This window comes from Oncorhynchus clarkii, chromosome 31, assembly GCF_045791955.1.
Source record: "Oncorhynchus clarkii lewisi isolate Uvic-CL-2024 chromosome 31, UVic_Ocla_1.0, whole genome shotgun sequence".
Lineage (NCBI taxonomy): Eukaryota > Metazoa > Chordata > Actinopteri > Salmoniformes > Salmonidae > Oncorhynchus > Oncorhynchus clarkii.
In genome coordinates, this window is record NC_092177.1 from 9,482,170 (window position 1) to 9,604,977 (window position 122,808).

The 122,808-nt window shown below is 44.5% G+C and overlaps 1 protein-coding gene and 1 pseudogene across 2 annotated transcripts; both read left to right on the plus strand.

Annotated features, from left to right (window-relative positions):
• The first annotated feature begins 10,166 nt into the window (after nucleotides 1–10,166).
• Nucleotides 10,167–49,613, plus strand: LOC139390493 (E3 ubiquitin-protein ligase SH3RF1-like; annotated as a pseudogene).
• A 102-nt stretch (nucleotides 49,614–49,715) lies between these two features.
• LOC139390771 (kinesin-like protein KIF3A) lies at nucleotides 49,716–76,407 on the plus strand. Of its 2 annotated transcripts, none has more exons than XM_071138134.1 (17): nucleotides 49,716–50,005; nucleotides 50,672–50,954; nucleotides 51,330–51,474; nucleotides 51,764–51,848; nucleotides 52,422–52,527; nucleotides 54,005–54,144; nucleotides 55,576–55,773; nucleotides 60,305–60,479; nucleotides 61,379–61,469; nucleotides 69,622–69,780; nucleotides 70,021–70,201; nucleotides 72,765–72,875; nucleotides 73,686–73,811; nucleotides 74,127–74,180; nucleotides 74,329–74,397; nucleotides 74,536–74,657; nucleotides 76,078–76,407. In XM_071138134.1, the coding sequence occupies exons 1-17, from the start codon at nucleotides 50,000–50,002 to the stop codon at nucleotides 76,124–76,126; spliced, it is 2,100 nt and encodes a 699-aa protein (XP_070994235.1). In that variant the 5' UTR covers nucleotides 49,716–49,999; the 3' UTR covers nucleotides 76,127–76,407. The 2 variants fall into 2 exon arrangements, with proteins under 2 accessions (XP_070994235.1, XP_070994233.1); XM_071138132.1 differs by having other exon boundaries at nucleotides 61,379–61,468; nucleotides 69,618–69,780.
• Nucleotides 76,408–122,808: the final 46,401 nt, after the last annotated feature.

The window sequence follows — 122,808 nt, forward strand, 5'->3', positions numbered from 1 at the left end:
CCTTTAGATTTGTTAGATTTGAGTATGCCATTTTAGGCGAATGTGAAAATTGAATATAATCAGAAGCCACTGCCAGATTTCTGTATTGTACTGCGCTCAAAGTATCGTGCCTTGGCTAATTGCGCTGTTAAGACACTGATGCTCTTTGCAACCACGTACCTACTGTATGTGAGAGTGGATTCTCAGCCCTCACTAGCATGAAAACTAAATACAGGCACAGACTGTGTGGAAAATGATTTAAGACTGAGACTCTCTCCAATACAACAGAACATTGCAGAGTTATGTGCATCCTTTCAAGCACACCCTTCTCATTAACCTGTGGTGAGTTAGTCACAATTTCCGATGAACAAATAAGGTTTTATATGTAAGATGGTTAAATAAAGAGCAAAACGATTGATTATTATTATATTATTATTTGTGCCCTGGTCCTATAAGAGCTCTTTGTCACTTCCCATGAGCCGAGTTGTGACAAAAACTCATACTCATTCTTATGTTTAATAAATGTATTGTATAGTGTGTGTGGCAGGCTTACAATGATGGCCAAAAACAACATTTGAGAGTGCGCTGACCCTGGTGCTAGAGGGAGTACTCAGCTGGAGGTTGAATGTTTGAAGGGGTACGGGACTATAAAACGTTTGGGAACCACTGGACTAGAGTATTTCCTGGTAAGATCACATGACCAGGAAAAAATCAGGGCCCTAGTTATACAGAGTCCTGTCATTGTAGAGAAATTATTATCCAGAAGAAATTATGGACAGTCAAAATGCTCTGTATACAGGAAATAGTATGTATGTATCATGGTACCTACACCGTTCCCCTCAACAGCCATTGGCTGCTCTAATCTTTGGGCTGTGGTCCAAACACTTAAAAGACACACCCTTATCCACTTACCCAAGCCTTATGCCCTTGCGGGAATCCCCGTCACCATCTTGGAGGGTAGTCTAAATGATTAGCCAAGCAAGGGAAGTAATCCCCTCAGCCCTCGTTTTAGTCAGCTTTGTGAGTGGTACAATTATGTTCATTCCGGGCCTGAAATTAATTCAATTTGCGACGATTGTACATCCGCTACGAAAAGTCTGTGAAAACTTAAAAACAACATCAATGGAGAAGTCAACATACAAGTGTAATTAAAAACAAATGCAAATAAGTTAGACATTTTGCTACTACATAAAAAGTAAATATGTTTGTTTGGTTATCTTTTGGAAATTGTAGAAATAAAACATTTTCCTTCTTCAGAAGTTCCAGCTAGGCAGGCTAACGTTAGATAGCTAATTAATTTGCTAGCTATCATACTGTAGGCATATATGAATAATTATATATTTAATATAAGTAGACATACACTCATAATTGACTGTAGCGCATATAAAGCACCCACAAGTTACTGGTGGCTGAAAAGACAATCATAGCGGGATGAACGAGTGACGTATTTCCGGCCAACGGTGGTCCATTTGAAAATCATTCCTTCCTCCCTCGCCCCTTGTCCTTAAAGTGTATACTCGTCAGATGTCATGATACGTCATCCGAAGAGTCCACTTCATTTGAGGGCTGAGGGGAGAGGGTGTGTCTTTTAGGTGTTTGGACCGCAGCCTGTGCCCTCCGTCAACATATAAATAAATAATGACAAGTATCTCCCCCTCTTGGTCTCTCCCTCTCTCTCCACCTCACCCCCACTCTCTCTCTCTCCCCTCATCTCTGTCACTCTCCCTCTCTCTCCACCTCTCCCCCACTCTCTCTCTCTCTCCCCCCCATCTCTGTCACTCTCCCTCTCTCTCCACCTCTCCCCCACTCTCTCTCTCTCTCCCCCCCATCTCTGTCACTCTCCCTCTATCTCCACCTCTCACCCACTCTCTCTCTCTCTCCCCCATCTCTGTCACTCTCCCTCTCTCTCCACCTCTCCCCCACTCCCTCTCTCTCCACCTCTCCCCCACTCTCTCTCTCTCTCTCCCCCCCATCTCTGTCACTCTCCCTCTCTCTCCACCTCTCCCCCACTCTCTCTCTCTCCACCCATCTCTGTCACTCTCCCTCTCTCTCCACCTCTCCCCCACTCTCTCTCTCTCTCCCCCCCATCTCTGTCACTCTCCCTCTCCATCCCTCACCCTTCTCTTTTTAAAAGCTATATTTTAAGAATTCATCATGTTCTGGTGTTCTGCTGACGTGTAAAATAGATCAAATATGAATGTGTGTTTAAAACATTTAGATGGAATCCCGAACTTTCAGTACATGGCCAGTAGCTACAGTAGGTTTCCATCAAATTGGTGACAGATTTTCATGTGAATATTCTAAAAAACGACATAAAAACAATATGCACATTTTCCCACCAGAGATTTGTTTCCATCAAATTGACTCTGTTGCAGATAGACGGCTGTGTGTGTAGTGCACATAAAAATAATTTTTGCGATTAATTTCTCATGTACCGAACATAAAATATAAGATAAATGTGCTTCCATTACATTTAAAACTCTACTGATGGTTTTGTCTGAACATTTTTTTTCATGATGTTGGCACAACTCCTGCTCCCCTGCCATGATCTGGCAACATACAGTGCTGGTAGGCTACGGACATAATGTAGCAGGCATAAAAACCTGAAACTATATAGATCCCCTACATACTGGGCTTGACGACACAGCCTTCTCTTATACACTAGACCTAACATAGTAAATGTAAATCAGCGAGACTCAAATTAGTATGATATGTAAATAGTTGGTATGCTTATATAAACACAGAAGGTTACTTATTTATTTATTTTTGCTACGACTCCCTAACGGGCTCGGGACAGGCGAAGGTCGAGTCATGCGTCCTCCAAAACATGACCCGCCAAACCGTGCTTCTTAACACCCGCCCGCTTAACCTGGAAGCCAGTTGTGTCGGAGGAAACTCTGTTCAAATGACGACTGAAGTCAGCCTGCAGGCACCCGGCCCGACCACAAGGAGTCGCTAGATCGCAATGAGCCCCCCAAAAAAATTGTCAAGGGAGGTTCTCTTCTGCACTGTTCAACCAATCCAGTAATTGTGGAGGAGTTAAAATGGAGTTTCGCCCATAGAGATGGAAAGAGTCCTCTTCCTTGTGTCTGTGCCATTATGACGTCTGTGACAGCCTTTGAGGCCATCTCCATTTTGAAATTGTCCATTTTCTTCTTCATGATTGTCTGATCCCTCCTGATGACCCGGTTGCACATGACTCAGCCAATGAAGTAGGAAGTCCCACACGGGTGACTACATAAAAAAATGGTTGAACCCTCGATGGTGTTGCCCATGCGAAAACGGCCTTTAGGGCACTGGAGGCCTCTATCATTCTCTATGGTTTAGGCCAAGTCCAAAAGCGGAAGTTGTGTCACAGGCTGTCTTTCAATTTCCACTGAAAAGTGAAACATCTGGTTGTTACCCGTACGATACCTACATGATGAGATACATTTACTTTAAAAAATAAAACAAAACAAATGGATTGTTATTATAAGAGCAAGATTATTTTGTATTCGTCAAACGGCAGCCAAGCATCGATCTTCATGTCACCAGAATAAGACCCTCAATATTTATTGGAAAGGAGCATGAATGTCACAGATCCGTATGGTACTGATGCTCATTGATACTGATACTCATTCTGTTCACCAGTTCTGGAGGCCTGCGTCACCGTCTTTCCAGGCTTCACTGAACAGGATTCATTATCATCAACCCCGGACTGTCTGATTACACACACCTGGTTCCAATTTCCCCTGATTTAATATGTTGTATATGTGCCCTCTGTTCCCTCTGTCTTTGTCAGTTATTGTTCCCATGTCCGTTGGTGGTGTGAGTACCTATGTGTTGGTGGTGTGAGTACCTATGTGATGGTGGTGTGAGTACCTATGTGTTGGTGGTGTGAGTACCTATGTGTTGGTGGTGTGAGTACCTATGTGTTGGTGGTGTGAGTACCTATGTGTTGGTGGTGTGAGTACCTATGTGATGGTGGTGTGAGTACCTATGTGTTGGTGGTGTGAGTACCTATGTGTTGGTGGTGTGAGTAACTATGTGTTGGTGGTGTGAGTACCTGTGTTGGTGGTGTGAGTACCTATGTGTTGGTGGTGTGAGTGCCTATGTGTTGGTGGTGTGAGTACCTATGAGTTGTTGCAGCTGTTATGCTGTGTGCTATATATATATATATCTATATATAATGTGTATTACGGGTATTGTCCCGTGGCGTTCAACAAGGTTTAGATATTTAGATAGGTGTTTTTGTTTACATGTTTGTGTTGGGTGTATTAAAAAGCCCTATTGTGTATTCCTGCGCCTGTCTCCAAAATCCTTTATAGCAGCGTGACTATCAAGATCACCATCCACTTTCACCACCCTGTGAAGTTCATTGTAATCTATAGCGTAATCAACTGCATGCTTTCCCATGTCGTAGTGTGAGGACCACACGACATATCATCGCGTGACTCAAAGTTAACTTCAATATAATGGTTATAATATCAATATTTGGACAGAAAGGTGTTTCCACTGTCATTTATACAGAAAGATCCCGCCTTGTATTTTGTTTTATCGACATTTGGGACGTTTCCCTACAAAGGTGCCCTGTGCCATCAGGCCATCCTGTGCCATCAGGCCATCCTGTGCCATCAGGCCATCCTGTGCCATCAGGCCATCCTGTGCCATCAGGCCATCCTGTGCCATCAGGCCATCCTGTGCCATCAGGCCTTTCGTAAAATGTACTTTACTCAATGAAAAGGTTGTATGGAAACCTGGTTTATATGGGTAAATTATTTATCAGTGGGATCTAATAAAGTGCGTTTGCGGTTTGGACTTCAGTGTGTGACTGAAATTCAAGACATTAAAAGGTCCAGTTGAATTCATCATCATCATTATAGTCCTCATCCTCTTGTCCCCTCTCCCCTCATCATTATACTCCTCATCCTCTTACCCCCTCTCCCCTCATCATCATACTCCTCATCCTCTTGTCCCCTCTCCCCTCATCATCATACTCCTCATCCTCTTACCCCCTTTCCCCTCATCATTATACTCCTCATCCTCTTACCCCCTCTCCCCTCATCATCATACTCCTCATCCTCTTGTCCCCTCTCCCCTCATCATCATACTCCTCATCCTCTTACCCCCTCTGCCCTCATCATCATATTCCTCATCCTCTTACCCCCTCTGCCCTCATCATCATACTCCTCATCCTCTTGCCCCCTCTCCCCTCATCATCATACTCCTCATCCTCTTGCCCCCTCTCCCCTCATCATCATACTCCTCATCCTCTTACCCCCTCTGCCCTCATCATCATACTCCTCATCCTCTTACCCCCTCTGCCCTCATCATCATACTCCTCATCCTCTTGTCCCCTCTCCCCTCATCATTATAGTCCTCATCCTCTTGTCCCCTCTCCCCTCATCATTATAGTCCTCATCCTCTTGTCCCCTCTCCCCTCATCATTATAGTCCTCATCCTCTTGTCCCCTCTCCCGTCATCATTATAGTCCTCATCCTCTTATCCCCTCTCCCCTCATCATTATAGTCCTCATCCTCTTGTTGCCTCTCCCCTCATCATTATAGTCCTCATCCTCTTATCCCCTCTCCCCTCATCATTATAGTCCTCATCCTCTTGTCCCCTCTCCCCTCATCATTATAGTCCTCATCCTCTTGTCCCCTCTCCCCTCATCATTATAGTCCTCATCCTCTTGTCCCCTCTCCCCTCATCATTATAGTCCTCATCCTCTTGTCCCCTCTCCCCTCATCATTATAGTCCTCATCCTCTTGTCCCCTCTCCCGTCATCATTATAGTCCTCATCCTCTTATCTCCTCTCCCCTCATCATTATAGTCCTCATCCTCTTGTCCCCTCTCCCCTCATCATTATAGTCCTCATCCTCTTGTCCCCTCTCCCCTCATCATTATAGTCCTCATCCTCTTGTCCCCTCTCCCCTCATCATTACAGTCCTCATCCTCTTATCCCCTCTCCCCTCATCATTATAGTCCTCATCCTCTTGTCCCCTCTCCCCTCATCATTATAGTCCTCATCCTCTTGTCCCCTCTCCCCTCATCATTATAGTCCTCATCCTCTTGTCCCCTCTCCCCTCATCATTATAGTCCTCATCCTTTTGTCCCCTCTCCCCTCATCATTATAGTCCTCATCCTTTTGTCCCCTCTCCCCTCATCATTATAGTCCTCATCCTCTTGTCCCCTCTCCCCTCATCATTATAGTCCTCATCCTTTTGTCCCCTCTCCCCTCATCATTATAGTCCTCATCCTCTTGTCCCCTCTCCCCTCATCATCATAGTCCTCATCCTCTTGTCCCCTCTCCCCTCATCATTATAGTCCTCATCCTCTTGTCCCCTCTCCCCTCATCATTATAGTCCTCATCCTTTTGTCCCCTCTCCCCTCATCATTATAGTCCTCATCCTCTTGTCCCCTCTCCCCTCATCATTATAGTCCTCATCCTCTTGTCCCCTCTCCCCTCATCATCATAGTCCTCATCCTCTTGTCCCCTCTCCCCTCATCATTATAGTCCTCATCCTCTTGTCCCCTCTCCCCTCATCATTATAGTCCTCATCTTCTTGTCCCCTCTCCCCTCATCATTATAGTCCTCATCCTTTTGTCCTCTCTCCCCTCATCATTATAGTCCTCATCCTCTTATCCCCTCTCCCCTCATCATTATAGTCCTCATCCTCTTCTCCCCTCTCCCCTCATCATTATAGTCCTCATCCTCTTGTCCCCTCTCCCCTCATCATCATACTCTACATCCTCTTATCCCCTCTCCCCTCATCATTATAGTCCTCATCCTCTTATCCCCTCTCCCCTCATCATTACAGTCCTCATCCTCTTATCCCCTCTCCCCTCATCATTATAGTCCTCATCCTCTTGTCCCCTCTCCCCTCATCATTATAGTCCTCATCCTCTTGTCCCCTCTCCCCTCATCATTATAGTCCTCATCCTCTTGTCCCCTCTCCCCTCATCATTATAGTCCTCATCCTTTTGTCCCCTCTCCCCTCATCATTATAGTCCTCATCCTTTTGTCCCCTCTCCCCTCATCATTATAGTCCTCATCCTCTTGTCCCCTCTCCCCTCATCATTATAGTCCTCATCCTTTTGTCCCCTCTCCCCTCATCATTATAGTCCTCATCCTCTTGTCCCCTCTCCCCTCATCATCATAGTCCTCATCCTCTTGTCCCCTCTCCCCTCATCATTATAGTCCTCATCCTCTTGTCCCCTCTCCCCTCATCATTATAGTCCTCATCCTTTTGTCCCCTCTCCCCTCATCATTATAGTCCTCATCCTCTTGTCCCCTCTCCCCTCATCATTATAGTCCTCATCCTCTTGTCCCCTCTCCCCTCATCATCATAGTCCTCATCCTCTTGTCCCCTCTCCCCTCATCATTATAGTCCTCATCCTCTTGTCCCCTCTCCCCTCATCATTATAGTCCTCATCCTCTTGTCCCCTCTCCCGTCATCATTATAGTCCTCATCCTCTTATCTCCTCTCCCCTCATCATTATAGTCCTCATCCTCTTGTCCCCTCTCCCCTCATCATTATAGTCCTCATCCTCTTGTCCCCTCTCCCCTCATCATTATAGTCCTCATCCTCTTGTCCCCTCTCCCCTCATCATTACAGTCCTCATCCTCTTATCCCCTCTCCCCTCATCATTATAGTCCTCATCCTCTTGTCCCCTCTCCCCTCATCATTATAGTCCTCATCCTCTTGTCCCCTCTCCCCTCATCATTATAGTCCTCATCCTCTTGTCCCCTCTCCCCTCATCATTATAGTCCTCATCCTTTTGTCCCCTCTCCCCTCATCATTATAGTCCTCATCCTTTTGTCCCCTCTCCCCTCATCATTATAGTCCTCATCCTCTTGTCCCCTCTCCCCTCATCATTATAGTCCTCATCCTTTTGTCCCCTCTCCCCTCATCATTATAGTCCTCATCCTCTTGTCCCCTCTCCCCTCATCATCATAGTCCTCATCCTCTTGTCCCCTCTCCCCTCATCATTATAGTCCTCATCCTCTTGTCCCCTCTCCCCTCATCATTATAGTCCTCATCCTTTTGTCCCCTCTCCCCTCATCATTATAGTCCTCATCCTCTTGTCCCCTCTCCCCTCATCATTATAGTCCTCATCCTCTTGTCCCCTCTCCCCTCATCATCATAGTCCTCATCCTCTTGTCCCCTCTCCCCTCATCATTATAGTCCTCATCCTCTTGTCCCCTCTCCCCTCATCATTATAGTCCTCATCTTCTTGTCCCCTCTCCCCTCATCATTATAGTCCTCATCCTTTTGTCCTCTCTCCCCTCATCATTATAGTCCTCATCCTCTTATCCCCTCTCCCCTCATCATTATAGTCCTCATCCTCTTATCCCCTCTCCCCTCATCATTATAGTCCTCATCCTCTTGTCCCCTCTCCCCTCATCATCATACTCTACATCCTCTTATCCCCTCTCCCCTCATCATTATAGTCCTCATCCTCTTATCCCCTCTCCCCTCATCATTATAGTCTTCATCCTTTTGTCCCCTCTCCCCTCATCATTATAGTCCTCATCTTCTTGTCCCCTCTCCCCTCATCATTATAGTCCTCATCCTTTTGTCCTCTCTCCCCTCATCATTATAGTCCTCATCCTCTTATCCCCTCTCCCCTCATCATTATAGTCCTCATCCTCTTATCCCCTCTCCCCTCATCATTATAGTCCTCATCCTCTTGTCCCCTCTCCCCTCATCATCATACTCTACATCCTCTTATCCCCTCTCCCCTCATCATTGTAATTTAATGGACATAAGTTCTCAAGAGTTCCCCAGATAATTCTTGAATATTGTAATATTTCAAGTTCCTCAATACTCTGTTATAATACGTATAGTTATAATATCATATATCACAGGCCTCTTTGTCTCCAGTACGAGTGTGTGATATGTCAATGTCACCACCAGGGGGAGTACATGATACATGATAGACAGCCCTGGCTCGGACTGTATTGAGGAGATATCATGATACTTCAATCCGTTAGCCTGCTGATTGGCCTACTGCTTTCTGTCAGGATCTACATCTATTATACAGATACAGTCTACATTATAGCAGTCTACATTATAGTTGTCTACAATATAGTTGTCTACATTATAACAGTCTACATTATAGCTGTCTACATTATAGTTGTCTACATTATAACAGTCTACATTATAGCTGTCTACATTATAGTTGTCTACATTATAGCAGTCTACATTATAGCTGTCTACATTATAGCAGTCTACATTATAGTTGTCTACATTATAGCAGTCTACATTATATCAGTCTACATTATATCAGTCTACATTATAGCTTAACAATAGTACACGTTTTATATTCAGTTAAATCCTCACCAATCGTATTGTCACACACAGTACTCTTTATATGTGAAGGTATAAAAATATGACATGAGATAAATGACTATGACCCTTTTGTTAGCCTAAAGAAAGATGTTGGGTGTGACTTGCTACTGTATGTATTGTACAGTGTGGAGAATGAGGATACTGTGTGGCGATGGTTTGGTCATGGGCTGACTACGTATCTTTTCAGTTTTGTTTGTGTACAACCGAAGATAATGATGTCATTCAAGTGGTGACATCGTTGGTCACCTACAGGTCAAAGGTTAAAGGAAGGACCCGCGTGCAAACCGATACGCTTGACTGGCAAGTGCAGTTACAACATTTGGTCAGTTTGGACGTGGGAAACGTTTGTTCGCCTATTTTCCCCTAGAAGAGTGTTTCTGCCAGAAGATGTAGGCTATGTATTGATTTAGTGGACTAATATGTGGGTTGCATTTAAATGCATGTCTGTAAAGCGAGAAGGATATTTGTCAAGCGTGTGTCCTTTTACTGTGTCAGCCGAAGAGCCCAAGATAGTTTCAGCATGTGAACTATTTTGGCAATTTCTTTCCAGACGTTTATGAAAATCTACCATCTCCTGTTTGTAATTTTAACAAACTAGATAAGTAATTAATGACAGCGATTGTATGGGGATTTGTTTTTAGATTGCGTGCCCAGGTATGTAGCTTGGTATTGCACTTCCGGGTTACCTGAACACACAGAGCCACGCCGAAGCAGAGCCCTGTACCTATTCTAAAATGGATTAGCTGGCTGTGTTTGGAGCATCTGGACGTTTCAGCCAAGGTTCTGCCCTGCCAACACACCTTCTGGAGGCCCTGGTTTCAGCACCAGGAGACCTTCAGGCCCGGGGCCAAGATGGAGTTCTGCTGCTCAGAGTTTCGTACCCCGGGCCAGGCCAGGTCAGTGGACGAGCTGCCCCCTAAGCACCTCCTGGTGGGACGGGACAGGCTGTCTTCCCGATATATGGTACCCTCTGCCAGGGAGAATGGTCTACTCAGGTGCAGGGAGGCCCAGCAGCAACATCAGAAACCACCACGACGACAACAACAGCAGAGCCCACAGTCTGATCAGCAGCACAGAGAGAGGCAGCCTGGACAGGAGGAGGTAAGTAGCCTATAGCGCTGGGTGTTATTATGGATCCCCTCTCCTTTTGAAGTTATGATGTGAACCTCATCATTCTCTATGAGTAGTGCAGCATGACAGCACCAACCAGCGTTCTGTTACAAAACTTCTCATCTCCATTGTACTTTAAGTAAATGTGTTTCTGTAATATGTTCTATGGAAATGTTAAGTTGTCCTTGTGCATAGAGTTGTATGGTTTAACTTTGCAATCATTGTTTTTTGTTTGACTTATGTTATAAAGTGAAAAATAGTGCTGGTATAGTGATCCTACAGTGATTTGGTCCGTGCTGGTATTGTACTCCTACAAGAGATGTGTTTTCTGGCAATATTCCTGGTAAAATAATGGTTAATTAACATTATAAAATAAAATCATCTTTTTTACTTTCCAGAATTGTATTTTCTTTGTTTTCATTTTTCCTGGTATGTTTTGTCTCTTCAGTTTTTAACTGTCAATACTACAATTATTCCTAGAAAAACAACTAAAATTGATGTTTTGAGTCCATGTCAACGCTTAAAACCTCTTAGATGTAAATGTACCATATTTGATGTGTTTTATTCAGTCTGAGAACGGTAGCCTCTATCTGCAAAGGCAGGGTGTCTGCCGAAAACAAAGTGTCTTTTAATCTGTGCCTTAAAATCTTGGGTGTCTTATAAGGGCAGGCTGAGCCAATGACCTAATTTCAGGATTCCTGCAATTTACATTCTGGTTAGAGTTGTAAGGCATGAACGAAATAAACACGGAATATGTTGATGCACAGCGAAAGCCGGGACTCCACAGATCATGAGGATGTCTTATTTGTTTGCCTGTGACCCACCGTTATTGATCACCAGCCCCGAGAGTCAGAATGTTCATTTTATACAACGTTTTTCACCAAACATCTTACAAGGTAAGCTTCGATTTGGTCTGAGTTACATGGAGTTACATGGAGGCTTATGAAATGAATCCTTAGGTTGGTAGGGAACAAATCTAGTCTATTGCCAATGTTATCTGATGTATGACTTACTGGCAACATCAAATGTCCCCCGGGTGACTGTATCTGATGAAAACACTATCCCCTGGCTGTCCCCTGGCTGTCCCCTGACTGTCCCCTGACTGTCCCCTGGATGTCCCCTGGATGTCCCCTGGATGTCCCCTGACTGTCCCCTGGATGTCCCCTGGCTGTCCCCTGGATGTCCTCTGGAGGTCCCCTGGCTGTCCCCTGGCTGTCCCCTGACTGTCCCCTGGATGTCCCCTGGCTGTCCCCTGGATGTCCCCTGACACCACTGCAATGTTTTAGAGAGATTGGTGTTGTAGAAATGTAGTTTTTGACAGTGAACAATAACTTTTAGACACACCCAGTGTACAAAAACAGTGCAATTACCACATTCAGACACTTTGGAGAGGTTGAAAGGACACTCGAATGTACCCTGGATACCCCACAACACCACCATAATGTTTTAGTGAGGTTGATACGGTATAAATTGTGTTTTTATACTGAACAAATAGCATTTAGGGATTTCAAATATGTAATAGCACTGGAATGATCTAATTTATATGCCACTTTGGAGAGGTTTAGGGACACTTGGAAACATCCCGTGACCACACCTGACACCACTTACTAAAACATCTGCACATTTCCATTTTTTTCTGATATTGTTCACATGTTGTGGAAGCCATCTGATGTGTTTACAGCTCTAGGCATCAATAATTCACTTATAACTTGTCAATGAAAGATGACTTTCAATTTGTTTTTTTTATATAAAAAACAGTTGTTTTGTGTGTGTTTGATCTTGTGTATTCTGAACTACGTAACTCCTATCTATCTTCTGATTATTTCCTCATCATCTCCCAGACGTCTTCTTTGTAAATATACCACGTTTCTGCGTGTCAGAATCAAGTAATTACACATGAATAGTAGTTACCTTTTGGGTATGTTTATTTAGGAGGAAATCAAAATGTTGCCATTATATCTAAGAGGTTAATTAAATCATTTGTGTAATTTATCTTTAAATGGGCATTTAGGAAGAGAGGAATTTGTCAGTCTAGAGAGGTTTATTGTATGTTAGGCTTACTGCTGCAGCACATGTGAAACAATGGCAGCCTAAATTGATACAAATAGTCACATTTTTCTGTCAGGTAAGCCTACTTTGTAATTAGCATTTCATTGAGAAGGTTTTTGGGGAACGTCTATGTCTACCCACAAGATGGTTATCATTAGTCTACGAGCATCGCTGACTGGCTACGTACGGAGTGATGGACCAATGGGCGCACCAAACACAGACAAGGGCAATATTGAAATGAATGGGCTGATATTGTGTTACGTTTTGGCTTTTTAAACCAATAGCGGCTAGCCAGGGGTGGGATGTCAATGTGGCTTTGGTTGGATAGTAGCTGGGAGCTTTATGTTTGTGACAGTTCACAGTCTACCTGTTGGGGACCTTTGTTCTAGAGGTTTCTCTGGTCTCCACAGAGTCTGGGAAGATTGCTTTTAGTTATTGTGCCCGTAGCGCATGGAATGACCTTTGGTCTGGAATGTGTTGAAGGAGAACTGCACTGGTTTTGATTGATGTGTAATTCTGTCTGCCACGTTTGACTGTGATTTGTTGTAATTGTACATTTATAGTGTTGTATTGAGACTGATCATGTTGTTCCCAGGGCCCCCTTGTAAATGAGACCCTGGTCTCAATGGGTGGTAAAAAAATAAATACATAGGACTAGGCCTGATTTTTTAAAATTGAACAAATCATCCAGCCCTTGATTAATTTAATCAGATGTGTTTAGTACTGGGCTAGAAGAAAAGCCTGCACACCCTGTGGGTCGCCACATTGAGAGGCCTGTCCTGACAGATTAGTCTCTAGCATGTGAATACATGACCTTCTTTCTCAGAGATTGTGTTCTTCTTATTTCAATTAGGTGGGGGGGGATTTATTTTATTTGATCAATTGACTATTAGTTAACAGATCATTGTCTATAAACCCACCTTACTTTTGGGTTCCCTAGTGGCACAGCGGTCTACAGCACAGGATCTCAGCGCTAGAGGCGTCACTACAAACTCTGGTTCGGTTCCAGGCTGTATCACAACAGGCCGTGATTGGGAGTCCCATAGGGCGGCGCACAATTGGCCCAGCGTCGTCCGGATTAGGATTTGGCCGGCGTAGGCCGTCATTGTAAATAAGAATTTGCTCTGACTTGCCTAGTTAAAGGTTAAATATTAAAAAATGCCCAGGTCTTTTGTAGCATCAATCATAAGCCTGGTATTAGTATATTTATTAAATAATATACAGTATATGAAAACTTCTTCAAATGACTTATTTCATGGTTTTCTTTTTGCACTTCTTTTAAAGGCTCTGAGAGAAACAACAGAAACTTGTAAACTCGAAGGCTCTCTCTCTCTCTCTCTCTCTCTGTCTCTCTCTCTCTCTGTCTCTCTCTCTCTCTCTCTCTGTCTCTCTCTCTCTGTCTCTCTCTCTCCTCTCTCTCTGTCTCTCTCTCTGTCTCTCTCTGTCTCTCACTCTCTCCTCTCTCTCTTTCTGGCACACAGAGACCTCTGATGCAGTGATTCTTACCATGAAGGAGGGAGGATTTGTGAGGCAGGACTTATATAAGGGTCTTAGTACTCTCTCCCACACATTCTGCATTAAGGAACACATTCGTGTGTTCGAGAGAGAGAGAGGCTGGCTGGCGAGACAGAGCGAGAGAGAGACTGTACGTAGAGAGGGATGCGAGAGAGAGAGAGGGACGCGAGAAAGAGGGACTAGAGAGAGGGGGAGAAAGAGGGATGAGAGAGAGAGAGAGAGAGAGAGAGGGAGGAGAGAGAGAGAGAGAGGGACAAGAGAGAGAGAGAGAGAGAAAGGGAGGAGAGAGAGAGAGACGAGAGAGAGGGTGACGAGAGAGGGACAAAAGAGAGAGGGACAGAGAGAGGGACGAGAGAGAGAGGGAAAAATAGGCAAAAAACACACACATTTCTTCCCACAGGGCCGTGGGGTGAGAAAGGGATGCAGCTTAAGCCCCACCCTCTTCAACATGCAGTTGAAGTCGGAAGTTTACTTACACCTAAGCCAAATACATTTAAACTCAGGTTTTCAAAATCCATGACATTTATTCAGAGTAAAACTTCACTGTCTTAGGTCAGTTAGGATCACCACTATACTTTAAGAATGTGAAATGTCAGAATTATAGCTGAGAGAATGATTTTTTAAACTTGTATTTCTTTCATCACATTCCCAGTGGGTCAGAAGTTTGAATACACTCAATTAGTATTTGGTAGCATTGCCTTTAAATTGTTTGACTTGGGTCGAACGTTTTGGGTAGCCTTCCACAAGCTTCCCACAATAAGTTGGGTGAATTTTGGCCCATTCCTCCTGACAGAGCTGGTGTAGCTGAGTCAGGTTTGTAGGCCTCTTTGCTCGCACACACTTTTTCAGTTCTGCTCACAAATGTTCTATAGGATTGAGGTCAGGGCTTTGTGATGGCCACTCCAATACCTTGACTTTCTTGTCCTTAAGCCATTTTGCCACAACTTTGGAAGTATGATTGGGGTCATCTGGAAGACCCATTTTGCAACCAAGCTTTAAGTTTCTGACTGATGTCTTGAAATGTTGCTTCAGTATATCCACATAATTTTCCCCGCCTCATGATGCCATCTATTTTGTGAAGTGCAACAGTCCCTCCTGCAGCAAAGCACCCCCACAACATGATGCTGCCACCCCCATGCTTTCACAGTTGGGATGGTGTTCTTCGGCTTGCAAGTATCCCCCTTTTTCCTCCAAACATAACAATGATCATTATGGCCAAACAGTTCTATTTTTGTTTCATCAGACCAGAGGATATTTCTCCAAAAAGTACGATCTTTGTCCCCATGTGCAGTTGTAAACCGTAGTCTGGCTTTTGTTATGGAGGTTTTGGAGCAGTGGCTTCTTCCTTGCTGAGCGGCCTTTCAGGTTATGTCGATATAGGACTCGTTTTACTGTGGATATAGATACTTTGTACCTGTTTCCTCCAGCATCTTCACAAGGTCCTTTGCTGATGTTCTGGGATTGATTTTCACTTTTTGCACCAAAGTACGTTCATCTCTAGGAGACAGAACTTGTCTCCTTCCTGAGAGATATGATGGCTGCGTGGTCCCATGGTGTTTATACTTGCATACTATAGTTTGTACAGATTAATGTGGTACCTTCAGGCATTTGGAAATCACTCCCAAGGATGAACCAGACTTGTGGAGGTCTACTTGGCTGATTTCTTTTGATTTTCCCATGATGTCAAGCAAAGAGGCACTGAAATTGAAGGTAGGCCTTGAAATACATCCACAGGTACACCTCCAATTGACTCAAATTATGTCAATTAGCCTATCAGAAGCTTCTAAAGCCATGACATCATTTTCGGGAATTGTTCAAGCTGTTTAAAGGCACAGTCAACTTACTGTATGTAAACTTCTGACCCACTGGAATTGTGATACAGTGAATTATATTTCACAGCGCTGACATTTTCCCTAATTTTTGGAACCAATGACTGATCACCCCAATCCACAAAGTGTGGAGACAAATTTGACCCCAATGACTACTGTGGAATATGGGTCAACAACAACCTTGGCAAAAGTCCTCTGCATTGTCACTACTAGCAGACTCATATATTTCCTCAGTGAAAACAATGTACTGAGCAAATGTCAAATTGACTTTTTACCAAATTACCTTATGACAGACCACTTATTCATCCTGCACACTCTAATAGAGAAACCTACCAAATCAAAGGCAAATTCGTCTCATGCTTTGTTGATTTAAAAAAAATCAACTCAATGTGGCATGAGGGTCTGCTATAAAAATTGATGGAAATGGTGTTGGGGGAAAAACACATGACATTATGAAATCCATGTACACAAACAACAAGTGTGCAGTTAAAGTTGTAAAAAAACACACATTCTTTCCGTAGGGCCGGAGGTTGAGACAGAGATGCATCTTAAGCCCCACCCTCTTCAACATATATATCAACGAATTGGAAAGGACACTAGAAAAGTCTGCAGCACCCTACCTCACCCTACTAGAATCTAAAGTCAAATGTCTACTGTTTGCTGATGATCTGGTGCTTCTGTGCCCAACCAAGGAGGGCCTACAGCAGCACCTAGATCTTCTGCACAGATTCTGCCAGACCTGGGCCCTGACAGTAAATCTCAGTAAGACCAAAATAATGGTGTTCCAAAAAAGGTCCAGTCACCAGGACCACAAATACAAATTCCATCTAGACACTGTTGCCCTAGAGCACACAAAAAACTATACATACCTTGGCCTAAACATCAGCGACACAGGTAACTTCCACAAAGCTGGGAACGATCCGAGAGACAAGGTTTAGAAGAGCCTTCTATGCCATCAAAAGTAACTTAAAATTCAACATACCAATTAGGATCTGGCTAAAATACTTGAATCAGTTTTAGGACCCATTGCCCTTTATGGTTGTGAGGTCTGGGGTCCGCTCACCAACCAATAATTCACAAAATGGGACAAACACCAAATTGAGAGACCGCATGCAGAATTCTGCAAAAATATCCCCCGTGTACAACGTAAAACATCAAATAATGCATGCAGAATAGAATTAGGCCGATACCCGCTAATTATCAAAATCCAGAAATTGAGACGTTAAATTCTACAACCACCTAAAAGGAAGTCATTCCCCAACCTTCCATAACAAAGCCATCACCTACAGAGAGATGAACCTGGAGAAGAGTCTCTACCTTAGTATTCTTTGTTTTCTTTATTATTTTGGTTAGGTCAGGGTGTGACGAGGGTGGTATGTGTGTTTTTGTCTTGTCTATGGTTTTTTGTATATCTATGGGGTTTTGGTATTGTCTAGGTAAATGTAGGTCTATGATGGCCTGAATTGGTTCCCAATCAGAGACAGCTGTTTATCGTTGTCTCTGATTGGGGATCCTATTTAGGTTGCCATTTTCCATTTTGGTTTTGTGGGTTATTGTCTATGTGTAGTTGCATTTCAGCACTAGTTGTTTATAGCTTTACTTTACTTTGTTTAAGCGTTCTTCGTTTTAATAAAAGAAGAATGTATTCCAATCACGCTGTGCCTTGGTCTCCTCGTTATGACGAACGTGACAGAATAACCCACCAAACCAGGACCAAGCAGCGTGAAAAGAAGGAACAGCGCTTAATGGGGAGATATTAGATGGAGCAGGACCCTGGACACAGCCGGGGGAGTATCGCCATCCTAAGGAGGAGTTAGAGGCAGCGAAAGCGGAACGGCGAAACTACGAGGATAAATATCGGAGAACAGAGGAACAGCGACGATATGAAGGTACACGGCTAGCACGGAAGTCCGAGAGGCAGCCCCAATCGATTTTTTTGGGAGGGGGGCACACGAGGAGATTGGCTGAGTCAGGTAGGAGACCGGAGACAACTCCTCGTGCTTACCGTGGGGAGCGTGTAACTGGTCAGGCACCGTGTTATGCAGAGATGCGCATGGTGTCTCCAGTGCTCTATTCTAGCCCGGTGTGATCTATTCCAGCTCCTTGCATTTGCCGGGCTAGAATGGGCATCCAGCCAGTACATATTGCGCCAGCTCTATGTTCTGGATCTCCAATGCGTCTCCACAGTCCAGTGTATCCTGTTCCTCTTCCCCGCACTCGCCCTGAGGTGCGTGTCACCAGCCCGGTACCACCAGTGCCGGCACCACGCACCAGGCCTACAGTGCGCCTCGGCAGTCCAGAGCGTCCGGCGATAGTACTCAGTCCAGAGCGTCCGGCGACAGTATCCAGTCCAGAGCGTCCGGCGACAGTACCCAGTCCAGAGCGTCCGGCCACAGTACCCAGTCCAGAGCGTCTGGTGACAGTACCCAGTCCAGAGCGTCCGGCGACAGTACCCAGTCCAGAGCGTGCGGCGACAGTACCCAGTCCAGAGTGTCTGGTGACAGTACCTAGTCCAGAGCGTCCGGCCACAGTACCCAGTCCAGAGCATCCGGCGACAGTACCCAGTCCAGAGCATCCGGCCACAGTACCCAGTCCAGAGCGTTCGGCGACAGTTCACAGACCAGAACCTCCAACGACCCGCCACAGACCAGATCTTCCAATGCTGGGCCACAGTCCGGAACCTCCAATGCTGGGCCACAGTCCGGAACCTCCAGCGACGGTCCCCAATCCGGGGTCTCCAGTAACGGTCCCCAGTCCAGAACATCCGGCGATGATCCACGCAGCGAGGGTCCCCAGTCCGGGGCCTACGGTGATGATCCACGGGTCTGTACTACAAGAGCGGACTCAGTGTAAAGAAGGGGGCCGGCATCCAGAACCAAAGCCGCCACCGAGGTTAGATGCCAACCCAGACCCTCCCATATAGGTTTAGGTTTGCGGCCGAGAGTCTGCACCTTTGGGGGGGTGGAGGGTGTACTGTCATGCCCTGACCTTAGTTATCCTATGTGTAGTTGCATTTCAGCACTAGTTGTTTATAGCTTTACTTTAGTTTGTTTAAGCGTTCTTCGTTTAATAAAAGAAGAATGTATTCCAATCACGCTGTGCCTTGGTCTCCTCGTTATGACGAAGGTGACAGTCCCCTAAGCAAGCTGGTCCTGGGGCTCTGTTCACAAACAGACCCCACAGAGCCCCAGGACAGCAACACAATTAGACGCAACTAAATCATGAGAAAAACAAAAAAATAATTCCTTGACACATTGGAAAGATTTAACAAAAAAATAAAGCACCTAAGAATGTTGCTTGGCCCTAAACAGAGAGTGGCAGAATATCTGACCACTGTGACTGACCCTAAACAGAGAGTACACAGTGGCAGAATACCTGACCACTGTGGCTGACCCTAAACAGAGAGTACACAGTGGCAGAATACCTGACCACTGTGACTGACCCTAAACAGAGAGTACACAGTGGCAGAATACCTGACCACTGTGACTGACCCTCAACAGAGAGTACACAGTGGCAGAATACCTGACCACTGTGACTGACCCAAACATGAGGAAAGATTTGACTATGTACAGACTCAGTGAGCATAGCCTTGCTATTGAGAAAGGCCGCCGTAGGCAGACATGGCTCTCAAGAGAAGACAGGCTATGTGCTCACTGCCCACAAAATGAGGTGGAAACTGAGCTGCACTTCCTAACCTCTTGTGCAATGTATGACCATATTAGAGACACATATTTCCCTCAGATTACATAGATCCACAAAGAATTCAAAAACAAACCCGATTTTGATAAACTCCCATATCTACTGGGTGAAATACCACAGTGACATCACAGCAGCAAGATTTGTGACCTGTTGCCACAAGAAAAGGGCAACCAGTGAAGAACAAACATTGTTGTAAATACAACCCATATTTATGTTGATTTTTTCCCCCTTTTGTACTTTAACCATTTGCACATCGTTACTAGACTGTATATAGACATAATATGACATTTGACCTGTTTTTAGTCTTTGGGAACTTCTGTGAGTGTAATGTTTACTGTTCATTTTTATTGTTTATTTCACTTCTGTATATTATCTAGTTCACTTGCTTCAGCAATGTTAAAATATATTTCCCATGCCAATAAAAGCCCCTAGAGAGAGAGAGAGAGAGAGATAGAGAGAGAGAGCCTACAGACAGAGTGGATGCCAGAATGTGCTGAAGGGAGGGAGGTAGGGGGAAGAGGGTGGGAGTGGGGAGCTCCTCTGAGTGGTTCCTTCTGCATGCATAGCACTCTCTCTGTTCTGTTCTAAACACGTGGTGCTTCTTACTCACTCTGACTCTCTCTCCTTCTTACTTACTCTCTCTCGTTCTCCTTCTCTCTCTCTCCTTCTCTCTATCGCTCTCTCTGTTTCTTCACTCTTGTCCTGAATTCCAGGGAGACGTCCTCACGGTCATCAGAGGAGCGAATGGAAACTGGATTGAAGGAAAGCTGGGAGACAAAGTTGTCATTTTCCCATTCCAGTTCACTGAGGTTAGTCCTTTCTGTTCCTATCTGTCTATGTCGTGTATAGTGAGAGTACCGTGCGGATAGATATGATCAACGTTGTGATACCTACCCTCTCAGGACCCTCCCTATACATTGGTATTATGTAATAAAGTCTTTAATGTGGTTAATACTGGCTCAGTGCTGGGGCAGTACTTTGATTCCTCTCAAATCTCTCCTCCTTGATTAATACTTAAATGTCAGGCCTTCTGCACTGCAGTGTAGTGAGGCGAATAGAGCAAATCCTGCTCTCCCTTCTGAGTCTGGCTCAAATTGCTCCCTGATCCCTATAAAGTGCACTACTTCTACCATGGGCCCTCTTCTCTTTCCTCCTTTCCTATATGCCACTCTTCTGTTCTATATTTAACCTTCCTTTCTTCTATCTAACACTCTCTTTCCTCCTACCTCATCCTCTTTCCTCTCCTCCTTCTCTTTCCTCTCCTCCTTCTCTTTCCTCTCCTCCTTCTCTTTCCTCTCCTCCTTCATTTTCCTCTCCTCTTTCTTCTCCTCTTTCCTCTCCTCTTTCCTGATGTTTCCTCTCATATCTCCTCTCCTCTTTCCTCTCCTCTTTCCTCTCCTCTTTCCTCTCCTCTTTCCTCTCCTCTTTCCTCTCCTCTTTCCTCTCCTCATAGCTCCTCTCCTCTTTCCTCTCCTCTTTCTTCTCCTCTTTCCTCTCCTCTTTCCTCTCCTTTTTCCTCTCCTCTTTCCTCTACTCTTTCCTCTCCTCTTTCCTCTCCTCATATCTCCTCTCCTCTTTCCTCTCCTCTTTCCTCTACTCTTTCCTCTCCTCATATCTCCTCTCCTCTTTCCTCTCCTCTTTCCTCTCCTCTTTTCTCTCCTCTTTCCTCTACTCTTTCCTCTCCTCTTTCCTCTCCTCTTTCCTCTCCTCTTTCCTCTCCTCTTTCCTCTCCTCTTTCCTCTACTCTTTCCTCTCCTCTTTCCTCTACTCTTTCCTCTCCTCCTATCTCCTCTACTCTTTCATCTCCTCTTTCCTCTCCTCTTTCCTCTACTCTTTCCTCTCCTCATATCTCCTCTCCTCTTTCATCTCCTCTTTCCTCTCCTCTTTCCTCTACTCTTTCCTCTCCTCATATCTCCTCTACTCTTTCATCTCCTCTTTCCTCTCCTCTTTCCTCTACTCTTTCCTCTCCTCATATCTCCTCTCCTCTTTCCCCTCCTCTTTCCTCTACTCTTTCCTCTACTCTTTCCTCTCCTCATATCTCCTCTACTCTTTCCTCTCCTCTCCTCATATCTCCTCTCCTCTTTCCTCTCAACTTTCCACTACTCTTTTCTCTCCTCATATCTCCTTTCCTCTCCTCTTTCCTCTCCTCTCTTTCCTCATGTTTCCTCTCATATCTCCTCTCCTCTTTCCTCTCCTCTCTTTCCTCATGTTTCCTCTCATATCTCCTCTCCTCTTTCCTCTCCTCATCTTTCCTCTCATATCTCCTCTCCTTCCCTCTCCTCTTTCCTCTCCTCTCTTTCCTCATGTTTCCTCTCATATCTCCTCTTCTCTTTCTTCTCCTCATCTTTCCTCATGTTTCCTCTCATATCTCCTCTCCTCTTTCCTCTCCTCCTCTTTCCTCATGTTTCCTCTCATATCTCCTCTCCTCTTTCCTCTCCTCTCTTTCCTCATGTTTCCTCTCATATCTCCTCTCCTCTTTCCTCTCCTCTGCTTCCCTGCTCACCTGCTCTGCCTGTGTAGCAGCATCACTCTGCTCCACTCTGCCTCCTGCTTGTCTCAACATCCGTCACGACTGACTGCCTGTCTCAACGGGGGCTTTTCTGCCTGCCTGCCTGCCTAACTGCCTAGAGAGCCTAGAGAGCCAAGAGAGCCAACAAGTGCAGCATGACAGCTAAGGAGTGAGAGAATACAGGCTTCTTTAAAACAGCTGCGTCACAGATCAGAGATGACCACAGTGGGGATCTAAGGGATGGCAGGTAAAGTTGCTGAGAGAGGGTGAAGGAGGAGGGAGGAGGGAGAAGGGAGAGGGAGGAGGGAGAGGAGGAGGGAGAAGGAGGAGGGAGAGGAGAGGAGGGAGAAGGATGAGGGAGGAGGGAGAAGGAGGAGGGAGAGGAGGGAGAAGGAGGAGGGAGGAGGGAGGAGGGAGGAGGGAGGAGGGAGGAGGGAGAGGGAGGAGGGAGCGGGAGGAGGGAGAGGAGGAGGGAGCGGGAGGAGGGAGAGGAGAGGAAGAGGGAGGAGGGAGAGGGAGAGGGAGAGGAGGAGGGAGGAGGGAGAGGGAGAGGAGGAGGGAGCGGGAGGAGGGAGCGGGAGGAGGGAGAAGGTTGAGGCAGGAAGGAAGGAGGATTTCCTCTGTTTGTGATCAACAGTTTCATATTCACAGGGAGATTAGGAGTGAATGGGTTCTCAATGTATGTTCTCTCACTTTCTTTCTCTCTCGGCCTCTCCCTGTCACTAGGTCTCTCACTCTCTCGGTCTCTACCTGTCACTAGGTCTCTCACTCTCTCGGTCTCTCACTCTCTCGGTCTCTCACTCTCTAGGCCTCTCCCTGTCACTAGGTCTCTCACTCTCTCGGTCTCTCACTCTCTCGGTCTCTCCCTGTCACTCGGTCTCTCCCTGTCACTCGGTCTCTCCCTGTCTCTCCCTGTCACTCGGTCTCTCACTCTCTCGGTCTCTCCCTGTCACTCGGTCTCTCACTCACTCTCTCGGTCTCACACTCTCTCGGTCTCTCCCTGTCACTCGGTCTCTCACTCTCTCGGTCTCTCCCTGTCACTCGGTCTCTCACTCACTCTCTCGGTCTCACACTCTCTCGGTCTCTCCCTGTCACTCGGTCTCTCACTCTCTCGGTCTCTACCTGTCACTCAGTCTCTCGGTCTCTCCCTGTCACTCGGTCTCTCCCTGTCACACGGTCTCTCACTCTCTCGGTCTCTCCCTGTCACTCGGTCTCTCACTCTCTCAGTCTCTCATTGTCACTCGGTCTCTCCGTGTCATTCAGTCTCTCCCTGTCATTCGGTCTCTCTCAGTCTCTCGGTCTCTCGGTCTCTCTCTGTCACTCGGTCTCTCAGTCTCTCTCTGTCACTCGGTCTCTCAGTCTCTCCCTGTCACTCGGTCTCTCTCAGTCTCTCGGTCTCTCCCTGTCACTAGGTCTCTCACTCTCTCGGTCTCTCACTCTCTCGGTCTCTCACTCTCTAGGCCTCTCCCTGTCACTAGGTCTCTCACTCTCTCGGTCTCTCACTCTCTCGGTCTCTCCCTGTCACTCGGTCTCTCCCTGTCACTCGGTCTCTCCCTGTCTCTCCCTGTCACTCGGTCTCTCACTCTCTCGGTCTCTCCCTGTCACTCGGTCTCTCACTCACTCTCTCGGTCTCTCACTCTCTCGGTCTCTCCCTGTCACTCGGTCTCTCACTCTCTCGGCCTCTCCCTGTCACTCAGTCTCTCACTCTCTCGGTCTCTCCCTGTCACTCGGTCTCTCACTCTTTCGGTCTCTCCCTGTCACTCAGTCTCTCCCTTTTCACTCGGTCTCTCACTCTCTCGGTCTCTCCTTGTCACTCGGTCTCTCCCTGTCACTCGGTCTCTCACTCTCTCGGTCTCTCCTTGTCACTCAGTCTCTCCCTGTCACTCGGTCTTTCACTCTCTCGGTCTCTACCTGTCACTCGGTCTCTCACTCTCTCGGTCTATCCCTGTCACTCAGTCTCACCCTCTCTCGGTCTCCACCTGTCACTCGGTCTCTCACTCTCTTGGTCTCTCCCTGTCATTCGGTCTCTCCCTGTCACTCGGTCTTTCACTCTCTCGGTCTCCACCTGTCACTCGGTCTCTCACTCTCTCGGTCTCTCCCTGTCACTCGGTCTCTCACTCTCTCAGTCTCTCCCTGTCACTCGGTCACTCACTCTCTCGGTCTCTCCCTGTCACTCGGTCTCTCACTCTCTCGGTCTCTCCCTGTCACTCGGTCTCTCACTCTCTCGGTCACTCCTTGTCACTCGGTCTCTCAGTCGCTCGGTCTCTCCCTGCCACTCGGTCTCTCAGTCTCTCCCTGTCACTCCATCTCTCTCTGTCACTCGGTCTCTCCCTGTCACTAGGTCTCTCTCTGTCACTCGGTTTCTCAGTCTCTCCCTGTCACTCGGTCTCTCAGTCTCTCCCTGTCACTCGGTCTCTCACTCTCTCGGTCTCTCCCTGTCACTCGGTCTCTCACTCTCTCGGTCACTCCTTGTCACTCGGTCTCTCAGTCGCTCGGTCTCTCCCTGCCACTCGGTCTCTCAGTCTCTCCCTGTCACTCCATCTCTCTCTGTCACTCGGTCTCTCCCTGTCACTAGGTCTCTCTCTGTCACTCGGTTTCTCAGTCTCTCCCTGTCACTCGGTCTCTCAGTCTCTCCCTGTCACTTGGTATCTCTGTCTCTCGGTCTCTCTCTGTCACTCGGTCTATCAGTCCCTCGTCTCTCCCTGTCTCTCGGTCTCTCGGTCTCTCTCTGTCACTCGGTCTCTCAGTCTCTCTCTGTCACTCGGTCTCTCAGTCTCTCCCTGTCACTCGGTCTCTCTCAGTCTCTCGGTCTCTCCCTGTCACTCGGTCTCTCGGTCTCTCCCTGTCACTCGGTCTAAACTCTCTCGGTCTCTCCCTGTCACTCGGTCTCTCGGTCTCTCCCTGTCACTCGGTCTAAACTCTCTCGGTCTCTCCCTGTCACTCGGTCTCTCACTCTCTCAGTCTCTCCCTGTCACTCGGTCCCTCGTCTCTCCCTGTCACTCAGTCTCTACCTGTCACTCGGTCTCTCCCTGTCACTCGGTCTCTCACTCTCTTGGTCTCTCACTCTCTTGGCCTCTCCCTGTCACTAGGTCACTCAGTCTCTCGGTCTCTCCCTGTCACTCGGTCTCTCACTCTCTCGGTCTCTACCTGTCACTCAGTCTCTCGGTCTCTCCATGTTACTCAGTCTCTCCCTGTCACTCGGTCTCTCACTCTCTCGGTCTCTCCCTGTCACTCGGTCTCTCAGTCTCAGTCTCTCCGTGTCGGTCTCTCCGTGTCATTCAGTCTCTCCCTGTCATTCGGTCTCTCCCTGTCACTCGGTCTCTCAGTCCCTCATCTCTCCCTGTCACTCGGTCTCACAGTCTCTCCCTGTCACTCGGTCTCACAGTCTCTCCCTGTCACTCGGTCTCTCAGTCTCAGTCTCTCATTGTCACTCGGTCTCTCCTTGTCATTCAGTCTCTCCCAACATTCAGTCTCTCCCTGTCATTCTGTCTCTCATCTCTCCCTGTCACTCGGTCTCTCCCTGTCATTCAGTCTCTCCCTGTCATTCGGTCTCTCCCTGTCATTCGGTCTCTCATCTCTCCCTGTCACTCGGTCTCTCCCTGTCATTCAGTCTCTCCCTGTCATTTGGTCTCTCCCTGTCACTCGGTCTCTCAGTCTCAGTTTCTCATTGTCACTCGGTCTCTCCCTGTCATTCAGTCTCTCCCTGTCATTCGGTCTCTCCCTGTCACTCAGTCTCTCAGTCTCAGTCTCTCATTGTCACTCGGTCTCTCCCTGTCATTCAGTCTCTCCCTGTCATTCGGTCTCTCCCTGTCACTCGGTCTCTCAGTCTCAGTCTCTCATTGTCACTCGGTCTCTCCCTGTCATTCAGTCTCTCCCTGTCATTTGGCCTCTCCCTGTCACTCGGTCTCTCCCTGTCACTCGGTCTCTCCCTGTCATTCAGTCTCTCCCTGTCATTCGGTCTCTCCCTGTCACTCGGTCTCACAGTCACTCCCTGTCACACGGTCTCTCCATGTCACTCGGTCTCTCCCTGTCACTCGGTCTCTTCCTGTCACTCGGTCTCTCACTCTCTCAGTCTCTCATTGTCACTCGGTCTCTCAGTCTCTCGGTCTCTCCCTGTCACTCGGTCTCTCCCTGTCACTCGGTCTCTCACTCTCTCAGTCTCTCATTGTCACTCGGTCTCTCAGTCACTCGGTCTCTCCCTGTCATTCAGTCTCTCCCTGTCATTCGGTCTCTCCCTGTCACTCGGTCTCTCGGTCTCTCCCTGTCACTAGGTCTCTCTCTGTCATTCAGTCTCTCCCTGTCACTCAGTCTCTCTCAGTCTCTCGGTCTCTCCCTGTCACTCGGTCTCTCACTCTCTAATTGTCACTCGGTCTCTCAGTCTCTCGGTCTCCCTATCACTCGGTCTCTCACTCTCAGTCTCTCATTGTCACTCGGTCTCTCCATGTCATTCAGTCTCTCCCTGTCATTCGGTCTCTCTCTGTCACTCGGTCTCTCAGTCCCTCATCTCTCCCTGTCACTCGGTCTCTCATTCTCTCCCTGTCACTCGGTCTCTCCCTGTCACTCGGTCTCTCCTTGTCACTCGGTCTCTCCTTGTCACTCGGTCACTCCCTGTCACTCGGTCTCTCAGTCCCTCATCTCTCCCTGTCATTCGGTCTCTCCTTGTCACTCGGTCTCTCCTTGTCACTCGGTCACTCCCTGTCACTCGGTCTCTCAGTCCCTCATCTCTCCCTGTCACTCGGTCTCTCAGTCTCTCCCTGTCACTCGGTCACTCACTCTCTCGGTCTCTCTCTGTCACTCGGTCTCTCTCTGTCACTCGGTCACTCACTCACTCCCTCGGTCTCTCACTCTCTCGGTCTCTCCCTGCCACTCTGTCTCTCTCTGTCACTCACTCACTCACTCACTCACTCACTCCCTCTGTCTCTCAGTCTCTCGGTCTCTCCCTGTCACTCGGTCTCACCCTCTCTCGGTCTCCACCTGTCACTCGGTCTCTCACTCTCTCGGTCTCTCACTCTCTCGGTCTCTCACTCTCTAGGCCTCTCCCTGTCACTAGGTGTCTCACTCTCTCGGTCTCTCACTCTCTCGGTCTCTCCCTGTCACTCGGTCTCTCCCTGTCACTCGGTCTCTCCCTGTCTCTCCCTGTCACTCGGTCTCTCACTCTCTCGGTCTCTCCCTGTCACTCGGTCTCTCACTCACTCTCTCGGTCTCTCACTCTCTCGGTCTCTCCCTGTCACTCGGTCTCTCACTCTCTCGGCCTCTCCCTGTCACTCAGTCTCTCACTCTCTCGGTCTCTCCCTGTCACTCGGTCTCTCCCTGTCTCTCAGTCTCTCCCTGTCACTCGGTCTCTCACTCTCTCGGTCTCTACTTGTCACTCGGTCTCTCCCTGTCACTCGGTCTCTCACTCTTTCGGTCTCTCCATGTCACTCAGTCTCTCCCTTTTCACTCGGTCTCTCACTCTCTCGGTCTCTCCTTGTCACTCGGTCTCTCCCTGTCACTCGGTCTCTCACTCTCTCGGTCTCTCCTTGTCACTCGGTCTCTCCCTGTCACTCGGTCACTCACTCTCTCGGTCTCTCTCTGTCACTCGGTCTCTCTCTGTCACTCGGTCACTCACTCACTCCCTCGGTCTCTCACTCTCTCGGTCTCTCCCTGCCACTCTGTCTCTCTCTGTCACTCACTCACTCACTCACTCACTCACTCACTCACTCACTCCCTCTGTCTCTCAGTCTCTCGGTCTCTCCCTGTCACTCGGTCTCTCCCTGTCACTCGGCCTCTCACTCTCTAGGTTTCTCCCTCTCTCGGTCTCTCACTCTCTCTGTGTCTCTCTCTCTCAGATCCTGTAATGTGTTTCATTTTCACAGAGAGAATAGGAGTGAATGGGTTCTCTATGTATGTTCTCTCACTTTCTCTCTCACTCGGTCTCTCTCTCACACTTGGTCTCTCTATCACTCTCTCTCTCGGTCTCTCCCTGTCACTCGGTCTCTCCCTGTCACTCGGTCTCCCACTCTCTCGGTCTCTCACTCTCTCGGTCTCTCACTCTCTTGGTCTCTTCCTTTCTCTGTCTCTCTCTCTGTCTCTCTCTCTCGACCGAGAGAGACCAAGAGGACACATAGAGAGAGACAGTCTCTCTCTATGTGTCCTCTTGGTCTCTCTCGGTCTCTCTCTGTGTGTCTCTCTCTCTCTCTCGCTCTGTCTCTCTCTGTGTCCTCTCGGTCACTCTCGGTCTCTCTCCATCTCTCTCTCTCTCGGATCCTGTAATATGTTTCTTCTCTCCTAGCCAATCACAGCGGCAGCAGCCAAGCTTCTGGAGGGAAAGCCTTGGAAGGGGAGTGACATCTCGGCTGGATCTTGCCCACGGATCAGGAGTGAGAGTGGGTTTAGCAACAGCGGGACCGGTGACTCAACAAACCCCAACTGGACAACCTGCTTCAGGGCGCCCGCGCCCCAGAGCCCCACAAAGACCCCCAATATTTCTGCTCTCAACCCCCCCACCACCACCCAGGAAAAAAAACCTAACAAGCTGCTAATATCAACAGTGTGTACCAGCCGACCCAGGGGCAGGCTCAGCCACCCAGCGTTAGTGCCCTCAACAGCTTGGACCAGCCTTAAACCCCCCCCCCGCCCCCTCTGCCAATCACAGCTCCTCTAACCGCTCAGACTCAGGTGTGACCTCCCAGCGCGTGAAGCGAAGCACTGGCGGACATCTGTCACAAAAGGTGAGTCCTGTGTGTGTGTGTGTGTGTGTGTGTGTGTGTGTGTGTGTGCAGGGGAGCGTAGAGGATTTGGATAAAGCTTCAAGCCATTTACTCTGTTGCTTAGTGTCTTGGTGTTGACTTTGTGCTTCTTACATAGTAAGATCTGGTTTGCTTTTGGTTATATTCTTCCTCCTTGGAATTCCCCTATAAACTGTCTCTCTATTGCTGTTGTCTCAAGATCTCTGTGGAATGCCAGGGTTTTCATCGACTAGAGAGAGAACACTTCCCCACCCCTCTCCTTCCTTGCCTTATCTCCTCCTCTCCTCTCCTCCTCTCCTCATCTCCTCCTCTTCTCCTGTCCTCCACCCTCTTCTTTCTGTCAGTTTTCCTTTCATATCCATATCTACACTGTTTTCAGACTAACTAGTCTTGTAACACAGGCTGTTTTCAGACTAACTAGTCCTGTAACACAGGCTGTTTTCAGACTAACTAGTCCTGTAACACAGGCTGTTTTCAGACTAACTAGTCCTGTAACACAGGCTGTTTTCAGACTAACTAGTCTTGTAACACAGGCTGTTTTCAGACTAACTAGTCCTGTAACACAGGCTGTTTTCAGACTAACTAGTCCTGTAACACAGGCTGTTTTCAGACTAACTAGTCCTGTAACACAGGCTGTTTACAGGATAACTAGTCTTGTAACACAGGCTGTTTTCAGACTAACTAGTCTTGTAACACAGGCTGTTTTCAGACTAACTAGTCTTGTAACACAGGCTGTTTTCAGACTAACTAGTCATTTAAGACAGGTTGTTTTCAGACTAACTAGTCCTTTAACACAGGCTGTTTTCAGACTAACTAATCCTTTAACTCAGGCTGTTTTCAGACTAACTAGTCCTTTAACACATGCTGTTTTCAGACTAACTAATCCTTTAACACAGGCTGTTTTCAGACTAACTAGTCCTTTAACTCAGGCTGTTTACAGGATAACTAGTCCTTTAACACAGGCTGTTTTCAGACTAACTAGTCCTGTAACACAGGCTGTTTTCAGTTTCAGTATAACTAGTCCTGTAACACAGGCTGTTTTCAGACTAACTAGCCCTTTAACACAGGCTGTTTACATGATAACTAGTCCTGTAACACAGGCTGTTTACAGGATAACTAGTCCTGTAACACAGGCTGTTTACAGGATAACTAGTCCTTTAGCACAAGCTGTTTACAGGATAACTAGTACTTCAGACAGGCTGTTTTCAGACTAACTAGTCCTGTAACACAGGCTGTTTACAAGATAACTAGTCCTTTAACACAGGCTGTTAACAGGATAACTAGTCCTTTAACACAGGCTGTTTACAGGATAACTAGTACTTTAAGACAGGCTGTTTACAGGATAACTAGTCCTGTAACACAGGCTGTTTTCAGACTAACTAGTCCTTTAAGACAGGCTGTTTACAGGATAACTAGTCCTTAAAAGGATCATTGAGTCAGGGGAGAGTCTGCATCCCAAATGGCATAGGGAGGGAGTGAATGATAGATGGAGTGAATGATAGATAGATGGATGGAGTGAATGATAGATAGATGGAGGGAGTGAATAATAGATAGATGGAGGGAGTGAATGATAGATAGATGGAGTGAATGATAGATAGATGGAGTGAATGATAGATAGATGGAGTGAATGATAGATAGATGGAGTGAGTGAATGATAGATAGATGGAGGAAGTGAATGATAGATAGATGGAGGGAGTGAATGATAGATAGATGGAGGAAGTGAATGATAGATAGATGGAGTGAATGATAGATAAATGGAGGGAGTGAATAATAGATAGATGGAGGGAGTGAATGATAGATAGATGGAGTGAATGATAGATAGATGGAGTGAGTGAATGATAGATAGATGGAGTGAGTGAATGATAGATAGATGGAGGGAGTGAATGATAGATGGATGGAGGAAGTGAATGATAGATAGATGGAGGGAGTGAATGATAGATAGATGGAGGGAGTGAATGATAGATAGATGGAGGGAGTGAATGATAGATAGATGGAGTGAATGATAGATAAATGGAGGGAGTGAATAATAGATAGATGGAGGGAGTGAATGATAGATAGATGGAGTGAATGATAGATAGATGGAGTGAATGATAGATAGATGGAGTGAATGATAGATAGATGGAGTGAATGATAGATAGATGGAGTGAATGATAGATAGATGGATGGAGTGAATAATAGATAGATGGAGGGAGTGAATGATAGATAGATGGAGGGAGTGAATGATAGATAGATGGAGGAAGTGAATGATAGATAGATGGAGGGAGTGAATGATAGATAGATGGAGGGAGTGAATGATAGATAGATGGAGGAAGTGAATGATAGATAGATGGAGTGAATGATAGATAAATGGAGGGAGTGAATAATAGATAGATGGAGGGAGTGAATGATAGATAGATGGAGTGAATGATAGATAGATGGAGTGAATGATAGATAGATGGAGTGAATGATAGATAGATGGAGGGAGTGAATGATAGATGGATGGAGTGAATGATAGATAGATGGAGTGAATGATAGATAGATGGAGGGAGTGAATAATAGATAGATGGAGTGAATGATAGATAGATGGAGTGAATGATAGATAGATGGAGGGAGTGAATGATAGATAGATGGAGTGAATGGTAGATAGATGGAGGGAGTGAATGATAGATAAATGAGGGAGTGAATGATAGATAGATGGAGTGAATGATAGATAGATGGAGTGAATGATAGATATATGGAGGGAGTGAATGATATATAGATTGAGGTATTGGAAGATGGAGCATAGTGTATAGGAAACAGCAGGGAAGCTGTTCAGGAAACAGCAGGGAAGCTGCATAGGAAACAGCAGGGAAGCCCAGATTCCAATCAGAGTTTTTAGTAGGAGGCCAGGCTTTCCTAAAGCTGATGAGCAGCAGTCTGAAAGTACATTGCATGGTCCTGCTGTGGTCTGGCCTGGGAGATGGAATACACTTGTGTCCAAAATGGGACCCTATACCCCTATATAGACCAGGGCTCTGGTCAAACGTAGTGCACTATGTAGGGTGCAATTTGGTTTGGAGACACGGACAGGAAGGGTGCTCAACGATGCTTCCCAGGTGCTCATTTAGCAGAGGTGCATCTGAGAAGAGATGGAGGGCACAACAACCTTGACCTTACTTGGTGTACCATAAACATCATCTGGACTGCTGGTGCAGCGTTAGCTACGCAGCTACGCTAACTCAGGTGCGGTACCTACCGTGTGTTAAGTTGTACCTGGTCCCAGATAAAGAAATGAATCCTCTACCTTTTAACCCAAAGTGAAACTGTACAACTACACTATGCTGTGTAGCCTTGGTCATTTCAAAGCAGGTTATTCTGACGCTAGTGCTATGCCATCCTTACCAACACAAAAACACACCTGCAGAGATTTAATTTCAAACCTCAGGGCTCTGCGCTGACCTTTTAAAAAAAATACTGAACAAAAATATAAATGCAACATGTAAAGTGTTGGTCCTATGTTTCATGAGCTGATATAAAAGATCCCATATTTTTTTTCCATACACACACAAATCTTATTTCTCTCAAATGTTATTAACAAATGTGTTTACATCTGTGTTAGAGAACATTTCTCCTTTGCCAAGAAAATCCATCCGCCTGACAGGTGTGGCACATCAAGAAGATGATTAAACAGCATGATCATTACACAGGTGCACCTTGTGCCGGGGACAATAAAAGGTCTCTTTAAAATATGCAGTTTTGTCACACAACATAATGCTACAGATGTCTCATTCTGATTGGCTGGACCTGGCTCCCAAGTGGGAGGGCCTATGCCCTACCAGGCCCATACATGGCTGCTCCCCAGCCCAGTTATGTGAAATCTATAGATTAGGGCCTCATTTATTTCAATTGATTTCATTATATGAATTGTAACTCATTAAAAGGAATTTAGGAACACATTTTTTTGGAGGTTGGAGACTTTTTTAAAACTTTTTTTTAGGTACACTGATACTCCAGGTTGCACGGCGAAATATTTAGCCGTATATGTGAGTAAAATGGTCACACTGCAGAGTCCTGCATCCTCCTTCTCATTGATTGTTGCCAGCTGACCTACCCTTTAAGATAATGACTTTGATTAAATAGAAACATCACTGCTCTGCCCTGCAGTTATACATGTCAGGGAGGGAGAGAATCATGTGCAGATGTAGACTCATGCTCTCAGGCAGGGATGAAGAGGAGGTGGAGGAGGAGGAGGGTCCAGTGCACCCCTCTGTCTCTCTGTTGATCCCTCATAGGAGGAGTAGAAAGAGGAGGAGGGGGAGGGTCCAGAGCACCCCTCTGTCTCTCTGTTGATCCCTCATAGGAGGAGTAGAAAGAGGAGGAGGGGGAGGGTCCAGAGCACCCCTCTGTCTCTCTGTTGATCCCTCATAGGAGGAGTAGAAAGAGGAGGAGGAGGGGGAGGGTCCAGAGCACCCCTCTGTCTCTCTGTTGATCCCTCATAGGAGGAGTACAAAGAGGAGGAGGAGGGGGAGGGTCCAGAGCACCCTCTGTCTCTCTGTTGATCCCTCATAGGAGGAGTAGAAAGAGGAGGAGGAGGGGGAGGGTCCAGAGCACCCCTCTGTCTCTCTGTTGATCCCTCATAGGAGGAGTAGAAAGAGGAGGAGGAGGGGGAGGGTCCAGAGCACCCCTCTGTCTCTCTGTTGATCCCTCATAGGAGGACTAGAAAGAGGAGGGGGAGGGTCCAGAGCACCCCTCTGTCTCTCTGTTGATCCCTCATAGGAGGAGTAGAAAGAGGAGGAGGGGGAGGGTCCAGAGCACCCCTCTGTCTCTCTGTTGATCCCTCATAGGAGGAATAGAAAGAGGAGGAGGGGGAGGGTCCAGAGCACCCCTCTGTCTCTCTGTTAATCCCTCATAGGAGGACTAGAAAGAGGAGGAGGAGGGTCCAGAGCACCCCTCTGTCTCTCTGTTGATCCCTCATAGGAGGAGTAGAAAGAGGAGGAGGGGGAGGGTCCAGAGCACCCCTCTGTCTCTCTGTTGATCCCTCATAGGAGGAATAGAAAGAGGAGAAGGGGGAGGGTCCAGAGCACCCCTCTGTCTCTCTGTTGATCCCTCATAGGAGGAATAGAAAGAGGAGGAGGGGGAGGGTCCAGAGCACCCCTCTGTCTCTCTGTTGATCCCTCATAGGAGGAGTAGAAAGAGGAGGGGGAGGGTCCAGAGCACCCCTCTGTCTCTCTGTTGATCCCTCATAGGAGGAATAGAAAGAGGAGGAGGAGGGGGAGGGTCCAGAGCACCCCTCTGTCTCTCTGTTGATCCCTCATAGGAGGAATAGAAAGAGGAGGAGGAGGGGGAGGGTCCAGAGCACCCCTCTGTCTCTCTGTTGATCCCTCATAGGAGGAGTAGAAAGAGGAGGGGGAGGGTCCAGAGCACCCCTCTGTCTCTCTGTTGATCCCTCATAGGAGGAATAGAAAGAGGAGGAGGAGGGGGAGGGTCCAGAGCACCCCTCTGTGTTGATCCCTCACATGATGACGATGGTGAGTCACTGTAGTCAGTTATATAACAAAACCTCTCCTCTCTCCCTCTCTTTCTCTCTCATTCCTGATCTCCCTCTCTCTCTCATCTCTCTCCTCTCTCCCTCTCTTTCTCTCTTTCTCTCTCATTCCTGATCTCCCTCTCTCTCTCATCTCTCTCATCTCTCTCCTCTCTCCCTCTCTTTCTCTCTCATTCCTGATCTCCCTCTCTCTCTCATCTCTCTCATCTCTCTCCTCTCTCCCTCTCTTTCTCTCTCATTCCTGATCTCCCTCTCTCTCTTTATTTCCCTCTTTCTCTCTCTTCTGCTCTCATCTCTCTCCTCTCTCCTTCTCTTTCTCTCTCGTTCCTGATCTCCCTCTCTCTCTTTATTTCCCTCTTTCTCTCCCTCCCGCTCTCATCTCTCTCTCACTCCCTCTCTCTCTCCCTCCCTCTCTGATCTGCCTGAGAGCTCCTTCCTCTTCACTGAGCAGGTAATACTCCTTCACATTGCTGTGCCAATAATAGCAGACAAGCCTAGTCCTGCATGCCCTTCCTTCCTTCCTTCCCTCCCACCCAGCTAAACAGAAGGAGGTTGTTGATGTTGCGTGTTTTCTTCCCACATCAGCACTATTGTTGTGATGTCATGATGTTGATGGTGGCATTATAGGAAGTAAAACAATCTTTAACATTGCTGTTTATTTAACGTTAATGTTATACAGTACGGGCTTCATAATCAGAGAACCAACATTACCAACATGTCAACAACGGCTATAAAATGCTATGAGGCTGTCTGTGGAGAACAGTATATTCATTGACCTGTTTCTTTGCCAGATCTGATTTGTGTGAGTGCCAGTCATGTTTGGGATGACAACCAAAGGAAGAGGTGTTGGCGTATGAAGCACAAACAAACAGATCTGTGCTAACAGTCACTAACAGTTTAACAGTTGCTAAGAAGTTACCTGCGGCTAACAGTTGACTTGTTATGTTGCTGGAGATGGTATGAGATTATACCAAGTGGAGAGACAGTAGGAACACCCTGCTAGGCTGTGTTTCTAGAGGTGTGATGCTAATAGCCTGGGTCTGGAACACCACTATGTAGTGTTTCTAGAGGTGTGATGCTAATTTGCTGGGTCTGGAACACTCTGCCAGGCTGTGTTTCTAGAGGTGTGATGCTAATAGCCTGGGTCTGGAACACCACTATGTAGTGTTTACAGAATGACTACACAATACTATACAAACCATTACAACAGGAGGAGGAGGAGGTGGAGGAGGTGGAGGAGGAGAAGATAAGAGAGAGAGAGGACAAGGAGGAAGAGGAGAAGAGAGGTAGGAGGAGGAGTGGAGAGAAGAGAGAGAGAGGACAGGGAGGAGGAGGAGAGGAGAGGAGAGGAAGGAAGAGGAGAGGGAGGAGGAGGAGGGGAGAGGGAGAGAAGAGAAAGGACAGGGAGGAGGGGAGGGGAGAGAAGAGAGGGAGAGGGAGGGGGAGGGTAGAGGGAGGAGGAGGAGGGGAGAGGGAGAGAAGAGAGAAGACAGGGAGGAGGAGGAGGAGAGGGAGAGAAGAGAGAGAGGACAGGGAGGAGGAGAGGACAAGGAGGAGGAGGAGGAGAGGGAGAGAAGTGAGAGAGGACAGGGAGGAGGAGGAGAGCAACAAGAGAGGAGAGGGAGAGAAGTGAGAGAGGACAGGGAGGAGGAGGAGAGGACAAGGAGGAGGAGAGCAACAGGAGAGGAGAGGGAGGAGGAGGAGGGGAGGGGAGATGAGAGGGAGGGGGGGGGAGGAGGAGGGTAGAGGGAGGAGGAGTAATAGGGCATTGTGAGTAGGGCTGGGCGAAATGGCCTAAAAGTAGTATCTACATTTTTTTTTCAGAGGTTTGGACGATTCACAATATACATCTAGATTTCTTGTTTTCTCTGTACAAATTTAAAAAGGCTTAATTCTTAATAGATTTTTCTTTATTAAAAAAAATATGCAGGCCTATTTGTGCAAAACAAATGAACACACCTGACCACTACCTGTTGTCATTTGTCATTAATATAATCGTTTTGATTGAAAATGTGTTAATTAGTTTTTATGATTAAAACAGCCTGTGGTTATTTGATATTGGATTGGCAGAATGACACAACTACTAACACATTAGCCTACAGTTGGCCTGAACATAACTTTCTGGAATACACTTTAATTATCCAATGTCACACTGACCGATGGCGAGGTGAAGCCCAAAGCACTGCAGCATTCACATTTGTTGACCCTATTGTACGTCATCTAAGGTTTTTGGGCCCGCAATCGGTTGAGACACAACATGCTCTTGAATTTCTTTAAATATTATTTTTTATTTCACCTTTATTTAACCAGGTAGGACAGTTGAGAACAAGTTCTCATTTACAACTGTGACCTGGTCAAGATAGAACAAAGCAGTGCGACACAAACAACAACACAGAGTTACACAAAAAAACGTACAGTCAATAACAGAATAGAAAAAATCTATATACCGTGTGTGCAAATGTAGTAAGATTAGGGAGGTAAAGCAATAAATAGGCCATAGTGGCGAAATAATGACAATTTAGCAATTAAACACTGGAAAGATAGATGTGCAGAAGATGAATGTGCAAGTAGATACTCGGGAGAAAAAAAAAATAACAATATGGGAATGAGGTAGTTGGGTAGGCTATTTACAGATGGGCTATGTACAGGTGCAATGATCGGTAAACAGCTCTGACAGCTGATGCTTAAAGTTAGTGAGGGAGATATGCATCTCCAGCTTCAGTGATTTTTGCAATTTATTCCAGTCATTGGCAGCAGAGAACTGGAAGGAAAGGCGGCCAAAGGAGGAGTGGACTTTGGAGGATTACACGTAGGTATTTGTAGTTGTCCACATATTATATCTCACTGGTCATCCCCAAAGCCAACACTTCCTTTGGCCGCTTTCCTTCCAGTTCTCTGCTGCCAATAACTGGAACGAATTGCAAAAATCACTGAAGCTGGAGTCTTTATTCTCCCTCTCTAACTTTAAGCATCAGCTGTCAAAGTAGCTTACCGATCACTGTACCTGTACACAGCCAATCTGTAAATCGCCCACCCAACTACCTCATCCCCATATAGTTACTTATCCTCTTGATCTTTTGCACCCCAGTATCTCTACTTGCACATCATCATCTGCACATCTATCACTCTAGCGTTAATTATAAATTGTAATTATTTCACCTCTGTGGCATATTTATTGCCTTACCTCCCTAATCTTCTACATTTGCACACACTGTACATAGATTTTTCTATTGTGTTAATGACTGTACGTTTCTTTATGTGTAACTCTGTGTTGTTGTTGTCTTTGTCGCACTGCTTTGCTTTATCTTGGCCAGGTCACAGTTGTAAATGAGAACTTGTTCTCAACTGGCCTACCTGGTTAAATAAAGGTGAAATAAATAAATGTAAGTAAATAAAAAATGGTGGGGTATGCTTCACCTTTATCTCCTGAATGTTCTGGCAAACATGCATGTCATTGTTTGTGTAAATCAAAAGGGATGCTGTCAAAGAGTGACTAAATTCAATGACTTGCATTCCTATCCTTCTTTTAAAATCATACAGGTTTATGTCTGTCCATCTTCCTGTTTCCTGTTTCCTGTCTCTCCCAGGTTCTCTTTCTAGTAGTCCTGCTTTAAAGTCTGCTTTATTTCTCCTTTATACCTCATAAATGCCCTTTTCCACATTTAATATGAGGGCATCTTAGTCGTCCTCTGTCAGTTTACATGATATCTTCTCCGACTTTACTGTTTGAATTCTTCCTCTTTTTCTCTATATAGAGTGAGAGGAAGAACACTATGGCAGTATACATATTTACATCCTGGTCTTCCTCCTCTGTTTCTATAGGGCGAGAGGAAGATGAGTAGTGGTGAAGCTCCTCCCACCATCACCATGGCTCTGATCAACCCCCAGACCCCCTCCACCTCGGCCGACACCAAACAGTCTTCCACTCAGCAGCTCTCCATCAGTGTGTGAGTAAAACTGGAGAAACATTAGAGTAACGCAGTAGTAACATAGTAGTAACTATGGAGTAACGCAGTAGTAACATAGTAGTAACTATGGAGTAATACAGTAGTAAAATGGTAGTAACTATGGAGTAATACAGTAGTAACATAGTAGTAACTATGGAGTAATACAGTAGTAAAATGGTAGTAACTATGGAGTAATACAGTAGTAACATAGTAGTAACTATGGAGTAATACAGTAGTAACATAGTAGTAACTATGGAGTAATACAGTAGTAACATAGTAGTAACTATGGAGTAATACAGTAGTAAAATGGTAGTAACTATGGAGTAATACAGTAGTAACATAGTAGTAACTATGGAGTAATACAGTAGTAACATAGTAGTAACTATGGAGTAATACAGTAGTAAAATGGTAGTAACTATGGAGTAATACAGTAGTAACATAGTAGTAACTATGGAGTAATACAGTAGTAAAATGGTAGTAACTATGGAGTAATACAGTAGTAACATAGTAGTAACTATGGAGTAATACAGTAGTAACATAGTAGTAACAACCTCCGCTGATACCAAGCAGTTCGCCGCCTAGCAACTCCATCAGCTTTTGAACACTGGACTAACACTGGACTAACACTGGACAAACACTGGACTGACACTGGACAGACACTGGACTAACACTGGACAAACACTGGACTAACACTGGACAAACACTGGACTAACACTGGACTAACACTGGACAAACACTGGACTGACACTGGACTGACACTGGACAGACACTGGACTAACACTGGACTAACACTGGACAGACACTGGACTAACACTGGACTAACACTGGACTAACACTGGACAAACACTGGACTGACACTGGACTGACACTGGACTAACACTGGACTAACACTGGACAAACACTGGACTAACACTGGACAAACACTGGACTAACACTGGACAAACACTGGACTAACACTGGACAAACACTGGACAAACACTGGACAAACACTGGACAAAACTGGACAAAAACTGGACAAAAACTGGACTGACACTGGACTGACACTGGACAAAGACTGGACAAAGACTGGACAAAGACTGGACAAAGACTGGACTAACACTGGACTAACACTGGACTAACACTGGACTAACACTGGACTAGTAACAGCTGTAGCCTTGGAGCAACACTGGACAGACACTGGACTAACACTGGACTAGTAACAGCTGTAGCCTTGGAGCAACACTGCAGGAACACAGTAGTAATAACCAGAGTAGTAACACCAGAATGGAGTAGCGTGACAGTGGTTCAACACTAGAAATCATACATGACCTGGAAAGGTCATTTAAAACATTAGATATGGAATTTGTCATCTATACAGTGACTTCCTTATAGTGTGTCTGTGTCTACAGTGACTTCCTTACAGTGTGTCTGTATCTACAGTGACTTCCTTAGTGTGTCTGTATCTACAGTGACTTCCTTACAGTGTGTCTGTATCTACAGTGACTTCCTTACAGTGTGTCTGTGTCTACAGTGACTTCCTTACAGTGTGTCTGTATCTACAGTGACTTCCTTACAGTGTGTCTGAATCTACAGTGACTTCCTTACAATGTGTCTGTATCTACAGTGACTTCCTTACAGTGTGTCTGTATCTACAGTGACTTCCTTACAGTGTGTCTGTGTCTACAGTGACTTCCTTAGTGTGTCTATCTACAGTGACTTTCTTAGTGTGTCTGTGTCTACAGTGACTTCCTTACAGTGTGTCTGAATCTACAGTGACTTCCTTACTGTGTCTGTATCTACAGTGACTTCCTTACAGTGTGTCTGTGTCTACAGTGACTTCCTTAGTGTGTCTATCTACAGTGACTTTCTTAGTGTGTCTGTATCTACAGTGACTTCCTTAGTGTGTCTGTATCTACAGTGACTTCCTTAGTGTGTCTGTATCTACAGTGACTTCCTTAGTGTGTCTGTATCTACAGTGACTTCCTTACAGTGTGTCTGAATCTACAGTGACTTCCTTACAGTGTGTCTGTATCTACAGTGACTTCCTTAGTGTGTCTGTATCTACAGTGACTTCCTTAGTGTGTCTGTATCTACAGTGACTTCCTTACAGTGTGTCTGTATCTACAGTGACTTCCTTACAGTGTGTCTGTATCTACAGTGACTTCCTTACAGTGTGTCTGTATCTACAGTGACTTCCTTGGTGTGTCTGTATCTACAGTGACTTCCTTACAGTGTGTCTGTATCTACAGTGACTTCCTTACAGTGTGTCTGTATCTACAGTGACTTCCTTACAGTGTGTCTGAATCTACAGTGACTTCCTTACAGTGTGTCTGAATCTACAGTGACTTCCTTACAGTGTGTCTGAATCTACAGTGACTTCCTTATAGTGTGTCTGTATCTACAGTGACTTCCTTACAGTGTGTCTGTATCTACAGTGACTTCCTTATAGTGTGTCTGTATCTACAGTGACTTCGGAAAGTATTCAGACCCCTTGACTTTTTCCACATTTTGTTACGTTACAGCCTTATTCTAAAATTGATTACATTTTTTTTTGCTTATCAATCTACACACAATACCCCATAATGACATCTCAATACCCCATAGTGACATCACAATACCCCTTAACGACATCACAATACCCCATAACGACATCACAATACCCCACAATGACATCACAATACCCCATAACGACATCACAATACCCCACAATGACATCACAATACCCCATAATGACATCACAATATCCCATAATGACATCTCAATACCCCATAATGACATCACAATATCCCATAATGACATCACAATACCCCATAATGACATCACAATATCCCATAATGACATCTCAATACCCCATAATGACATCACAATATCCCATAATGACATCACAATAACCCATAATGACATCACAATAACCCATAATGACATCTCAATACCCCATAATGACATCACAATACCCCATAACGACATCACAATACCCCATAATGACATCACAATACCCCATAATGACATCACAATATCCCATAATGACATCTCAATACCCCATAATGACATCACAATATCCCATAATGACATCTCAATACCCCATAATGACATCACAATACCCCATAACGACATCACAATACCCCATAATGACATCACAATACCCCATAATGACATCTCAATACCCCATAATGACATCACAATATCCCATAATGACATCTCAATACCCCATAATGACATCACAATACCCCATAACGACATCACAATACCCCATAATGACATCACAATATCCCATAATGACATCTCAATACCCCATAATGACATCACAATATCCCATAATGACATCTCAATACCCCATAATGACATCTCAATACCCCATAATGACATCACAATATCCCATAATGACATCTCAATACCCCACAATGACATCACAATATCCCATAATGACATCTCAATACCCCATAATGACATCACAATATCCCATAATGACATCTCAATACCCCATAATGACATCACAATATCCCATAATGACATCTCAATACCCCATAATGACATCTCAATACCCCATAATGACATCACAATATCCCATAATGACATCTCAATACCCCACAATGACATCTCAATACCCCACAATGACATCACAATATCCCATAATGACATCTCAATACCCCATAATGACATCACAATACCCCATAATGACATCACAATATCCCATAATGACATCTCAATACCCCATAATGACATCACAATATCCCATAATGACATCTCAATATCCCATAATGACATCTCAATATCCCATAATGACATCACAATACCCCATAATGACATCACAATACCCCATAATGACATCACAATACCCCATAATGACATCTCAATACCCCACAATGACATCACAATATCCCATAATGACATCTCAATACCCCATAATGACATCACAATACCCCATAATGACATCACAATATCCCATAATGACATCTCAATACCCCATAATGACATCACAATATCCCATAATGACATCTCAATATCCCATAATGACATCTCAATATCCCATAATGACATCACAATACCCCATAATGACATCACAATACCCCATAATGACATCACAATACCCCATAATGACATCTCAATACCCCACAATGACATCACAATATCCCATAATGACATCTCAATACCCCATAATGACATCACAATACCCCATAATGACATCACAATATCCCATAATGACATCTCAATACCCCATAATGACATCACAATATCCCATAATGACATCTCAATATCCCATAATGACATCTCAATATCCCATAATGACATCACAATACCCCATAATGACATCACAATACCCCATAATGACATCACAATACCCCATAATGACATCTCAATATCCCATAATGACATCTCAATACCCCACAATGACATCACAATACCCCATAATGACATCTCAATACCCCATAATGACATCACAATATCCCATAATGACATCTCAATATCCCATAATGACATCTCAATATCCCATAATGACATCACAATACCCCATAATGACATCACAATACCCCATAATGACATCACAATACCCCATAATGACATCTCAATACCCCACAATGACATCACAATATCCCATAATGACATCTCAATACCCCATAATGACATCACAATACCCCATAATGACATCACAATATCCCATAATGACATCTCAATACCCCATAATGACATCACAATATCCCATAATGACATCTCAATATCCCATAATGACATCTCAATATCCCATAATGACATCACAATACCCCATAATGACATCACAATACCCCATAATGACATCACAATATCCCATAATGACATCTCAATACCCCATAATGACATCACAATATCCCATAATGACATCACAATATCCCATAATGACAAAGCAAAAATAGTTGTTTATGCATTTTTGCTACCAGCTTGGCACACCTGTGTTTGGAGAGTTTCTCCCATTCTTCTCTGCAGATCCTCTCAAGCTCTGTCAGTTTGGACGGGGAGATTTATTGCACAGTTATTTGCAGGTCTCTCCAGAGATGATAGATCGGGTTCAAGTCCGGACTCTGGCTGGGCCACTCAAGGACATGTCCCAAAGCCACTCCTGCGTTGTCTTGGCTGTGTGCTTAGCTTGGCTGTGTCCTGTTGGCTGTGTGCTTAGCTTGGCTGTGTCCTGTTGGAAGTTGAACCTTTGTGAGCGCTCTGGAGCAGGTTTTCATCAAGGAACTCTCTGTACTTTGCTCTGTTCATCTTTCCCTCAATCCCGACTAATCTCCCAGTCCCTGCTGCTGAAAAACATCCTGTCTCTGAGCTCTACGGACAATTCCTTCGACCTCATGGCTTGGTTTTTGCTCTGACATGCACTGTCAACTGTGGGACATTGTATAGACAGGCGTGTGCCTTTCCAAAGCATGTCCAATCAATTGAATTCACCACAGGTGGACTCCAATCAAGTTGTAGAAACATCTCAAGGTTGATCAATGGAAACAGTTACCCCTGAGCTCAATTTGGAGTCTCATAGCAAAGAGTCTGAATAGTTATGTAAATAAGGTAATTCTGTTTTTCATTTTTAATAAATGTGCATAAAATGTGTCATTATAGGGTATTGTGTTTAGATTGGTGAGGGGAGAAAATAATTGAATCCATTTTAGAATAAGGTTGTAACGTAACAACATTTTGAAAAGTGAAGGGGTCTGAATACTTTCCGAATGCTCTGTATGTGAGATTGTTGTAACCTAACATGTCATCCGTTCTTCAGGTGTGCTGCTCTGTATTCCTACAAGCCCTGTCGTTCTGAGGAACTGGAGCTGAGGAAGGGGGAGATGGTGGGGGTGTATGGGAAGTTTAAGGAGGGCTGGCTCCGAGGCCTCTCTCTACGGACGGGCAAAGTGGGCATCCTCCCCGGCAACTACGTCACACCTGTCCTCAGGTAAGTGGGCATCCTGCCCGGCAACTACGTCACACCTGTCCTCAGGTAAGTGGGCATTCTGCCCGGCAACTACGTCACACCTGTCCTCAGGTAAGTGGGCATTCTGCCCGGCAACTACATCACACCTGTCCTCAGGTAAGTGGGCATCCTCCCTGGCAACTATGTCACACCTGTCCTCAGGTAAGTGGGCATTCTGCCCTGCAACTACGTCACACCTGTCCTCAGGTAAGTGGGCATTCTGCCCGGCAACTACGTCACACCTGTCCTCAGGTAAGTGCGCATCCTGCCAGGCAACTACGTTAGACCTGTCCTCAGGTAAGTGGGCATCCTGCCCGGCAACTACGTTACACCTGTCCTCAGGTAAGTGGGCATTCTGCCCGGCAACTACGTCACACCTGTCCTCAGGTAAGCAGGAGAGCTATTTCTACCAGTTTCATTACGCAGACCATGAGAAACGAGTGGCAACTGATATTTGGATTGTAATGCTGTGGTTAAAGTTATCAGAGGGATCAGCCTTTCTGTTAGCTGATGTGGGGGTCATCAGCGGGTCCATCTTTTTTGACTTTCATTTGTCTCATGGACACCTAATTAATTGATTTTGACACCAATATCTATTTATTCCCTGCCTGCCACAGAACCTCTGCCAGGCTCTTGGATTCCAAGGCAGTGACAGCAGGCCCTGGTACAGTCTCTGGAAGAAGAACCTCCTCCTCCTCCAAAACGCCAGCGGTGGTTCTAGCTCTCCACAGGGTCAACTCAGATGGCACTAGTTACTCTACTGGACAACGGGTTCCGCAGCAGTCTGTTTCCATGGCCACGCAGCCTATGATATCATCAGGCGGCGCCACCAGACAATCCCTGCATGGGGTGAGCTCGGAGGGATGGGACACAGTGAGGAGGGTCTTCCATCGTTCACACAGAGGTAAGAGTGAAGGAAGTTTGTAACTCTACAAAGTTAAATTTTCAGGTGTTGGGTGGTTCCACAGTTCCTTAGTGCTGTATTCTTAGTCTCAACAATGTTGGTTGGTTATTATCCTAACATTATGCAGTATTGACCAGTCAGAGATATTAAACCTGGAAAGAAGGCTTCTCTATTCAGTATTGACCAGTCAGAGATAGTAAACCTGGAAAGAAGGCTTCTCTATTCAGTATTGACCAGTCAGAGATATTAAACCTGGAAAGAAGGCTTCTCTATTCAGTATTGACCAGTCAGAGATATTAAACCTGGAAAGAAGGCTTCTCTATTCAGTATTGACCAGTCAGAGATATTAAACCTGGAAAGAAGGCTTCTCTATTCAGTATTGACCAGTCAGAGATAGCAAACCTGTAAAGAAGGCTTCTCTATTCAGTATTGACCAGTCAGAGATAGTAAACCTGTCTATTCTAGTTGATATGTCAGATTGTACAATGTGGAACCCAGAACAGGGCAGTGGAAATTACATTGCGTTGATTTGACAAGGATCCATTTTGAGTGACTTCAAAGTATGTTTCATGTCCTCTCAGGCTCATCTCAGCGGGGAAAACACTACCCCCACACCACCATCTCATCCAGCTCAGCCCTTCAATCCCAGACCCACAGTCAGAGCTCGTCCCAGAGCTCGTCCCAGTGCAGTAACCACTACCCCCACACTACCACCGCCACCTTAGGTCTTCAGCCCCATTCTCAGTCCCAATCTCACAGCCAGAACTTTAGCCACATCCAGGGCCCTGGCTTCTCCCCTGCTCTGCTCAGGAAGAAACAACACATGAGCATCCTGCCCAATCACTACAGATCTCTGGCCTGGATGTCTGAAGGTCAAGCGCCTCCTAGTGGTAGATCTGTGAAGGACAGGGACACGGCTGCCAGAGAGGTGTTTGATAGGCAGGCGTTGGAGACAAGGCAAGCTGCATCGAATGGTCAGCAATCCATACACTCTATCCTAGTGAGACCAGACGCCCTCAAGAACAACACAGAGAAGGTAACACGCACACCTGCCTTCTAGATCTTATTAAGTAGCTTAGAGGGATAGTTGACTGGTTTCATGTCTACTTTGACTTCTATTTTGTTTTTATTTATTTTGAAATTCTCTCTAGCCATGATCTCATTCACGTAGTACATGTTGACTACCACTGTCTGCTATATCCAGCATCAATCATCTTTATTCCTATTCCACTACTGTATCATAATGGCAACATTGTTTGTGTGTTTTTATCTCTCAGCCCACCAAGTCAGTGCGGTTCCTGACCCGGCCTGATTCCCCTACACCATGGCCCAGGACCACCTCCCTGCCCTCGGGTAGCCAGCCCCCCGCCAGTACCCGGCCTGGTCCACCTCCCCTGGAGGTCTGGGCTCCATCACTCACACTGGGGCGAGATGGGCCTGGGATCATCCTGAAAGAAGGCAAGGCTCCTGTTCTTAGGAAAGGTCTGGAGACAAACCCCTCTGATGTTCTGACTTCCAATCAGAAACCTACCTCTTCATTATCATCATCAGCACCATCTGCGTCAATGCAGTCCAGCAGCCCTAGCAGGTAGGAGAGGAACCAGCACCTCCTTTTTCACAAACTGGCCTGCTTAGTGTCTGGCTTCAGGAAGTAGGATTTCTGTATTCTGTATGTGATGGTGGTCCTCTGTGGCTCACTTGCATCACAAGGGTAGTGAATTCAATTCCCGCTGGGGCCACTCCATACGTAAAATATATGCTTGACTATAAGTCTTTTTGAATAAAAGCGTCTGCTAAATGGCAAACAATCTCATAAAAAAAAAGAAACGTCCTCTTACTGTCAACTAAAGTGGGAGGACAGTTCTTTTTTTGGGGCAGCAGTGGGCCTAGTGGTTAGAGCGTTGGTTTTGTAACCGAAAGGTTGCAAGATCAAATCCCTGAGCTGACAAGGTTAAAAAATGTTTATTTTAATTTGAAATCTGTTGTTCTGCCCCTGAACAAGGCAGTTAACCCACTGTTCCTAGGCTGTCATTGTAAGTAAGAATATGTTATTAACTGACTTGCCTAGTTAAATAAAGGTAAAAAAAACTGTGTTTATTTTCATCAAACGTGTAAATATTTGTATGAACATAACAAGATTCAACAACTGATACATAAACTGAACTGAGTTCCACAGACATGTGACTAACAGAAATTTAATAATGTGTCCCTGAACAAAGGGGGGTCAACATCAAAGTAACAGTCAGTATCTGGTGTGGCCACCAGCTGCATTAAGTACTGCAGTGCATCTCCTCTTCATGGACTGCACCAGATTTGCCGGTTCTTGCTGTGAGATGTTACCCCACTCTTCCACAAAGGCACCTGCAAGTTCCCGGACATTTCTGGGGGAAATGGCCCTAGCCCTCACCCTCCGATCCAACAGGTCCCAGATGTGCTCAATGGGATTGAGATCCGGGCTCTTCGCTGGCCATGACAGAACACTGACATTCCTGTCTTGCAGGAAATCACGCAAAGAATGAGCAGTATGGCTGGTGGCATTGTCATACTGGAGGGTCGTGTCAAGATGAGCCTGCAGGAAGGATACCACATGAGGGAGGAGGATGTCTTCCCTGTAACGTACAGCGTTGAGATTGCCTGCAATGACAATGAGCTCAGTTCGATGACGCTGTGACACACCGACCCAGACCATTACGGACCCTCCACCTCCAAATCAATCCCGCTCCAGAGTACAGGCCTCGGTGTAACGCTCATTCCTTTGACAATAAACTCGAATCCGACCATCACCCCTGGTGAGACAAAACCGCGTCTCGTCAGTGAAGAGTTCTGTCTGGTCCAGCGATGGTGGGTTTGTGCCCATAGGCAACGTTGTTGCCAGTGATGTTTGGTGAGGAACTGCCTTACAACAGGCCTACAAGCCCTCAGTCCAGTCTCTGTCAGCCTATTGTGGACAGTCTGAGCACTGATGGAGGGATTGTGCGTTCCTGGTGTAACTCAGGCAGTTGTTGTTGCCATCCTGTACCTGTCCTGCAGGTGTGATGTTCGGATGTACCGATCCTGTGCAGGTGTTGTTTCACGTGGTTTGCCACTGCGAGGACGATCAGCTGTCCATCCTGTCTCAATGTAGAGCTGTCTTAGGCGTCTCACAGTTTATTGCAATTTATTGCCCTGGCCACATCTGCAGTCCTCATGCCTCCTTGCATCATGCCTAAGGCACGTTCACGCAGATGAGCAGGGACCGTGGGCATCTTTCTTTTGGTGTATTTAAGAGTCAGAAGAAAGGCCTCTTTAGTGTCCTAAGTTTTCATAACTGTGACCTTAATTGTCTACCTTCTGTAAGCTGTTAGTGTCTTAAGGACCGTTCCACAGGTGCATGTTCATTAATTGTTTATGTTTCATTGAACAAGCATGGGAAACAGTTTATACCCTTTACAATGAATATCTGTGAAGTTATTTAGATTTTTATGAATTATCTTTGAAAGACAGGGTGCTGAGTTTATGTTATGTGTTAGATAGACAATTTCTTTCTCTATTCCACTCATTCCCCTTTCTCTATCCCCCCTCAGACACAGAGTAGCGACGTCCTACCAGGCCCAGACAGAGTCAGAAATGAGCCTGATGCAGGGTGAGCCTGTCCTGCTTCATAGACATCGGCCTGACGGACGGGTTCTGCTCACCCAGGAGAGCAGTGGCCACACGGGCCTCTTCCATAGCAGTGTTCTACAGTTCCTAGACCGGTTCAGTTGACGGCCTGTAGTGTTTAGTTATTATAGGTGTGTTTTTCACATAGAAATATAATGACTAGAATGGGGGAAGCTCCTTAGAACGTGACAATTTGATATGCAACTCATACACTCATGGGTACACTCAATATGGCCGCCGGCCCACCCCATCACGTGACGTTGACTTGAAAAGGAATGTCCATTCTAGAAATTCTATTTCTATGGATCTCCACCTGTTGACACTGCCAAACGAGATGCCAAATCTGTGGAAGAGTGTGCGTGTGTATTTTTATGTGTGTTGAAAATAATATATTATATTACTGCCATATGGTGACCAAAATGTGAAGGGAAACAAGTTTCCCCCTTGAGATTCCTTGGACCTGTTTTAAACTGTAGACAGATAATTATAAGGTTCTGAGATATATTTGTGTATATGTTGATGTGCAGAAGCATGAGTTGCACATAGATCTACTGTATACAGTTATTTTTACCAATCCGTTGCACAAAACCACCTCAGACCAATGTTTTGAATAAAGATTGAGTGTTTTTTTTATTCAAGAGCTAAAGGACACACTGGCCAGTGCCTTTGCAAAGCCCACAGAGTCTAGATTTGAAAAACAAATGCTGTGCAACAGTGCTTTTACCAGAGGCTAAATGTATATTAAGTGATGATCATATAGTGGTAATAAACAATGCTTTCGTCAACTATAGCATGCGTTTGTTACATTCTCAACATGATTTTGCTGAATAACTGCACACCCATGTTATGTATCAGACTTTTCTGATAAGAGACACACATGTCATCTAAGGGATTCTCCTTCTCTGCTCTTTGAGTGCTGAAAATAAATAATTTATGACACATTATAGCAAAAAGACTCGTTTTTTTGGCTGTTGCATGGATCGTGTTCTCCTGTTCTGTTTTTCATCTTACTCTTTCTTACTCACATTTTAGGTGAATACAAAACTGTGACGTTGTTCACTAAGACAAACATAGTGAGCCAGGCCTTTTGCCTCCACTTATAACTATGCCATCTCTACTGTCCTTTACTGTACACTACCAAGCTATTGCCCCCATCATTTTACTGCGCAGCCGCAGATTCAATGTGTCCAGACGTGACAACAAACGTTATCAGCATTGGAGAAAATGGGCACAGCATTGGCATCTAAATCATTTTGATAAGATAAAAACTTCCATCAAACCATCAAAACGCGTTTGCTTTTGTCTCATATGATTTTATAATCAAAACTGAAGTCTTAAAATGCCGGTAAGTGGACTCTTTTGTATTTCTCTGTATTTGTGTTTTTCAGAGGGGTCCTCCCTTCTTTTTTTTGATGTGATGCTAACTACCTTACCTTGCTATAGTTAGCTTCGTTTTGGGTTTTGGATGAGTTAGCTTTAGCTATTTTCAATCTGTTTTTAGACCAGTGTCATTATATTTGATATAGATGTAGCCACGTTAAAACTAGGATGCAACAAGCTCTTCCAGCCAAGTTGTTGTGTTAACTACGTTTTATTCGTTGTGCATAGCGATGCTGCAGCTGGTTAGTTAACATGCTAACATTAGCTTCCTTGCATGCAATACATTGCAGTATAGCGAGCCAGCTAACTAACTAGCTACGTGCCAGCACGTATTGATTGGTCATCCATTGAACTAGCGACTAGATGTTTCAACTATCTTGACAGTTAATTTGCTACCTAACTAACTGTCTTTGCTAACGTTAGCTGTACTGTAATGTTAGCTTGCTAACTGAATTCATTGAGACAAGTTAGCCAGCCAGTTTGATTTCTCCCTTTGCTGTGGTGAGGTTAATAACGTTCGCTATGAGCAGTGTTTTCATATTGCATTACATGACATCATGCTGAGCCATCGGCCCTGACATCACGTAGCTACTAGGTGGCTGGCATCATGCATAGTTATTCCCCTTTGCAGAGCAACAAGATGGACAAATCTGACAAGCCGGAGGTCATGGACAGCGTCAAAGTGGTTGTGCGATGTCGCCCGCTGAACCAGAAGGAGAGGAGTATGGGCCACAAGCAGGCCGTCAGTGTGGATGAGAACCGAGGGACCATAACCGTCAACAAATTAGAGACCACCCACGAACCCCCCAAGACCTTCACATTTGACACGGTGTTCGGACCGGACAGCAAACAGCTGGACGTTTACAATCTGACAGCCCGCCCCATCATAGACTCAGTATTGGAGGGTTACAATGGTAAATGGAGAGAGGATTTGAAATGATCTGAATGATGGAAACGCTTTTTCCTATTTGCTGATGCTGACACGCCATGTAAAACGACACAACTGCATGTGTTGACTGACTGACAATGACAGGCCTATTACCAGATGGCTTTTGTGAATACCTTTTCAGCATAGCCCCCCCCCCATTGTTTATAAGTGATAGCTTCCATTCAGTTGTAGTGATGTGTGCTGTCAGTGTGTATTCAGATTAGGAGTGTTTCTGTTTCATCCACCACAGATTAAGCCTAGTAGATATTCTCCATGGATGCTTTTTAGTCCAGGACTAGGCTCAATCTGGCTGAGGAACCACCTCCTTAGTGTTTTAATACTGACCCTGTGTTTTCTCCAGGGACCATCTTTGCATACGGACAGACAGGGACAGGAAAGACGTTCACCATGGAGGGAGTGAGGGCAGTGCCAGAGCTCCGAGGAATAATCCCCAACTCCTTTGCTCATGTGTTCGGCCACATCGCCAAAGCAGAGGGCGACACCCGGTAAGGGCGTTTAACACAACCAGGCAAAAACAATGAAACAATACTAGTTTATTGGCAATTGTTTGATGCAACATGATAAGACTGACTTGACTTATTCCTTTCAGCCCCTAGGAGAGCAAAATCCCTCAATCACGCAACTCTGGTTAAGACACTGGTTGGAGTCAATGTAAACAGAACATTCTTAGGCATATACGAAAAAAAAGACCGGCACTGTTTTTGACATGCTTGTTGCTCACTGTCTCTCAGTTGAAGGTTGATCTGAAATAAGTAGCTTTCCTGTCAACCGCAGGTTCTTAGTTCGCGTCTCTTATCTGGAGATTTACAATGAAGAAGTGAGGGACCTGCTGGGGAAGGACCAGATGCAGAGGCTAGAGGTAAAGAGGATATGACATGCTTCTCAGAATTCATTTAGCAAGAAGTAGCCGTATGACAATGCTGTAGAAATGAAGAACATGACCCATAATTCTGATCATTCATTAGATTAACCATACAAGAATACAAGGCACTAAACCCTGGCGCTAGGTAGTAGTTTATTGGTTGGATTTGAAGACCACAGTGACCAAATGATAAAGTGGAGTATGATAACGTTGTTTGTTCCGTGAAGGACAGAACAGGACATTACATCACACTAAAGGGCCCAGAAAGGGAACTGAAGATGATTTCCTTATCATAGCTAATCTCCATTGGTTTGTCAATAATACATCAATGTCGTTTGTTCCTGAAAGGAGACAACAGGACATGGCACATGACTGTGGGATGTTCTCTGTGAAGGGAACTATAGACGATTTTAACCTCTCATAATCCACTTCTTAGTTTCTAATACAGATGAGCATGATAACGTTGTTGGTTCCCAAGGGGGGAACTTAAGATATGAATGTAAAATAGGAATTAGAGAGTATTGCCTGCTCCTAACTCATGTCATTGCTGTGTGTTGGTGTGACCGCCAGGTGAAGGAGAGGCCAGATGTGGGTGTTTACATCAAGGACCTGTCTGGTTATGTGGTGAACAACGCTGATGACATGGACCGGATTATGACAATGGGGCACAAGAACCGTAAAGTTTCACATGAAACATTTTATAAGTGTTCTAAGCATTCAAATTCATGAGCATTTATACCATTTGCAAGGCCCCCCCTCACAAAAGAGGTTTATGGGGCGGCAGGGTGGCCTAGTGGTTAGAGTGTAGAGGCGGCAGGTAGCCTAGTGGTTAGAGTGTAGGGGCGGCAGGGTAGCCTAGTGGTTAGAGTGTAGAGGCGGCAGGTAGCCTAGTGGTTAGAGTGTAGAGGCGGCAGGGTAGCCTAGTGGTTAGAGTGTAGAGGCGGCAGGTAGCCTAGTGGTTAGAGTGTAGAGGCGGCAGGTAGCCTAGTGGTTAGAGTGTAGAGGCGGCAGGTAGCCTAGTGGTTAGAGTGTAGAGGCGGTAGGTAGCCTAGTGGTTAGAGTGTAGAGGCGGCAGGTAGCCTAGTGGTTAGAGTGTAGAGGCGCAGGTAGCCTAGTGGTTAGAGTGTAGAGGCGGCAGGTAGCCTAGTGGTTAGAGTGTAGAGGCGGCAGGTAGCCTAGTGGTTAGAGGGTAGAGGCGGCAGGTAGCCTAGTGGTTAGAGTGTAGAGGCGGCAGGTAGCCTAGTGGTTAGAGTGTAGAAGCGGTAGGTAGCCTAGTGGTTAGAGTGTAGAGGCGGCAGGTAGCCTAGTGGTTAGAGTGTAGAAGCGGTAGGTAGCCTAGTGGTTAGAGTGTAGAGGCGGCAGGTAGCCTAGTGGTTAGAGTGTAGAGGCGGCAGGTAGCCTAGTGGTTAGAGTGTAGAGGCGGCAGGTAGCCTAGTGGTTAGAGTGTAGAGGCGGCAGGTAGCCTAGTGGTTAGAGTGTAGAGGCGCAGGTAGCCTAGTGGTTAGAGTGTAGAGGCGGCAGGTAGCCTAGTGGTTAGAGTGTAGAGGCGGCAGGTAGCCTAGTGGTTAGAGTGTAGAGGCGGCAGGTAGCCTAGTGGTTAGAGTGTAGAGGCGGCAGGTAGCCTAGTGGTTAGAGTGTAGAAGCGGTAGGTAGCCTAGTGATTAGAGTGTAGAAGCGGTAGGTAGCCTAGTGGTTAGAGTGTAGAGGCGGCAGGTAGCCTAGTGGTTAGAGTGTAGAGGCGGCAGGTAGCCTAGTGGTTAGAGTGTAGAGGCGGCAGGTAGCCTAGTGGTTAGTGTAGAGGCGGCAGGTAGCCTAGTGGTTAGAGTGTAGAGGCGGCAGGGTAGCCTAGTGGTTAGAGCGTTGGACTAGTAACCGGAAGGTTGCAAGTTCAAAGCCCCGAGCTGACGAGGTTCTGCTCCTGAACAAGGCAGTTAACCCACTGTTCCTAGGCCGTCATTGTAAATAAGAATTTGTTCTTAACTGACTTGCCTAGTTAAATAAAGGTAAAATAAAAAAATAAAAATAACCTCAAGGGTCTTTTCCTGCTTGAATAAAGGTTGCACCACACTCATGGACGTTACCATGGAAGTGTAACCAAGAAAATGCAATCTGCTGAGTTTTATGTTTCTGAAAGTGTTCTTTATCCCACCCAGGCTCGGTTGGCTCCACTAACATGAATGAACACAGCTCTCGCTCTCATGCCATCTTCACCATCACCATCGAGTGCAGCGAGAAGGGTGTGGATGGGGACCAGCACGTACGCATGGGAAAACTCCACTTAGTGGATCTGGCGGTAAGGAAGTCACATGAACAATTAAAAATATCATTTTTTCTCAACAGATGGAATCTCCCATAGAGGAAACTTGATGTTTTTTCAGGAGTAAGAAAATGATTGGTAACTGTTTTTTGAGATATAAGAACATCATCTGTGTAGATTACTTTTATACATTTCTCTGCCTTGGGTCTTCTTAGTCTCTGCAATGGGAATTAGAATTTGAATTTCAATACAGGACTTTTATGAACATTTTGACTCCAATGATGAGTTTTTAAAGGCCGCTAGGGGAAGTCAGTAAGGCATGTTGAGCGTGTTCTTATTACATTCAACATTTATTGTGGAATAGAAATGCACCTGTGGCTTTATAAGGTGCGGCCCCTCTGTCTGTCTCTGTCTCTCTCTGTCTGTCTCAGTCTCTGTCTGTCTCTGTCTGTCTCTGTCTTTCTCTGTCTCTGTCTGTGTCTGTCTCTGTCTTTCTCTGTCTCTGTCTCTGTCTCTGTCTGTCTCTCTGACTCTCTGTCTGTCTCTGTCTGTCTGTCTCTCTGTCTGTCTCTCTGTCTGTCTGTCTCTCTGTCTGTCTCTGTCTCTCTCTCTGTCTGTCTCTGTCTGTCTGTCTCTGTCTGTCTCTGTCTGTCTGTCTCTGTCTGTCTCTCTGACTCTGTCTGTCTCTGTCTGTCTCTCTGTCTGTCTCTGTCTGTCTCTGTCTCTCTCTCTGTCTGTCTCTGTCTGTCTCTGACTGTCTCTGTCCGTCTCTGTCTGTCTCTCTGTCTGTCTCTCTGACTCTCTCTCTGTCTCTGTCTGTCTGTCTCTGCCTGCCTCTGTCTCTCTCCGTCTGTCTCTCTCTCTGTCTCTCTCTCTCTGTCTGTCTGTCTCTGCCTGTCTTTGTCTCTCTCTGTCTGTCTTTCTGTCTCTTTCTGTCTGTCTGTCTCTGTCTGTCTCTGTCTCTGTCTGTCTCTGACTGTCTCTGTCTGTCTCTGTCTGTCTGCATCTGTCTCTCTCTGTCTGTCTTTCTGTCTCTGTCTCTGTCTTTCTGTCTCTCTCTCTGACTCTCTGTCTGTCTCTGCCTGCATCTGTCTCTCTCTGTCTGTCTTTCTGTCTCTGTCTCTGTATGTCTGTCTCTGTCTGTCTCTCTGACTCTCTGGCTGTCTCTGTCTGTCTCTCTCTCTGACTGTCTGTCTGTCTCTGCCTGCCTCTGTCTCTCTCTGTCTGTCTTTCTGTCTCTGTCTCTGTCTGTCTCTCTGACTCTCTGTCGGTCTCTGTCTGTCTCTCTCTCTGTCTGTCTGTCTCTGTCTCTATCTGTCTGTCTCTCTGTCTTTCTGTCTCTGTCTGTCTTTCTGTCTCTTTCTGCCTGTCTCTGTCTGTCTCTCTGTCTCACCCCCCCACATAGCAAACGGAAGAAAACATAAAAACACCAGTTAACCCACCACACTGTACCCTGTCCCCTCCCAGGGTTCTGAGCGTCAGGGGAAGACTGGAGCGACGGGCCAGCGGCTGAAAGAGGCCACTAAGATCAACCTGTCTCTGTCCACGCTGGGTAACGTCATCTCAGCTCTGGTGGACGGGAAGAGCACCCACGTCCCCTACAGGAACTCCAAACTCACCCGCCTGCTGCAGGACTCACTGGGGGGAAACTCCAAGACCATGATGGTAACTAACAACACTTCCTGCTTTTACTTCCTGTTGCTTTAATGCTATGGGTACACCCCATTAGTGTCAATGGTTGCAATGACTCGTTAGTTTCAAGTTAATGTCACATGCACAAGTATAGTGAAATGCCTTTCTTGCCAACTCAGAACCCAACAATGTAAATCTAGAAAAAACACTTCAGAGAAATATGAAGAACACAATAAGTAAGTAAGTATACTATATACAGGGTCAGGTCAATACCATACTATATACAGGGTCAGTCAATACCATACTATATACAGGGTCAGGTAATACCATAATATATACAGGGTCAGGTAATACCATAATATATACAGGGTCAGGTCAATACCATACTATATACAGGGTCAGGTCAATACCATACTATATACAGGGTTAGGTCAATACCATACTATATACAGGGTCAGTCAATTCCATACTATATACAGGGTCAGGTAATACCATAATATATACAGGGTCAGGTAATACCATACTATATACAGGGTCAGTCAATACCATACTATATACAGGGTCAGGTAATACCATACTATATACAGGGTCAGGTAATACCATAATATATACAGGGTCAGGTAATACCATAATATATACAGGGTCTGTTCAATACCATACTATATACAGGGTAATTTCAGTACTATAGTATAAACAGACTCAGTTCAATACCATACTACACTGCTCAAAAAAATAAAGGGAACACTTAAACAACACAATGTAACTCCAAGTCAATCACACTTCTGTGAAATCAAACTGTCCACTTAGGAAGCAACACTGATTGACAATAAATTTCACATGCTGTTGTGCAAATGGAATAGACAACAGGTGGAAATTATAGGCAATTAGCAAGACACCCCCAATAAAGGAGTGGTTCTGCAGGTGGGGACCACAGACCACTTCTCAGTTCCTATGCTTCCTGGCTGATGTTTTGGTCACTTGAATGCTGGCGGTGCTTTCACTCTAGTGGTAGCATGAGACGGAGTCTACAACCCACACAAGTGGCTCAGGTAGTGCAGCTCATCCAGGATGGCACATCAATGCGAGCTGTGGTAAGAAGGTTTGCTGTGTCTGTCAGCATAGTGTCCAGAGCATGGAGGCGCTACCAGGAGACAGGCCAGTACATCAGGAGATGTGGAGGAGGCCATAGGAGGGCAACAACCCAGCAGCAGGACCGCTACCTCCGCCTTTGTGCAAGGAGGAGCAGGAGGAGCACTGCCAGAGCCCTGCAAAATGACCTCCAGCAGGCCACAAATGTGCATGTGTCTGCTCAAACGGTCAGAAACCGACTCCATGAGGGTGGTATGAGGGCCCGACGTCCACAGGTGGGGCTTGTGCTTACAGCCCAACACCGTGCAGGACGTTTGGCATTTGCCAGAGAACACCAAGATTGGCAAATTCGCCACTGGCGCCCTGTGGTCTTCACAGATGAAAGCAGGTTCACACTGAGCACGTGACAGACGTGACAGAGTCTGGAGACGCCGTGGAGAACGTTCTGCTGCCTGCAACATCCTCCAGCATGACCGGTTTGGCGGTGGGTCAGTCATGGTGTGGGGTGGCATTTCTTTGGTGGGCCGCACAGCCCTCCATGTGCTCGCCAGAGGTAGCCTGACTGCCATTAGGTACCGAGATGAGGTCCTCATGAGACCATATGCTGGTGCAGTTGGCCCTGGGTTTCTCCTGATGCAAGACAATGCTAGACCTCATGTGGCTGGAGTGTGTCAGCAGTTCCTGCAAGAGGAAGGCATTGATGCTATGGACTGGCCCGCCCGTTCCCCAGACCTGAAACCAATTGAGCACATCTGGGACATCATGTCTCGCTCCATCCACCAACGCCACGTTGCACCACAGACTGTCCAGGAGTTGGCGGATGCTTTAGTCCAGGTCTGGGAAGAGATCCCTCAGGAGACCATCCGCCACCTCATCAGGAGCATGCCCAGGCGTTGTAGGGAGGTCATACAGGCACGTGGAGGCCACACACACTACTGAGCCTCATTTTGACTTGTTTTAAGGACATTACATTAAAGTTGGATCAGCCAGTATCCCTGTCCCCTTACCCCAGTGTGGTTTTCCACTTTAATTTTGAGTGTGACTCCAAATCCAGACCTCCATGGGTTGATACATTTGATTTCCATTGATAATTTATGTGTGATTTTGTTGTCAGCACATTCAACTATGTAAAGAAAAAAGTATTTAATAAGAACATTTCATTCATTCAGATCTAGGATGTGTTATTTTAGTGTTCCCTTTATTTTTTTGAGCGGTATATATTCAGGGTCAGTTAATACCATACTATATACAGGGTCAATTCAATACCATACTATATACAGGGTCAGGTAATACCATACTATATACAGGGTCTGTTCAATACCATACTATATACAGGGTCAGGTAATACCATACTATATACAGGGTCAGTTAATAGCATACTATATACCATACTATATACAGAGTCAGGTCAATACCATACTATATACATGGTCTATTAATACCATACTATATACAGAGTCAATTAATACCATACTATATACAGGGTCTATTAATACCATACTATATACAGGGTCAATTAATACCATACTATATACAGGGTCTATTAATACCATACTATATACAGGGACAGTTCAATACCATATTTACAATGTGCAGGGATACTGGAGTGATGGAGGTAGATATGTATAGGGGTAAGGGAACAGGGAGGTAGATATGAATAGGGGTAAGGGGACAGGGAGGTAGATATGTATAGGGGTAAGGGGACAGGGATACTGGAGTGATGGAGGTAGATATGTATAGGGGTAAGGGGACAGGGAGGTAGATATGTATAGGGGTAAGGGGACAGGGAGGTAGATATGTATAGGGGTTAGGGGACAGGGAGGTAGATATGTATAGGGGTAAGGGGACAGGGATACTGGAGAAATGGAGGTAGATATGTATAGGGGTAAGGGAACTAGGCAACAGGATATAAGTGTGAGTGATAAGATGATGGAGTGAGTGTGTGTAGGTCCCTTTGTGTGTGTAGGGCCCTTTGTGTGTGTGTAGGGCCCTTAGTGTGTGTGTGTGTGTGTGTGTGGGGGGGGGGGGGGGGGGGCTGTGAGTGTGTGTGTGTGTGGGGGGGGCTGTGAGTGAGTGTGTGTGTGTGGGGGGGGGGGGCTGTGAGTGTGTGTGTGTGGGGCCCTGTGAGTGTGTGTGTGGGGCCCTGTGAGTGTGTGTGTGTGTGGGGCCCTGTGAGTGTGTGTGTGTGTGTGGGGCCCTGTGAGTGTGTGTGTGCGTGTGTAGGGCCCTTAGTGTGTGTGTAGGGCCCTTAGTGTGTGTGTGTGTGTAGGGCCCTTAGTGTGTGTGTGTGTGTAGGGCCCTGTGTGTGTGTGTGTGTGTGTGTGTAGGGCCCTGTGAGTGTGTGTGTGCGTGTAGGGCCATGTGAGTTTTTGTGTGCGTGTAGGGCCCTGTGAGTGTGTGTGTGAGTGTGTGTGTGTAGGGCCCTGTGAGTGTGCGTGTACGACCCTGTGAGTGTGCGTGTACGACCCTGTGAGTGTGTGTGTGTAGGGCCCTGTGGGTGCGTGTGTGTAGGGCCCTGTGGGTGCGTGTGTGTAGGGCCCTGTGGGTGCGTGTGTGTAGGGCCCTGTGGGTGCGTGTGTGTAGGGCCCTGTGAGTGTGTGTGTAGGGCCCTGTGAGTGTGTGTGTAGGGCCCTGTGAGTGTGTGTGTAGGGCCCTGTGAGTGTGTGTGTAGGGCCCTGTGAGTGTGTGTGTAGGGCCCTGTGAGTGTGTGTGTACGGCCCTGTGAGTGAGTGTGTGTGCTTGTAGGGCTCTGTGAGTGTGTGTGTGTAGGGCTCTGTGAGTGTGTGTGTGTAGGGCTCTGTGAGTGTGTGTGTGTATAGGGCTCTGTGAGTGTGCGTGTACGACCCTGTGAGTGTGTGTGTGTGTGTAGGACCCTGTGAGTGTGTGTGTCTGGCCCTGTGAGTGTGTGTGTGTGTGTGTGTGTGTGTGTGTGTGTGTGTGTGTGTGTGTGTGTGTGTGTGTGTGTGTGTGTAGGGCTCTGTGAGTGTGTGTGTGTAGGGCTCTGTGAGTGTGTGTGTAGGGCTCTGTGAGTGTGTGTGTGTAGGGCTCTGTGAGTGTGTGTGTGTAGGGCTCTGTGAGTGTGTGTGTAGGGCCCTGTGAGTGTGTGTGTACGGCCCTGTGAGTGTGCGTGTAGGTCTCTGTGAGTGTGCGCGTACGACCCTGTGTGTGTGTGTGTAGGGCCCTGTGAGTGTGTTTAGAGACAGGGCAGTAATAAAAGGTCAATAAAGATACAAGCTTAACTCAGTCTGTGTATCTATTTTGTTAGCTATTTATCAGTCTTATTACCTGGAGATATATTAGATTAAATAGCAACTTACATCCAACTGGAATCAAATTAGAACACTATTATAAATAAATACACAAATATGACATTTATTTGGGTTAAGTCTACCGAGCTCTCGTTCCTTGCTGTTCTCTCATAGAAAGGTTTTGCTCTGTCATCATATGTATTGTCATAAACCTTCTCCACGGTCAGTGTGCGAACATCGGCCCAGCGGACTACAACTACGACGAGACCATCAGCACGCTGCGTTACGCCAACCGGGCCAAGAACATCAAGAACAAAGCCCGGATCAATGAAGACCCCAAGGATGCCCTGCTACGGCAGTTCCAGAAGGAGATTGAAGAGCTTAGGAAGAAACTCCAAGAAGGTCAGTTAGTGGTCCTCTCTATTGATGCTGTCTTCATTTGGGACAGGAGTTGTAATATGACAAACACACTTCTGTGTTCAAGTTAGGATTGGATCCAAGGACTTTAAGGGCCAATTTCCTGTTTCCTAGTCTTAGACTGAAAGGCATGCTTAATGGAGAAACGTTCTAGTTAGCCCACACTAAGGGTTTAAGGAGAGTTAGCCTGCACTAAGGGCTTAAGGAGAGTTAGCCTGCACTAAGGGCTTAAGGAGAGTTAGCCTGCACTAAGGGCTTAAGGAGAGTTAGCCTGCACTAAGGGTTTAAGGAGAGTTAGCCTGCTCTAAGGGTTTAAGGAGAGTTAGCCTGCACTAAGGGTTTGAGGAGAGTTAGCCTGCTCTAAGGGTTTGAGGAGAGTTAGCCTGCTCTAAGGGTTTGAGGAGAGTTAGCCTGCACTAAGGGTTTGAGGAGAGTTAGCCTGCTCTAAGGGTTTGAGGAGAGTTAGCCTGCACTAAGGGTTTAAGGAGAGTTAGCCTGCACTAAGGGTTTGAGGAGAGTTAGCCTGCACTAAGGGTTTGAGGAGAGTTAGCCTGCTCTAAGGGTTTAAGGAGAGTTAGCCTGCTCTAAGGGTTTAAGGAGAGTTAGCCTGCTCTAAGGGTTTAAGGAGAGTTAGCCTGCTCTAAGGGTTTAAGGAGAGTTAGCCTGCTCTAAGGGTTTAAGGAGAGTTAGCCTGCTCTAAGGGTTTAAGGAGAGTTAGCCTGCACTAAGGGTTTAAGGAGAGTTAGCCTGCACTAAGGGTTTAAGGAGAGTTAGCCTGCACTAAGGGTTTGAGGAGAGTTAGCCTGCACTAAGGGTTTAAGGAGAGTTAGCCTGCACTAAGGGTTTAAGGAGAGTTAGAACTGAATTCTGTTCTGCTGTTCCAGGGGAAGAGATCTCCGGGTCAGAGGGCAGTGGATCAGAAGAGATGGATGAAGGAGATGACGAGGGAAGAGAGGGACGAATGAAGCGGAGAGGTAAGGGCCCCCGTTCTCCCTCTCTCTCAACAGGAGTGTGCTAATAGTACTTTGGCTCCTTATGAAGTTCACTAGGCTACTTTGAAGGGTACTAGTTCTCTGTGAAGGGCCCTTGGCTTCTGAACTGTACTGGGCTTTGGTTAGAAGGAGTCCACTTTATAGGGAGCAGGATGCTATTTGGGATGCAGCAGAGGACTGTTCCCCAGTCCCCTGATGCTATTTGGGATGCAGCAGAGGACTGTTCCCCATGTCCCCTGATGCTATTTGGGATGCAGCAGAGGACTGTTCCCCATGTCCCCTGATGCTATTTGGGATGCAGCAGAGGACTGTTCCCCAGTCCCCTGATGCTATTTGGGATGCAGCAGAGGACTGTTCCCCAGTCCCCTGATGCTATTTGGGATGCAGCAGAGGACTGTTCCCCAGTCCCCTGATGCTATTTGGGATGCAGCAGAAGACTGTTCCCCAGTCCCCTGATGCTATTTGGGATGCAGCAGAAGACTGTTCCCCAGTCCCCTGATGCTATTTGGGATGCAGCAGAGGACCGTTCCCCTGTCCCCTGATGCTATTTGGGATGCAGCAGAAGACTGTTCCCCAGTCCCCTGATGCTATTTGGGATGCAGCAGAGGACTGTTCCCCAGTCCCCTGATGCTATTTGGGATGCAGCAGAGGACTGTTCCCCATGTCCCCTGATGCTATTTGGGATGCAGCAGAGGACTGTTCCCCAGTCCCCTGATGCTATTTGGAATGCAGCAGAGGACTGTTCCCCATGTCCCCTGATGCTATTTGGGATGCAGCAGAGGACTTTTCCCCAGTCTCCTGATGCTATTTGGGATGCAGCAGAGGACTGTTCCCCATGTCCCCTGATGCTATTTGGGATGCAGCAGAGGACTGTTCCCCAGTCCCCTGATGCTATTTGGGATGCAGCAGAGGACTGTTCCCCATGTCCCCTGATGCTATTTGGGATGCAGCAGAGGACTGTTCCCCAGTCCCCTGATGCTATTTGGGATGCAGCAGAGGACTGTTCCCCAGTCCCCAATGTCCCCTGATGCTTTTTAAAAACGGAATATATGAATAAAATATGTTTCAGAGAAGTTGGGGTTTGTTTATGGAAACTTGCTTCCAGCACTACAGCAGAAAGATGCAATCTGGGGGGGGGGTGAAAGCTGATGCATGAATGCTTCTACATACGCTCATCTTAACCATTTGTGGTTGATGCTATCATCAAAGGGTTATCCCTCCCACATGTAAAACATATTGGCCCTAAAAGTTGTCAGCGAGATGTTTGTCTTGATTATTTAATGTGGGCTTATTTCCCGATGACTAAAATGAGTCAGCGTCTCCTTTTCTAAATAATCGCACTAAAAGTACCTAGAAGACGTGTAGAGAGAGAGAGAGAGAGAGAGAGAGAGAGCAAACCATGGCATCGGCCCTTTATGTTAGACAAAAGGTGGAAAATATGACTCTGTACACACTTACAGTGCCTTCAATGTATTTACTCCCTTTTATTTATTCCACATTTTGTTACAGCCTGAATTCAAAATGGATTAAATATGTTTTTCTCTCACCCATATATGACAGTGAAAACATGTTTTTTGAAATGTTTTCACATTTATTGAAAATATATCTCATTTACATAAGTATTCACACCCCTGAGTCTATATTTTGAAGATGCAACTTTGGCCATGATTACAGCTGTGAGTCTTTCTGGGTAAGTCTCTAAGAGTGATTACAGCTGTGAGTCTTTCTGGGTAAGTCTCTAAGAGTGATTACAGCTGTGAGTCTTTCTGGGTAAGTCTCTAAGAGTGATTACAGCTGTGAGTCTTTCTGGGTAAGTCTCTAAGAGCTTTGCACACCTGGATTGTACAATATTTGCCCGTTATTCTTTTCAAAATTCTTCAAGCTCTGTCAAATATGAAGTCGATCGTTACTAGACAACCATTTTCAAGTCTTGCCATAGATATTCAAGCTGATTTAAGAATGAAAAAAATGAAACTTGGTCCTCCAGGAACATTCACTGACTTCTTGGTAACAACTTCAGTGTAGATTTGGCCTTGTGTTTTAGGTTCTTGTCCTTCTGAAAGGTGACTTCATCTCCCAGTGTCTGGTGGAAAGCAGACTGAACCAGGTTTCCTCTAGGATTTTGCCTGTGTTTAGCTCCATTCCATTTCCAGTCTCCGGTCCTCAAGGGTTACAAGCATAACAATTACCTACAGTATAACATGATACAGCCACCACTATGCGTGAACATATGGAGAGAGCTACTCACTCATGTGTTGTATTGGATTTGCCCCCAAACATAACACTTTGTATTCAGGACAAAAAAAGAGAATTGCTTTGCCACATTTTTTTGCAGTGTTACTTTATGCAAAGTGTAATTAATAACTTCACCATTCTCAAATGGATAATCAATGTCTGCTTTTTACATTTTTTTACCCATCTACCAATAGGTGCCCTTCTTTGCGAGGCATTGGAAAACCTCCCTGGTCTTTGTGGTTGAATTTGTGTTTGAAATTCACTGCTTGACTGAGGGACCTTACAGATAATTGTATGTGTGGTGTACAGAGATGAGGTAGTCATTGAAAAATCATGTTAAACACTATTATACAGAGTGAGTTCATACAACTGATTATGTGACTTGTTAAGCACATGTTTACTCCTGAACTTATTTAGGCCATAACAAAGGGGTTGAATATGTATTGACTCAAGACATGTCAGCTCTTCAAACATAATTCCACTTGGACATTATGGGGTATTATGTGTAGGCCAGTGACAACAAATCTCAATTGAATCCATTTTAAATTCAGACTATAACAACAACAAAATGTGGAAAAAGTCAAGGGGTGTGAATACTGTCTGAAGGCACTGTACACGTCCGAATGATCGTTCAGTCATCATTCTCAAAGTATTACTATATTTATTGGGACCTCCTGATACTCTTTCTATCGGAGTATAGCTCGTGCCTTGACAGTTGTTCTTGGTCATGTGACCTGATCAGTAAACTGTCTGGATGTAGCCTTTTGTACTCTCAGTTTTAAATTAGATGCTATGGTCCTGCACTGTACATTATTTAGTGTATTAGGGCTGGGTGATATGACCTAAAAATATATATATTTTATTTATTTACTTATGGACGATTCACAATATACACAGAGGACACCTGCTCTTTTAATGAAATAGACTGACCAGGTGAATCCAGGTGAAAGATACGACCCCTTTTTGATGTCTCCTGTTAAATCCACTTCAATCAGGTTCCATCAGGTTCCATCAGGTTCCGTCAGGTTCCGTCAGGTTCCGTCAGGTTCAATCAGGTTCCATCAGGTTCAATCAGGTTCCATCAGGTTCAATCAGGCTCAATCCACTTCAATCAGGTTCAATCAGGTTCCATCAGGTTCCATCAGGTTCCGTCAGGTTCCGTCAGGTTCAATCAGGTTCCATCAGGTTCAATCAGGTTCAATCAGGCTCAATCCACTTCAGTCAGGTTCAATCAGGTTCAGTCAGATTCAATCAGGGTCAATCAGGCTCAATCCACTTCAATCAGGTTCAATCAGGTTCAATCCACTTCAATCAGGTTCAATCCACTTCAATCAGGTTCAATCAGATTCAATTAGGTTCAATCTGATTCAATCAGATTTTCAAGCATTGAGACAATTGAGACATGGATTGTGTACGTGAGCCATTGAGGCTGAATGGACAAGACAAAATATTTAAGTGCCTTTGAACAAGGTATGGTAGTAGGTGCCAGGCTTGTGTCAAGATGTGCAACGCTGCTGGGTTTTTCACGCTCAACAGTTTCCCGTGTGGATCAATAATGGTTCACCATCCAAAGGACATCCAGTCAACTTAATACAACCGTGGGAAGCATTGGCATCAACATGGGCCAGCATCTCTGTGGAATGCTTTCGACACCTTGTAGACTCCATGCCATGACAAATTGAGGCTGTTCTGAGGGGGATGCTCTGAATGTTTAATGTTTAGTACACTGTATATCTAGATTTGTTTGAATGTTTTCTCAAAATTAACTTTGTTGTACAATTTAAGTCAAATAGCCCGCATTTCAAACAGTCCGCAATAATCTGATGAATTCACGATTTATAAGCCTTCCAGAACCATCAGACCCACTAATAATTTCATTATTTTTATCAAAACAGTTGAATCTGCGTTTTTGCAATAGTCACTGATCTGTCTATGAAAATGCCCTTTTGTTTACAAATCTGCCTGCAATTTGAGGAGTTGAAATGTTAACTTCCCTATTGGTGTGTTTTTAACATCGATTCTTGTTATTCAGGCGTGTGGAACATGGAACTAAAATATAAATTCAAATGAGAGTAATATCGCCCAGCCCTAGTGTGTGTGCATCCACTCTCCATGCCTTGCTAAATGTCGCTGGCTGTATAAAGCATTTAGGATTGGCCTCTAGGCTGATTGGCTACAGGTTTGTTGCTCTTTTTACAGGATCCCATCCCCCGATCTTCCTCGCTTTCTCCTCTCTCTTTCTCTCTCTCCCCATCCTTCCATCACCCCCCCTCTCTCCATCTCTCTCTGTGTTTGACGTACTCCCTGTTGAGTGTCTACTCTACTCTGTGTTGCAGGCAGTGGCAGCAGCATCAGTAGCTCAGACTCCTCTATAGAGGCACAGACCACTGAGGAGAAACCCAAGGCTCAGACTAGTGAGTGGGAGCAGCTTGCTGTCTGCACTACCAACCCTACCACCAACTGCTAGTTAATATGTTCCAGGGACTGTATTCACAAAGCATCTCCGAGTTGAGAGTGCTGATCTAGGATCTGTCTTGGCTTTTAGGCCTATATCATAATGTTTTATGGACAAGGGGACCTGCTCCTAGATCAACGTCTACTCTGAGGAGCCTGTATACATCAGGAACAGGCTAACCAACTACCCCTTCTTAATGTTAAACTCCCCTGCCTGCCCGCCCTGCCAGTCCTAATGTTAACCTCCCCTGCTTGCATGCCTCCCCCTGCCAGTCCTATAGATAGAAGGTACCCAGCCTGCCAGTCCTATAGATAGAAGGTACCCAGCCTGCCAGTCCTATAGATAGAAGGTACCCAGCCTGCCAGTCCTATAGATAGAAGGTACCCAGCCTGCCAGTCCTATAGATAGAAGGTACCCAGCCTGCCCCTATAGCCAGCCTGCCCTGCCAGTCCTATAGATAGAAGGTACCCAGCCTGCCAGTCCTATAGATAGAAGGTACCCAGCATGCCAGTCCTATAGATAGAAGGTACCCAGCCTGCCCTGCCAGTCCTATAGATAGAAGGTACCCAGCCTGCCAGTCCTATAGATAGAAGGTACCCAGCATGCCAGTCCTATAGATAGAAGGTACCCAGCCTGCCCTGCCAGTCCTATAGATAGAAGGTACCCAGCCCAAATGCCTCTACAAACAGCAATACAAACTGCTTTCTACAACCTTCATTGTATTGCTGGCTGTAAGTCATATTGTACATGGAAGATGGTTTCACAGAAGTCGGTTGGTGCTAGACTGACTGGGGGGGATAGAGTTGAACCTAAGAAGGATGATGTCTCAGCTGACACTACTGCTACATGTCTATCTAACCACTATATCAACACTACTGCTACATGTCTATCTAACCACTATATCAACACTACTACTGGGTTTCTGTGTCTCTCAATTTGTCTGTCTCTCCCTCTGTCTGTCTGCTTCTCTCCCTCTGTCTGTCTGCCTCTCTCCCTCTGTCTGTCTGCCTCGCTCTCTCTGTCGGTTTATCTCTCCCTTTATCTCATTTTTCCTCCCTGTCTGTCTCTCGTTCTGTTTGGGTGTGTCTGTGCCTCCTCTCTGTAGAATCTATAAGACTGTTCCAGCTCACTGTGTAATCTCTTCTTTCTCCTGGTGCAAAATGCTTCCTGTTTGACTCTGACTCGCTATTCTCCTCTTAATACAAGAAGACAGAGGTTGGTGCCAAAACATCCTCTATAGATAAATAACTCCCAACTGACCACAATCAATGGCTGTGTTCCAAACTGTACCCTATTCTCCACATTTTTGGCCCGGGTCATCCCTTTATCTCATTTTTCCTCCCTGTCTGTCTCTCGTTCTGTTTGGGTGTGTCTGTGCCTCCTCTCTGTAGAATCTATAAGACTGTTCCAGCTCACTGTGTAATCTCTTCTTTCTCCTGGTGCAAAATGCTTCCTGTTTGACTCTGACTCGCTATTCTCCTCTTAATACAAGAAGACAGAGGTTGGTGCCAAAACATCCTCTATAGATAAATAACTCCCAACTGACCACAATCAATGGCTGTGTTCCAAACTGTACCCTATTCTCCACATTTTTGGCCCGGGTCAAAAGTAGTGCACAAAATAGTTAAGGAGCCGTTTGGGATACAGCCAATGTCTCTGGTCTGGTCTTGGATCTGAATGTGCCCAGGCAACTTCTTTACTCTGGTTGTCAGACAGATCTGGGACCAGGTTATATTTGCAATGTCTTTCAGTGAACTATAGAATGTTTTTAAATGATCAAACTAATATAATTGAATTGACTAACCAGCTTTTAAAGCGAAAAATAAATAAATAAATTGTCAACGGAATGAAATCTATGGCTGAGTCGGTCAGTCAATATGAAGGAAGGTTCTCTCTACTGTACTGCCACTCTGTCTGTCAAGGTCTTTCCCATCACGTCTTCATGTCCATGTCTCTGAGAGAGAGACGTGCTTGACGTATGAATATCTGAAGAGGAAACAACTGCCCTGAGCTTAAGTTAGAAGGCCTGAGGCCTGCACTTTGTCTAGCAACCGGTTCTCAGATGGCACCCTGTTCCCTTTATAGTGCACTACTTTTGACCAGGGTTCATAGGGTGGTGCACTACTTTTGACCAGGGTTCATAGGGTAGTGCACTACTTTTGACCAGGGTTCATAGGGTAGTGCACTACTTTTGACCAGGGTTCATAGGGTAGTGCACTACTTTTGACCAGGGTTCATAGGGTAGTGCACTACTTTTGACCAGGGTTCATAGGGTAGTGCACTACTTTTGACCAGGGTTCATAGGGTAGTGCACTACTTTTGACCAGGGTTCATAGGGTAGTGCACTACTTTTGACCAGGGTTCATAGGGCTCTGTGCAAATGTAGTGCACTATAAAGGGCACAAGGTGTCAGTTGGGACATACACAGAGGTTCTTTTAAAATCACCCTTCAACTTCCTGCTCTTAATCTGATGAATATCTTCTCCAGAAAGTACTGACAGCTGTCTCATCAAGGAGCTAATTCATGTCCACACTGTTTTTACTGCTCTGTAGAAGAGCAGCTACTATCTAACACGTTGAGAGTGTATTACATCTAATATTTGACTAATTGGCCGTTGTAATATGATGTGTTGTCTTAGCCTGGTCCCAGGTCTGTTTCTGCACAGTGTGACAACGACCATAGGAGTTGGCAAGATAAGCACAAACAGATCTGGAATCAGACTAGTGCTGTCTAAGCAAAACTACGAATCAGACTGGGTTGGGTGTAGGGTGATGTTCTCCCTGAGAGGCAGATCTTAGATCAGCATTCTGTACCTAGGGGAAACTTCCACCCTTAGTGGGTGGGTTGAGGTGGTGGGAACTGAACCATGACACGGCATTAAGAAACATCCATTCATAGATGTTATCATCTACGTGTACCTACATGTACTGTCAATTACCTCGACTAACCGGTGCCCCCGCACATTGACTCGTGTACCGGTTTCCCGCTGTAAAAAATGTAACTGCATTGTTGGTTAGGGGCTCATAAGTAAGCATTTCACTGTAAGGTCTACTACACCTGTCGTATTCAGCATTTCACTGTAAGGTCTACTACACCTGTTGCATTTAGCATTTCACTGTAAGGTCTACTACACCTGTTGCATTTAGCATTTCACTGTAAGGTCTACTACACCTGTTGCATTCAGCATTTCACTGTAAGGTCTACTACACCTGTTGTATTCAGCATTTCACTGTAAGGTCTACTACACCTGTTGTATTCAGTATTTCACTGTAAGGTCTACTACCCCTGTTGTATTCAGCATTTCACTGTAAGGTCTACTACGCCTGTTGCATTTGACGCATGTGACTAATAAAATTTGATTTGATGATGGCTGTGGACTTGGGGGATGGTTCTATAAGTAAAATAAATGATGATCACTATTATTATTATTATTATTAAAGGGAAGAAGAAGAAGAAGGTTTCTCCTGACAAGATGGTGGAGATGCAGGCGAAGATCGAGGAGGAGAGGAAGGAGCTAGAAGCCACACTGGACATGGAGGAGGAGGAGAGGAACAAGGCCAGGGCAGAACTGGAGAAGAGAGAGAAGGATCTCCTCAAAGCGCAGTGAGTCTGGGGTTACAAACATTCCCTAAGTTCCCAAGTTTTCCAGAAATCACGGTTGAAGAATAATCTACTGCTTTGAAATATTATCTAACGTTAGCCCCACCCCTAGATACTTTTGGATGCCCTCTTGTCGATCAGAGACCTCTAGAAGGGTATAAGGAATATGTCAGAAACTCCATCTAGCCTACTAAAGCTATTTTCAGATCTACTGAGCCCTGACCTCTAACCTCCTTCCCCCAGGCAGGAGCATCACCTGCTGCTGGAGAAGCTGTCAGCCCTGGAGAAGAAGGTGATCGTAGGAGGAGTGGATCTCCTGGCCAAGGCTGAGGAGCAGGAGAAACTACTGCAGGAGTCTAACAATGAGTTAGAGGAGAGACGCAGGAGGGCTGAGCAGCTCCGCAGAGAGCTAGAGGAGAAGGAGGTATACCATCTAACACACTGTGTCACAGTGGCTTTCAGAAAGTATTCAGACCCTTTTAACGTTTTCCACGTTTAGTTGTTACAGCCTGGATTTGAAATAGATCACATTTAGATTGTTGTGTCACTGGCCTACACACAATACCCCATAATGTCAAAGTGGAATTATGTTTTGTTTTTTTTCAAAATTCACGCTGTAACACAAGAACATTTGGAAAAAGACAAGGGTTGTGAATACTTCCTGAAGGCACTGTACATCATACCATCAAGTCAAAGCAGCGCTGCAGAGAACTGGAGGAGAAGCAGTTCTATCACAGAATATGATATCATCTACAGTACATGGTAGAGGGTAGCCAGGGTCATTGTTCAGACAACTGAAGAGTTGTAAATACATATATGGCTTAGTGGTTAACTCCCCTTGCTCATCTGACATGTCTCATTTCTGCATCAAAGTACTCACCACTACACTTCCTCTGACTGTTTGAGCGGGGTTGATTCTCAGTGATAAGTGGCGCTGATGAGAGGTGATATTTTGGTGACATGGCACATGCCCAGCATATTGGGAAACGAAATGAGTCATAACGTATAAACAACTGTCCCATGTCCAACTGGCACCCTATTCCCTACATAGTGCACTACTTTTGACTAGAGCCCTATGTCGGGGGAGGGACAAAAAATTGAGACTACAGATCATTTTATGGGACAATATATTTATGTTGTTGTGGAGAAAGATGAGTAAATGTATTTATTGGTTCTTGTAATTTAACTTTTTCATTTTATTTTATTTTTTAAATATATTTTTAAGGATGTCATTCATTTAAAAAAATATATATTATTATAATTTTTTAAGGTAGTCATTATATTTTGGGTGGGGTGGGGTTGCCAGAATTTCTGGTGAAAAAAATGGAGTCCATGCTGAAAAAGTTTGCATACCACTGCCTTCAAAGTCTACTAAGTCACACCAGTCAGCACCTTGCTAGTTCAGCTAAGGTGCCTGCTTTGCTTTCCCTGAAAATGGTAATGGCATCTGTCGATGAGCAGAGGAATTTAACATAATAAAAGCTACAAACTGACTCTGGTCAGAAGCAGTAAACTTACATAGGAAATAGAGTATATTTTAAAAATGTACGTAGTTCTGTCCTTGAGCTGTTCTTGTCTAATGATGTTCTGTATTTAGTTCTGTGTGTAGTTCTGTCCTTGAACTGTTCTTGTCTAATGATGTTCTATATGTAGTTCTATATGTAGTTCTGTCCTTGAACTGTTCTTGTCTAATCATGTTCTGTATTTAGTTCTGTGTGTAGTTCTGTCCTTGAACTGTTCTTGTCTACTGATGTTCTATATGTAGTTCTGTGTGTAGTTCTGTCCTTGAACTGTTCTTGTCTAATCATGTTCTGTATTTAGTTCTGTGTGTAGTTCTGTCCTTGAACTGTTCTTGTCTACTGATGTTCTATATGTAGTTCTGTGTGTAGTTCTGTCCTTGAACTGTTCTTGTCTACTGATGTTCTATATGTAGTTCTGTGTGTAGTTCTGTCCTTGAACTGTTCTTGTCTACTGATGTTCTATATGTAGTTCTGTGTGTAGTTCTGTCCTTGAACTGTTCTTGTCTAATGATGTTCTATATGTAGTTCTGTCCTTGAACTGTTCTTGTCTACTGATGTTCTATATGTAGTTCTGTGTGTAGTTCTGTATGTAGTTCTGTCCTTGAACTGTTCTTGTCTAATGATGTTCTATATGTAGTTCTGTGTGTAGTTCTGTGTGTAGTTCTGTCATTGAACTGTTCTTGTCTAATGATGTTCTATATGTAGTTCTGTGTGTAGTTCTGTCCTTGAACTGTTCTTGTCTAATGATGTTCTATATGTAGTTCTGTCCTTGAACTGTTCTTGTCTAATGATGTTCTATATGTAGTTCTGTCCTTGAGCTGTTCTTGTCTACTGATGTTCTATATGTAGTTCTGTCCTTGAGCTGTTCTTGTCTAATGATGTTCTATATGTAGTTCTGTGTGTAGTTCTGTCCTTGAACTGTTCTTGTCTAATGATGTTCTATATGTAGTTCTGTGTGTAGTTCTGTCCTTGAGCTGTTCTTGTCTAATGATGTTCTATATGTAGTTCTGTGTGTAGTTCTGTCCTTGAGCTGTTCTTGTCTAATGATGTTCTATATGTAGTTCTGTGTGTAGTTCTGTCCTTGAACTGTTCTTGTCTAATGATGTTCTGTTTCATGTCATTCTGTATTATGTGTCATGTTCTGTGTTGGACCCCAGGAAGAGTAGCTGCTGTTTCTGCAACAGCTAATGGGGATCCTAATAAAATACCCAAATACTCCTTGTTTCCATCAGGGGGAAAAGCCTTCAGGCGTTTCTGCATGTTCAGTTGTCTCCGGCGGAGCAGTCTTCTATGTTCAAGGGAGACTTTACACATTTTTAACGTCAGATTCAGTATCTCCAGCACCATACCAGTATCTACATGGAGATAATTAAATCAGGTTCAAAAGTGGTGAGGTTTCCCGTTTTAATGATTAAATAAATGAAATGAAATCCAAAACTCCCTGTCTTGTTTGTGGCGTCCATGCAGGCGGAGCGTCTGGACATGGAAGAGAAGTACTCCAGTCTGCAGGAGGAGGCTCAGGGGAAGACCAAGAAGCTGAAGAAAGTCTGGACCATGCTGATGGCTGCCAAGTCAGAGGTAAGAATGTCCAAGTCCCACAGGACTCTGGTGAAAACTAGTGCACTATATAGTGAATAGGATGCATCCCAAGTGGGTTCAAACACAGGACTGGGGCCTTGTTGTGTTGTGGATGACCTGCAGCAGGAGCAGAACAGTAACACACAGCATTGGTTCATTACTTCATTAACACACATCATTGGTTCATTACTTCATTAACACACATCATTGGTTCATTACTTCATTAACAGACAGCATTGGTTCATTACTTCATTAACACACAGCATTGGTTCATTACTTCATTAACACACATCATTGGTTCATTACTTCATTAACACACATCATTGGTTCATTACTTCATTAACAGACAGCATTGGTTCATTACTTCATTAACACACATCATTGGTTCATTACTTCATTAACACACATCATTGGTTCATTACTTCATTAACACACAGCATTGGTTCATTACTTCATTAACACACATCATTGGTTCATTACTTCATTAACAGACAGCATTGGTTCATTACTTCATCAACACACAGCATTGGTTCATTACTTCATTAACAGACAGCATTGGTTCATTACTTCATTAACACACAGCATTGGTTCATTACTTCATTAACACACATCATTGGTTCATTACTTCATTAACACACATCATTGGTTCATTACTTCATTAACAGACAGCATTGGTTCATTACTTCATCAACACACAGCATTGGCTCATTTCTTCATCAACACACGGCATTGGCTCATTTCTTCATCAACACATGGCATTGGTTCAGTTGTTGTCTTGTGGTTGTTGAGAGGTTGTTGTTGTGTTGTCAGATGGCCGACCTGCAGCAGGAGCATCACCGGGAGATCGAGGGCCTGCTGGAGAATATCCGCCACCTCAGCAGAGAGCTACGACTGCAGATGCTCATCATAGACAGCTTCATCCCACAGGAATACCAGGTGTGTGTGTGTGACAACTACCTGTCTGTCTACATGTCGTAGACCTGTGTGTGTGTGTGTGACAACTACCTGTCTGTCTACATGTCGTAGACCTGTGTGTGTGTGTGTGTGTGACAACTACCTGTCTGTCTACATGTCGTAGACCTGTGTGTGTGTGACAACTACCTGTCTGTCTACATGTCGTAGACCTGTGTGTGTGTGTGCGACATGTCGTAGACGTGTGGATATGTGTGTCTGTCCATTTATGTTTGTGTGAGAGCGTATTTAGTTAGCACTGATGCTAATATGGTTCCTGCTCCTTCCTGTCTGGTGCAGGAGATGATTGAGAACTATGTACAGTGGAATGAGGACATTGGGGAATGGCAGCTGGTGAGTTCTGCATACAGCCACAGTGAAATATTTAACCTGAGAATAGTTAGGCTAAGGGGAGGGAGTTTCTCCATTAACATAGACAGTACAGAGCCACGTTGGTGTGATTGCCTCATGCTGATGACATTGTTTACTTTTTGGTCCTCAGAAGTGTGTAGCGTACACTGGTAACAACATGAGAAAACAGACCCCCGTGCCGGACAAGAAAGAAAAAGATGTGAGTTCTTAGTTCACACCGACATAAGAAGACAGGCAAGCATAGTGCATCTGGATAATATTATTTGACCCTCTCTTTATGTTCCTCCTCCACCCTCTCTCTATCCCCCTCTGCTTCCTCTCTCCCTCTCTCCACCAGCCGTTTGAGGTGGACCTGTCTCATGTGTATTTGGCCTACACAGAGGAGAGTATGAGACAGTCACTGATGAAGCTGGAGAGGCCCAGGACCTCCAAGAGTAGTAGGCCCAAGACTGGACGAAGGTAAACCACCACCACCGCATGTCTCCCAGCTGCTGCCGGTACATCGTTATCCACCATGAACAATAGTGGTAGTACCAACCAGGATAACAGTACTAATATACCAACCAGGATAACAGTACTAATATACCAACCAGGATAACAGTACTAATACACCAACCAGGATAACAGTACTAATATACCAACCAGGATAACAGTACTAATATACCAACCAGGATAACAGTACTAATATACCAACCACGATAACAGTAGTAATATACCAACCACGATAACAGTAGTAATATACCAACCATGATAACAGTACTAATACACCAACCAGGATAACAGTACTAATATACCAACCAGGATAACAGTACTAATATACCAACCAGGATAACAGTACTAATATACCAACCAGGATAACAGTACTAATATACCAACCAGGATAATAGTACTAATATACCAACCAGGATAACAGTACTAATATACCAACCACGATAACAGTAGTAATATACCAACCAGGATAACAGTACTAATATACCAACCAGGATAACAGTACTAATATACCAACCAGGATAACAGTACTAATATACCAACCAGGATAATAGTACTAATATACCAACCAGGATAACAGTACTAATATACCAACCACGATAACAGTAGTAATATACCAACCACGATAACAGTAGTAATATACCAACCAGGATAACAGTACTAATATACCAACCAGAATTATAGTACTAATATACCAACCAGGATAACAGTACTAATACACTGAGTGGACAAATAATTAGGAACACCTTCCTAGTATTGAACACCCTTTTTACCCTCAGAACAGACTCAATTCATCAGGGCATGTACAAGGGGTCGAAAGCGTTCCACGGTTGGTCCATATGGGTGCCAATGCTTCCTATATTTGTCAAATTGGCCCGATATCTTTTGGGTGGTGAACCATTCTTGATACACACGGGAAACTGTTCAGCGTCAACAACCCAACAGCATTGTAGTTCTTCACACAAACCGGTGCGCCTGGCACCTACTACCATACCCTGTTCAACGGCACTTCAATCTTTTGTCTTGTCCATTCACCCTCTGAATGACACACATACACAATCCATGTCTCAATTATCTCAAGGATTAAAAATCCTTCTTTAACCTGTCTCTTCTTCTTCATCTACACTGATTGAAGTGGACTTAACAAGTGACATCAATAACAGATTCACCTGTTCAGTCTGTCATGGAAAGAGCAGGTGTTCTTTTGTTTACTCTGTGTATATTAACCCCATGATCATCTCATTTGTTTACTCTGTGTATATTAACCCCATGATCATCTCTTTTGCATCTCAAATGGCACCCTATTCCCTATGGGCCTAGGTCAAAAGTAGTGCACTATATAGGGAAAGGGTGCCATTTGTGATGCAACCCTCCTCTTATCTCCTGACAGGAAAAGATCAGCGAATCCCGAGGCTGTGATGGAATCCCTGCTGCAGTGAGAGAGCCAATCAGGGCTGGAGCCCCATGTACTGCAATGAATCTACACTGCTTTACCTTAGAATGAACAACAGTCAGTCAATGAATCTACACTGCTTTACCTTAGAATGAACAACAGTCAGTCAATGAATCTACACTACTTTACCTTAGAATGAACAACAGTCAGTCAATGAATCTACACTACTTTACCTTAGAATGAACAACAGTCAGTCAATGAATCTACACTACATTACCTTGGAATGAACAACAGCAGTCAGTCAATGAATCTACACTACTTTACCTTAGAATGAACAACAGCAGTCAGTCAATGAATCTACACTACTTTACCTTAGAATGAACAACAGCAGTCAGTCAATGAATCTACACTACTTTACCTTAGAATGAACAACAGCAGTCAGTCAATGAATCTACACTACTTTACTTTAGAATGAACAACAGCAGTCAGTCAATGAATCTACACTACTTTACCAACAGCAGTTAGAATGAACAACAGCAGTCAGTCAATGAATCTACACTACTTTACTTTAGAATGAACAACAGCAGTCAGTCAATGAATCTACACTACTTTACTTTAGAATGAACAACAGCAGTCAGTCAATGAATCTACACTACTTTACTTTAGAATGAACAACAGCAGTCAGTCAATGAATCTACACTACTTTACCTTAGAATGAACAACAGCAGTCAGTCAATGAATCTACACTACTTTACCTTAGAATGAACAACAGCAGTCAGTCAATGAATCTACACTACTTTACTTTAGAATGAACAACAGCAGTCAGTCAATGAATCTACACTACTTTACCTTAGAATGAACAACAGCAGTCAGTCAATAGTCGAACATGAAGATCTTTATTGTCGTTATTTAAACAGATGTTGTTAATACACTGTTTAGCCAAGTAAGGTTTTAAATGTGAAGGGAGGAGAGGAAACTGTTGGTCGGTCGGTCAGGGAGGGAGGGAGGGGAAGGAGGGAGGGAGGGAGGGAGCAGGCAGCAGAAACTACTGTAGGATTTAGTCAGCGTCCCAAATGGCGCACCCTATTTAGTGCACTACTTTTGACCAGAGCCCTATGGGATACCCTATGAGCCCTGGTCAAAAGTAGTGCACTAAATAGGGAATAGGGTGCCATTTGGGACGTAGGAGATTCGTCTATGATGAGCACAAGCCATGGTTATTGAACAGGTCTTCAACGACGAAAGCGACGACAACAACAAACACTGTTTTGAGATGACGATGTCGCCACTCCTACTGGCAGGACGTAATGGATACATCTGATGGCCTTTCACAAAAAAACTATTCCAGAAATGATTCATATGTGCACCACAGGTCATAATGCCCTTATTTCAAGCATCACACTTATGGGAGTCTGAAGTGTGCTTTTAAGCTTAGTTTCCTTCTTTATGTCTGAAGGGTAGGACATGCATGCCATGCTGCTTCCATAGACGAGTGCGCCACAATGGGACAAACTACACTATATTTAGTCTCCAAATGTTTAGTGAAAACGAATACATTTGCACAATGAGCGCTTATCTCTAAAATGCATCCTTACAAGTTGTTGGTTAGCGAGGGTATTTTCACCATATTAGCATGGACGTGACATCAGTCGAAACACCCCAAAATAAAATGTGATATTAATAACGAGATACTACAAGCTGAAACCAGCCTCTTACGATTCCCCATGTTGCAGCTTTCTGTCATTGTTGTTCGCTATCTGAATGTTCAGAATCGTAACGCCACACGGACTTCTGTCTTGTCGAGACGCACATCATTTCCTGATGTCAGCTAACCCGTCTATATAGTAATGCCATTCGCTCATTAAACACTAACTAGGACATTAATTTGTCACGCTTTGATTTCTTCCTTTACAGCTCATCGTTCATGGTGTATTGTAGTGGAAGCAAAGTGTCTTTATTTAGGAATTTACTGTATTTCAAATGTTTACATTACTGTATTTTGTTAATTTATTAAATTATTGCACATGTCTAATCTCACTCTCTTTCTTTGTCTCTTTAGATTTGATTTGTCTGGTTGCCGTGTGATTTGTCTGGTTGCCGTGTGATTTGTCTGGTTGCCGTATGTAGCATGTTTTAAGATTGGAATCATGCTAGGTTTCTCCTAGGTTTCTCCTTCTAGGTTTCTCCTTCTAGGTTTCTCCTTCTAGGTTTCTCCTTCTAGGTTTCTTCCTGCCTTCTTGGGAGTTTTTTCTAGCCACTGTGCTTCTTCATTGCTTGCTCTCTGGGGATTTAGGCTACGTGTCTCTAAAGCCCTTTGTGAGAACTGCTGATGTAAAAAGGGCTTTATAAAATAAATGTGAATGATTGATTGATGCTTTAACGACATGGTCACTGCCATCGAATTTGCCTTGTTGCACGATTTGCCTGGTTGTCCACACACATGAAATAGTTTAATGTTAAAGATTGTGTTTTACTGGTGCTTTAGTGTGGAGACTGCCAGACATTTCAGTGATTCCACATTATGAAATGTAGTTTGAGGCTAGAGTCAGGAATGGGTCAAGTCTAGAAAATCTATGGTGCAGTAGTATCAACACACTTAATAAACCACATTTACAACAATACAATTTTGACACTTTTACAAGTTAATTTATTCATAAATAGTACAAAAATAACTGTCATAATACATTTAAATAATACAATAAATAACAATACGAGGTACTGGACTATGCAGAGTTGACAGAGTTTCCATCAGTCCTCTCAGCAAAGCTCTAGGGTTGTTTGTGAAGACCGGCAGGGAGGGGGACGAGAGTAGATGACCTTGGCACAGTTGACAAGGTTTGTCAGGAGATCGTGGAGCTGTTCCTCATCACCGTTCTCCTTCACATTGCAGTTGGTTGGATGAAACTTGGGAGAGAACAGAGAACATTCCACTGAGAACCATAGACTGCCCAAGGAACCCAGATCACTACCTTTAGAACCCTCAGGGTGTTTGCCTACAACATGCATGGTGCTCAGTACACCTTGTGTAAAGAAACAAGATTTTGCAGATGAATCAAATAGTATTGCATTATGGGATCATTTTCCTGGACTAGGATGAAGCCAGTTTAATGGACTCAGATTAAGATCATTTACAATGAAAGTTTTATTTTTAGTCCAGGCCTAGACTTCATCCATGTCTGAAACACCGCCCTCTGTGTTTTGAGTTACTTTTTCTACACTGATAATTGTTATGGCTAATAGTCAGAGTAGTAGTTACTGTTTGATTGACAAGAGCAGGGCTCTGTTCAAGTGTGTGCAACATTACAAGATATAAATACATTGTGTTGAACAGACAATCTCTACTCATGAATGTATATCTGCAAAATTCTGGATATTTCACTGAATACACCTAAGCTAGCCCGGGTACCAGTCTGTTTGTGCCATCATGCCACTCCTTTGGCATGACAAGAATTTGCAGCCCAGGCTAGAGTAGACCCCAACAACCAAGTTTAGATTTGTCTGAATGATTCCTTACCTTATTGTACTGCTTCAGCACTCTACTGATTTTAGATATGTTGTTAAATGGAATCCTGTGCCTCGTATGGCTTATGGCAGACAGAATAGTCTCAGCTATGCAGAAATCTTTAGGCTGTAATTTTGAGAAAGTCATGATTATTGATGAATCTGCTGCTGTAATGGCTACAATAGCCTGTAGAAATGTATCACCTTTCTGGTCAGCACTAATAAGTGTCTGATTGCATCAACAAGTGTTGACATGGGTAAGTTAACAGTAGTTATGACCGATGGACATGAGGGTCCCGTTATCCAGACACAAGTGAAGGCTAGTCTTTGGACTAAGGAGCACTTTCAATGGTGAATATCCATTGAACATGGTTTTCATTCTCTAGGACTAGGCTTAATCTGTGTCTGGGGAAAACGGCCCATGATGGAACGTTGTCTACCATGTTTTCGGGCCTATTCATCAAGGTTATGGATACACTTTACCCCGTTTGCCCTGCAGCGATCTTGATCGAATCCCGCCGGCACTAGACTGTCCAAAAGGGCATGAAACTAGAAACAAAATGTCACAAAATGTTTGTTATTTGTGTCAATTTTTCATGACCTCTTTGCTCTAATTTTTAACAAGAAGCTTTCTAATCCGATAGAGCAGAGCAACATTTGATAACACTGTAGATACAATGGATTATAATGCTGTTATAACACTTGTCATATGCAACATTTCAATCTTCTTACCTCCAGACCTCCTTTGAGGATCTTGTTAACCTCGTTGATGATCATATGCAATAGATGAGTCTCATCAGATGTCTTAGTGGGCGCAGTGAAGACCAGCACAAATGCAAAGGAGAAGAGGAGAGCGACAGTCTTCATGGCTTTACAGCAGTAGTTGTAATGGTAGTAGTAGCAGCAGGCTATGACTAGATACAGTCAGCCCTCGGGGTAAAGAAGGTTCAAATGTGACTGACTTGCAACGTCAGTCACAGGCCTCTTATACTGTCTCTTGACACTGAAACTCCTCACAGAGCACGTTAGATAGAGATCACTAAGTCACAGCTAAAATTACGACAATCAACATCCAGGATGTCCTTATATGGAAAGTAATATTGCATATGATCATTTAGCAATCAAACTGAAACTTGATGATTGACGGAGTGAAAATGTATGAAGTTTAATTTAAAAAGGCTATATATTTTTCACATTTGTGTTATTTCATTAGAAATTATTGTTTGTAGGGACCTTTAATGTGTGTGTAAAATATTACTGTTCTCAGGTTTTGTATTCACCTAGCTATGTTATTAAGACGGCTGAACTAACTGTAAGTGGCTCTGGATAAGATTATCTGCTAAATTACTAACATATAACATGTATGGCTCTTTAACAGTCTGATGGCCTTGTGATAAAAGCTGTTTTTCAGTCTCTAGGTCCCAGCTTTGATGCACCTGTACTGACCTTGGATGGTTGTTGTCCTTGATGGTCTTTTTGGCCTTCCTGTGACATTGGATGCTGTAGGTATCCTGGAGGGCAGGTAGTTGGCTCCCAGTGATGCGTTGTGCAGACCGCACCACCCTCTGGAGAGCCCTGCGGTTGTGGGTGATGCAGTTGCCGTACCAGGCAGTGATACAGTCCGACAGGATGCTTTCGATTGTGCATCTGTAAAAGTTTGTGAGGGTTTTAGGTGCCAAGCCAAATGTCTTCAGCCTCCTGATGTTGAAGAGGCGCTTTTGCTCCTTGTTCACAACACTGTCTGTGTGTGTGGACCATTTCAGTTTTCAGTGATATGTGCACTGAGGAACTTTATACTTTATACCTTCTTATACCTTCTCCACTGCTGTCCCGTGGATGTGGATAGGGGGGTTCTCCCTGTGCTGTTTCCTGAAGTCCACGATCATCTCCTTTGTTTTGTTGATCTTGAGTGAGAGGTAATTTCCTGACACCACACTCGCAGAGCCTTCACTTCCTCCCTTTTGGCTGTCTCGTCATTGTTGGTAATCAAGCCTACTACTGTTGCGTCGTCTGCAAACTTGATGATTGAGTTGGAGGCGTGCGTGGCCACGCGGTCATGGGTGAACAGGGAGTACAGGAGGGGGCTGAGCATGCACCCTTGTGGGGCCCCAGTGTTGAGGATCAATGAAGTGGAGGTGTTGTTCCCTACATTCATCACCTTGGGGTGGCCTGTCTGGAGGTCCAGGACCCAATTGCACAGGGTGGGGTTCAGACCCAGGGCCTCAAGCCTAATGATGAGCATGTAGGGTACTATGGTGCTGAATGCTGAGCTATAGTCAATGAACAAATCAAATGTTATTTGTCACATGCTCCAAATACAACAGGTGTAGGTAGACCTTACAGTGAAATGCTTACTTACAAGCCCTTAACCAACAATGCTTTAAGAAGTTACGATTTAAAAAAGACGTGTTAAGTAAAAAATAGATAAGTCGAAAATAGAAAATAAAAGTATGTTAAAAGATTGGAATCATGCTAGGTTTCTTCTTACTTCCTCTCTAGGTTTCTTCCTGCCTTCTTGGGAGTTTTTTCTAGCCACTGTGCTTCTTCATTGCTTGCTCTCTGGGGATTTAGGCTACGTGTCTCTAAAGCCCTTTGTGAGAACTGCTGATGTAAAAAGGGCTTTATAAAATAAATGTGAATGATTGATTGATGCTTTAACGACATGGTCACTGCCATCGAATTTGCCTTGTTCCACGATTTGCCTGGTTGTCCACACACATGAAATAGTTTAATGTTAAAGATTGTGTTTTACTGGTGCTTTAGTGTGGAGACTGCCAGACATTTCAGTGATTCCACATTATGAAATGTAGTTTGAGGCTAGAGTCAGGAATGGGTCAAGTCTAGAAAATCTATGGTGCAGTAGTATCAACACACTTAATAAACCACCTTTACAATAATACTTTTTGCCACTTTTACAAGTTAATTTATTTATAAATAGTACAAAAATAACTGTCATAATACATTTAAATAATACAATAAATACAATAAATAACAATACGAGGTACTGGACTATGCAGAGTTGACAGAGTTTCCATCAGTCCTCTCAGCAAAGCTCTAGGGTTGTTTGTGATGAGCGGCAGGGAGGGGGACGAGAGTAGCACAGTTGAAGAGGTTTGTCAGGAGATCGTGGAGCTGTTCCTCATCACTGTTCTCCTTCACAGTGCAGTTGGTTGGATGAAACTTGGGAGAGAACATTCCACTGAGAACCATAGACTGCCTAAGGAACCCAGATCACTACCTTAGAACCCTAACATGCTGTACTTCAACAAGGCTCAGGGTGTTTGTCTATAACATGCATGGTGCTCAATACATCTTGTGTAAAGAAACAAGATTTTTTTGCGGATGAATCAAGTAGTATTGCATTATGGGGTCATTTTCCTGGACTAGGATGAAGACAGTTTAATGGACTCAGATTAAGATCATTTCCATAGAAAGTTATTTTTAGTCACAGCTAAAATTATGACAATCAACATCCAGGATGTCCTTATATGGGAAGTCATAATGCATATAACCAATTAGCAATCAAATAGTATCAAACGGAAACTTGATGACTAACAGGGAAGATATCCTGAAATTTCCATCCCTAACTATAACATCTTCCGACAAGATAGAACTGCCAAAGGGGGCGGAGTTGCATTCTCCTGCAGAGAAACCCTGCAGAGTTCTGTCATACCACCCAGGTCTTTGCCCAAACAATTAGAACTTCTACTTTTAAACATTCACCTTTCCAAAAACAAGTATCTCACTGTTGCCACTTGTTATAGACCCCTTAAGAACCCAGCTGTGCCCTGGACACCATATGTGAATTGATTGCCCCCCATCTATCTTCAGAGTTCGTACTGTTAGGTGACCTTAACTGGGATATGCTAAATAACACCACGGCCGTCCTACAATCTAAACTAGATGCTCTCAATCTCACACAAATGACCAAGGAACCTACCAGGTACAACCCTACATCAGTAACCATGGGCACCCTCTTAGATATCATCCTGACCAACTTTCCCTCTAAATACACCTCTGCTGTCTTCAACCAGGAAGCCTTCGTGAATAATGGGACCGCGGTCAAACGACCACCCTCATTACTGTCAAACACTCCCTAAAACACTTCAGATAGCAGGCCTTTCTAATCGACCTGGCCCGGGTATCCTGGAAGGATATTGACCTCATCCTGTCATAGAGGAGGCCTGGTTGCTGTTTAAAAGTGCTTTCCTCGCCATCTTAAATAAGCATGCCCCATCAAAAATGTAGAGCTAAGAACAGATATAGCCCTTGGTTCAATACTGCCCTTGACCAGCACAAAAACATCCTGTGGCGTTCTGCATTAGCATCGAATAGCCCACTCGGGCGCCGACAGAGATGGCCGCCTCGCTTCGCGTTCCTAGGAAACTATGCAGTTTTTTGTTTTTTTACGTGTTATTTCTTAACAGGACAATCACATACAGTCGAGTGGATCAGCGTCAACTCACCATCAGTACGACCAAGAATACGCTTTTCGCGACGCGGATCCTGTGCTCTGCCTTACAAACAGGACAACGGAGTGGATCCCATGCAGCGACCCAAAAACACGACTCCGAAAAAGAGGGAAACGAGGCGGTCTTCTGGTCAGACTCCGGAGACGGGCACATCGTGCACCATTCCCTAGCATTCTTCTTGCCAATGTCCAGTCTCTTGACAACAAGGTTGATGAAATCCGAGCAAGGGTAGCATTCCAGAGGGACATCAGAGACTGTAACGTTCTTTGCTTCACGGAAACGTGGCTTACTGGAGAGACGCTATCCGAAGCGGTGCAGCCAACAGGTTTCTCCACGCATCGCGCAGACAGGAAAAAACATCTTTCTGGTAAAAAGAGGGGCGGGGGCGTATGCCTTATGACTAACGTGACATGGTGTGATGAAAGAAACATACAGGAACTCAAATCCTTCTGTTCACCTGATTTAGAATTCCTCACAATCAAATGTAGACCGCATTATCTACCAAGAGAATTCTCTTCGATTATAATCACAGCCGTATATATCCCCCCCCAAGCAGACACATCGTTGGCTCTGAATGAACTTTATTTGACTCTTTGCAAACTGGAAACCATTTATCCGGAGGCTGCATTCATTGTAGCTGGGGATTTTAACAAGGCTAATCTGAAAACAAGACTCCCCAAATTTTATCAGCATATCGATTGCGCAACCAGGGGTGGAAAGACCTTGGATCATTGTTACTCTAACTTCCGCGACGCATATAAGGCCCTGCCCCGCCCCCCTTTCGGAAAAGCTGACCACGACTCCATTTTGTTGATCCCTGCCTACAGACAGAAACTAAAACAAGAGGCTCCCACGCTGAGGTCTGTCCAACGCTGGTCCGACCAAGCTGACTCCACACTCCAAGACTGCTTCCATCACGTGGACTGGGACATGTTTCGTATTGCGTCAGACAACAACATTGACGAATACGCTGATTCGGTGTGCGAGTTCATTAGAACGTGCGTTGAAGATGTCGTTCCCATAGCAACGATTAAAACATTCCCTAACCAGAAACCGTGGATTGATGGCAGCATTCGTGTGAAACTGAAAGCGCAAACCACTGCTTTTAATCAGGGCAAGGTGTCTGGTAACATGACCGAATACAAACAGTGCAGCTATTCCCTCCGCAAGGCTATCAAACAAGCTAAGCGTCAGTACAGAGACAAAGTAGAATCTCAATTCAACGGCTCAGACACAAGAGGCATGTGGCAGGGTCTACAGTCAATCACGGACTACAGGAAGAAATCCAGCCCAGTCACGGACCAGGATGTCCTGCTCCCAGGCAGACTAAATAACTTTTTTGCCCGCTTTGAGGACAATACAGTGCCACTGACACGGCCTGCAACGAAAACTTGCGGTCTCTCCTTCACTGCAGCCGAGGTGAGTAAGACATTTAAACGTGTTAACCCTCGCAAGGCTGCAGGCCCAGACGGCATCCCCAGCCGCGCCCTCAGAGCATGCGCAGACCAGCTGGCCGGTGTGTTTACGGACATATTCAATCAATCCCTATACCAGTCTGCTGTTCCCACATGCTTCAAGAGGGCCACCATTGTTCCTGTTCCCAAGAAAGCTAAGGTAACTGAGCTAAACGACTACCGCCCCGTAGCACTCACTTCCGTCATCATGAAGTGCTTTGAGAGACTAGTCAAGGACCATATCACCTCCACCCTACCTGACACCCTAGACCCACTCCAATTTGCTTACCGCCCAAATAGGTCCACAGACGATGCAATCTCAACCACACTGCACACTGCCCTAACCCATCTGGACAAGAGGAATACCTATGTGAGAATGCTGTTCATTGACTACAGCTCGGCATTCAACACCATAGTACCCTCCAAGCTCGTCATCAAGCTCGAGACCCTGGGTCTCGACCCCGCCCTGTGCAACTGGGTACTGGACTTCCTGACGGGCCGCCCCCAGGTGGTGAGGGTAGGCAACAACATCTCCTCCCCGCTGATCCTCAACACTGGGGCCCCACAAGGGTGCGTTCTGAGCCCTCTCCTGTACTCCCTGTTCACCCACGACTGCGTGGCCACGCACGCCTCCAACTCAATCATCAAGTTTGCGGACGACACAACAGTGGTAGGCTTGATTACCAACAACGACGAGACGGCCTACAGGGAGGAGGTGAGGGCCCTCGGAGTGTGGTGTCAGGAAAATAACCTCACACTCAACGTCAACAAAACTAAGGAGATGATTGTGGACTTCAGGAAACAGCAGAGGGAACACCCCCCTATCCACATTGATGGAACAGTAGTGGAGAGGGTAGCAAGTTTTAAGTTCCTCGGCATACACATCACAGACAAACTGAATTGGTCCACTCACACAGACAGCATTGTGAAGAAGGCGCAGCAGCGCCTCTTCAACCTCAGGAGGCTGAAGAAATTCGGCTTGTCACCAAAAGCACTCACAAACTTCTACAGATGCACAATCGAGAGCATCCTGGCGGGCTGTATCACCGCCTGGTACGGCAACTGCTCCGCCCTCAACCGTAAGGCTCTCCAGAGGGTAGTGAGGTCTGCACAACGCATCACCGGGGGCAAACTACCTGCCCTCCAGGACACCTACACCACCCGATGTCACAGGAAGGCCATAAAGATCATCAAGGACATCAACCACCCGAGCCACTGCCTGTTCACCCCGCTATCATCCAGAAGGCGAGGTCAGTACAGGTGCATCAAAGCTGGGACCGAGAGACTGAAAAACAGCTTCTATCTCAAGGCTATCAGACTGTTAAACAGCCACCACTAACATTGAGTGGCTGCTGCCAACACACTGACACTGACTCAACTCCAGCCACTTTAATAATGGGATTGATGGGAAATGATGTAAATATATCACTAGCCACTTTAAACAATGCTACCTTATATAATGTTACTTACCCTACATTATTCATCTCATAGGCATACGTATATACTGTACTCTATATCATCGACTGTATCCTTATGTAATACATGTATCACTAGCCACTTTAACTATGCCACTTTGTTTACATACTCATCTCATATGTATATACTGTACTCGATACAATCTACTGTATCTGCCTATGCTGCTCTGTACCATCACTCATTCATATATCCTTATGTACATATTCTTTATCCCCTCACACTGTGTACAAGACAGTAGTTTTGGAATTGTTAGTTAGATTACTTGTTGGTTATTACTGCATTGTCGGAACTAGAAGCACAAGCATTTCGCTACACTCGCATTAACATCTGCTAACCATTTGTATGTGACAAATAAAATTTGATTTGATTTGATATGAAACTTTTCAGGGAAGTCAGGAACCAATATATTCAGTCAGTTAGGAAATCTAAGGCTAGCTTTTTCAAACAGAAATTTGCATCCTGTAGCACTAATTCCAAAAGGTTTTGGGACAATGTAAAGTCCATGGAGAATAAGAGCACCTCCTCCCATCTGCCCACTGCACTGAGGCTAGGAAACACTGTCACCACTGATAAATCTACAACAATCGATAATTCCAAGAAGCATTTTTTTCCGCTGGCCATGCTTTCCACCTGGCTACCTATACCCCGGCCAACAGCTCAGCACCCCCTGCAGAAGCTTGCCCAAGCCCCCCCCCCCCCCGCTTCTCCTTCACCCAAATCCAGGCAGCTGATGTTCTGAAAGAGCTGTAAAATCTGGATCCCTACAAATCAACTGGGCTAGATAATCTGGACCCTCACTTTCTAAAATGATCCCCCGAAATTGTTACAACCCTATTACTAGCCTGTTCAACCTCTCTTTCGTATAGTCTGAGATCCCCAAAGATTGGAAAGCTGCCGCGGTCATCCCCCTCTTCAAAGGGGGAGACACTCTAGACCCAAACTGCTACAGACCTATATCTATCCTACCCTACATTTCTAAGGTCTTTGAAAGCCAAGTTAACAAACCGACCATAGATCACCGACCATTTCGAATCCCACCGTACCTTCTCCGCTATGCAATCTGGTGTCCGAGCTGGTCATGGGTGCACCCCGGGTCCCACCAATGAATTCGTACCACACCAATCTTAGTTGAATATTTATTTACTAGAAAGCTAAAATGATGATAAAAGGTACACATAGACAAAACACATTATAGGCTATTGATTAGAACTTAGTATAATGGGCCAACACACTATGGCGCGTGTTACCCACAATGGGGATTTCAAAAGAGAGAGAGAAAAAAGAAAGTACACAAGAGAAATATACATTTGGGTGAATTTGTCATCTATACTATTCTAACCCTAGCCTTGCCCCAAACTGCTGCTCTTATGGGTCAGAATATAATGATGTTATTACGTGGGGATGATCTTCAGGGATTCTCTGCATGGACCAATCCGCTGTTCGATGACGCACATCTCCTGTGCACCTCCCTGCTAGTCCTCCCGGGGTCAGTGTCCTTTTTGGCTTAGGAGTCTGTTCCCTCACCCTTTTCTCTGGAAGGGGTCTTCTGAGGACAGACAGCTCTGTAGCTCAGAGCTCACAGCATAGGAATGAAACCCTTTAGATACCACGATTCGATGGGAGATGGAGGCTAGGTGGTTCGACTTGAATTCACCAACTTAGACACAGCTACTCATCAGTAGCTTGGTTAGAAAAGGATTTCTTTGTCCTCAAACTTGCATTGCGTTCTGGGTTTCTTTGACGTTTTTAGACCTCGCTGCAGCTGGAGTCACGTAGTCCTCCTGTAAATTCTATACTCACAGGTTCTATACCCTCGTGTCAGAAGTGGGCGTAGCCGCATTTAGGGAAATTCTCTGGGCGTACCAAATTAATGAGGCAAGGTCTAAGTTTTTCTCAAATCCAATTTTAGACAACTAACTTAACATTTCATCTTCTCCAAAACATTCTCTTTGATTTGGATATTTTCCATACAACGTACAATGTATAAACATCAAACATATACTAGGAAAACCCTTCACATTACAATGTTTTCCGTAATAACATCATCTATTAACCTTTAATAACAGAACAAAAATGACATACATACATTTTCATATTCACATTCACATTTTCATATTCCATCTATCGTCATGACTACCATTGTGGCTGACGAAAACCATTGTTCCAAAGTCCCTTTATTTCATGTTTAATGTTCTGAGGCTGGTTCTCCATAGTAACAGGACAAAGGAATTTGTCTGTGGCCTGAGATTTACCAGGGGCTTGATGGGCCATAAACCCCCCCCCACATCTTGAGACCCCTAGATCTCTCCTCCTCTGTTGGGGTTGAGAGATAATATGTAGGGTTGTGGCCTCCTGTAACCTGACCTGATCAAGACAGTCATGACACAGGTGATCTAGAATTATTTTCCCTCTGGTTGCACATTTAACATGTTGATGGAAATGTGGTAGAACTGATTTAAGTTTCCCTGCATTAAAGTCTCTGGCCATTAGGAGTGCTTCCTCTGGGTGTGATTTCCTGTTTGCTTATTTACTTATACAGCTGACTGAGTGCGGTCTCAGTGCCAGTGTAACGTGTCACCACGTAATTACATCATTATATTCTGACCCATAAGAGCGGCAGTTTGGGGCAATGGCTAGCTAGTTAGCGGTGGTGCTCGCTAATAGCATTTCAATCGGGGACGTCCCTTGCTCTGAGACCTTGAAGTAGTGGTTCCCCTTGCTCTGCAAGGGCCGCGGCTTTTGTGGAGCGATGGGTAACGATGCTTCGAGGGTGACTGTTGTTGATGTGTGCAGAGGGTCCCTGGTTCGTGCACGGGTATGGGCGAGGGGACGGTCTAAAGTTATACTGTTACATTGATGCTGTTGACCCGGCTCACTGGTTGCTGCGGAAAAGGAGGAGGTCAAAAGGGGGGTGAGTGTAACCGATGTGAAATGGCTAGCTAGTTAGCGGTGGTGCGCGCTAATATAATTTCAATCAGTGACGTCACTTGCTCTGAGACCTTGAAGTAGTGGTTCCTCTTTGCTCTGCAAGGGCCGCGGCTTTTGTGGAGTGATGGGTAACAATGCTTCGAGGGTGACTGTAGTTGATGTGTGCAGAGGGTCCCTGGTTCGCGCCCGGGTATGGACGAGGGGACGGTCTAAAGTGATACTGTTACACCGGCATCTGCCTGTGGTGGTAAATAAACAGCCACGAAAAGTATAGCTGAGAACTCTCTAGATCAGTAGTGCGGCATGCAATTTATCACAATATACTCAATATACAATACACACAATATACTTCAGGCGATCAAAATCGAGAGACTTCCTTAGATTTCGTGCACCAGCTGTTGTTTACAAATACGCACAGACTGCCCCCCCCCCCCCCCCCCCCCGTCTTACCAGAGTGTGCTGTTCTATCTTGCCGGTGCAGCGTGTATCCCGCTAGCTGAATATCCATGTCATCATTCAGCCACGATTCCGTGAAACATAGGATATTACAGTTTTTGATGTCCCGTTGGTAGGATATTCGTCATCGTACCTCGTCTAGTTTATTGTCCAATGTTTGCACGTTGGCGAGTAGTTATGACGGTAATGGCAGCTTTCCCACTCTCCTTTTCCGGGTCCTGACCAGGCATCCCGCTTATTGTCCTCTGTACCTGCATCGTTTCCGCTTGCAAATAACAGGAATGTCGGCCCTGTTTGGTGTTTGGAGAATGTCCTGTGTGTCCTCCTTGTTGTAGAACAAATCTTTGTCTAATCCGAGGTGAGTGATCGCTGTCCTGATATCCAGAAGCTCTTTGTCTAATCCGAGGTGAGTGATCGCTGTCCTGATATCCAAAAGCTCATTTGTCTAATCTGAGGTGAGTGATCTCTGTCCTGATATCCAGAAGCTCTTTGTCTAATCCGAGGTGAGTGATCGCTGTCCTGATATTCAGAAGCTCTTTGTCTAATCCGAGGTGAGTGATCGCTGTCCTGATATCCAGAAGCTCTTTGTCTAATCCGAGGTGAGTGATCGCTGTCCTGATATCCAGAAGCTCTTTGTCTAATCCGAGGTGAGTGATCGCTGTCCTGATATCCAGAAGCTCTTTGTCTAATCCGAGGTGAGTGATCGCTGTCCTGATATCCAGAAGCTCTTTGTCTAATCCGAGGTGAGTGATCGCTGTCCTGATATCCAGAAGCTCTTTGTCTAATCCGAGGTGAGTGATCGCTGTCCTGATATCCAGAAGCTCTTTGTCTAATCCGAGGTGAGTGATCTCTGTCCTGATATCCAGAAGCTCTTTGTCTAATCCGAGGTGAGTGATCGCTGTCCTGATATCCAGAAGCTCTTTGTCTAATCCGAGGTGAGTGATCGCTGTCCTGATATCCAGAAGCTCTTTGTCTAATCCGAGGTGAGTGATCGCTGTCCTGATATCCAGAAGCTCTTTGTCTAATCCGAGGTGAGTGATCGCTGTCCTGATATCCAGAAGCTCTTTGTCTAATCCGAGGTGAGTGATCGCTGTCCTGATATCCAGAAGCTCTTTGTCTAATCCGAGGTGAGTGATCTCTGTCCTGATATCCAGAAGCTCTTTGTCTAATCCGAGGTGAGTGATCGCTGTCCTGATATCCAGAAGCTCTTTGTCTAATCCGAGGTGAGTGATCGCTGTCCTGATATCCAGAAGCTCTTTGTCTAATCCGAGGTGAGTGATCGCTGTCCTGATATCCAGAAGCTCTTTGTCTAATCCGAGGTGAGTGATCGCTGTCCTGATATCCAGAAGCTCTTTGTCTAATCCGAGGTGAGTGATCTCTGTCCTGATATCCAGAAGCTCTTTTTTTGCTGTAAGATACGGTTGCAGAAACATTATGTACAAAATAAATTACAAATAATGCAAAAAACCCCACATAACACAATTGGTCGGGCGCCCGTAAAACTGCTGCCATTTCTTCCGGCGACATTTTAGATTTTGTAGTCAATATGGTAATTGCACGCTCCCTCAAAACTCGAGACATCTGTGGCATGTGTTGTGTGACAAAACCACACATTTTAGAGTGGCTTTATAGTCCCCAGCACAAGGTGAACCTGTGTAATGATCATGCTATTTCATCAGCCTCTTGATATGCCACAAGGTGTTAGGTGGATGGATTATCTTGGAAAAGGAGAAATGCTAACTAAACAGGGATGTAAACAAAGTTATGCCCAACATTTTAGAGAAATAAGCTTTTTTCTGTGTTTGGAACATTTCTGGTTTCTTTTATTTCAGCTCATGAAACATGGGATCAACACTTCACATGTTGCGTTTGTATTTTCATTCAGTGTACATTGGTTTATCCAATCTGCATCGAGACTTGTTCAAACTCAGCTGTTCAATGAATGACTCAATTTCTGTTCAAGGCATTATCAAAATGGATCTACAGAGATGAAGAAAGGAAAAGCTGGAATGTCTGGAACAGAAATCCTAGATTAGCTAGACTGGAATGGTTCTGCTGTTGGAGAGCTATTTACACCAACAAATCAATTACAGGGTGATCATTTTTTGTTGTTTGAATCAGAGATTGGCCATTTCATAAATTTATATTAAAATGTTTTGCAGGTCTCTGTCAGCAGTTAGGATTTTGATTTGGATCTGATTTGATTAGGAGCCCCATTAGTTTACGCCGTGACGACAGGTCGTTTTCCTGGAGTCTGGCACAGAACTAAACCATTACAAACAAAATACTTTACAGTTTACATTGAGACAGTGGTAGACATACCTAAAATACCTGAAAGTTAACACATTTAACGTTCAATAAGCACTTTATGGGATCAGTATCTGTCCAGTTATGCTGGATGGGGAAAAAATGTGCAGAGAAAAAAGTCCTAAAGGTGGAAGGAAATGACTATGTGTCTTGCATCAGATAACGCTGGTCCCGCTGAGCTGAAGGAAACTCATGTTCACAACCAAAAATACTGGTAAAACATTTCCCCGCTGTCATTGATATCTAATCCTAAATGTCAATCAAAGTCAGGTTAGTATTAATCAAGAGCTTTTTTTGGTGACAGATTCTTTAAAATTCTACATATCCCCGATAGTAGGCCTAGAAAAACGTATACCAGCCCGACACAGGATGACCCAACCTTAAAGAAACACAAACCGAAGCTCATAATATTGTAGTCATAACGACCACATTTTCAGTAGTCTGTACAGGTTTGATTTTGTATTCTGTGATGTAATCTGATGTTGTGTAGGAAAGCCTATAACCTGAAATGGCCTCCCGGACTATGTAGATTGACCCCCCCTGCTACTTGCTGTTTATCATCTATTTACCCCTACCTACATGTACAAATTACCTCAACTAACCTACCTGTACCCCCACACATTGACTTGGTACTGGTACACCCTGTATAAAGCCTAGTTATTGTTATTTTATTGTGTTACTTTTTATAATTTTTTACTTTAGTTCATTTGGTAAATATTTTCTTAACTCTTCCTGAACTGCACTGTTGGCTAAGAGCTTGTAAGTAAGCATTTCATGGTAAGGTCTACTACACCTGTTGTATTCGGAGCATGTGACAAACAAAGTTTGATTCAATTCGACAAACATGACATTCTGAGTAATTCACACAATGTATGCATCCCAAATGGGAAAGAGAAAGAGGGATACCTAGTCAGTTGTACAACTGAATGTATTCAACTGAAATGTGTCTTCCACGTTTAACCAAACCGACCCCCTATTCTGTATATAGTGTACTACTTTTTGACCAATAGGGTGCCCTATTCCCTATATAGTATACTAATTTTGGCCAATCAGGTGCCATTTGGGACCAGTCCAAAATTTGAGGTGGACCTGCCTGCTTGCGCAAATCTGGTGGGATGCTCAAAGAAGAGTGGAGATTACTTCCTTCTGTATACTAACAAGGCAAGCGGATATCCTTTTACAGAACTAAATACCACTAGCTCAGTTCAACAGAACACAGATTTACTCACAATCAAAGAGTGAATTGATGAACGTGTGAAGAAATAAACTGCTGATGTCATAAATTAAACTGCTGACGTCATAAAATAAACTGCTGATGTCATAAAATAAACTGCTGACGTCATAAAATAAACTGCTGATGTCATAAAATAAACTGCTGACATCATAAAATAAACTGCTGATGTCATAAAATGAACTGCAATTGGAATTAAGGAGATAATTCAGTCAACCATTCTTTACTGAAACATCAGGCAATACGCTTTAGGGATTTATCAAGACTGTACTGGTCCTTCATTACGGTTCTGTTATTGTCATTTTAAAACGGCACCAACTAGACCATGTTGATGACTGCTCATTAAATACATGTTGCTTCTTATCACTGCTCTGTTGCCAATGCTGCTGTTTCAGAGTGAGTGTGTATGAGATTGTTATCTCTTTAGCATCCTGTGAGAGATTAAACGTAGAACTAACCCCCAGTTTGATAAATCCTAACCCTAGCTTTAAAGGGCCAATCTACAGTTGCTACATACAGTTTTGGACTGGTGAATTAAAGGATATGTACCCGTTGATTACTGAAGATTATACCTTATAAATGCCTCATGAGCTTAGTTCAACTGTCATAGCCCATCAGAACCCAAAATATGAGCTTGTTTTACTCCAACATGTATAAACAAAGTACATGTAAAAACCACTATATAGCCTAAAAACTAAGGGTAAAACCAATATATAGCCTAAAAACATGGTAAAAACTATAATTTTGATGTCATGGTCATTCTTTGCATCCATAGCTCTGTCTATGAATTTCCCTCAGATTTTTACTGAAACACGGGAGGAGGGGGAGGACACACACACGCTTGAACTGCTGATTGCCACTTTAACAGTAACCAATGTGTCACAGATTTACATGAATTCATCCCTATTTTCAATACCCTTTCAGATACTCTTGGAACTGACCAGGGGTCGTATACATCAAACGACTCAACTAATCCCTGTCCATGTAATCATATCCACTATGATGTCAATATGATACAAAAGGTCAAAATGATCCCAGATCAGCTACCTATTGCTCGACAGTGCTGACATATAGTCCAATATAAAGTCTGTTGACATGAATAAGAAGCTAATGATCATGCTACAAAACGAACGCTGTTGTAGAACTGTCGAATCCAGCCTGCAGAAGAGCGTTGTTCTGGTCGGCGCCAAACCTGCTGCCTGGCTGGGTGTGGATAGCTTCCTATAGATAGATCCAAGTGTCTGGGTGTGGATAGCTTCCTATAGATAGATCCAAGTGTCTGGGTGTGGATTAGAGGTAGACCGAATATGATTTTTCAACGCAGATGCCGATTATTGGAGGACCAAAAAAAGCCGATACCGATTAATCGGCCAAATAAAATATATATATATATTTTTAAAGTATTTATTTGTAATAATGACAATTACAACAATAGTGAATGAACACTTATCTTAACTTAATATAATACATCAATAAAATCAATTTAGCCTCAAATAAATAATGAAACATGTTCAGCTAGTTAGCGCGCACCCCGCTAACTAGCTAGCCATTTCACATCGGTTACACCAGCCTAATCTCGGGAGTTGATAGGCTTGAAGTCATAAACAGCGCTGGCAAAACGCACGAAAGTGTTGTTTGAATGAATGCTTACGAGCCTGCTGGTGCCTACCATCGCTCAGTCAGACTGCTCTATCAAATCATAGACGTAATTATAACATAATAACACACAGAAATACGGGCCTTTGGTCATTAATATGGTCGAATCCGGAAACTATCATTTCGAAAACAAGACGTTTATTCTTTCAGTGAAATACGGAACCGTTACGTATTTTATCTAACGGGTGGCATCCCTACGTCTAAATATTCCTGTTACATTGCACAACCTTCAATGTTGTCATTCTGACAAATTAGTTCGCAATGAGCCAGGCTGCCCAAACTGTTGCATATACCCTGACTCTGCGTGCAATGAACGCAAGAGAAGTGACACAATTTCACCTGGTTAATATTGCCTGCTAACCTGGATTTCTTTTAGCTAAATATGCAGGTTTAAAAATATATACTTCTGAGTATTGATTTTAAGAAAGGCGACTAGAGGACGCCACTGGACTGATGGTCGAGTCTGGAGTGAGTGGCGCCTCTGGACTGGCGGGAGACTCTGGCAGCGCCGGACAGGCGGGAGACTCTGGCAGCGCCGGACAGGCGGGAGACTCTGGCAGCGCCGGACAGGCGGACCTGGATGGAGGAGACGGAGAGACAGCCTGGTGCGTGGGGTTGCCACAGGATCCACCAGGCTGGGGAGACCTACAGGAGGCCTGGTGCTTGGAGGAGGCACCGGATAGACCGGGCTGTGGAGGAGCACTGGAGCCCTGGTACGCAGCCTTGGCACCACTCCTCCAGGCTGGATGACCATTTTAGCCTGGACCATCCAGAGTGCAGGCACAGGTTGAACCGGGCTGTGGGTGGGCACTGGAGATCTGGTGCCTACCACTCGCACCTCTCCCTTAGGCTCAATAACCACATTCGCCCGGCACGGGCGGAGAGCAGGCATAGAACAGCACTGCATCCTCCCAGCGCCCTGGAGACACAGCACGCAGCGCCGGCGCAGGATACCCTGGGCCGAAACGGCATACTGGAGACCAAACACGCTGGGCTGGCACAACACGCTCTGGCTGGATGCCCACACTCTCATGGCACTTGCAGGGGGCTGGCCTATAGCCCACCGGGCTATGAGCGCGTACTGGCGACACCGTGCGCTTGACCGCATAACACGGTGCCTGACCAGTACTGCGCTTCTTCTGGTAAGCACGAGGAGTGGGTTCAGGTCTCCAACCTGACTGCCACACTCCCCATGTGCCCCCTCCTCATATCGCCGCCGCTCAGCTTTCACTGCCTCCAGCTCTGCCTTGGGGCGGCGATACTCCCCAGCCTGTGCCCAGGGTCCTTCTCCGTCCAGTATTTCCTCCCATGTCCATTTCTCCAGATATCGCTGTTCCTCCTCATCACGCTGTTTGGTCCTTGTTTGGTGGGTGATTCTGTCACGTTTGTTATAGCGATGAGACCAAGGCGCAGCGTGATGTGAATGTGCCCCTGGCTGTCCGTAAAAATAAAAATAAATATGGTGCCGTCTGGATTGCAGACGGAGAGCCAGGGGCACATTCACATCACGCTGCGCCATTCCAACACTCAGACATAATTCACAAACAAAGCAAAAGCATGTGTCTGTCAGATCAGAGGAGGTAGAGATGACCAGGGATGTTCTCTGTTTAGTGTGTCTGTCAGATCAGAGGCAGTAGGGATGTTCTCTGTTTAGTGTGTCTGTCAGATCAGAGGCAGTAGGGATGTTCTCTGTTTAGTTTGTCTGTCAGATCAGAGGCAGTAGGGATGTTCTCTGTTTAGTGTGTCTGTCAGATCAGAGGCAGTAGGGATGTTCTCTGTTTAGTGTGTCTGTCAGATCAGAGGCAGTAGGGATGACCAGGGATGTTCTCTATTTAGTGAGTGTCAGATCAGAGGCAGTAGGGATGACCAGGGATGTTCTCTGTTTAGTGTGTCTGCCAGATCAGAGGCAGTAGGGATGACCAGGGATGTTCTCTGTTTAGTGTGTCTGCCAGATCAGAGGCAGTAGGGATGACCAGGGATGTTCTCTATTTAGTGAGTGTCAGATCAGAGGCAGTAGGGATGACCAGGGATGTTCTCTGTTTAGTGTGTCTGCCAGATCAGAGGCAGTAGGGATGACCAGGGATGTTCTCTGTTTAGTGTGTCTGTCAGATCAGAAGCAGTAGGGATGTTCTCTGTTTAGTGTGTCTGTCAGATCAGAGGCAGTAGGGATGTTCTCTGTTTAGTGTGTCTGTCAGATCAGAGGCAGTAGGGATGTTCTCTGTTTAGTGTGTCTGTCAGATCAGAGGCAGTAGGGATGTTCTCTGTTTAGTGTGTCTGTCAGATCAGAGGCAGTAGGGATGTTCTCTGTTTAGATGGTCTGTCAGATCAGAGGCAGTAGGGATGACCAGGGATGTTCTCTGTTTAGTGTGTCTGCCAGATCAGAGGCAGTAGGGATGACCAGGGATGTTCTCTGTTTAGTGTGTCTGCCAGATCAGAGGCAGTAGGGATGACCAGGGATGTTCTCTGTTTAGTGAGTGTCAGATCAGAGGCAGTAGGGATGACCAGGGATGTTCTCTGTTTAGTGTGTATGTCAGATCAGAGGCAGTAGGGATGACCAGGGATGTTCTCTGTTTAGTGTGTCTGCCAGATCAGAGGCAGTAGGGATGACCAGGGATGTTCTCTGTTTAGTGTGTCCTTCAGATCAGAGGCAGTAGGGATGACCAGGGATGTTCTCTGTTTAGTGTGTCTGTCAGATCAGAGGCAGTAGGGATGTTCTCTGTTTAGTGTGTCTGTCAGATCAGAGGCAGTAGGGATGTTCTCTGTTTAGTGTGTCTGTCAGATCAGAGGCAGTAGGGATGACCAGGGATGTTCTCTGTTTAGCGTGTCTGCCAGATCAGAGGCAGTAGGGATGTTCTCTGTTTAGTGTGTCTGTCAGATCAGAGGCAGTAGGGATGACCAGGGATGTTCTCTGTTTAGTGTGTCTGTCGGATCAGAGGCAGTAGGGATGACCAGGGATGTTCTCTGTTTAGTGTGTCTGTCAGATCAGAGGCAGTAGGGATGACCAGGGATGTTCTCTGTTTAGTGTGTCTTTCAGATCAGAGGCAGTAGGGATGACCAGGGATGTTCTCTGTTTAGTGTGTCTGTCAGATCAGAGGCAGTAGGGATGACCAGGGATGTTCTCTGTTTAGTGTGTCTTTCAGATCAGAGGCAGTAGGGATGACCAGGGATGTTCTCTGTTTAGTGTGTCTGTCAGATCAGAGGCAGTAGGGATGTTCTCTGTTTAGTGTGTCTGTCAGATCAGAGGCAGTAGGGATGTTCTCTGTTTAGTGTGTCTGTCAGATCAGAGGCAGTAGGGATGACCAGGGATGTTCTCTGTTTAGTGTGTCTGCCAGATCAGAGGCACTAGGGATGACCAGGGATGTTCTCTGTTTAGTGAGTCTGCCAGATCAGAGGCAGTAGGTATGACCAGGGATGTTCTCTGTTTAGTGTGTCTGTCAGATCAGAGGCAGTAGGGATGACCAGGGATGTTCTCTGTTTAGTGAGTCTGCCAGATCAGAGGCAGTAGGGATGACCAGGGATGTTCTCTGTTTAGTGTGTCTGCCAGATCAGAGGCAGTAGGGATGACCAGGGATGTTCTCTGTTTAGTGTGTCTGTTAGATCAGAGGCAGTAGGGATGACCAGGGATGTTCTCTGTTTAGTGTGTCTTTCAGATCAGAGGCAGTAGGGATGACCAGGGATGTTCTCTGTTTAGTGTGTCTGTCAGATCAGAGGCAGTAGGGATGTTCTCTGTTTAGTGTGTCTGTCAGATCAGAGGCAGTATTGATGTTCTCTGTTTAGTGTGTCTGTCAGATCAGAGGCAGTAGGGATGACCAGGGATGTTCTCTGTTTAGTGTGTCTGCCAGATCAGAGGCAGTAGGGATGACCAGGGATGTTCTCTGTTTAGTGTGTCTGCCAGATCAGAGGCAGTAGGGATGACCAGGGATGTTCTCTGTTTAGTGTGTCTGTCAGATCAGAGGCAGTAGGGATGTTCTCTGTTTATTGTGTCTGTCAGATCAGAGGCAGTAGGGATGTTCTCTGTTTAGTGTGTCTATCAGATCAGAGGCAGTAGGGATGACCAGGGATGTTCTCTGTTTAGTGTGTCTGTCAGATCAGAGGCAGTAGGGATGACCAGGGATGTTCTCTGTTTAGTGTGTCTGTCGGATCAGAGGCAGTAGGGATGACCAGGGATGTTCTCTGTTTAGTGTGTCTGTCAGATCAGAGGCAGTAGGGATGACCAGGGATGTTCTCTGTTTAGTGTGTCTGTCAGATCAGAGGCAGTAGGGATGACCAGGGATGTTCTCTGTTTAGTGTGTCTGTCAGATCAGAGGCAGTAGGGATGTTCTCTGTTTAGTGTGTCTGTCAGATCAGAGGCAGTAGGGATGTTCTCTGTTTAGTGTGTCTGTCAGATGAGAGGCAGTAGGGATGATCTCTGTTTAGTGTGTCTGTCAGATCAGAGGCAGTAGGGATGACCAGGGATGTTCTCTGTTTAGCGTGTCTGCCAGATCAGAGGCAGTAGGGATGTTCTCTGTTTAGTGTGTCTGTCAGATCAGAGGCAGTAGGGATGACCAGGGATGTTCTCTGTTTAGTGTGTCTGCCAGATCAGAGGCACTAGGGATGACCAGGGATGTTCTCTGTTTAGTGAGTCTGCCAGATCAGAGGCAGTAGGTATGACCAGGGATGTTCTCTGTTTAGTGTGTCTGTCAGATCAGAGGCAGTAGGGATGACCAGGGATGTTCTCTGTTTAGTGTGTCTGCCAGATCAGAGGCAGTAGGGATGACCAGGGATGTTCTCTGTTTAGTGTGTCTGTCAGATCAGAGGCAGTAGGGATGTTCTCTGTTTAGTGTGTCTGTCAGATCAGAGGCAGTAGGGATGTTCTCTGTTTAGTGTGTCTGTCAGATCAGAGGCAGTAGGGATGACCAGGGATGTTCTCTGTTTAGTGTGTCTGCCAGATCAGAGGCACTAGGGATGACCAGGGATGTTCTCTGTTTAGTGAGTCTGCCAGATCAGAGGCAGTAGGTATGACCAGGGATGTTCTCTGTTTAGTGTGTCTGTCAGATCAGAGGCAGTAGGGATGACCAGGGATGTTCTCTGTTTAGTGAGTCTGCCAGATCAGAGGCAGTAGGGATGACCAGGGATGTTCTCTGTTTAGTGTGTCTGCCAGATCAGAGGCAGTAGGGATGACCAGGGATGTTCTCTGTTTAGTGTGTCTGTTAGATCAGAGGCAGTAGGGATGACCAGGGATGTTCTCTGTTTAGTGTGTCTTTCAGATCAGAGGCAGTAGGGATGACCAGGGATGTTCTCTGTTTAGTGTGTCTGTCAGATCAGAGGCAGTAGGGATGTTCTCTGTTTAGTGTGTCTGTCAGATCAGAGGCAGTATTGATGTTCTCTGTTTAGTGTGTCTGTCAGATCAGAGGCAGTAGGGATGACCAGGGATGTTCTCTGTTTAGTGTGTCTGCCAGATCAGAGGCAGTAGGGATGACCAGGGATGTTCTCTGTTTAGTGTGTCTGCCAGATCAGAGGCAGTAGGGATGACCAGGGATGTTCTCTGTTTAGTGTGTCTGTCAGATCAGAGGCAGTAGGGATGTTCTCTGTTTATTGTGTCTGTCAGATCAGAGGCAGTAGGGATGTTCTCTGTTTAGTGTGTCTATCAGATCAGAGGCAGTAGGGATGACCAGGGATGTTCTCTGTTTAGTGTGTCTGTCAGATCAGAGGCAGTAGGGATGACCAGGGATGTTCTCTGTTTAGTGTGTCTGTCGGATCAGAGGCAGTAGGGATGACCAGGGATGTTCTCTGTTTAGTGTGTCTGTCAGATCAGAGGCAGTAGGGATGACCAGGGATGTTCTCTGTTTAGTGTGTCTGTCAGATCAGAGGCAGTAGGGATGACCAGGGATGTTCTCTGTTTAGTGTGTCTGTCAGATCAGAGGCAGTAGGGATGTTCTCTGTTTAGTGTGTCTGTCAGATGAGAGGCAGTAGGGATGATCTCTGTTTAGTGTGTCTGTCAGATCAGAGGCAGTAGGGATGACCAGGGATGTTCTCTGTTTAGCGTGTCTGCCAGATCAGAGGCAGTAGGGATGTTCTCTGTTTAGTGTGTCTGTCAGATCAGAGGCAGTAGGGATGACCAGGGATGTTCTCTGTTTAGTGTGTCTGCCAGATCAGAGGCACTAGGGATGACCAGGGATGTTCTCTGTTTAGTGAGTCTGCCAGATCAGAGGCAGTAGGTATGACCAGGGATGTTCTCTGTTTAGTGTGTCTGTCAGATCAGAGGCAGTAGGGATGACCAGGGATGTTCTCTGTTTAGTGTGTCTGCCAGATCAGAGGCAGTAGGGATGACCAGGGATGTTCTTTTGATAAGTGCATGAATTTGACTGTCACGCCCTGACCTTAGAGATCCTTTTTATGTCTCTATTTTGGTTTGGTCAGGGCGTGTGTTGGGGTGGGCATTCTATGTTTTGTGTATCTATGATCTTCTATGTTTTGGCCGGGTAGGGTTCTCAATCAGGGACAGCTGTCTATCGTTGTTTCTGATTGGGAACCATACTTAAGCTGCCCTTTTTCCCACCTGTGTTTGTGGGAAGTTGACTTTGTTTAGGGCACATAGCCTTTAGCTTCACGGTTTGTTTTTGTAGTGTTTATTGTTTTGTTTGGCGTCATTTTGAGTTAATAAAGAAAATGTACATTCACCTTGCACCTTCAACAGCCATGACATTGACCATTCTCCTGTCCTGCTAAGCATTCAAAATGTAACGAGCACTTTTGTGTTTCAGGGAAAATGTATTTTCTTTAGGAATGTAGTGAAGTAAAGTTGTCAAAAATGTAAATAGTAAAGTACAGAGCAGGTTTTCATCAAGGATCTCTCTGTAATTTGCTCCGTTCATCCTTGCCTCGATCCTGACTAGTCTCCCAGTCCCTGCCATTGAAAAACATCCCCACAGCATGATGTTGCCACCACGATGCTTCACCGTAGGGATGGTGCCATGTTTCCTCCAGACGCTTTGCATTCAGGCCAAAGAGTTCAATCTTGGTTTCATCAGACCAGATAATCTTGTTTCTCATGCTCTGAGTCCTTTAGGTGCCTTTTGGCAAACTCCAAGCAGGCTGTCATGTGCCTTTTACTGAGGTGTAGCTTCCGTCTGGCCACTCTACCATAAAGGCCTGATTGGTGGAGTGCTGCAGAGATAGTTGTCCTTCTGGAAGGTTCTCCCATCTCCACGGAGGAGCTCAGAAGCTCTGTCAGATTGACCATCGGGTTCTGGGTTACTTCCCTGATCAAGGGCCTTCTCCCCCGATAGCAAAAGTCTTGGTGGTTCCAAACATTTTCCATTTAAGAATGATGGGAGGACACTGTGTTCTTGGGGAACTTCAATGCTGCAGAAATGTCTTGGTATCCTTCTACAGATCTGTGCCTCGACACAATCCTGTCTCGGAACTCTATGGACAATTCCTTCGACCTCATGGCTTGGTATTTGCTCTGACATGCACTGTCAAATGTGGGACCTTGTATTGACAGGTGTGCCTTTCCAAATCATGTCCAATCAAGTGAATTTACCAGATGTGGACTCCAATCAAGTTGTAGAAACATCTCAAGGATAATCAATGGAAACAGGATGCACCTGAGCTCAATTTCGAGTCTCATAGCAAAGGGTCTGATTACTTATTTTTTATTTATTTTTTATTTCACCTTTATTTAACCAGGAAGGCAAGTTGAGAACAAGTTCATATTTACAATTGCGACCTGGCCAAGATGTATGTAAATAATTATGTAAATAAGATATTTCTGTTTATTGTTTTATTTTATACATTTGCAAAAATTTTTAAAAACCTGTTTTTGCTTCGTAATTTTAGGTTATTGTGTGCAGATTACTGAGGAATTTATTGAATCCATTTTAGAATGAGGCTGTAACGTAACAAAATATGGAAATTTCAGGTGGTCTGAATACTTTCCGAAGGCACTGTATATAGTGCGCTATGTAAGGAATAGGGTGCCATTTTGGACCAATACCTTCACAGTATTACTGTATGAGATGATCACATTGTTTATGATACCCTTCATCTTCTGCTGAAACTACTGCAGGACAGGTGATATTATACTGTATCACCACTAAGTGGCAGCAATACCTTGTCACAAATAATTGGGAATGCTGTCAGTGTCCTTTTGCCTAAGCAAATTTGCTGTCAAATAGTTGGTGCATATTTAGGATAATTTGTTTTATTTGTGATACAAATAATACAAAGTATTCTAAATATGCACCATCTATTTGGATATTTAATATATATATTGTTTTACACACACACACACACACACACACACACACACACACACACACACACACACACACACACACACACACACACACACACACACACACACACACACACACACACTTGTTAGAGTAATTGCTTTCCTCTTTAACAAATGGCCTAATCTAGAATCTATAGTTAGAAAATAAATAGTTCCAACCAAGGGAGACAAAACAAGTCAGAAGTCTATTGAAAGTAATGGAAGTGAGCGTGGCTAGCTGGTGACTGAGGGCTCAACCTAAGCACGTCAGACTCCTCATCCAAGCAGCCAACAACAATGAGCTGGAGAAGCAGACTTGTAAACGAAAGTAAGCATTCTGGAACAGTCAGCAATACCTTTAATTTGAGACCGGGTGAATCCCAAATGGCATCTTGTTCCCTACAGGACTGGGTTCCCAAACTCGCTCGTGCACCCCCCCCCATCATGTTTTGTTTCTTGCCCTAGCATTACACAGATGATTCAAATAACCAAAGCTTGATGATGAGGTGGTTATGTGAATCAGCTGTGTAGTGCTGAGTTAAAAAAACAAAATGTGTACCCAGGGGGGCCCCGGGACCGAGTTTGGGAAACCCTGCTAAAGGCTATAGTCCACTACATGCCGATAGGGATCTGGTAAAAATTAGTGCACAATATAGGAATAGGGTACTTCTATATAGGAATAGGGTACTTCTATATAGGAATAGGGTGCTTCTATATAGGAATAGGGTGCTTCTATATAGGAATAGGGTGCTTCTATATAGGAATAGGGTGTTTCTACATAGGAATAGGGTGCTTCTATAGGAATGGGTGCTTCTATATAGGAATAGGGTTCTTCTATATAGGAATAGGGAACTTCTATATAGGAATAGGGTACTTCTATATAGGAATAGGGTACTTCTATATAGGAATAGGGTTCTTCTATATAGGAATAGGGTTCGTCTATATAGGAATTGGGTTCTTCTATATAGGAATAGGGTTTGTCTATATAGGAATAGGGTTCTTCTATATAGGAATAGGGTTCTTCTATATAGGAATAGGGTTTTTCTATATATGAATAGGGTTCTTCTATATATGAATAGGGTTCTTCTATATATGAATAGGGTTCTTCTATATAGGAATAGGGTTCTTCTATATAGGAGTATGGTACTTCTATACAGGAATAGGGTTCTTCTATATAGGAATAGGGTTCTTCTATATATGAATAGGGTTCTTCTATATAGGAATAGGGTACTTCTATATAGGAATAGGGTTCTTCTATATAGGAATAGGGTTTTTCTATATAGGAATAGGGTTCTTCTATATAGGAATAGGGTTCTTCTATATAGGGAATATGGTGATTCTATATAGGGAATAAGGTGCTTCTACATAGGGAATAGGGTGCTTCTATATAGGGAATAGGGTGCAGAGACCTAGTTTACACTGCTTATGTTTGTGTGTTGGTTGACAAACATTCAGTGGCACATGAATGTCCTCCAGCTATAGTATAACAAGCTGCAGTCCTGTAGTGTAGTTGCGTTTACATTTTTGTTCACTGTAATTGGTTACACTGTAATTGGTCCACGCAGAATTAGCGCTGTTGACAAATATTTTAATTTTGTCTTTTTAGTTTTGTCTTTCTTTTCCTTGTTCTGAAAGCGAGCGCCCCCCTCGACCCCCGACCACCAACAAAAAACATGTCTTGGTCTGATACCTGAAAACGCTCGAGCAATGTTAATCAATTAATTAACAATCATTTAATTTCTTCGTTGGTTGCACTTGTTCACGTTCTGCATTGTCACACTGAAGAAACCCTCTCTTCCCTTTCCTCTAGGGCTTGGATGGACACCGACCACATCTATAGTTATAACACTAACTTCAGACTGTACGTCTGTTTGGATTCTAGTTATTTTAAGAAGCTACTACGATGGTGTCTCAATGAAAACTCTTTCTCCAGCAACATTTTCTCAGGGGGGAATTTATGCACCAGCCACATAATGTTCATGGCTCTGAGAAAGCTGTTCGAAGCGTAAGACGGTGACAGTTCACGATTGGTGGGTTGGAGAGGAGTTATACACTACCACAGTGATGCCGAAACGTTGGTGATTTACCCAATCAATTACTGCGAGTGTGTAACTCTCTTTATTTTTATAGCTTATAGTTTATTCTCCGTTAGTCAGCACCAATAATTTCCTCTGGGTGTGTGCCAGCTCATGTTTTTTATTGGAGAGGAGTTATTAACATTGTGTAGATAGACAGAGACCATGTCTCACTGTGGCCTGTTAGCATTCATACCATCTGCTGTGTTAGGGTCTACACCTGCTCCAGTTAAAGACATGGAGCAGAATCACAGTGGCACGGTCCCCTTAGCTTAGTGTCCTCTGATTGCTCTCTCTCTCTCTCTCTCTCTCTCTCTCTCTCTCTCTCTCTCTCTCTCTCTCCATGTGTTTGTGTCCCCCATGTCTCTTCCACTAAGGGCCAGACACACAGGCCAGATGGTCAGAGATCAGGATCATAGCTCAAGTGTCCTCTAATTTCTCTCTCTCTCTCTCTCTCTCTCTCTCTCTCTCTCTCTCTCTCTCTCTCTCTCTATCTATCTGTGTGTCTGTCCATGTCCCCCATGTCTCTTCCTCTAAGGACCAGACACACAGGCCAGAGATCAGGATCATAGTTCAGTATCCTCTGATTGTTCTCTCTCTCTCTCTCTCTCTCTCTCTCTCTCTCTCTCTCCTCTCTTCTCTCTCTCCTCTCTCTCTCTCTCTCTCTCTCTCTCTCTCTCTCTCTCTCTCTCTCTCTCTCTCTCTCTCTCTCTCTCTCTCTCTCTCTGTCTCTCTGTCTCTCTGTCTCTGTGTGTCTGTGTGTGTGTCTGTCCATGTCCCCCATGTCTCTTCCACTAAGGGCCAGACACACAGGCCTGATGGTCAGAGCTTAGTGTTTACAAGGCCACCACAGAGCCAATAAATACTGACGAGGATAAAGGATGATATACTGAGAGCTGTTCATAACTCATCAAATGAAACGTCCAAAACAAGAGACTAGCAGCAGTACAACATAATGCAGTCTCCTCGCAGTTAATGAGGAGACATTCCTTCATACCTGGACAGTCGACGCTTCACTTCTCATTCAGTTGTATTGATTAGTCAGTTAAAAGGTAGGGAGGGGTACATCAATACACTGTTAGGTATTACAGAGAGGACTACTTTAGTTGTATTGGCATCATCTAAAAGCCATGCTGTTCTGGGCTGTGTCAGGCATGGTGACTGGTTTAAACTGTTAATGGATGATAATGGGAGAAGACTCTTGTCCTCCAGACGTTTATGACATCATTAGGCCTCGTGAGAGAGTCCAGGCTGTAACCTAGTTCGCTGAATGGGATGATAAATGTTATGTTCCTGTGTGTGGAAAAGGTGCCGTTTGGTGAGGGGGATATTTTTTTATAATCAGAAATAACAGCTGAAGCAGATGCAGTACAGTTCTATGTACTCAAACGTGTGCCATTCAACAGACTTCACCTCAAAATGAAATGTTGATGTCCACACAGAATGTCCACACAGAATTAGCGCTGTTGACAAATCTTATAATTTGCAAAAGTTTCATATTTCTTTTCCTTGCTCTGAAAGCGGGCGCCCCCCGACGGACGGACGGACGGACGGACGGGGGGGGGGGGGGGGGAATTAATTAACAATCATTTAATTCTTCGCTGGTTGCACTTGTTCACGTTCTGCATTGTCACACTGAAGAAACCCTCTTCCCTTTCCTCTTTGGCTTGGATGGACACCGACCACATCTATAGTTATAACACAGTCGTGTCGCAGCTTCACTTCTTATTCAGTTGTATTGATTAGTCAGTTAAAAGGTAGTGAGGGGTACATCAATACACTGTTAGGTATTACAGAGAGGACTAAGCGTGGAAACATAACGTTCCTTTTGTTTTTGATCTATAAAAATGAATGAAGGATTGTGAAAATTCCCCATTTCGGCTCACAGGAAACTGACCACTCAAAGGATACTGTAGTTCCACCATGGGGTTAATAAGGAAACCAGCACAGTTAATCAGTTCCTAGGTCAGGGCCATCAACGACTGTGAACCTTTCATTAGAAGCGCGTTCTGACCTTAAACACATGCTCTTTGGTTGTCAATTCTGATCAGTAAAAGACTGTAGCATTAGATAGCTTGTGTCCCCAATGGCACTCTATTCCTTTTAAAATGCACAACTTTTCATGTGGACCCAATTATTTCACCAACTTAACATTTTTAGTTGGCCCAAACTTTTTAGTTGGCCCAAGTAAGGCAACCTAAATTATGTGTTTGCTCAACTTGTTGTCACACCCTGATCTGTTTCACCTGTATTGTGCATGTCTCCACCCCCACCAGGTGTCTCCTATTTTCCATTATATCCTGTGTATTTATACCTGCGTTTTCTGTCTGCCTTGTTGCCAGTTGTTTTGTCAGGTCTTGCCAGTGTGTTTCTCTAGTTCTTGTTTTCTAGTCTTCCCGGTTCCGACCTTTCTGCCTGTCCTGACCTTGACCTTGACCCTGAGCCTGCCTGCCGTTCTGTCCCTGATTGACTCTGCCTTGGATTACGAACCTCTGCCTGGCCTCGACCTGCCCTTTGACTGCCCCTTGGTTATAATAAATAGTCTGAGAACCGAACAATCCGCCTCCTGTGTCTGCATTTGTTGAAAACCTTATATGTTAAAAGCCCTGTTGGTGTATGTAAACCAGTTCCACAGCCTCTTTTAGATAAGATACCCAAATAAGAAGTTCTAGTTGAACAATTTGAGAAAACATAGCATTTTAAGTTGACTACGTTTTCTCAAGTTAAGTTTGGGCCAACTAAAATGTTACGTTCAGGTAACACTTTGTCCGAAAAGTTGATGAACAAAAAAAGGCTGTGGAACAAGTAACTTAATAATTTATTGCAACAACTGTGTATGTCTGCTTAGTATCAAAGAAAGTCAGTAAAGCAGTGTCCTCATTCCCTACGGGCCCCTAGGGACTCATAAGAAGAGTGTTGTGTGGTCCTCATTCCCTACGGGCCCCTAAGGACTCATAAGAAGAGTGTTGTGTGGTCCTCATTCCCTACGGGCCCCTAAGGACTCATAAGAAGAGTGTTGTGTGGTCCTCATTCCCTACGGGCCCCCAGGGACTCATAAGAAGAGTGTTGTGTGGTCTTCATTCCCTACGGGCCCCTAAGGACTCATAAGAAGTGTGTTGTGTGGTCCTCATTCCCTACAGGCCCCTAGGGACTCATAAGAAGAGTGTTGTGTGGTCCTCATTCCCTACGGGCCCCTAAGGACTCATAAGAAGAGTGTTGTGTGGTCCTCATTCCTTACGGGCCCCTAAGGACTCATAAGAAGAGTGTTGTGTGGTCCTCATTCCCTACAGGCCCCTAGGGTCTCATAAGAAGAGTGTTGTGTGGTCCTCATCAGAACCTTGTGTTGTGTGGTCCTCATCAGAACCTTGTGTTGTGTGGTCCTCATCAGAACATTGTGTTGTGTGGGCCTCATCAGAACATTGTGTTGTGTGGTCCTCATCAGAACATTGTGTTGTGTGGTCCTCATCAGAACATTGTGTTGTGTGGTCCTCATCAGAACATTGTGTTGTGTGGTCCTCATCAGAACATTGTGTTGTGTGGGCCTCATCAGAACATTGTGTTGTGTGGTCCTCATCAGAACATTGTGTTGTGTGGTCCTCATCAGAACATTGTGTTGTGTGGGCCTCATCAGAACATTGTGTTGTGTGGCCCTCATCATAACATTGTGTTGAACAGAGCCCACTATGAGGCTGCATGTGTTCCAGTTCTACATTAGGTCATTGTTCCCCGCTGAACTAAGCCAGAGCTCTAGAGAAGAGCAGAGTGCCACATTGCAAGTTACTGATAACAAAACCTATAACGTAGAGTGTGAATGCAGTACATCCTGCCTTTTGAAAGCACATTTTTAGTAATGAAATGTTGTTGTTGCTCCATGATAACTTTGTCCTAATTTCCTTTTTCATTTCCCCCTGTTTAGCCGTGGAGCGGCGTTTGGCCGGAGAGACCTTTCAAATCAGCCAATAGCAGCACTGTCGGATTTGTTTATGTTATTTTGAATCCCACAGGTCGTTGTAGTGATGCGAACGTTATGGGATGAACCACCAGCACCCAGAATGCTTCCGCTGCAAAACGGCTCGTAATGAAAAATATGTCCTTTTCTTTATATCTGAGGGTTCTGTGGGTTTTCTTGAATTCTGTGGCAATGTTCTCTACAAATAAATAATGGTTGTTGTCGGTGCAGACAGTTTATAATACTATCGGATGGGTTGCAGTTGGCTCAATAATAATGTACAACACGTCAAAAAACATCAGGGCCTCAGTAACCTTGGTTACCCAGAAGTAAAATTATAGCGAAAGTTGTCACTTCCTGTTTAACACATGAATCTGTCCACGAGAGATTAGTGCCTCAGATTACCATATGACATAAACAACTTTGATCCAATCAAATATCTAATAAAGTGATCTATTAAAGAATCCTGTCACAGATACAGTGATGGTGGCTCTTGCTTGCCTTCTCCTCCCTCACATGACTGAAAATAGTGCTCTGAGTTGGCTAATGACACCACACCATGTAATTATCCCTGGTAAGTGTTTTAATGACAGACATTGACATTAGCGGATCCTGCCCTCCTCGTCTCTCAGCTCCATCCATGTTGTTGTAGTGCCAGGCAGGTTGTTTGGTCTACCCAGAGGCCATTTTCAAACACGCTAATATCTAGTGCTAACTAGACCAGGAGGCCATTTTAAAACACGCTAATAGCTAGCTAGTGCTACTGGAGCTAATGCTATAGGTCATTATCATGTTTTAATCCCAACAACAAATCATTAGATTATAATACTAATGGAGGTGTTTCTGTACTAGAAGGATAATTGGCTAAACCTGTGATGGGGAGTAGGACCTCAAAACCATCATTACCACCACTCCTTATTGCCCCACCATAAGCACTAAGCACCTTACGCATGCTTTTTTCTCCTAAACATACTTGTTTGTGAACTTTAAATATCAAGTTCCACATTGTGTTGATAAATTCCATGGCCCAGTGCATTTACCGTTCCCTCTATGTAAGGGCTTTACAGTAAGGAAATAGCTGGATTAGTTAGGCTAGCTAACTGTAGATTGTCAACATAGGTTATTCTGCCTAACTGTAATTTGTCTACATTAGTTAGGCTAGCTAACTGTAGATTGTCAACATAGGTTATTCTGCCTAACTGTAATTTGTCTACATTGGTTAGGCTAGTTTAATGTAATTTGTCTACATTGGTTAGGCTAGTTTACTGTAATTTGTCTACATTGGTTAGGGTAGTTTACTGTAATTTATCTACATTGGTTAGGCTAGTTTACTGTAATTTGTCTACATTGGTTAGGCTAGTTTACTGTAATTTGTCTAAATTGGTTAGGCTAGTTTACTGTAATTTGTCTACATTGGTTAGGGTAGTTTACTTTAATTTATCTACATTGGTTAGGGTAGTTTACTGTAATTTGTCTACATTGGTTAGGCTAGTTTACTGTAATTTGTCTACATTGGTTAGGCTAGTTTACTGTAATTTGTCTACATTGGTTAGGGTAGTTTACTTTAATTTATCTACATTGGTTAGGGTAGTTTACTGTAATTTGTCTACATTGGTTAGGCTAGTTTACTGTAATTTGTCTACATTGGTTAGGCTAGTTTACTGTAATTTGTCTACATTGATTAGGCTAGTTAACTGTAATTTGTCTACTTTGATTAGGCTAGCTAACTGTAATTTGTCTACATTGGTTAGTTTATCTTACTGTAATTTTGGGGTAAATTGGCTATTTTTGTCCACCGGCACTGCAAACTGTGGCAGCATCAGCTCCTACTCGTTGTGGGTGAATATAGATGCTGTGGGTGAGTATACATGCTGTGGGTGAGTATACATGGTGTGGGTGAGTGTACATGCTGAGAGTGATTGTACATGCTATGGGTGAGTGTACATGCTGTGGGTGAGTATAGATGCAGGTGCATTCAATCATTCAGTCCTTGTTGTGTTGAACAACATGTCTTGAAAGTGATAAGCTTCTGGGCGGAGAGCCAGAGTCCCATTTGTCAAGAAGGAGTAGACAGACAGACAGACAGACAGACAGACCTCACACTGCGATGCTACAGGCCACATCCACTATCCCAGTCTGAAGGAATAAAGACTATCGTTTTTAGTATTGGGTATACATCAGGCTTTAGTCTGGTTGATTTCATTACTCATACCAGGTTTCCCTTTAGGGATGGTCATTTGACTGAAGATGCACATCAGGCTTTATGTGAGGGTGTCTGTCTTCTACCTTTAGCTACGTCCTGGTTTCTGAATCCTCATCATGGTAATATAGCAGTTATGTCAAATCCTTGAAGTTAAATTATTTTTAGGGATAGCCCCCTCCCCCCCCCCCCAATTTTCACCTAAAATGACATACCCAAATTTAACTGCCTGTAGCTCAGGACCTGAAGCAAGGATATGCATATTCCTGGTACCATTTGAAAGGAATCACTTTGAAGTTTGTGGAAATGTGAAATGAATGTAGGAGAATATAACACAATAGATCTGGTAGATGATAATACAAAGAAAAAAACTTTTGCAAACATTTGCAAACCACCCAGTTTTCATAACTTCATAACTCTCCATATTCTTCGAATTTTTGTCCGAAGGGAAAGGCTTGAGGTCGCACAAGGTTAGCAGTAACATTTTGCAACAGATACGGGGTGTCCTATAGGATATACTACACTCCTAATGATATAGTGAAGTCTGGTTACATTATAGGATCTGTGAGGAATAAATACGAACGTGATTTGACTGGTTGAAACAACGTTTAGGTTTAGATTTTCACAGATTCCTTTCTTTGCAAATTGAACGAGTGGAAATACAAAATCTATCGTGCATGTTATATGGACCTTTGTAGGATATGAAAAAGGATTTTATCTAACAAAACGACACTTCATGTTATCTCTGGCACCCTTTGGATGATAAATCAGAGCAAGATTTCAGAATGTAAGTACACATTTCACTTTCAGAGGTGAATTTATCAAACCTATCGCAGTGCAAAAATTGTTTTGTTGTTAGGAGCTCTCCTCAAACAATTGCATGGCATTTTTTTCCCGCAGTAATAGCTACTGTAAATTGGACAGTGCAGTTATATTAACAAGAATTTAAGCTTTCAGCCGATATAAGACACTTATATGTATCACCATTTGTTGTTTCTCTAACATCTGAGATTGTGACACACGGCGCTGCATCAATTACAACTGTCCCATTGACGGGATGCCTAATAATAGATGTGTGAGTGAGTGTAGACTGTAATGTCAAAAGGAATACATATCTGAATTAAGATGCTCCACAACCCTCCGGTCATTACACATCACGCCAACACACACACTAAAACCTATATGCTAACACAAGTCCGTTAACATAGACACGCTAACGCTAATAGACACGCTAACACAAACACACACACACACACACACACACACACACACACACACACACACACACACACACACACACACACACAATGATGTGTGATGTAAGAGGGAGTGTTGCCCTGATGAAGATCTTACAACCCAGAGGCTAGTAGCACAGAGATTATTGTTCTCTCCTGTTGCTGGTCAATACTGCTAATCCAGCATGAAATTATATTTTATTTAAGATTTTTTTTAAAAAGGAGAAGGCTTGTCATCGGTTTAAAACGTTCATGGCATCAAAATGTGAAGCTTTAAAGATAAATGCTTTCGGCTTGACTTTATTTCATAGCTGTCACGCAGCATTACGTGCTTCTCCATCACAGCACTGAGATGTAAATAACTGTTAAACACTATTAACAATATCGTCTGACAACCCATCTAACAATATTATTCTATCTAAAGTTAAGACAGTTATGTAAAACTTCAGTACAGTTATTTTATAACATTTATGTTTTGCATTTATTTTTAAACCAAATCGTTTTGAACAAATGATCGACAATCAATATCGAAGTCCACAGTAGTTTTGATGGAGCTAACAGACAGACATATTTCAGGAGGACTATTGACAAGGCCTTACGCAATCCCTCGTCCAATGTGAAGGGGGTTTCTACGTGTCAGAGGTACTCAGGGAGACAGAAGCTGCAGTGGCTTGATGGCCTGAGTCCCAAATGGTACTCTATAAGTCAAAAGTAGTGCACTTTATAAGGATGCCATTTGGGACGGAGCCAAGGCTGAAACACTTGAGGTTATAAGAGTTTTGATCTTTCTCCTCCTGGATGTTATGTAACTAGTGTTGATTCAATAGCTGCTCTGTGCAGACTGGATGTGACGCTCTGGGGACGAGATCTATCTGTCTGTACAATAAAACACAAATGCTTACCTTCCAAATGGCACCTTGTTCACGACACTCTATTCCCTATATGAGACTCCCGAGTGGCGCAGCGGTCTTACGACACTGCATCTCGGTGCTAGAGGAGTCACTACAGACCCTGGTTCGATCCCGGGCTGTTTTACAACCGGCCGTGACTGGGAGTCCCGTAGGGCGGACGCACAATCGGCCCAGCGTCGTCCGGGTTAGAGTTTGGCCGGGGTAGGCCATCATTGTAAAATAAGAATTTGTTCTTAACTGACTTGCCTAGTTAAATAAAGGTTCAATAAATCAAATAAATACAAATATAGTGTAGTGCATTTGACCAGGGCCCACCAAAAGTAGTGCACTATATAGGGAAGAGGGAACTATTTGGGACACAGCCAATGCCTTTAAATACTGACCATTATTTTCACTATCAGTAGATTGAAATGTTTGTTCTTTCTCTGAATATTCTGATCAGGATATAATATAATTAGCTGAACATGAACTAACCACAATGTATTTACTAAACTGGAAAAAGGCCCCTCCTATTAATTCTACTAATGTGCTGACCAGTGTGTTGTAGTTCTAACAGTAACACCCCTGTGTTCTACAGTGAACCAAAACAAACTGTCCTCAGACAAAACAAGAAACCGTGCAATGTTCTTCACTGTTCATCCTGTATAAACACCTTCTGTTAATACCTGAGTACCAACCACTGACTATCCATCTATTGTAGAGTCTAGCAGAGCTACAATCGGAAAGAGAGTTCCCAGGGGTTAGGCAGGTTTCCCAAATGGAACCCTATTCCCTATATGGGCCCTGGTTAAAAGTAGTGCGCAATATATAGGGAAGAGGGTGCAATTGGGAACACTGCCTAGGTGACAGGTGATTAATCACTGTGCTTTGTACACTGGTACATGTATCCTATTATAATCCTTCCACTGTATCAGATAAAGAATATGTCCCAAATGGCACCCTATTCTCTACGTAGTACACTGATTTTGACCACTGTGTAGGGAAACGGGTTCCATTTTGGACACAAGCATAGCTATTAGCAGCTAAAGGCTTGTTCAGGAGGCCGTAGACTGTAGAGGATGGGAGCTGGCCGGTGAAGGTGAGGTGGATGTCCATCAGCGGACTGTCACATTAAATCAAAGGAAGTGAAGGGATACATTGTAATGGGATAAAGGAACGGTAGGCTATCTGTTCTGTTCCACTACTGTCCTCCCTTCACCAGCTTCCACTGGTGTGTGTCTGTTTGTTTGTGTGTCAGTGTGTGCGTTATCTGTGGATAAACAGACTGACGTGAACAGAGCCTGCTTGGCTCCAATCACGTGGAATCAAATTAGCATAATACACAAATCCCCATCAAAATCCCTTTGTTTTAAAAGGGCTCTACACACTCGGAGCGACGGAGTGTAGTGTGTGTGGAGTTTTACATAGCTCTACGTAGTTATACATTCTTTTTTGACCCCGATTTTTTGGAACGGGCCGTGTACAACGCTCTGTGGCTCTGTGTTTGTGTAGAGTGTGCGACAGGCTTAATGGGTGGGCTGTGTCTCAATCCACCATGTTGGCCTTCAGCATCTGTGGTGGGAGGTGGCAGAGCCGGTGTTTGTCAGACATCCTGAGAATCGGTCTGTAGCGTCTGACCGGTATGGGCTATAAACTAATATGACCCCACCATCGAAAGGTGAGACTCTCACGAACACGTACAGTTGAAGTCGGAAGTTTACATACACCTTAACCAAATACATTTCAACTCAGTTCTTCACAATTCCTGACATTTAATCCTGGTAAGCATTCCCTGTCTTAGGCCAGTTAGGATCACCACTTTATTTTAAGAATGTGAAATGTCAGAGTAATAGTAGAGAGAATGATTTATTTCAGCTTTTATTTCTTTCATCACTTTCCCAGTGGGTCAGAAATTTATATACACTCAATTAGTATTTGGTAGCATTGCCTTTAAATTGTTTAACTTGGGTCGAACATTTCAGGTAGCCTTCCACAAACTTCCCACAATAAGTTGGTGAATTTTGGCCCATTCCTCCTGATAGAGCAGGTGTAACTGAGTCAGGTTTGTAGGCCTCCTTTCTCGCACAGGCTTTTTCAGTTCTGCCCACATATTTTCTATAGGATTGAGGGCAGGGCTTTGTGATGGCCACTTCAATACCTTGACTTTGTTGTCCTTAAGCCATTTTGTCATAACTTTGGAAGTATGCTTGGCGTCATTGTCCATTTGGAAGACCCATTTGCAACCAAGCTTTAACTTCCTGACTAATGTTTTGAGATGTTGCTTCAATATATCCACATAATTTTCCCTGCCTCATGATTCCATCTATTTTGTGAAGTGCACCAGTCCCTCCTGCAGCAAAACACCCCCACAACATGATGCTACCACCCCTGTGCTTCACAGTTGGGATGGTGTTCTTCGGCTTGCAAGTCTCCCCCTTTTTCCTCCAAACATAACGATGGTCATTATGGCAGAACAGTTCTATTTTTGTTTCATCAGACCAGAGGACATTTCTCCAAAAAGTATGATCTTTGTCCCCATGTGCAGGCATTTTTAAAGCAGTCTTGGAGCACTGGCTTCTTCCTTGCTGAGCGGCCTTTCAGGTTATGTTGATATAGGACTTTTTTATACTGTGGATACAGATATAGATACATTTGAACCTGTTTTCTCCAGCATCTTCACAAGGTCCTTGTGTTCTGTTGTTCTGGGATTGATTAGCACTTTTCACACCAAAGTACAGAACGTATCTTCTTTCTGAGCGGTATGACGGCTGCGTGGTCCTATGGTGTTTATACTTAAGTACTATTGTTTGTACAGATGAACGTGGTACCTTCAGGCGTTTGGAAATTGCTCCCAAGGATGAATCAGACTTGTGGAGATTAACATTGTTCTCTCTGAGGTCTTGGCTGATTTCTTTTGATTTTCCCATGATGTCAAGCAAAGAGGCACCGAGTTTGAAGGTCCTTGAAATACATCCAATGGTACACCTCCAATTGAATCAAATTATATAAATTAGCCTATCAGAAGCTTCTAAAGCCATGACATCATTTTCTGTAATTTTCCAAGCTGTTTAAAGGCAAAGTCAACTTAGTGTATGTAAACTTCTGACCCACTGGAATTGTGATACAGTGAACTATAAGTGAAATAATCTGTCTGTAAACAATTGTTGGAAAACTACTTGTTTCATGCACAAAGTAGATGTCCTAACCGACTTGCCAAAACTATAGTTTGTTAACAAGAAATTTGTGGAGTGGTTGAAAAACGAGTTTCAATGAGTCCAATGTAAGTGTATGTAAACTTCTGACTTAAAACTGTACATGATGCCCGCATGAATCACAAGACTTGTCTAAAGGTAACCAGGTAACAGTATATTTTTGTTGTTGTTGGGAAGTACTTTAGTGCCAACAAAAACAAGGGTTGAAAATGGTCAATCTTTTTTTCAGAATAATTCTTTATTATACTTCCTTAGATTTCTTGTTTTACTATTTGTTTTGCCGTGTGTGAACATTTTATTCAATTTAATGAAAACAATTCAATGAAAACAATTAAATCAAGTCAATTCAATCAATTAAATTAAACCAATTAAATTAAACCAATTCAATTAAAACAATTCAATTAAAACAATTCCATATGTTAGCTTAGTAAAAACCCAGCCATGGACATTTACACTGTTTGATGTTTTAATGTATTTTTATTAGGCCTGGATTTAGCTGGGTGTACAGCTGCTTTACAGCATGGTAATCCTGATTTTAACCCATCACTCTTTACAGCGTGGTAATCCTGATTTTAACCCATCACTCTTTACAGCATGGTAATCCTGATTTTAACCCATCACTCTTTTCAGCGTGGTAATCCTGATTTTAACCCATCACTCTTTACAGCGTGGTAATCCTGATTTTAACCCATCACTCTTTACAGCGTGGTAATCCTGATTTTAACCCATCAGTCTTTTCAGCGTGGTAATCCTGATTTTAACCCATCAGTCTTTATGACATGATAATCCTGATTTTAACCCATCACTCTTTTCAGCGTGGTAATCCTGATTTTAACCCATCACTCTTTACAGCGTGGTAATCCTGATTTTAACCCATCACTCTTTTCAGCGTGGTAATCCTGATTTTAACCCATCACTCTTTACAGCATGGTAATCCTGATTTTAACCCATCACTCTTTACAGCGTGGTAATCCTGATTTTAACCCATCACTCTTTACAGAGTGGTAATCCTGATTTTAACCCATCAGTCTTTATGACATGGTAATCCTGATTTTAACCCATCAGTCTTTATGACATGGTAATCCTGATTTTAACCCATCACTCTTTTCAGCATGATAATCCTGATTTTAACCCATCAGTCTTTATGACATGGTAATCCTGATTTTAACCCATCAGTCTTTATGACATGGTAATCCTGATTTTAACCCATCACTCTTTACATCATGGTAATCCTGATTTTAACCCATCACTCTTTTCAGCATGGTAATCCTGATTTTAACCCATCAGTCTTTATGACATGGCAATCCTGATTTTAACCCATCAGTCTTTATGACATGGTAATCCTGATTTTAACCCATCACTCTTTATGACATGGTAATCCTGATTTTAACCCATCACTCTTTACAGCATGGTAATCCTGATTTTAACCCATCACACTTTACAGCATGGTAATCCTGATTTTAACCCATCACTCTTTACAGCATGGTAATCCTGATTTTAACCCATCAGTCTTTATGACATGGTAATCCTGATTTTAACCCATCACTCTTTACAGCGTGGTAATCCTGATTTTAACCCATCAGTCTTTATGACATGGTAATCCTGATTTTAACCCATCACTATTTACAATGTGGTATTCCTGATTTTAACCCATCAGTCTTTATGACATGGTAATCCTGATTTTAATCCATCACTCTTTACAGCGTGGTAATCCTGATATTAACCCATCAGTCTTTATGACATGATAATCCTGATTTTAACCCATCAGTCTTTATGGCATGGTAATCCTGATTTTAACACATCAGTCTTTATGACACGGTAATCCTGATTTGAACCCATCAGTCTTTATGACATGGTAATCCTGATTTTAACCCATCACTCTTTACAGCATGGTAATCTTGATTTTAACCCATCAGTCTTTATGACATGGTAATCCTGATTTTAATCCATCACTCTTTACAGCGTGGTAATCCTGATTTTAACCCGTCAGTCTTTATGACATGGTAATCCTGATTTTAACCCATCAGTCTTTATGACATGGTAATCCTGATTTTAACCCATCAGTCTTTATGACATGGTAATCCTGATTTTAACCCATCACTCTTTACAATGTGGTAATCCTGATTTCAACCCATCAGTCTTTATGACATGGTAATCCTTATTTTAACCCATCCATCTTTACAGTGTCATATTCCTGATTTTAACCCATCGCTCTTTACAGCGTGGTAATCCTTATTTTAACCCATCACTCTTTACAGCATGGTAATCCTGATTTTAACCCATCAGTCTTTATGACATGGTAATCCTGATTTTAACCCATCAGTCTTTATGACATGGTAATCCTGATTTTAACCCATCACTCTTTACAGCATGGTAATCCTTATTTTAATCCATCACTCTTTACAGCATGGTAATCCTTATTTTAATCCATCACTCTTTACAGCATGGTAATCCTGATTTTAACCCATCCATCTTTACAGCATGGTAATCCTTACCTTATCTCATCAATCTTTACAGCATGGTAATCCTTACCTTACCTCATCAATCTTTACAGCATGGTAATCCTTACCTTATCTCATCAATCTTTACAGCATGGTAATCCTTACCTTACCTCATCAATCTTTACTGCATGGTAATCCTTACCTTATCTCATCAATCTTTACAGCATAGTAATCCTTACCTTATCCCATCAATCTTTACATCATGGTAACCCTTACCTTATCCCATCACAATATGAAGTACCTGGTAGCCTTTCTGGTTCCATGTTGAGCCTTTCTGTATATGTATATGTGTGTGTTTGTGTGTGTTTGTGTGTGTGTGTGAAAAAGAAACTGTCGGCCATTCATGTACTCATTTATGTATTATTATCAATTTAAGTGGTGAACGTGTGAATGTGTTGCTGCTGCATGAAAACAAGGCTGAAAAAAACGTTAAAATGGGAATGGGATGTAAAGCCAAACTCTTTGACATGCTGTATCCCTTAACAACCCTGTCTCCCTTAACAACACACCAGAGTTTATATTGTAGAAGAACCCTGTCTCCCTGTTACACCAGAGTTTATACTGTAGAAGAACCCTGTCTCCCTGTTACAACACACCAGAGTTTATGCTGTAGAATAACCCTGTTTCTCTGATACACCAGAGTTTATACTGTAGAAGAACCCTGTCTCCCTGTTACAACACACCAGAGTTTATACTGTAGAATAACCCTGTCTCTCTGATACACCAGAGTTTATACTGTAGAAGAACCCTGTCTCCCTGATACAACACACCATAGTTTATACTGTAGAAGAACCCTGTCTCCCTGTTACAACACACCAGAGTTTATACTGTAGAAGAACCCTGTCTCTCTGATACACCAGAGTTTATACTGTAGAAGAACCCTGTCTCTCTGATACACCAGAGTTTATACTGTAGAAGAACCCTGTCTCCCTGTTACAACACACCAGAGTTTATACTGTATAAGAACCCTGTCTCTCTGATACACAAGAGTTTATACTGTAGAAGAACCCTGTCTCTCCGATACACCAGAGTTTATACTGTAGAAGAACCCTGTCTCCCTGTTACAACACACCAGAGTTTATACTGTAGAAGAACCCTGTCTCTCTGATACACCAGAGTTTATACTGTAGAAGAACCCTGTCTCCCTGTTACACCAGAGTTTATACTGTAGAATAACCCTGTCTCTCTGATACACCAGAGTTTATACTGTAGAAGAACCCTGTCTCCCTGATACAACACACCATAGTTTATACTGTAGAAGAACCCTGTCTCCCTGTTACAACACACCAGAGTTTATACTGTAGAAGAACCCTGTCTCTCTGATACACCAGAGTTTATACTGTAGAATAACCCTGTCTCCCTGATACAACACACCAGAGTTTATACTGTAGAAGAACCCTGTCTCCCTGTTACAACACACCAGAGTTTATACTGTAGAAGAACCCTGTCTCTCTGACACACCAGAGTTTATACTGTAGAAGAACCCTGTCTCTCCGATACACCAGAGTTTATACTGTAGAAGAACCCTGTCTCCCTGTTACAACACACCAGAGTTTATACTGTAGAAGAACCCTGTCTCTCTGATACACCAGAGTTTATACTGTAGAAGAACCCTGTCTCCCTGTTACACCAGAGTTTATACTGTAGAAGAACCCTGTCTCCCTGTTACAACACACCAGAGTGTATACTGTAGAAGAACCCTGTCTCTCTGATACACCAGAGTTTATACTGTAGAATAACCCTGTCTCCCTGTTACAACACACCAGAGTTTATACTGTAGAAGAACCCTGTCTCTCTGATACACCAGAGTTTATACTGTAGAAGAACCCTGTCTCCCTGTTACACCATAGTTTATACTGTAGAAGAACCCTGTCTCCCTGTTACAACACACCATAGTTTATACTGTAGAAGAACCCTGTCTCCCTGTTACACCAGAGTTTGTACTGTAGAAGAACCCTGTCTCCCTGTTACAACACACCAGAGTTTATACTGTAGAAGAACCCTGTCTCCCTGTTACAACACACCAGAGTTTATACTGTAGAAGAACCCTGTCTCTCTGATACACCAGAGTTTATACTGTAGAAGAACCCTGTCTCCCTGTTACACCAGAGTTTATACTATAGACCGAACCCTGTCTCCCTGTTACAACACACCAGAGTGTATACTGTAGAAGAACCCTGTCTCTCTGATACACCATAGTTTATACTGTAGAATAACCCTGTCTCCCTGTTACAACACACCAGAGTTTATACTGTAGAAGAACCCTGTCTCTCTGATACACCAGAGTTTATACTGTAGAAGAACCCTGTCTCCCTGTTACACCAGAGTTTATACTGTAGAAGAACCCTGTCTCCCTGTTACACCAGAGTTTATACTGTAGAAGAACCCTGTCTCCCTGTTACAACACACCATAGTTTATACTGTAGAAGAACCCTGTCTCCCTGTTACACCAGAGTTTATACTGTAGAAGAACCCTGTCTCCCTGTTACAACACACCAGAGTTTATACTGTAGAAGAACCCTGTCTCCCTGATACACCCGAGTTTATACTGTAGAAGATGAACAGTTTGAAGAATATTAATTTCAGTGTCTCATCAATAAATAACTCAGCAGTCTTTTGTGTTCTCACTGGACAGGGAACACGTTCCAGAAGAACAAGGAGAAGTGTTTAAGCTAATGGCTGTGAGTAATTATTTTGTTCTTGACTGTTTTTGTTAAGAGCATGCCATTCAGAGATGCAACACAAATTGAACTGACATGGTTGAATTCTCTTTGTCTGCAGTAAAACCTTAATAATCATCTTATGGTCATTTGCAAAATGAAAAGAAAATTGAAGCCACTATATCGACATCAGGTATTATCAGTGATTAGAATGACAACAGTGTATAGACCTCAGCGTATCTTATTTATTTATTTGTATTTCACCTTT

Coding starts and splice junctions, on each gene's coding strand:
- LOC139390771 (XM_071138132.1), top strand. Junction 54,145..55,575: donor TCCACTTAGTGGATCTGGCG/GTAAGGAAGTCA, acceptor GTCCCCTCCCAG/GGTTCTGAGCGTCAGGGGAA. Junction 73,812..74,126: donor TCATCCCACAGGAATACCAG/GTGTGTGTGTGT, acceptor TGTCTGGTGCAG/GAGATGATTGAGAACTATGT.